At 45.7% G+C, this 144179-nt stretch overlaps 2 protein-coding genes and 1 long non-coding RNA gene across 3 annotated transcripts; 2 read left to right on the top strand and 1 right to left on the bottom strand.

Moving 5' to 3' along the window:
* The first annotated feature begins 20984 nt into the window (after nt 1-20984).
* Nucleotides 20985-43423, top strand: LOC144147012 (uncharacterized). Its single transcript, XM_077679018.1, has 4 exons — nt 20985-21152; nt 36798-36878; nt 39297-39407; nt 42770-43423. Exons 2-4 carry the CDS (start codon nt 36815-36817, stop codon nt 43156-43158), a joined length of 564 nt encoding a protein of 187 aa, XP_077535144.1. The 5' UTR covers nt 20985-21152; nt 36798-36814; the 3' UTR covers nt 43159-43423.
* A 13464-nt stretch (nt 43424-56887) lies between these two features.
* Nucleotides 56888-117420, bottom strand: LOC144145148 (uncharacterized). The gene is made up of 11 exons (XM_077676651.1): nt 117346-117420; nt 110943-111009; nt 109256-109338; nt 101130-101228; nt 98350-98413; nt 96888-96956; nt 63064-63145; nt 61603-61719; nt 61330-61446; nt 59135-59245; nt 56888-57692 (listed from the first exon to the last, which is right to left on the bottom strand). The coding sequence occupies exons 6-11, from the start codon at nt 96939-96941 to the stop codon at nt 57286-57288; spliced, it is 888 nt and encodes a 295-aa protein (XP_077532777.1). The 5' UTR covers nt 96942-96956; nt 98350-98413; nt 101130-101228; nt 109256-109338; nt 110943-111009; nt 117346-117420; the 3' UTR covers nt 56888-57285.
* On the top strand, nt 67318-71728 carry LOC144147014 (uncharacterized). The gene is made up of 3 exons (XR_013317798.1): nt 67318-67494; nt 69170-69357; nt 69600-71728. It is a non-coding gene; the product is annotated as an uncharacterized LOC144147014 (long non-coding RNA).
* Nucleotides 117421-144179: the final 26759 nt, after the last annotated feature.

Raw genomic sequence — 144179 nt, forward strand, 5'->3', positions numbered from 1 at the left:
CGAATATATCCTAAGGAACGGTTTGCGCTGCTGCAGACATAATTAATGTGTGTGCCATGTTAAGTCATTGCTGATATGAACACCAAGATACTTGTAGGATGTAACGTAATCGAGAGTGGCTCCGGTAATTTTGTAATTAAAGGGCTGCTGGGAATAACGTTTGCGCGTAATGGTCATGCTTTTGCATTTGTTTGTGTTAAGTATCATGTGCCATTTGCTGCATCATTTAGAGACAGTGTCGAGGTCGGCGTGTAAATTAAAGTTGTCCGTTCGGTCACAAATTTTGCGAAATTACGCAATCATCAGCGAATAATTTTATGGAGGAATTTATACCATTAGGAAGGTCGTTAATAAATATTAAAAATAGCAGAGGACCTAACTCCGGACCCTGTGGTACACCGGATTTAACATCAGTAGGGGGAGAATTGCATTCGTTAGCAGTCACGAATTAGGTGCGATTAGTCAAAAAGCATTCTATCCACTTAAACACATTAGGGTCAATGTTTAGGGTACTGAGCTTAAGAAGTAATAATTGATGAGACACTTTGCCAAACGCTTTTTGAAAATCTACAAAGATGCAGTCTACAGATGAACCGCGATCCAGAGCTGATGCAACGTCGTGTGTCAATGTTAGAAGCTGAGTTTCGCATGAGTTTTTTCTGAAAGCCATGTTCAAATGGGCTGAAAAAGGAGTTGGATTCCAGGAATGATAGAAGGTTAGAATAAATGATGTGCTTTAAAAGTTTACAGGAAATAGCCGTTAACGATATTAGGCAGTTTTAGCATATCGTTACCGTGTTTGCGTTACCGTTTACCGTGTTGCCGGAAGCGCTGGCGACGGTGAAGCCTGTGCCGGTAAGTTGCCGTTCGCGGCAACTCTCGCGCTGCGCAGTCTTCTCCCGCAAACACGGTAAACGGTAACGTAAACACGGTAACGATATGCTAAAACTGCCTATTGGCCGGTAATTTAAAGGAGAGCTTTGGATACCGGATTTGAAAACAGGGACGACCTTCCCCACCTTCCAATCAATTGGCACAGCACATCACTGAAGGGATTGAAAAAAGATGTGTGGCTGGATTATTGACGAATAAACTTCGGTGTTTTTTAAGAGCTTGGGATTAATTTCGTCTACGCCACAACTGGAAGGTTTAAGGTCATGAATCAGCTTCATAATTCCAACAGGATCTACTACAATAGGATCCATAGGAAAAAAGTTGTAATCGCATAATTGCGGCACAACATCCGCAGGACAATTCGAAAACGACTTGGCGAATACTTGATTCAGAACGCGACAACATTCGTCACTGCGCATGATCTGGTTGTCAGCATATCTAAGAGATATAAGTTCTTTTTTATTAGGTCTAATTGTCTTCCAAAACATTTTTGGGTTACTTTGGAGAAGCGAGGGGAGAGTGTTTGTAAAAAAGACGTCCTTTGCTTTTTTTATGGCTGCACGCTAAGCGTCAGAAATATTTTTGTAAGCAAACCAGCGGGATGTCTCATTTTTGCGTTTGGCTACACGAAATGAGCGTTTCTTTAGGTTTTGCAGTCGTTTTAGATCAGATGTGAACCAAGGTGAGCGTTGCTTGCCAGAAATAACAACTAAAGGAATATATTTGTTAGTCAAAAACGTAACTTTTTCTTTAAACAAGTGCCAACTGTGTTCAACCGTGCGATCAAAAAAGCCTACCATGTAGGCATCGATAAAACATTCGAGTTCTGTATTAATTGAAGCGTAGTCTCCTTTGGCGTAATTTCTTATTGCTTTGCTGTGTGTTAGCCGGCGTGAAACCTCAGCTTCTAAGGTAAAATGAATGAAACAATGAGCGCTTAAACCAGGAAGGAGAATTAGGAGTCGCAAAAGATCTGGAACATTTCTCAGGACCAGATCTAGTATGTTAGCGGACGTCGGACCCACTCTGGTTGGTTTGTCAACTAGCTGAGTCAAATTAAAGTCGAGACACGTGTTAAAAAATGTAGTACTATCTCCTGATAGAATACTGTAAGCAGAGCAGGGCACTGACCAGTTTAGTTTGGGGAAGTTAAAGTCCCCGAGCAAGAACAACGGCGCATGTGGAAATTTCAAGACCAGGTTGTTAAGAACGTCATGTAATTTGTCACAAAAGTCAGATGTAGCATTGGGCGGATGATAACAGGCGCAAAACAGGGCGTTTTGATTATTTAAGTGTATCGAAACACCGATAATTTCTAAGACTGATTTTGTTATCACCATACTGGAAGTGAGACAATCGGCTGCAGCGATCAATACACCGCCACCAGGTTGATTACAACGATCAGCTCGGTATACAAAGTAATTTTTATCGCAACAAAACAATTCCGAGTTTGCCGTTTCATTTGACAACCAAGTTTCCGTTAGGACTACTATGTCTGCAGCGCAGTCATCAAAAAGGGAAAACAAGGCATCGCGCTTGTTAGTGACGCTGCGCACATTTGAAAATAAGACTGACAGGTTCTTGTCGTTATTTTTTGGGCGCGGGTCAGATGTTAGGATGACACGGTATCTGAACCCCCGGACGTATCATCGATCTGCCTTGGCTTGTTCGTTTCCAGTTCGCATATGCTATCAGTAGCAGGAGAGTAGACATAGCACTTTTTGTTCAGGTAAAGCTTGTTATAGCCAATGGTAAACTGCTGGCCGCTATCCTTTCCGTACTCGTACAACTTTTTTCTCATGCTCCTCGTTGCCCTGCAAAAATCTTCGTTCACGACCACGTCAGACTCTTTCAGCTTTTTTTTGGAATTCAAGATGCTGTTCCTTCATTTGGATGAGGAGAACTTTACAATAATTGGCCGACATTTACCAGGAATGAACTTGCCTAACCTGTGGGCGCGAGATATTCGGTCGTCGCTAGTAGTCAAGTTTAAGTTCAATACGGAATTCAGAACTGCACAAACCTTTTCTTGTGGTTGTGCCCACGTCTCGGAAGAGCTGTCTGCAAGGCAATGAAATATTAAATTCTCCCTTCGTGAACGATCTTCAAAGTCATCTAGCCGTTGCTTCAGCGCCATTACTTGTGGTTGATAATTTTGCGTGGGCAGCCCTTCGGGGCAGCTGACATGTTTTTCAACTTCCGAAAGCCTATTATCGAGATCCGTAATCTGTTGCTCAAGGGATGATTGCGCCTCTTTCACTTCATTAATAGACTCCATCAGTTCATCGTGCTTTACATGTATCTTGTTATGCAATGACTTAATAAGGGAAAGCAGCTCGTTGTAGTGTTTGTCAGGAACATCCTTTGGGGGGCCGGGGTTTGATTTTATCGCCAGACATGATCAGCAGTTTTACAACATGAACACATTCGCTTGTCACATCAATCATTACACAAGGGCATGGAAGCAGCAGCAAGCAAACATTGTTTGATCTTTTGCTATAAAGGGAAGGAGCAGAACCCACCTGCACAAGAAAAGCGAAAGGGTTGCTGTAGACTCGCATTGTTGCTGCACTTCCATGCCCACTGAAGGCGATCCTCGGGTCCCAGCTGTTTAAGTAGAGCTGCGGTGATGCGTCGGTCACTTTGGATGACGGCGGTGCGCAGAGGGCCGGGGAGTCGTTCCACAAAAACGGTTGCTGCGCTTAGCAGTCCGGAGTGTTTACTGCAGAATGCAACGCCTGGAAGCCTTGGCCGCCGAGTTGCGCAGTTGGCTGCAGTGTCTTAGCTGGGAGCGGAAGAATTTTTCACGAGGCAAGGAAGGTCAAAATCTGCACAACAAAAGCGAAAGGGTCGCTGTAGATGCGCATCGTTGCTGCACTTCCATGCCCACTGATATCGGCTTGTTTGACTTCATGTGAGCACTAACGCAATTTGCTTGGTAGTCGAGGATTTTTTACTTTTCTAGATATAAGCAGTACATCTAAGAGCGGAACTTTTGTTATCTGCAGTCATGATGGAGACGTCGGTAACAAAACCCAACCTAATGTTGCTCACCGAAGGGCTAGGTATCACACGGAGACAGCCCACGCGGGAGACAGACGGTGCACTCACCGAGCACATCTGCGGGTTTACCCCCTGCGTTCTCGCTGAATGCCATGTGATAGCGTCACGCTACCTTTCGCGCCGCTGTGCGCTCCACTCACGGCACGTGTGGCGGCCGTGTGCGCTCCTTGTGCATGCGCTAGGATGCGGTTATATAAATATAAAAGGAATCTCACAACAACGCATGGCATCGCACTTCTCTTTCGTCTCTGCCACCGATCCCGTCGCCTCTGTCGGAAGCGACGGAAACAGAAGTGAGATCGTCTAACACCGGGTTTGAGTTTCCTTCATTTTGCAAAAAAAGTGTCCACTCATGTGCTACACCGATACAACTCAACCAACCACCGTTCATAAATCCTGCATTCATTTAACCTTAACAAAGAACATGCAAGAAAGGGTATGGTTAAGTGCATTTCACTTGTCTCTGGTTTCATCTTTTGTAGAGCCACGTGTGTGAATTCAAGTGACGTTGCATGGGTAATCACTGTGGGTGTCGTTTACAGCTTCGTTTTCAAACCACTTTCGTAGGGTGGATTGGCGGGCATTTTTTGCCCACAGGGATCGTTTTTGCTCACGTCGATGAAACCGTTGGGGGGGGGGGGTAGAGGTATACAGCTTTGCTGTAAAAAATGCCTGCAGTATGTGCTGTATTCCACTCCATGCCCATGATTCCACTCCATAGAGCCAGTAATGCGCAACGGCTCCTGGCCTCCCTGGAGGTGGTACCTACATGTATTAATTGGTCCTTTCTACAGTGATGTTTTTGTAACTATAATAGTATATCACGGCTGTGATAGTATTGTTTCGCGTGCAGAGTATGTTATCCCAACTACAAATTCAGGCCGACCGATTACAAGCAACTTCTGAATAGAGTAGTTCCATATGACAAGTCTCAAGCTATGAAAGCTTTGAATATGGGCCGTTTGATTATCCTTGCTCCTGATTTGTTCGTATGCGTGCCAGCACGAATCGCTGCGTAGTTTGTGTAACTTTTGCTGTGCTCATTCATACCTGACTTACAGAAGCAATAGGTGCATGCGTCCTCAATTATGGCGCGGCCTTGATAGTTTCCGCGCCACAATACGTTTCCCCGTAACATTTAGCACGCGCCTTCTTGCAAGTGCAACTCATGGTGCATTAAAGTGAGGCGTCTTAAAGGGACAGACAACCGATGATTGTCGAGTATATATTCTCTATCCCAAATGAAAGGGCATCACTTAAAGCACCTTGACGAGAAACGGTTTTGCTGATAACGCCCTAGAACTTTTTAAATCGAAATTTTTAGATCTGCGAATTTTGAAAATGTTTAGAAATACATATACAATTTAACATTGTACAAATACTTGTGTTGAAAGGTTTTCAATACGTACATAAACGTTTCAGCAGTTACAGTAGCTGCTAGGTTTGCAGGTCGGCTACCGAGTCGGCTTTCTAAGTAGAAAGCCACAACGCATTCACAAGGCCAACCTTCACCTGGAACCATAAAACACACTGGCGACGGGGATGCGTACTGGGATCGCATTTTAGGCGTGTGTAGTATTCCCATCCAATCCCGAATTTTAATTTAAAAAAATCTGAGAGCTGACACTATAGCTGATTAGCGATCGCAGTGACATAGTTTGTCTTGGGTGTCTGCTAGTTTCTGCATAGTGTGTCTACTAGTTTCTACTTTTAATTTTATGCGTGGTGAATAAAACTTCATGTAAAGGTCATTTCAATAGCCAACACGCCCCTTCACGAAGTGTGTAATCATTTCCTTAGCCGGTGCAGTATTGCATTCTGGGTCAATTTTCCTGATTGGAACTTCTGATTATGCTAGGTGGCAAGTTGAAGGTGAACTTGAGTGAGTTTGTGTTGTGGGTGCCCAAGAGTTTTTGTGAGGGTGTAAAGGTGGGCAGTCGAAGGGCCGTTTTGTAGGCTTTCCATTTAAGAAAACACTGGTTCCAGAAACATCTTTTTTTTTTGCTTTCCAACCAATTCTGATGAAACTTCATAGGCTTGTTCAGTTTTTTTTGCTGATTTTAAATATCTAATTAGTTTTGATGTGAGGCAACTAGTTTCTGTGGTAAATTAAAAAAATTCCTTGGTTGTTTATGAGAACAGTAGAAAAAAACTATTCAACAAGATTGCCAGCAAGACATAAATAGATACCAGAAGTTGTGGAGAATGAAACATGGGAAGGAGTTTTTTGTTTAGCAATCACATACAAGTGTACACCAATTCTAACTTCTAGGTTTGAACTACTACTGCTAACCAATTAAAAATAATGGTAACTAAACAAATACTGAAATGCAAGATCTGCTTCCCATATCGCATGGTTTACACATTCAGCTTCACAGTGCGAAAGAAGTGATCATTTCTAGTTGCACTACATGCTGGGATGTACTGTCGGCATCAAATGAAACGCGAACATGAAAATATGGACCAGAACGTGCAGAACGAGAACGGGCTAGGGCAAAGGCCAGTTCTTCGTCCTCCTTCGGGTGTTTGGTTTGGGTGGAGCAGGGGTCAAGAACTTTGCTCGAGCAGTCGGTGGCGGCTGAAACCATAGCTCCACGTGGCTGTGTCAATACAAACAACGTGCAGATTTCCTCGAGTTCCTGGACTCGCAGCTCTATCCGCAGGGGTGGAGATCTTGTCGAAGGCGGTCTTCTCATGTAAAATGCGGAGGCTGTCTAATAGGTGTCTGCTCGCGGTTATCTTGGTGAGGTGCTCCAGGTGCGCAGTGTGTTGCACGGCTTGCACCTTGATTTGTTCTTCGAAAGTGTTGCGCGCACCAACGCGTCATATTTTTCGTTTGGAGCGTGCATGGGTATTCCTAGGGCTTAGTCATGCTCATTTCTTGATGAGGCTGCTTGGTTTGCAGTCATTTTAAAATATTTACGGAATTGTGGAGTTGTTAGGGGTTTATGTGAGGGAGAGGCTGGAAGATGGGTACATGTTGTTAAGGGGGGATATGGCGATCCACCCGTCCCAGTTGACTGAATATTGCTTCACTACAGTTCGTAAACTGGGGTCACTTCAAATGTAAGCTGAATAATCTTGCGCAAGCGCTGTTGGGTAATGAAATTGTAGGTGTAAAACTATATTATGACCATTGATCTAAATTCCTGCGTAGGCTAAATAAATGGTGGGAAGCGGCAGCGTCCCGCGGTGTCCTACGGCTGCGGGTCGAATATGACAAGCGTTAGGTCGGCGGGGGAGCGGGGGCGATGCTACGATATGAACTAGACATTCTAGCTTCACCGTACTATCAGATCCGTTCGCCCCTAACGAGATCCGCGGCTTGTTTGGTTTTAATAATCAGTATCCTGGAGTAGCTACCTAGCGATGATAAATAAGAGTATCTAAACAAATGGCGTAAACATGCACAAGCAAACCGCGGTATGTACGTGCGTTGCTTAAAATAAGCTGCCGACAGTTTTTACCTACGATTGCCTTTGTGCAGTCGCGCGGGCGCCGGCTGGCAGCTTGTTATGTAGCTTTGTGCTTTACACAAATATTGACGCCCAGGTGCAACATACGACGCGGGGCGCTGCGCGTTTCTCGCGCAAGCACGACCATTGCCCAGGTCAGGTTAGTTTTTCCAGACTGCTCTCACACTATAGTTCGCGTAAATCCATATCGCGGCCTCTCAACGCCGAAAGTGCACAACAAACGTCTTCGAATCGAGCACGCATTAATAAAAAAAAGTAAAAGCATTGCACGCGCGGCATAGGACCCGCCAGCCAATAAGATGGCTCTAGCGGCGCCGGAGTGCGCGGTGTGCCGGAGGACGACCGGCTTTATAAATAGCGACCTGCGCACGCGCTCTTTTCCTACGGGGCTACGCGGTCCTGTTTTTTCCCGCCGTATACATTTTAGGGTTTGGACAATTTATTAGGCTTTGTTGACATTAACAGAGCGATGACAATGCTGACAACCTGGCAGTTGTCATTAGCATCGCGCCACAAAGGCGGTGCGTTCGGAGAGCTATTTTTCTGCCCTACACTGAAGGTGCGGGGAGTTTCTTTGTGCAGCTGAGCCACCCAGGCTTGGACCTGTCGCCTTTGAGCTGTCGCCTTCGTGCCATCCTGCGGCTGGCACTGCGGCGTAGCTGTCTTACTGTGGGCTTGTTGAAAGACAGCTGTCGCCTTCGTGCCATCCTGCGGCTGGCACTGCGGCGTAGCTGTCTTACTGTGGGCTTGTTGAAAGACAGCTGTCGCCTTCGTGCCATCCTGCGGCTGGCACTGCGGCGTAGCTGTCTTACTGTGGGCTTGTTGAAAGACAGCTGTCGCCTTCGTGCCATCCTGCGGCTGGCACTGCGGCGTAGCTGTCTTACTGTGGGCTTGTTGAAAGACAGCTGTCGCCTTCGTGCCATCCTGCGGCTGGCACTGCGGCGTAGCTGTCTTACTGTGGGCTTGTTGAAAGACAGCTGTCGCCTTCGTGCCATCCTGCGGCTGGCACTGCGGCGTAGCTGTCTTACTGTGGGCTTGTTGAAAGACAGCTGTCGCCTTCGTGCCATCCTGCGGCTGGCACTGCGGCGTAGCTGTCTTACTGTGGGCTTGTTGAAAGACAGCTGTCGCCTTCGTGCCATCCTGCGGCTGGCACTGCGGCGTAGCTGTCTTACTGTGGGCTGGTTGAAAGACAGCTGTCGCCTTCGTGCCATCCTGCGGCTGGCACTGCGGCGTAGCTGTCTTACTGTGGGCTTGTTGAAAGACAGCTGTCGCCTTCGTGCCATCCTGCGGCTGGCACTGCGGCGTAGCTGTCTTACTGTGGGCTTGTTGAAAGACAGCTGTCGCCTTCGTGCCATCCTGCGGCTGGCACTGCGGCGTAGCTGTCGTGCCAGCCGCATCCTAGCCGCAGTGCCAGCCGCGCCTCAGGATTATGGTGGCCAGGTACTTGGGGCGGACACGGCGGCATGAAGCAAAGGCTGGAGCAGGAATATTTCTTAAAATATGTCAGCGAGGATGTTGCATAGGCATTTGACTGGTGGTTTCTTAAGTCAAACCGGAAGACAAGGTTTTATATCCTAGCTGACAGTATTTGATGGGTTTCAAGCAGGTGTCCCCAATTGGTCGGTCTATGGCCACTTATTTTTCTTGTACAAGGCGGTTCACAGGATAGTAATGGGCTCGTGAAGAGTGCTTAAATAGCAGTTCTTACACTGCTGCAGCTGTTTGAATATGAGGCTGTGGGATGTTTAGACTGTGCACGGGGTTTGGAAGAGCTGCTTCATGATCGCTTTTACCCGGAATTCTCGGCGAGACCTGTGGTGGGACGAATCCATGTCGGGAGAGAGTGTAGTAAGACTAATGAACTGGCAAACCTCATCCAGAAACTGAGCCGCATCAGCCTGCTGGGCGTTGCAGCAATGAGCCTAGGTACAGTTGGGCCAAAACAAGTGCCACTGAAAGTGAATCCAGAGGAAAAGCCTAAACTTTATTCAAATTTTCCGACGCTATTGACATATATTAGCGCAATGCCTCAATGAGAATAGCACTGAATCGAAATGCGTTAGTGTCGTGCTGAGCTTTCGCCGGAAATCGCCAAGCATGCTGCGGAGTGCCGCCAATTGGCGAGATCGTTCACGACCGCAGACCAAGGAGGTCAGAAGTCCCGCCACGACGCCTGCAGCAGAGCTCCAACTTATGATGCTGGCTCTCTCGTTACGATGCTGGCAGCACCTCTACCAAAATATAATAGCTTTATTGCACGCGTCCGAAACGAGGTCACAAGATCTGCTTCTGCCAGAGTTCAAGATATCTAGGGAGTACATGCGCAGGTTTTGCGAAGGAGCATTTTCGATGGGGCTGCTCGGATGAGTGTGTGTTGCGCATATACCTACTGGAGGATTGGTGACACTTGAAAGTCAGCCTTTGTCTCAGTTGAGCACACACCCCTGTCAAGAGACTATGTTTCTCCTAATGTCCACTATCTCCGTTAACACGCGCACACACACACACACACACACGCACACACACACACACGCACACACACACACACACGCACACACGCACGCACACACACACACACGCACACACGCACGCATACACACACACACGCGCACGCACACACGCACACAAACACGCACACACACACATCGGCCTGCATCGGCACGGAGAAAACCATAGACGGTTTATGGGCTTGGTGCAGAGACGGGACGCGCGGCTTCGTCATCAGTGACGATGTGAGTCATCTTGCTGGTTGCCTCTTTCTCTTTCAAGAAAATATTACTCGATTCGCGACGAAGGCCGCGGGGCTCCGCCAGGGTCTGCGCCGATGCCTGTAGGTGCGGCTTCTGTGCCTGCAGGTTTGCACTTATCTGCAGTTTACTGACATGGAGTAAAATCTTGCAGGCGAAAATCCGGGGCTGCACCGTCAATATTGCAGCTTGGACGGGGTCAGCTAGGCCACCGCTGACGTACGTTATGCCTCGCCGCAGTAGACACCCAAGAGATGCCGCAGTCTGCGAGCAGGTGTGGTTTCGCATATATTTAGACTGATGCCATCACTGCGGCCGCCGTGCCGGCTGCGCATTTCCATGGAGCGGTCATCATAGGTGCCTGATAAGTGCTTTACGGCAGCGATGAACGTCCCGCTCCAGCTTGCTTAGGTAGAATGCGTGTGTCCTTCGTATCAATGCCACGCTGTGGCATATTCCCGCAGGCGGGTTCCACAAAGAAACAAGGAAAATGCACGATACACAGAAACAAGCAAAATGATCTGCAAAAAAAAGGTGCAGCTGCCACAGGGAGTATACCATAAAATTCAAAGAGCACGCAAATTTGTATAAGGAATGGCAGAATCTCCACTCCGTGGATGATGGCGAGGTGGAGACTACGGGGACTCGAAATGACATCGAAGTTGCGCCCCGAGCGACATCCGATTTGTGCCCCGACCGTCATTCGATTTGAGCCGTAAGTTGCAGCTTGATTATTCCCTAAATGAAACTGCAACTCACGGCTCAAATCGAATTTTGCTTGATTTTCGCTTGATGGTGGTGTGCCCAGGGATGGACGCGGACGGACATTGGGATGTCCTAAGGTACTCCGCACCGTTACTGGCGACGGAGTAAGCCGGTTGATTCTCGGGTACTAACCCGCGGTCGTAGCCCAACGGGTAAGACGACTGACTCTAACTCTGTCTCGTCTACCTGGCGCAGGCTCGAATCCTGCTGGCGCCTCTGTGATTTTTTACGATTGTAAATTCTATGCGCACAGACGCGGATGGACATTGTGCGGTCCTAAGGTACTCCGCACCTAGAACAAGCCCGTTACATGCGGGACTAAACCCTTGAAAGCAACTAATAGCATGGTCTACGGATTTTTTATTCTTGTTTACATTCTTAGCCTGGTATTATACAATTTACCTTAAGAGCACAGTGAGCCCGAACAACCGAAACGGCAGCTGTGCTGAGGCCTATACGTCGCGATCAAAAGAGCTGTAGTCTCTGCTTGGAAAAAAGCTGCGATCTTTGGACACGCTATGAGGGGAGAAGGGTCTCCCTAGACACTGAAAAGATGGCCCCTGTCGTAGGTTTCATGCGACAAGCTGGGAAAAGACGCTAAGCCGCATTCAGGAGTTTCCTGCACTTACAGATTGACTGTGGGGAATTTCTCGGATACTGCTGACAGTTTGAAACGGCTGACAAAGTGACGCTCCTTTATATGTCAAAAGAAGCAAGTGGCTTTTGTGTATTCGCGAGGCCTGCTCCAAATAGTTCCAATATTTGGTCATTTTGTAAACATGCGGGTAACGAAATCCCATGAGACGCCAATGGGATCGCATGAGATCGCAGAAACAGGGCGCGCGAGTTCTAACCAGTGAAAGCTGCACTCACAAAAACTACACAAAGATTGTCGTGCCGACGTATGGGTAACGATGCAACATATCCATGCCATAAATACAATACTATTTTTCTGTAAGATACTGCCTACGCCGCTTTGAATCTTTTCTTTACTGAAAACAGTACATATTATTATATCACTGGACGTGCATCAGATCGAACGGTTTTCGTGCGAATATTGTCACGGGACACCTAGGCGGCCAATGCCCATCATGGCTCATCACAGAAAACGACGAGGACGACGAAGAAGTGGCTGGGTCGCAGCGCGCGCTGTTATGGCCGCATTGCAAATTCTGTAAATAGATTGTTGCTCATCCTTCAACCACCGTTCGAGTCATTGGCTCTGCCGCCACGCCACATTTGGTGGAGAGTGCGGGTCGTCATCGCCGTCCTGAGCCCAGCTTCGTTCCTCATTGGCATCACTGGAATCATCGAGGGTGCGTGAACCTTGTCGGGCAGCCCCAGCCCCACCGCTACAAGAACTCGACGACGTCCCCCGCCCCGTGTCCCCAGCCCGTGACAAGCCGATCCGATGAACACATTTGACCTGACGACGACGACGACGACGACGTGTCCCCAGCCCTGTGGTCCGACGTGGTAGCAAGCCCTCACCGGTTCGTCATTCCTTTGTGGCAGGGTGTCGAACCGGAATTTTTTCGGGTTCGGTTCGGGTTCGGGTTCAAGCCTTTCGGGTTCGGTTCGGGTTCAGTTCCAGAGCACCATTCCGTTCCGGTTCGAACCGGTTCGAACCGGTTCGAACCGGTTCAAACGGGTTCAAACGGGTTCGAAGAAAAAAGCCGGCGTGTTTTTTTCTGTTAATTTTTTTGTGCCCGTTTTTCGTTTCCTTATCAAGGCAGCATAAAACCAAGTCATAATGAATGTTTCTTTGTGCAAATATTTTGCCTTGACCAAACTAAAGCGACCCTGCAACACATTTTTCAACTTTTTTCTAAATGCTCGCAGGAAGTAGTCAACCAACACATCCTGTACTTAGATTAAGGGTCCCAAAGGGCCTCAGCCAAAAATTACTGCTCTCTCCTCATCAGATAACTTAGAAATTTGCTTAAAATATTTTTCTCTCCTTCCCGGTCTTGGCGTTCTTCGACCGCTGAATGACATCCTTACAGCGGTGTAGCGGCTATTTGCCGGGTTTCCTTAAGTTGCAGAATAGAACGCATTTCATAGCCACTTTAAAAATTCAGAGCCCTTCCACCCCGTGAAGAGGGATGGCCAGCAAAGCTGCGGTGCCGAGCCTCAACGTGAGGTTTGACTGGGTCGTAGTCCAAGGGGTGCACGAAGCAAAACACGTTTGTTGGTAATTTGTGATTGAGCATTGTTCCTGGTTATTAACTGAAAGTCCAGTCCTGTCCAGTCACTGCTCCTCGCGCATGCTCAGAACGGCTCTTCAGGAGCCACGTGAAACGGCTATCAAGCGGCTCCGACGCAGCGTCAGTCTTGGCTACTGCGCAATTGAGGCGCACACCTGGGCACGCGCCGGCGCCAGTGCGTCTGCCGCGACTATGGCGCAACACAATCCAACACAATCCTCTTCGATCCAATCCAATTCAAATCCAATCCAAGCCAAGCCAAGCCAATCGAATCGAATCAAATCCAATGCCCCTCACGCTTGCGCAGAACGGCTATGGCACCATAGAACGGCCCTTCACGGCACACGCGAAACTGCTCAACCTCGGCCAGTGTAGCTTACGCAACAAAACACACAGGAATCGTGGGTAGAAATTTATTATAGCGCGGGAATGGTAATCACGGCGCATGCTCTATGAAGGCCCTAGGACCTTTTCAATTTCGTATGATTTTTTTTTTTTCATGCCCCGGGGGTGTGGCGCGCAGTTTTATGATTCCGGGGATTTGAGTGGGCTCCGCAACGTGGCGCTACGCTCGCTAGCGATTCCTGTCTACATCGCTCTGGGACCGGAGGCGATCTGCTGGATCCTAGCCATTTACAGCTTTGCTGTAAAAAGAAAGCCACAAAAGCGAAGCAGAAACGGAAGCTGCATCCGCAGCGACTAGGAAATCACGCACTGTTTCTCTGTGCGGGCAATTGCTATAGTTCTCGCAGTGCTTCTAGATGCGCAGAAGGGTGAAAGCGTTTATCGAAAGTGTTGATTTATTTATTTATTTATTTATTTATTTATTTATTTATTTATTCATTGTAGGGTTTAACGCGCCGACGCAACGCAGACGATGAGGTGGGCCGTAGTGGAGGGCTCCGGATTAATTTTGACCACCTGGGGATCTTTAACATCCGCCGAAATCTCGTACACACGGACATTTTCGCTTTTTGCGTCTATCAGAAAAGCGGCCGCCGCGGCTGGGAATCTAACCCGCGTCTGTGTGCTCAGCAACGCAACGCTTTAGCCACTGAGCCACCGCGGCGAGTTTATCTAAAGTCTTCAATAGCTCCTTTAACTGTACAAGCTACTGCAAAACGTTTTCTATGGTAGTTTGACGAGTATGTGGCGCCCGCGCCCCCTCCCCAATTTTCGTTGGCCGCTAAGTTCGGTGGCCCTGCCAGGCTCGGCGTGAAAGCAACATTGGGCACAGATGGCGAATAAACACCGACGAGCAGAGCCGCTCGCGGTCAGTCACCGTGACCACCAGCACGCTGCCGGTCGTCCCTCGGGTGGAGGGTACTACGACCCTCCCACGTTCCCGAATGCGGGCTAAATCATGACAGATAGGTCAACGATTACAACAATAACTGAAGCTAAACAAAACATTCGTTGGGTCACTTAAGGACACTATTTGTATGAATGTGAAAGCATTGCTCTTTATGGCCGCAAGTTTACCTTTATTAATTTAAGTTCGTTCATTTTCATGATTTAATTTTATTTTATACTTGGCTTATACCACGGGAATTTCATACACCACAGTTGTTTTCTTGAGGAAACAAGAAATACGGCAGACAATTACGGTAGTCGCTAATGCGAAATTTGAGCGCAGCGCGAACTGCAGTCTTCTCGGTGACGGCTCATAGCTGCTGTGTCTTAGGAAGTGATCGCGTCCACAACAAATGCACGACGGCATGCGGTATACTCTGTCGTTATCTCGTAAGGCATTGCTGCCGTGGAGCATGTCTCGCGCGGTCTGGAAATTTCGCCCTCCCCTCCCACTTTCGCCATAGTTTCGTCCTCCGCTTTCCTGCTCGCTCTATTTTCGGTGGCGTCTTCGTTCTCTCGGTTACAACGAGGCCGACGCTGAGAAACTACGCGAAACCACAGGAGCGGGCGCTTAAGGGCTGCGCCCTAACGCATAGCTCTTCATAGCCACCGCTGTACCGCCCTGTGATCCACTCTCTTCGCCGACCAGTGACTGGCCGCATATCGTCTCCAAATACCGTATAAACCGGAAAATAGGTCGAGTTTTTTTCCCAAAAAATCCGCACGAAAGTCACTCCTCGTCTTATATAGCGGTCATTGGCAGAATGTAAATCGTTGTCTGGCAACAATGTGCAAGCGTAGTCCGTCGCCATCACCATTCATGTCGGAATGCTCTCTCGTACTATCAGTCCTTTATTTGATTTCGCTTTTCTATAGTTTTTCGTCTTTTACTCGTCTATTGTGCGTGCGTGCGTACATTAATGTACGTCTCTGTTCCGAGATGAGTAGCGGCAGTCGACGCCAGTTCACCGCGGCGTTTAAGCTGACGGCGATTGAGTCATCGAGCAGAATGGGAATATGGCGGCGCAACGCCAGTTAGGTATTTCATTTCGGAGAAAAGTGTGCGGTACAGGCGGAGCCAGAAAGCTAAGCTGTGCGCGTGCAACCCCCGAAACTGATCGTTCCCTGGACGTCAAGCGCTGCACCCCGAGTTGGAGAACAAAGTGGCGGACTTCATCCGGGAACTTCGCTCACGATCGCTCCGGAGGCCATGCGCGGACCGGCTCCGCGAACTGTACAATGTGTGGATAGCCGGCGACAACAAAAAGACCTATACGGGCCGGTTGCGACCGTGTCAAGCTGGGTGTCCTTCTCTGGGCAGTCGCTGCCCGACGACATGGTTACGCGAGCGTTCAGGAAGTGCTCCATCAGCAACGCGCCTGATGGCATGGAAGATGACAGTGCGAAGCAGTCATCCTCGGACGACTCTGAGAGCTCGGACGAGTGACTTCGGCAGGCATAGTGAGTGGCAGTGACGGACGGGCGTCGAAAATAAATATAGACATAGTGAGTGCGCTTCTGTGCCGAATTATTTTTATCAACTTCTCCCACCTCAAGGTAGGGGGTCGACCTATATACCGGGTCGACCTATAATCCGGTTTATACGGTAATGCGTCCTCGCCACAGTCTTCTCGAAGGCGAACATGTACCCTCCTGGCCAGCGGGCAGCGGTCCGGTGGCTCCAACGCCTCCCCCATCAGTGCATCCTAACCAGAATCTTCTGGCAATGAGCAGCCTCCCTGCAGGCAGCCTTTTGCCTCGACCTACTAAGCAGACGACCCGACAATCCACAATCGTTTTTGGTACCCTGGAGTGCCGCCGTGGTGGGAAATTTTGCGTCTCCCCCCCTCCCCCCCCTCCCCGGCAACTCGTTACGGGCCGCCACTCGTCCCCAAATCATGCATCCTCACCAGAATGTTCTGCCTGGCAGGCAGGCAGGCAGGCAGGCAGGCAGGCGGGCAAGCGGGCAGGTAGTTTACTGGCAAACGGGCGGTCTCTGGCGGGCAGGAGATGGTACGCGCCCGCCATCTTTTTTTGGATCGATCAAATATTACGCACGCACGCACGCACGCACGCACCCCTGTTTTAGCACAATGAGGCAAAAAATATGCATTGTAAATAAATTGGTTGGTCTGCTACGCTTTTCATCTACCCCAAGTTTCAACGGCGCTTTAGCTCTAACACGAAAGGATTAGCAGTGCTAGAAGTAGAAACAGTCCGGCATCGGCGTTAATTTCTGACTGCCAAGCGTGGCAGGTGGAATTTAGAGCAATTTCTTTCTTCTTATCGTTTATCTGCTAACAGAGCTGTTGGAAAGAAAGAACGGCTATAAAGGCTCATTGGACGGCGTGTATAGGACGGCATTGGTTAGGGAACCACCGGAGATATGAACTTTCTAATGGCCCTTCAGCGACCGGAGACAGCGATTGGGCTCTAGGAGAGATAATAGCCAAGTGAAGCCACAAGCAGCAGTAATGATCACTTGTAGAGAGATAGAGAGAAAATGAAGTTTAATTAAATTGAGGCAAAGGTTCAGAGAGGCGTCCTCATTCGATGGGGCTGAATCGACAGCCGTTTCCATCAAGAGCAACTGATCTTGAAGGCCGGAGCTGGTCATGGCTGTCTCCCAAATCTCTATGGAAACGTGGAGGTTGGGTGGATCTACGGTACACTTGTCGCAGCCGCCTAGTATGTGTATAAGGTTCCCAGGCTCTCCACACAAGCGACGATATTGAGAGAGCTGTGTCCCGTCAAAGAGGTGGAGTCTGGTGGTGTGTGGGAAGGGGTATGCCCGCAGGGCGCGGAGTAATCTTTCCTGGTTATACGGTAGCGATTTGTGCTGGGAGGAATACGTTCTAATAGTTCTGAGTAACTTCCTGGCCTGTAACTGCAGGATGCATGCACTCGAGCCCGGCTTCATCAGCTGGCTATGCGGGTCAAATCTCGAGCCACGAGGTTGGTGATGTTGTTTGCCGGATATGCCAGTATGAGCTGGTGCCCATACAATCGCGACTGTCTCGTTGCTGGTCTCCGATTGATCATTGGAAGTGCTGTAAGATGCAATCGATCGTTGGCAAAGTTGGGCCACGCCTGCTAGGACTCTGTTATAAGAGTTTTGGCGCCGCTTCCTTAGCTTGAAGGGGGCTGTGTTCGGGGGTTGAGATGCTACACCTGTGGGAGGCTGCAGAACGGCAGCCCAAAGAAAGAGAAGGTATCGAAGAATGCTATCGGACGACTCTTGCATCAAACCAGTTGATCGTTTCGCTCTTTTTTTCTTTCAGTTTAGTTTCTTTCCAACTGTCGCACCTCATATATATACACGTTTTGAAAACCCTTTGATGAATATAAAATATGCATTAGGCAATTAGTTATTAACTTTAGTGCGAAATGGTAATTTTAATATAGAAACAACATAACAGCGCAATACGTGCATAAAGAAAGAATTTTTATAGCGTTTAGGTGGTCGTCACATAACTTTGCGGCTACTTTGTGCTTGACAAAATTTCGTGATTGGTCGAGAAGGAGAATGCTGCAAAATTTCCTAATGCCAAAGACCCAAAGATATCATGTGTGGTCCCACCGTCTAATCTGCCTTAACTGACTCGCTAGTTCCTGGAATCCAAATTATTCAACACACCAGTCCAACTAATCCACATTAGCTCATTCACTCACCTAACTAATCCACCCCAGTCTACCCGCTAACCCGCATTAATCGACTTAGATCCATCCGCCTTTAAAGTTTAAGGCTGAGCAGATTCAAGATAACATGAAAATGCTATGAAATATAGTTTAAAAGTGGAAATTAGAAGCCCCCATTTTTTATATCTCATGTTCTCTTAGAGCAGTAACCAAATGACACAACGGCACTGCATACAAGCAGAAGTGAAGTTAATTTTGAGAACTACGAGGGTTTGTGTCTCAGTGCTGTTGGTATACAACTGCCCATTCAAACTAAAATAGATGGAATATATGGATTTATTGTTGATGGTGTCCCTGAAGGCCTTCACTGGCGGACAGGGATGCATGCGTATTAACAACACATTAAAAACTTTAGACGATTTTAAATACCATGCAGGTAGAAACCATGAAAAGTATTCCATGATATGTTGCCTCGGAATATGCGTTCTAACTTAAGTTATGCTATATGTAAAAGAGGATTGGGAGAGATGGGCAGTACCTAACGCAAACTGATAGTATATACGGACAACTTTACAGTAAATTGAGGGCAATAGTAAGAAGAGAACATGATGGGCCTTGGGAACTGCAGACTATGCGAAATATTTCATGGTTCTGTCTGGCGGGTGGCAAAGGTAGGGACCGCAATGGAAAACTAGAAATCATATTTTTGAGGCCCCGGAACCGGTTCGGAACGGTTCCTTTGATTCGTTCCGGTTCGGGTTCAGTTCCAAAATGGCGGAAAGAATATTGTTCCGGTTCAGTTCCGGTTCCGGGCAAAAATTCGGGTTCGGTTCCGGTTTTCGGTTCGGTTCCGGTTCCGGTTCGACACCCTGCTTTGTGGGCGCGTCGCTGCTGTGCGCCGGAGCTCACCAAACCCATTTCTTACATCCGTGGTGGCCAGAGCTTCACTGTACATTCTCATCACATCGTTCACCTTCACCGAGCTCATCATACTACTGCGGCCTCGACCGGGACGGTCGCCTTCGACGAAAGGGTCATGTTACGCAATCATAGACGATGAAGACAGCAGCCGCGTGTGGCGTCACAAACAAGCATCTGCGAGGACGACGAAGCTGTGTGGGGCATGCCGCCTGGCATGCGTGTTTCCACTTTGCTCATCTGCGTCCCTATCCTCATCGCGCTGCAGTTTCGACCAGGACGCTCACCCTCGACCGGGGGGGGGGGGGGGGGGGTAATGTCACGGGACACCTAGGCGGCCAATGCCCATCATGGCTCATCACAGAAAACGACGAGGACGACCAAGAAGTGGCTGGGTCGCAGCGCGCGCTGTTATGGCCGCATTGTAAATTCTGTAAATAGATCGTTCCTCATCCTTCAACCATCGTTGAAGTCATTGGCTCTGCCGCCACTTTACATTATAATAGGACTGATTATTTTTATGTCCACATAACATTTTTCGTGTAGTATTAAGCCCCCAGGTGTCATCATTTCCTGCGCGCAGAGCCACGCGTTGTTACCAAGGGGTGGCAATCTCACCGGCGAGACACTGACACGCGACGAGATGAAATTGTCTGTATTTGTTTATTAGGGGTTACTCAAAATTTTACCAACAACAAAGGGTGCGTTATTCCTGTTACGCTCAAACTTTTATTTGGTTTTTACTTGAAGTTGACATGGCTGGTGGACATTTGAGCAACAGTAGAAACAAGAAAAGATCTGGGAGAAAGATTTTTTTCAGATAGGTGGACCTAATACGATCATGTATATGAGATAAGTAAAGCACTACAAACAATGTAAGCAGTATATGAACACTTGTAGGCGTCAAAAAACACTTTATTGCGTTTACACAATTTTAATTCCTTTGTATTATTATATGCATTTCCATGGTGAGAAAGATATAAAAGAAAAAAAAATAAGTGTAAGAGGCATCACGAGCACTCCCTTTCTCACCATGACTGCCTGACTGCTTCCGCACCATCAAATAACAAGAATACAACTTTGTGGCTGCCATTTTGTATAGTTGTGTACCGTTTCTATGCAAAATATAAACTCATTTTTAATATAGTTATACCCTCACTTGATGTATACATGATTATATTTTTACACTCAAAGTCGCTAAGGTGCTTCCTACCTGCCCAAACCACACAAAACTCTTCGTTTGAAGCATTATCGTAGATTTCAAACGTCATTACTTATCTTTAGGAGTCGTGAAATGCACACTCCTTAGTTGAGAAAAAGTTTTGCAGGGAGTTCTTTTCTTACGTTGAATAAGTTTTTAAACCTCTTTACTCAACATACAAGTGATGTTATTTTTGTTCTTGTTCTAAAGTAGTTCTCGTAAGCATTTCTTCCTTATTACAAAAGACAGCATCGTATTGCAAGTAAATTTCCGTCAGATGGCATGTAAAATGCATAGAATTTATACGATAAGGAAGAGTGCGCTTGGAAATGTGAGCGAAGGAAAGTACTGCACTGTGATTCTGAAGTGTGGCGAAATCTTTCTGTTGGAATTTGTAAAATGTAGCTATCGTTTGTGAAGGTTCTTTGCTAGTCGTTGTGTGCCTAAACTGGCGCTTGTGTCACTAACTTGCTCTGCCGAATAGCTTTTTGCGCATCTCGGTGTTTTATGCACAGCCAAAAAATCTGCTTTATTTGATTTCGCGTTGGGTCCTGTGAATAGCGAGCTGCTATTTTATTCCTTCTTGCACAGAGTTTACAGCACGGTGGTTTTGCTACCTACACACCCCTTCATTACCAGAATGAATGCATATCCCACTGGAGAAGCTTCTTCATTCAACTAGTCCTTGTCCAGAGACTCCGAGTCCAACGTTTCCGTATCTGCTTCTGCATTGCGGGCTTGAACAGGTGCGGCGGCCTGATTGGCTGGTACTGCGGCAGGTTGAGCGGCTGGCACGACAACCACTTGGCTGGCTGGGACCACGGCTACCGGCTGCTGCAATACCACTGCAGTCGCAGCAGGCTGCACCACTGCCGGGACCACGTTCAATGTTGGTTGCACGACGGCTAGAAAACACGTAGATCTGCGTCATTCATTTTATACTATCGTAAAAGGAAGACAGTACTTTGTGTTACCGCCCTTAATAGAAACTGCTATAAACTGCGCACTCCTGTTTGAACACCACCTATAATTTTCCAGCACCCCTCAGCGTGCTATTATTTAAGAAATATTTGATCGGAGCGTTCGCTTTTGTGTTAACAGATTAGGAGGTATTATTACTTATTGGTGAATGGGGCGGCAAAACAAAAACAAATGTTCTATTCGGCTACCATGACCTCCCTCATCACACGAATCACACGTTGTTTCACGGTAGCTACACCGCATCCGTCCTGCTTCTGTTTGGCCGATCCACCATATTTCTTAAATCTTGAATTTTCTAATCTACTTACTGGACAAAGTTTTCTGACTGGCGAAGTTGTTCGTCAGGACTACCTTCAACGAATAGGTCACGTTACATCAGCGAATAGGTTGCGTGAATGGGAATACATAACTGGAATATTGACGAAGCAGACCACGCCTCTCAGCTAGAACGGCTGACGATAGCTCCCTTGGGAAGCGCTTCTTAAATAAAACGAGTACACGCAGCACCACCCATGCAAGGTCACAAAGCACGTGTTCTATTTTTATATTCGCCAGAAGATTCGAGTACAACCTATGCCTCGGAAGATTCACCCAGTCCAAACAACGCCCGCCGCTTCGCAAGCACTGGAGGTATGAACCACGATTATGCAAATAACTAAACAAGCTACAACCACGCTGCTTGATATCTTATGCAGCCAGCACACGTCATTTGTGTTCTAACCGAGAGGTTCCAATATGAGCGCTGTCACTTTCATGCTACAGCAGTACAAGCTGCAGATGAAATTTCAATTCTCAAGCTGCCACTACCAGCCTTGACCCCATCACAGCACTGAGTCGCAAGCGGTATGCTCAAATTATCAGTGAAGATGTGTCACTACCTCAGCATTAAACTTTGCTAAAACGATCGAAAGTGCTACCCCAGACGCACGTTGTTTGCGTTTATAGGCGGCTCACGACGTTGCCCTCGCGTACATGCACCGGGGTGTTGCTCGGGAAGTACACTAAACGCTCTGGTTCCATCAAAACATAACCGCTTCTCACTCACTTAAACGTCCAGAAACACTACAAACATTGCCGAAGGACATTCCCGCTACCTCATCCTCGGTTAACCACGGCAGAAGCCACCACTCTCAGATGACTAAAGACAAATGATTATTCCCACAGCACCCTTCTTCATGCTATCTACTACACTCACCACCCTGATTTCGCAATTTCTGTCCAACGTCTGACGAGTTGTCCGCCAGGTATAGGCATGCCGACAAACTCTAGACCTTACCTGTCCTTTCAGTTGTTTACGAGCAGTACACTGTTTGCCTGGCCTACTCGGACCATGCATCTAAGAAAAACGTGGTGAAGAGAGCCTGGACAGCAAGCCGCTGCGAGAGCATGCCGAAAATGCGGACGGTCCTCACCTGGAAAGTGCCTTGGGGTCAGAAGTTACCCTCATCAAGATATTCCTCTATTCCCTGCTTCTGGCGCTGTTTTGGAGCGAAGATTATTCAAAGATAAATTTATCTAACTGAGCGCAGAACATCCTGCTTACCGGCAGTTCCTTGTTTTTATATTAAGCTGAACAATTGATAATGATACGAGCATAAATATGGGGTAACCAGGCGGGTAACAATATTAAGCCTAAGAATGGCCAACAGCCATTCATTGTCAAACCCAGCGCCTTAATTCCAGCGTTTGTCGCGCGAAAAAAACATTTCGGCTGCATCGCAAGGCGTCGAATCGTTTTCGTGAAGGCAGTTTTATGTCTGGCTCTATACGAGACGGTTGCTGCACGGGGCATTTTTTAGTGCTTCTGGAACACACACCATTTCTTGTCGATTCTTCGCCATCTCAAATCTCACGTAATATTTGTGCTCTGAAGCGTTTTACAGTGCTTGATTCGAGTTGCTCCCCATTTTGCTGGCATGCATTTTTCCTGGGCACTCCAGATCCATCACACAAAGGTAGGAAAGTTGTGTTGCCTTAGACATTTTACGTATTCCTAAAAATACAAACGTGAATTAAGACTTCCATTTCGAGACATTGAAAAATACGAGGTCAGGCAATGTAGCGATTAGACAACTTTGAAGTACACTTCCGAACACTGTAATCAAGTTTCTTTATATTTTTACGAGAAGAACCACCCGCTGATGATCGGGTCAGCCAATTTACTAATTTCTATGAACTATATCTTGTTATTCACAAATTATTCCAAACAATTACCCAAACTTCAAGTCGTACAGAATTTCGAATCCTCGTCTGCTGTAAATACATAAAATCCTACAAAAGGCGAGCGGGGACAGAAAACGACAGAATATGGTATTAATGGCTGTAATAAAAACGGAGCCTATACGACGTCCTACGCAACGGTAATAGCGTTCTCCCCAAATTTAAGGTGTCTAGTCTAGCACTCTAAGTACGTGACGTGGTAACCTAGCCCACGTCACTTCGTGTGGGTGTAGTGTAAAAAATCCAGTACGCCATTTTAGACGTTTGTTATGATAAAGTCATCAATACTCTCTTTCTAAATTGTTTACAAAAATCCCGTTGACCACTTTACAGTCTTGTTATGACAGCCGTCAAATTTGTCTATGTAAATTTGTATCGGCAAGATTTGCAACCAAAAACTGCTTGGTTGTACTGAGTGCTGAAAAATCACTCAGAAATCTGTAAAACGGGTAACTACGTATAAACCTGATCACCCAGGCTGAATAAGGCTGAATTTGGTTAGTTCAAAACCACGTGCAGCAGCTTTTGGATATCTTCAGCGGTTACCAGTATCAGCAAAAGCCAGTCGTACATCTAAACGTGCTTGTGATAAAATGGAGGATGTATGAAAAAAACATTCTTTTTGTTTTCTCAACAGCGTATTTTTTCCTATCCATATAGAATTGCTGCGCAATGGAAGGGATGTAGTCAGAAATATTCTAGCCTCTAGTACGCGGAGTTCTTCTGTGTGTTGATATCATCGGTTATTTTTCACTATGTTATGGCTGTAATTTCCACAGATGGTCTCGCCTTTTTGCGGCTTCTGAGAGAAAAACCCTTAAATTCGCTTAATCGAATTTCTATGGATAGTGTTTTCAACCAAATCCTAATTTCATATATGCAAGAACAGAACATGTAAAGAGCCAGTAAACCTCACATTTATTTCCAAACACACATTTGCCCCTTAGGTGGTTAGGCCAAAACCGTGAACAAGTTTTTCATGTATTTCAAGCATTTTTCAAGCTTAATGCCAAAATTTCAAGCATCTCGGTTTAGCATTTAGGCTGGGCGTTGATCAATCAATCAGTCATTCAGTCGCTCAGTGAGTCACTCTTTCAGTGAGTAGGTCAGTCAATCCGCAGTGAGTCAGTCACCAGTCCATCCGTCCGTATGTAAATTCTCTTTACAGATCTCTTTACAGGGTATTCCTACTATCACGTACCAATCTTTTAAAATTAGAAGAGCCATGGCATTGCTTAAAAAAATCTAGTGCATAATGTTTTCGTCCCAGAGGAGTAGTCACCAGTACGTTTTTGTAAAACAATATTTAATTACGGAATTGTTATTCATCATTTAACTCGAAAAGTACTGTTACACTCATGAAAGTGCTATGAAGGCGCTTGCAGGAATCAACTAGAAAACCCTAGTGCGGTTAATTCAGTGACGTACTTATAGGTAAGCATTTTTTCTGACCGCCAAAGAAACCCTGCGATACATTGCAAATACCGCGTGACGGCGCTCCAACACTCATCATGAAGAAGCGCCCTCAAATAGGCTGATTGAAACAACTGCTTTGCCAAACTGCTTTGCCAAACTGCTGTGCCAAACATGTCCGAAGCAGCGCATCACCCTGATAATGGTATGCAAGGAGCAGCCACAACAAGTTTGTCGGGGCGCGTTCAAGGCACGAACTCGGGCGCGACTTCTGCTTTTTTTATTTCATTCCGGCTAATTCAGACAGAGCCTGTACTATGGCTCTGCTTTTTGTTGCTACTCGCTGCGACTTGACGTGATATTTTTATATTTAGCGGGGTTTCTTTATCAGCCAGAATAAATGAGTACGTAAGTAGTACGTCACTGAAAATACCGCGGTTAGATGTCCTTCGTTGGTACCTAAAAATGCCTCACTCACACTTTAACGATTGAAAAAGTAGTTCTCGAGTTGAATACCTGGTTAAACGTACCTAGTTCAAGCTCATTAAAAAGTCACTGTATTGAAAACATTGTGTTGTTGTCTTCAAAAAATGCCATTGCTCTTTTTTGAAATCTCGGTGCATGATAGTTGGGAGAGCCTGCATACATAACAGATAAAACGTTCAGTGGTAAAGAGCAATACCTTGTTGGAACACCATACCATTAGAGGAGCCTGATGCAGGTACAAGTACAGCTGATGGAGCTTGGCCCAGGGTGCCACCAGCTGGGACTAATATACACTTCCCTAAAAAAAGAACCAAAGCACAGCTATATTTATGTACGCTGAGGCGGTTTGAGAAGTAATGCTTAGATTGTGCGTATTTTTGAAAATATATTGGTACACTTTTTTACTCATGCACTTCTCCTTGTGAGTGGTAGATGCGCTGTAAGGTGCCTTACGAAGATATCTTGAACTGCTCTGAAATGAATGAATAAATATTTTGTGCAACGTCTGACGTTTATCATAACATATTCCTTCAAATACAGAGCCGGAACTTTGTAGTAAAATATTGCCAAATAAAGTGCTTCTTTTCATTTTGAAAATAAAATTCGTGAAGGACTTTCGTGGGCTAGTGCTTCAAATATAAAATTTAGACCCGGCTTCATTGAATAGCATCAATTGAAAAAAAGTGCCCTCGTTTTATTTTAAATTTTTTTGTGCCTGTTTTTAGGATTACGGGCTTTTACGTTTAACAATAGACACTCGATATCCACAAAAACCGAACCATCACTGTTTCGGATGATGTACACTCATTGCAGCGGGATTATCATTTGTTTTATTTTTTGGAAAAGCAGCCCTTAAGGTGGTCAAAAACTGTATGTAATCGCAGGCTGCAGTGACCTCTAGAGTAAATGCTGTGAAGTGGTGAGTAGATATCAACAAATATTTCTTACTAAAGTTGAAACGGCCGCAGTTTCCAGCCTCATAGCCCAAGCTGTGCCTGTACTTCAAGCAGATCGCTTAAAGTATGCCAAACTAGCGTTTGCTCTCTTGACGGTTATTTATCCTGTTCTGAACCTGACATTTTTTGAAGGCAGTGGAACTACGTGAAAAATAATGTAAATTTATTGTTGACAGCTTATGAAAGCACTTTTATTTTTGCTTCACGTTTTATGGATACTGTATATGATGATTACTTGCGTGGTTGTTGGCATAAATAGATGTATTTTTGTAAGCTACACGGCATGTACCTTAAATACAGCCTCAGTTTATAAAATTGTAACCGTGACCTCCACTTCAAAGTTCTAAATTGTCGAGAAAGCGTCCGAGCCACTCTACCTCAAGAGTAATCCCTTCGGTAAAACAGGTGAAATATTTCAATAGAAGCGTCATGGCTGTCGCGCTGATACTGACAATGTAAAGGGTATTATACAAGTATTACACTCCCTTTTAACCAGGATACACTTTAGCATCAAAGGTTGATCCACCAGTGAAACTCACCAATTCCAATCGTTGAAAGTGCAAGCGAAGCCGCAAAAATATGGGTGCCGATATTCTTCATTACACGATTTTCCGAAAGTGCACAAGAGACCTGAAAAGGAATACCGGTGTTCGTGGTCGTACTACAAATAATATGGTTATTGATGGAAAACACCACACTTTCCTTAGAAGAGCACAGTTGTGTACCCGGTGGTTCAAGCAAATGAGATGCTTACTTGTAGCAGTACTTTGTAATCGTTAGTACCTCCGACCGAGTGACTCGCACGCTGGATAAGCACACGTTCAGACCCCATTCATATTTTCAAGAGAGCCGGAATTAGCTGCGTGGCCAATATCAGGGGCCTTCTGCTCTCCGTAATGACATCGTCGAGGGAAAGGTTTGAGGATAAACGTACTTCTGTAGCAATCAAGTTTGTTCTCTGTTTCTTATAGCAGCAACATAATTAATTGTATTAGACAGAATTCAACACTTCCACCTAACCCCTAATAAACGTTGTCGAAAAAAAGTTTCCATGAACTAACGCAACTCTTGGCCGTCAGTACCCAGAAGCTGTAGAGAGCGCGACTACGGCGGCAGTCAGGCCAGCGATACAGCAGAGGGTGCTAACAATTTCTGGGTTCAGACAGGCCGCCTTTGGAACTTCAACTAGGTAACATTCAACGCGCGAACTCACTCAAAGGGTGCTGTACTATTAGACGAGCACGGGGACAATAAATGTGATATCATAGTGTTAGGACGATAAGGAGAATCCTTCATATCGTTGAGTAGCGGGCATATTCTGTGATACAATCGACCAAAAGAAACTAAAGGGGCAAAGGTTGGAGTTTTAATTCACAGGAAGATAGGAGGGAACGTTACGGAGTTCTTCGCTATTAACAAAAATCCCATTCTGTTTTGTTTTATGGTAGCCCCAAAAAGCCGTCAGTGATACTGTTGCAGGAAAGGCTCCTGACATTCAAAGTGAGATTATTCACCTCCACAGTTCGGTGGCGCATCTCACAAACAAATCTGCACAGCACTTCTGCGCGAATCGCATGACTGCGAAAGCGGATATATTTGCAGGGATGTGTTTTTTTTAATGCAGATACTGCAATTGGAACCCAATACCCACCAGCAAGAGGGACGGTTTTCTTACTGACACTCTGGGCGAAATTCAGTAAAACAACAGCAAAACATAACAATCCCTTTGTTTTCTGTATAAATGACATTTGTAATGTAAAAGCCTTTTCCTCACTCCCTCCGATTATTTGAAACCGCGTAAATGACCATTTATTACAAATCCACTCACACTGCTTCTAGTGTTACCAATTGCAAACCTGACGCTGAAGAAAAAATAAAACAGACGAAAGTGTGCGGCACTGGGGCTGACCCTAATAATCCGACACCTGAACTGAAACCAATGCGGACAAAATCATTGACAACAACTGCAACCCAACAAAAGGTCTGCCCAGTATTTCATCTTCTCGGTCGCTGCGCGCGCCATCCACGTCACCCAAAGAAAGTGCGGATAAACAGGTAGATGTAGCAGCGTTTAGATATGAATTCAAAAGTAATGGTGCATTTGTTGCTAGAACTATCAGTGAGACAAATTACGATGCGCATCGTAATTTAACATTCAACTTGAACATTTAATGCGGCTTAATTTTATTCGCTAGCCAGTGCGCTTTATAGCATTGTGAAGATAACATCACCTGTGACCGATTGCTAGACTTTCAATCAGCTTACCCCAAGAAAAGAATATACAAACGCTTTGACTACTCACCTTTGTACTAGCCACGCGTCTCCCGAACCTCCTTCCGAGTCTTGCTTCCGCTACCACCACTTTTACTCAGCTGCCGGCACGTTTTTGTTTTGATACAACGCAAAAGCGTAGAATTTGTTAGGTACCCAAAGTTTTCATCAAAAGCACTGACATCAAATTTATATTTTTTAGAAGTAAAACGCCGGATGGTAGCGTTTCAGCGGAGCCAATAAAGGCGACATATCTGTTAACTCGGTAAGAGAAATCGCAACAGCGGAAAGACTTAGGGGCAGAAAAACGCAACAAACAAAAGACGCCGGGCGGAAATGACGACAATGGAAAGGAGGAAGTGAGAAGCAAAGCAACGAACAAAAGTTAGCAGTAAAAATAAAGCGGGGAAAAATTGTAGGCGAACTTAGAGGGTAGCTCATAAAATATCCCTCTGTCCAACAAAGAACGACGTTAAATGTTGAGCAATAGCCCATCAACGCAACCCCAAATGAAGCCGGCTGAGCTTCTCCCTGATAGTGGTGCACGCATCCGATGCTATTACGAAAGAGCAAAAAATTCTGCTTTGACGGTACAGCGGCTTCAGACAGCTGCAGTGCGTCGTTACTCAGTTCGCGTTTAATTTTTTCCTCGGTCACCCTTTGGAAATTTACAAGCTGAGGAGGTATACCCTGTTTCGAAATGTGAAGCTAGCATACCCTGTTTCGAAATGTGAAGCTAGCAGAGTCCATAACTTGAAAGCGCCGTATTTTTCAAGAAAATCCGTTTTGCGTGCACTACGCCTGTACTCGTCGTGATAAAGTAGGAGCTTTCCCTGGGACGCGCACTGCAAGCATACTTTTGTTAGCAAAAGTCGGTTCCTCCGAAAGAAGCAAGCTCTCACGATATCTTGCCGGAAGGGTACCGATGGAATGCAGTCACTCGTGCACAAGCTTCGTGTGCAATTTTTTTCTTAGAGCTTTACTGAACCGCTTATGAAGTGCACTGTCGTTGTATTTGAACTACGTTGGCGAATCTAGTACATAAGCAAATGCCCTGGTTTGTTTAATTTCAATATATGTTATCAATTTTCGGACATTTCGGCTGCATCATGTTACGCAACTGCGCAAACCATTCCTCCTTATGAATCGTTTACCAGGTATTTGCATAAGGGGAAATGTTTCATACATTACTTTTACTTGGCAGGCACGCAGTGTTCTGTCCTTGCCTGTTACCTGTATTTCAAGTACGTCGCCACCGTGACAACTCGTAAGATGGCAGCTGAAATGCAGTTTTCTTGGTGTTTCAACATTCACACAGGTAAAGTCCGTGTTACGTACTTTTGCCCCTCGCTGGTACCTAAAGGTCTGTTTCCGAAAGCACAAACAAAATCAAGAAAATGAATCAGGAAAGTCCTGCGTGTCACCATGTAACGACAAGAAAGCGCCACTCGGGCACACATATCTCACCGATCTTTAAAAAAACTTGTAGTGTGGTGGAGATGAGTTTAAGCCGGGCCATCAAGCGAAAATTACTGCCACTACGTTCACAGTAATTTTGCTAACGGCTTTAGCGATACACTTTATGTTTAACGGAGCATTATAATGTCGTCAGTACGGCATCTCGTGCATTTTTCTTATGCCTGTGCTACACGGCAACTCTCAATTCCCAGTTGAACGAACGCTCACAAGGAAGTGCACGTGATTTATTTCAAATGGGCCACTCAATAGACAGTTGGTTCGAAGGACTTCAATGTCTTTGAAATGGTCTTGTAGCATAGGTACAAGGCCATGCGATACCTGTTGGACGCCGGCCAAGTCATCGCCGTCCTATATCTCCGTTGCTGTAGGAATGTCAGATGCTAATCTTGAAACGGCTATGTTGCCTTCGTCCTCTTTCAGCTCCCTAATATCTACTTTGTTAAATAGTGGCGTTTAGGTGCCAGGTAAGGCTAGACCGTCTGTTTATCCCCGCGACAAGCAGTATTCTTTCTTGTGTTCAAACTGAAAAACCATCTGTCATAGGTGAAAGGTTCCAACGGTCTTTCCAAAAACTTCTAGAAAACAGTACTCGGGTGCTACGTTTCTTGTTTTGTAACATGTTAGTGATTAGCTTGCTATATTCGTTTTCCCGTCTTTAGCGGTAATACGTAAAGCTTCGAACGTACGCAGCCCGAGTCCCTTTAAATCACGTGCCCTTCTCAAAGCTTCTTTAGCGCCTCATTGTCTGTGGCAGCTGTTCGTCTTATTAAGGCAGAGGTTTGTTCGTAATTATTTGGGATCAGGAACATTGGATCTGGCCGCGTCTATTATACCAACCACAGCATAACCATTTGTATTATCCAACCTTCCCAGATCTCGAGAAATCTCGACCTGTAAATTGTTTTTGAGTGTTCCTGAATGAAAATTGTTCCTGATTGGCTAGCAGTCCCTCTTGAACGTGCAAGCACTATCCGGACTTTGCTGCCGGCGAGATGGAAGATGTTTGCCTCTGCAGAACTCGGGTTGTCATTTAAACTACAACAGTGGTGACAGTTACGGTGGTACGGGAAGGTGTGAACATTCAAAATATTTAGCCAAATTAGAGGATGTGCCAATACTCCTTCGAAGTTTTTGTGAACGTTGGATTTGGCTGCACGAACACGTTGCACTTCCCTGGCGCGTCTCAAACTGTGCGGTTTTATTGGGTGGAATTTGGATTCTCTTGAGCTCTCAAATGTTTGTTTTTTAATCCAAAAAATGTTTTTGAAGTAGGCTTTGCAACTGGGAGAAAACGACGACAACATAAACATTCAGTGCCATCCCCCTCTGTCAAGGAGGAGTATTAGAGAACGCAACAAAACACGCACTTTGAAACTAGCGCTTGCGCATGCTTCTTATTATCCTGGTTAAGTGAAACTTGAAAGTAGCATTTGAATCCCAGCCGACAAACATGAGGCTCTTCGTTTCCCTCCTGTAGAAGACCATGTAACAAGACCAGGCGGGCCTCCCAAAATATTCACATCTTCACTGCGAAATACGTAATCAAGAAATTAACTAAAACTCAGTTTTTGATAGCATCCTCCTTGCGGCTGACTGCCTTGTAACTCGTTTTGGAACAGGCTGGGTTAAGTAAGAGTTACAGGTGTTTTCTCAAAGCATACTGCCTCCAGAGGCGGCCATGTATTGCCTGCGGGTGGGCATTCCGCAGCGTGTACAACTTCTATGTGAACTATTTATAAAAAGTGAATAAACTCGGCGTAATGGTAGCGTCGTGTTAGGAGAACTTTTTTGTGCTTTCTAAAACACTATGATCATCATCAATGCGCCGATAAGATATCATCATCGGTGCCCGTCATGACGTGGGCGCAGCTCTCGCTCGAGCTGCATCGTCTGCGTCTCATCGCCATCTTTGTAAATAATACCACTACCGTCTGAACGGACGTCGCACTGCTCCTCTCATTTTATAGTAATATCTACGTTTCATTAAGAGCTACGTAGCGATTTACACGACTGTAGGTCGAGCGCCTGCGATTCTCTCTCAATGTGACTTCCGCTAACTCGCACTATGTAGGAAAACCAAGACACATACACCTTCCCGAAAAGAGTGAGTACCGCTGTGGAGCTGTGCAACCAAATACATTTTGAACATGAGTTGTATGAGCAATGAGAAAATACGTTGTTTGCTATGTTGTATCGTACAAAATATTTCTGACTCTGACAGCTGCAAATGTTACGGAATAACCGCTTGACGCATTCTTGCAGTGTCATCAATCGACCACCCGATTGTTCATTCGGTCGTAGGAGCTGACATCGTAGATACTACGCACGAAGAGCGTGGATCAAGCAGTTCGCTGACCTGCCGCCACAACAACAAGATGTAATTTCTGATCGGGCCAGAAGGCCGAAGTTGACCGTCAGCAGCATGTTTGCGCACCAATATTATGTATACTTTTCTAAGAATAATACACACACCACCTCAAAACTGTGCGCTTGGAAACCGCGGACGCCCATGTCGTGGAACAACTGTTATCAACAATGCTCTGGCGGAAAGCCTAAAGTCCTCTAATTTACTTTCTGGGGATAGGCTTTGTCCCAGGTGTTACATCCAGTGTACCAAACTAAAAAACAATGGCTGGACTTGAGCCAGAAGAAACAACACAAACGGCATGCGATGAAGTTGTTGGCATGTTCCCCAGTCCAGCGTCGGATGTTCCAAGGGGAAGGAAGCATCCTGCGAGCCAATCTCCCCTCGTTGCGTCTGAATCGAGTAAGCTGGCAAGATATACGGCAGCTGCAAGCGTCAACACCAACATTAGTGTGCCTCTAATAAAAGACCTTAGAGATGATGGAAAACTGGCAGAAAACTACAAGCTAATGCTGTACAGCCTTCGAATAAAATACCGCAATGCACATTGGAGGCAGCAAAAGCTTCGAATTCTTGCTTTGTACCCGCAGTCATGCGGGATCTCTCAAGTTTGCCAGTACTTTAACTGTGGGAAAAAAGTGGGAAGATCTGCGAGGCACCTCTGAGGGTCGAAAGAGCTCAGCTTCGCGCCACTCGGAAATTTCCGTCGACCCCACACCCCTGAATGCGATGAAATTAGGTACAAGCAGTGAATGCGCGCTGGGAAATGTCTCCTAATGACAGTGTTTTCAATTCCCAAGGGAAGTAATGGATGAGCTCGTTAAAAGGCTGCAAAAACTAAAAGGCACCATTACGTTAGCAAATCGCAGTTCAATTATCTTCGAAGTTTGAAAGGCACTCTTGCACCAACTGAGGGAATTGTCTTAGTCGATTTTGCCGAACTGAACTTCATTGTGCAGAACGCCGACAGTCCTACCATTGGAACGCCTCCCAAGCTACGATTCACCCCATTGTTGTCTACGTTGCTAGCGATGATCAGAAACCTGGTTCAAACTCTTGCTCTTCTGCTTCCTACGTTGTCGTATCTGACGCCCTGAATCACGGCAACGAAACGGGTCATGCACCCCCACGGCATTCCCTGCACAAACGCAGGCAAAAAAAACTCAATAATAATACTTTTTTTTCACGGACGGTGCGGCATCGGAGTATAAAAATTAGAAGAACTTTGTGAACCTCGCCTTTCATAAAAGCGATTTCGGACTGGAGGCAACATGGAATGTTTTTGCAACTTCTCACGGCAAGAGTCCTTGCGATGGGTTAAGGGGTACGCTGAAACGGCTGGCAAGCAGAGCCAGCCTACAGAGATCGCTCTACAACAATATATTGGTGCTAAAAGACCTGTATGATTGAGCGAGCCAGTGAATGAAAACAGTCAACGTACTTTGGGTCCCCGAAAGTGCTGTCACAGCTGAGAGACAAAGCCTTAGCAGCGGCCTCGAATCAGCTATATCGATTCCAAAGACGCACCAATACCGCCATTTAGCACCAAAAGGGACAGGATGCGTCTCAGAGAAAATCACATCGAGTTCTACCGCCGAACAAGCGTACTCAGTGAAACACTGAAATCGCCGTACTGTGCTTCTACAATGGCGTGAATTGACAAGAACACCGGCATTAAAACATGTGCACTGAACACGGCTGAAATTGCCTCTTTAGTTAAAATAGTTAAGTAGGACCTGTCGAAATACATTAATAAAAGAAAATAAACTGCATTAAAGTGGTTTTTCTTCATGACCCGCGAACATTTCTTTTTATTATTAATACCGGTAATCGTTTTATACGTATTAGCAAAGGATGGCGAGCATCACTACGGAAGAGCGTGCCGTGGAGACGCCTGTGAGGACTCCTTTTCAAAAAATCTTTTCTTCGGAATAGCAAATGCTTTTCCAATTTTTTATGCTTCAGAAATAACATTGAGCTATATTTTGGGTATTTTTGAAACACCGTACACGGTTGCCCACACGGCTGTTTTTGGTCCCCTTTAGAACATTTTTGTAAAATTTCGATATTATTTATATATTTTCAAAACAGTGCTAGGAAGATTTGTGATCTGAAAAGTTGCAAATACATGTCGATGTCCTAGGGAATCAGTACGAAAATATTTGTTGTGGTTATTTGATTACAAATTATCTAAACAGTGGACCAAACTGACCATTTTTCTCAGATTCCCGCTGTTGATTCGGGTGGTTAATTTTTTAGCTCGGCGTTTATTGTTTTCGGCAGCGTAGCCTCTGATTATATCTGTTTACCTGCTAAAACATGCTATTGTAACCTGTAATAGCTCCTTGGCAAAAAAGAATAAAAGGTATCACTTTGTATGTGCCTGGCAGATCTTTGCAGGCAGCTCTAAGGGCGAAAAAAATTGTCTCGCAAAAAATATTTTACCGAGTACACTTATCGACTCTAAATTGCTAAAATACGTTTTTAAGCACGTCCGCAAGATTGAAAAATTTTCGGGTCTCTTTTGGCATAGAATCACCCTCCAGGAACTATTAATTGCAATATAGACTTTCTATCTCCATTAGATGCTTACGTAATGATGCAGGCATAATTGTAGTGCTCATGAAAAAAACGGTTTTTTCACAAGTTTCCAGTTCTTTTATTGGGCTTCCCATAATGTGATAAGTGGTCGGAACACTGATTCCCCATTAAAGGAGCCATCGCCCTAAAATTTGCTTAACTAACAATTGTGCATATGCCTAAGGAGCGGACATTTTTTTCTCTAAAGGCTCTCTTATGAGCACACGCAAGGGTTAACACATAAAAGTGCCGTGCGCAAACTCCATCTGTCATATTTATCTTGAGAATGACGTGTTATAGAACCTCCACCTGCGTTTAAAATGTGCTGAGCGTTAAGCCTCTCATCGCGTATTTTTCCCGGAAGCAGACGTTTGTGCAATAGGCACGTGTCTATCGAAGCACGTAGGGCTTTCTGACTCATGGTGGAGGACTCCGTTTTATTCTGCTATAATCAGGGTTACTAGCTAAAGTGGTGAACCAAGGCGATTGCTTTGTGCGTTATTCTATGTCACCTGGCATAAAGGTGTAAAGAAAACAATTTTTTTGTCGGTGAAATAGTGAAACGTCCTTAATTCAAGTTAGAAATTATTCTGTGCACTTTAGGCCGCAGCCTTCCGTGGCACCTCCGAAAGGTAAGCCGGTAGTCATTCCCAACCCATTTTCAAATCATTGAGCAATTCAAGCCTGACGTCACTCAAGAAGTAGCTCAGTTTAATGCGTTTTACTCGGACAATTTTCATATGGACACGATTCACTAAATCAGAGTTATTGTTTGTCCCTACAGATTAAAACGTTTTAACGGTCCCCTTTAGAAACCACGATATGTTTTTTATGTATTTTCTTAATTGAAATTTGTCTACTCTGAATGCCTTGAATTGTAATGCATCGCATAAACGTTTCATGATTGGAATAACGAAACGACAGTAATCCTTCAATAAATGCTTTGTTTCCTAACATTGACTTAATATACGAGCGAATAATGTAATCTTTTGTTGAATAATGGGCGCTCCCATCAGAAGTATTGCACGTGGCTACACCATACTTCCCAATTGCCATAAACTCCATTGCTTGAAAAACAGAAGAAACGTACGCCTCATATCGAGAGGATACATGAAATATTAACATTTGTTTTGCACGCACGAGAAAGTTTCCGACAAATCAGCTATAACGACGGTTTTTTCAAAAAGAAAGATCGAAAATGGCGAACAGGCTGAAGTTTCTCCCACTGCTTATTTGCAAAATAAAATTTCATGTCTGCCCAGTATTTAGGGGAGTACGCGCCTACGTTGTTTTTCTGCATTCCTACATTTTATTTCCTTTTTACGAACCAAGTATACCCCTGCTTGGAGAACATCAATACGAACTTGTCCCAAACACGACTTTTAAATTGTTTTAAATCTTTCTTTAAAAAGTCTGAGATCCTCCGTTTTAGGAGATGAGCAAAAAAGAGTTTGTGGCTCAAACCAAGAAAAATTGCGCGAAAGCAGCATAAAAATAATATATGCTCTCTTGTAGCTCTTATTGTCTGTAGAACAATTTGGGCACTAATTTTTGCAGGGAGAGAATAATTTACACAATACAGTAATAAGTCCGATGTACAAACCCTTCATTAAAGATTTTTTTACTGAGCCGATCGAAAGGGCTTCCTTATCTGTATGGAACACTAACTCTTAATGTACACTAAAAATACTTACACTAGCCTTTCTGCTTGCAAAATTTCGGTATCCAAACTACAAAGCAAGAACAAGTAGGCGTGTTTTTGTAGCGAGTTTTCTATTTGCAGCTTCCCGATTCAGAACAATGGCAGTCACTGTCTACTTACGGCTACTGATCTGTCTCATCGAAATGCAGGTTTTATTAACAGGTGAGTGGTCATTACACACCTAGCAAAACTTCGCAAGCTGCCTTTGGTATCGTCTTAGGGCTGAGCGTCAGTCAATTTTGACATGTCAGAACAAGTTTCGGTTAAAAAACAAGTGTAGACATTACAAGTAGCTGCGAATTTCATGTCTTAAGGCCGCGTAAAATGTATCGTTCTGTAGTACTTTAGAACCCCTCCCCGGCGGCAGCCACACTCGGAGAAACATCGACAACTTGTAGTTCTAGCTGTCCCTGCGAACAATAACTGCGTTGTATTACGGACACGTCAGCTCAGCCTTGTTACGAACCAGCGGTTGTGTGTGTTAACGCGGCACTCAGGCTTGGATAGCGCACAACGCGACGGCGCGCCGTAGTGCTTCCCGCAAAGCGTGCGGGCTGTGAGAAGAGAACCCCTCATCAGACTAAACGATGCCGGTAGGTACACGCTACATCACTCGTGGGACCTCGATAATACGGTGCGGCCCGAACCCTCCTGATCATGCATGGGCTTGACGGCAGCTAACGTTTCTCTGCCTCTTGGAGTAGTCATGTTGTAGGCATGCCAGGGTGCTGCTACCTTTATCATCGCTGTTCCGTACTTTCAATGCCTTAAATTAGTTAATTTTGGCTTCAGCTCTATCGAAACGGAAGCAACTCCCCTGCAAGCCACTCGCCCACAACGCTACAACTTCGGGACGGGTGGTACCCGTGCGCCTCCGCCCATGCAACATCGTACTTCTACTTAGTGTACACACCATGCATCCCATGGCATGCTGTAAGACCACCGAAATCTATCCCCAGGTGGTCTAAATTACTCCGGAGCCCTCTACTACGGTGCACCTCGTCACCTGTGTAGCCTCGGAGCATTAAATTTCATAGTCCCAAAATCGAGTCCCAGTGTTAGCTTTCGCTTGAGGTTATTGGAGCATGAAGAATGTTTCCCGTTAAGCAGGAGACACACGTGTCACATGCCTTCGCTGTGCTAAGAGAACATTAGTCGCTAAAACTTGTTGCAGCGTTACTAAGTGTGAACACTTTCAAACGGTTCAGGAAAACAAAACCTCGAGAAAATAACTTTCAAGAGTTCAAATGACAGACGTTCTTTTATTGGTTACTACTATTCACACTATAAGTTTGCTTGGGCAAAAATCCTCAGTGATGAGGTGAGATTTATCGGCCCAGGAAATTGCAACTACCGCGTCAAAGTGCTGCTGTAACAGGAATAAAAACCGAATCCCAACCCGCCTTTTTGTGGGTATCAACTTATACAGAAACTTAAGATAAAAAAACGATTACCAATTTAGGCGAAAACGGGTAGTGATGGTGCTTGCCGCGCTGTTTTCGTAAAACTGACCTGTAGCTGTTAGGCTCCATCACAATCATCACATATACAGAGTATACCTTCAGCTCTGGTACCATATCCCCACTCGCCATCCAGTTCCTCCATCAGGGAAGACCTCACTCCGACAAAGACATTATACTCAAATTGTACCCGTACATACCAGCTACCTTCGCCACATGAGCACATGAGCAGGCCCAAGCTGCAGCCCCCCGGGTGCTCTATGCAGGCTTCCACTGATGGGATAATTCTCACTTATCTGCAGCAGAGATTTGCTTCTCACGTATTTGTAATTTCTGCGAATGGAGTCACCAGACAAGTTTCGCTCCTCCAAGCATCACTCACGCGCCATGATGCCACTGCACACCGTAGACAACAAATTCAAAACTGAATAGCGTTATGCATCCCCAAATATACCTTGATGCTTGTTCATACTTCAATGCTCCATCTGCCTCAATTTAATACATGTCATGCGCAGCGCAAGCATCCCCTCCAGGCGCAAGCGCCTACGCACATGATCCCCCTCATCACTTCACCTCCGTCATAGCTAGCCGCCCTGACTTACCGAGCCGCTCCCTACGAGAACTCCGCGGTATTTTAACTGTAAGGAGAACCAGTAGCAGTTTTGCAAGGCTTCCCCTCGCATGGCCACAATTTTCTCAGTCTCTTTATATACGGGGAGCAGTAGGCGCGAATCCTGTTTCGTCTTCCGTAGGCGACGATATGTATCGTCTTCTCCCCGCTCCACTGTTCAAATGCTCTCTGGTTTTAGCGGCAACACGCCCCCATTTTGCGTCACAAAGCAACCTTGGACATTGCGCCCTCTGCTACTTCACCTAACTGTACAGCGCTGACGTTAGCGGCCGTGTGGCGACACGCAATGCAATAAACGTTCTTGAGAGTCCCTACGAGTGTTTTATGATGGCCGGTTGCTAGCGGCAGAAGCCTATTCGGTAGCCCAGGAGTTGTTACGACGGCACGTCCGAGAATCTTGATCCTATCAGCTATGCTTTCTGTATGTCAAAGGTCTAGCTTAAGCGTTTACAGGGTACTCATCCCATCTTCGTTCTTACGGCTATGCAGGCCAGATCATGTTTTTATCGCCAGCCGTCTCCGCAATGTCTCTGCCTTATGGTGGGAACCAGTTGATGGCGCAGCAGGCTACCGGATACGGCCTCCTACAATCCCCAGCCGGTAGGTCATCACTTAAGCTTTGCGATGCCGTTATTACTTAGCCTTTCGTTACCTATATCACATTGCACCGTCATAAGTACTACAGAGACACCTCCTTGCCCGAAAGCGGTCAGGACAGCTCTACTTTTATTTGCCTTGGAGAGTTATACTGTAGATATTGCTCCTTCTACAGACCATCAGTACCAGTTTCATAAGAAGTGCGGGCATGCGGAGTGTTGAACCGAAACTGGAAACGAACCAAAAAGCAGAACTTAACCAGGATTTTCGCATGGAACCTGAACCAAACCAAACCGGTATTTTTTCGCCATTTCGGAACTCATCCCGAATCCGAACGAATCGAAATAACTGTTCCGGGAAAAGTTACTGAAACGGTTCTGCGAACGGTTAGAGTGAAAGGAAAAATATCTAGTCGGTCAGGCCACCCTTGATATTTTTTGGGTGGTTGGCATTTGCAACTTCTGCGGCGCGCTCTCTCTCAACCAACCATAAAATGTAGTTGCAGACAATAAAGCCGAGAAATTTCTGAGTGCCGACCACCTAAATGCTATACAATGTCCTCCTTCTTTGCACGCATTGCGCTGCTATGTTGTTTCTAGCTTAAGATTGACACCTTGCACTGAAGTTAGTAAATAGTTGTCTGATGCATATATTGCAGTTATTCAAGAGTTTCTGATTCAAGCATTTATATAAGGTACGAATATAGGAAGAAACTGAACTGACACAAAAAAACATGAATCAACTGGTTTCATGGGAACAAAATACGATAGCGTTCTTCAATAGTTTGTCTCCTTTTGTGCTACCATTCTGCAGCCATGGAGAGCCGGCGGCCCATGCCGCTGCTTGTGATTTAACCAAGTCACAATCTTTACTAGAACCCAATCGCTGTCACCTGTCGCTGAAGCGTTATGAGGAATAAACCACCACCGTTGTTTCCGTATAGTCAGTGAGTCATTATAGCCATTATTCCTTCTAGGTTGTGTGTTAGCAGGTGGAAGGTGGGGAGAATAAAATCCCTCTCAAAGCCACCTGCAACGCTTGACATTGGTGGTTGACGGCGACGCCGGTCAGTTTTCGACATTAGCACTGCTAGTGTCCCCGCGTTAAACGTAAAACGCCGTTGAAAGTATCATCATCATCATCACCACCACCAGCCTATCAACGCCCAGTGCAGGGCAAAGGCCTCTCCCATTAATCTCCAACTATCCCGGTCCTGTGCTAACTGCGACCAGTTTACCCCGCAAACTTTTTGATCTCGTCTGCCCATCTAACTTTATGCCCCAGCCGCTCCGACCCTCTCCAACGAAGAGGAACGCCTATGGCTACTCACCCAGACACACGTACTCCCCTGCCGATATCGACTTCACCTAATCTGCCCTTCTTTGTACCCCACCCCTTTGTGCCCCGACTGCGGGTCCCTCGATACCCAAGACCACTGCATGTGGCAGTGCCCCCAAAACCCATTCCCCCCCTTCACAGACGGAGAGCACTGGGCGAAGGCGTTGTGCAGCTCGGACCGTGAGGTCCAGGCTAAGGTCATCCAGCGAGCTGCAATGCTCACCGGCCGGTTACCTCCGCCGGTCACCCGCCACCTCTCTCTCTGCCGCCCCCTGCCATACTTGCCTTCTCTAGGGATCCACTCGGTTACCCTTAATGACCAACGGTTATCTTGCCTTCGCATTACAAGCCCTGCCCACGTCCATTCATTCTTTTTAATTTCTACTAATATGTCCTTAATACGCGGTGGTTCCCTGACCCACTCCGCTTTTAGCTTGTCCCTTAATGTTACACCTATCATCTTCCATTCCATTGCTCGCTGAGTCGTCCTCAATTTAAGTTGAACCCTCTTCGTGAGCCTCCAAGTTTCTGCCCCGTAGGTGAGTACCGGTAAGATGCACCTGTCCTAGGTACGTGAAAAGCGGAGCAGACCGTCCAATTTTCTTTGAAATGGTAGGTCATTAGTCCCCTTAATGAGCGAAAATATATGCGTGCGCGTGTTCGCGTTTTTTATTTTTTTTCTTCGTTTTGCAAAATGTCGACCGACCAGTTATCTTCATTTACGCTGTTATAACGATTACACTTGGAACTTTCAGGAAATCTGCCTTATGTGGAAATCCACGGCGTTACATGGTTCGCCATTTTCCGTAATTTTTTATTATATTTTTTATTTTTTTTGTTTCAAAATTTTGTTCCACCAAATATCTCCATTTACGCTATTCTAACGATTACAGGTAAAACGTTCGCGACATCTGCATTACTGTGGAAGTGCCATGGGTTATAGGTTTTGCCATTTCCCTATTTATTTATTTATTTTTTCAGTTTTTAGTTTTTTTTAATTTTGTACGCCCCATTATTTCCGTTTACGTTATTATAACATTTAAGTTTGGGACTTTCGCCAAATCTGCATTATTGTAAAAATGCAGGCCGTTATACGGTTCACCCGCCGCGGTGGTTCAGTGGCTAAGGCGTTGCGCTGCTGAGCACGAGGTCGCGGGTTCGATTCCCGGCCGCGGCGGCCGCTTTTCTGATGGAGGCGAAAAGCAAAAACGCTCGTGTGTTCGAGATTTCGGCGCACGTTAAAGATCCCCAGGTGGTCAAAATTAATCAGGAGCCCTCCACTACGGCGCGCCTCATCGCCTGCGTTGCGTCGGCGCGTTAAACCCCACAATCAATCAATCAATCGTTATACGGTTATCCATTTTGTGTAATTATTTTATCCCTTTCTTATTTTGCTGGTTTTCCAATATTTTGCTGGACCATTTACCTCCCTTTACGCTATTATAGTGATTACAGCTGGAAATTTCGCAACATCTGCATTATAGTGGAAACACCATGCGTTATACGTTTTGCAATTTCCGTAATTTTTAATATTTTTGTATTTTTTAGTGTTTCAAAATTTCGCCCGACAATTATTTCCGTTTACGTTATCATAACGATTATATAACGAACTTTCTCGAAATCTGCATTATTGAGGAAATGCAGGGCGTTACACGGTTCGCCAGATTCTGTAAGTATTTTATATTTTTCTTATTTTGTTAGTTTTTCAAAATTTTTTTTGGACCAGTTATTCCCATTTACGCTATACTAGCGATTACAGGTGGAACTTCAGCGATATCTGCATTTTTGTGGAAACGCAGGGAATTACACGGTCCTGGCTGGGTTGGGGGTACTCGGCAAAGATTGCTACGCATTACACTGCACATTAAAATGAACTTCGGCTGTTCCCGCTAGCCCTGGAAAATAAACTGATTTGATTGATTGATTGATTGATTGATTGATTGATTGATTGATTGATTGATTTTGATTGATTGATTGATTGATTGAAAACTCCCTGACAGCTGCCAATCCTTTCACCATTTTCGCAGTCCCGGTTCCTACGATCACGGGAATTGGACTTGCAACAAATCCAATCGGAATCCCAGTGGTCACCGGTATGAACGTCGGGATACCTGCAGTGGTGGCGGTGCCCATGGTTCCAGTAGGCCCCATCGCACCAAGTAGTAGTAACCCTACTGTTAGCAACGCTGCCGCAGCACCGCAAGCCGTGCCACCGCCCGCTGCGGCGCAGGCTGTTCCACCGCCAGAACCAGCTGCACCGGAAGCAGCCGACGAAGCCGCCCGCAACGACGAGCTCTCATCTAATGCCATGGCTGCGCAAGGGAAGCAGCTGGCGGCAATAGCACCACACGCCATCACGCCCCGAAGCAGCTCTGACCCGTGCTCTAAAGGAAGCAACGCTTTTAACTGCGGCTGATCCACTGCGGTGATGTCGCTATGGAGGTAATGGCGTCATACAAATGCTGAGTGTTAAAGTTCACTACATCTAATGTTCCACGAAAGCCGTTCTTGGTTTCCATGCCAGAAATAAAACTTTCAACGTGTTCATTCGAAATTATCTGATTTCTGCCCGTTGAAGCACGGGTAATCATGGTCGGGCACAATCCTGAAGGGTGAAATGCCCCTACGACGAATATTGAGCCAGTCTGTCGAGGACGTTTGTTTGAACGCAATAAAGTCTTCTCTACCGTTAAAGGTTTCCATGGGGTGTCTTTGTTCCTGTTGCTTGCGTGTACTCTGAACGCGTTTTGGTATATAAAACTGTAAAGAATTGACCTGGAAGATAATGGCTGATCACTTCAATAACCAATATCACAGCGTGCTTTTTTTCCTAAATTTATCCACGCCGCTCCAAAATAACGGCTTAATTTTTCCCACTGTTGTTCATGTTATCTCGTATTCCGTAGTGTTGAAGATGCTCCTTAGGTTAAAAGATAATGCACCCCTCCGTCTAACGACGACGATTGTTGAAGGCAAAGCTTTCTCGTAATGGATTACTTGGTTACCGTCTTCATTTTGACTTTGGCTCGTTGAGCTTTGTGTTGGACTCACACGTAGTTTGTACTTTTCATCAAAGAGGACGCGACTTTGACCCTAGGGCATTTGACTACGCACGAAGAAAGCTTCACGTTCAATTGTCGTCGTCGATACGCGGAGAGGTGCATGACATTCCTAATTTTTCACTTGCAAACTCCTTAGACCGTGTCAGAATGGTGCAATCAGAAAGACGGCGACTTGATAACACGAGGGACGCAGTTTCGTTTCAAACCACAATCAACGTTTTGAAGCAAAGCTATCTAGCTCTACAAGCCAACGGTTCTTTCGCGGCGTGTGGGACAATAAACTCCCAACGCTGCGAAAGCGGCTGCGGAGGGGGGGGGGGGGGGATGGGGAGGGGGGGGGAGGGTTTCACTCACTGAGCACACTGTAGATAGCGCGGCGAATTTACCCAGCGTTCCTCGCGCGTAGGTGCCTGCTCGCCGGCGGGCGCGTCGGGAGTACGGCTTTGTCGTCTACTTTAGCGACGGTTGTTTTGGGCCTGTTTTGCGCAGCTTCGCATTCATTGCGCGCTTCCTACACACGACTTAATTAACTTGTTCGACAGCACCAGCTTGGTAACCTGGATTCGACGGAAGTAGATAGTCGTAGGGCCAAGATACGTTAGGATTGGTTTGCAGGGCGGGAAAACAACGTGTACAAACCATACAAATTCGGTTGTGTTTTAAGAGGTATTACAAAAGGCGAAAGGGGCAACAGGTTGGGATAAATTGTTATTATAAAAGTTCCCTCAGCTTTCTCGCAATTATGAAACTTAGTAAACTAACCAGTTTTAATCGGCATAAATTCGAATTGCTAAGCTCCCATGCTGAATTGTTTAGGTGTCTGCGCTTGTGTCACGCGGTGGTGTAGCCCGAGCTAGCACATCAAGATGGCTAGGTTCCGCTGTCTCACCCTTTGAAAGACGCTCCTCGACGGCGGACGCCGCCGTCCAGGAGCGTCGTCCGCTCTAGCCCGGCCGTGGCCCACGCTGCTGCGTTCGGGATTCCGCCCCCGGGAACTTCAGGTAACGGCTGGCAGAAACTCTGGTTTCATTCTTTGTAGAGCCACGTGTGTGAATTCAAGTGACGTGGCATGAACAATTGTTGTGGGTGTCGTTTAAAGCTTTGCTTTCTAATCATCTTCACAGCGTAGAATGGAGCCAATTTTTTTTTTGTTTCTCTCCGCCCACGATCATCCTCTTCGTTAAACCTGCCTTTACCGCACTGCATTTTGATGCGATATATGCCTGCAGTGGGGCGGCATCCCGAACGCAGCAGCTTTCTGGTTATTATCTTGCAGGCATCCCTTAAAAGGACCCTGCAACACTTACCATCGACTACTCGGAATGTATTTTACGGTAAAGTGTATTGTCCCAGCAACCTCCTCCAGTGAGAATTATGAAAATGTGTTCACTATCAGCGAAACTACGCGCGAAGAGAAATCGCGCATAATTGTTCCCTCTCAACTCGACCGCGGACAACGCGACGAAAGCGGCGGGCTCTCTCCAGGAGAGGAGAGCGGCTCGCGGTGTGTTTTCCGGAGGCCTTCGATATATGACAGGCCGGGGAGTTATCCCCTTTTCTCCGAAACGTGGAGGCGCCTATTTCCGGTCTGGTTCCACAAAAAAGCAGGCATGGCTGCCTGCTCGCAAGCAAGCGCACAGGCTGGTAGGGCGTTTTTGAAGCAATAATGTTTGTTGTCATGTGATCTGGCTGCAAAGAGAGTATTAGGTTCGTCACTCAAACTCCACGCGCACTCAAAACACAAAGAAAACGCCAAAGCTGTGCGTACAGGCTCAGGCATAAAAGAGGTTTGTACACAGCGCCGACAACGGCAGATCGTCACAGGAAATGCGAGAAATAAGCCGTGAAGCTCACCACCGACAGCCAATAGGTAGCCATGGCCTCAATGACGTCGTTTAGGCAATGGTAGAGGTGCATAATGAGGAAAATTGAAGGGAGCGCGGTTTGTTTTTCTGTGTCTTTCAAAGCGATTTGCGTGCTCACCGCTTCACGTGCACTGCGTGGACGTGAAGGGTCGTAGTCATTGTGATCCATCTTAAGAATCGGTAGAGGTTAAAGATAATGCAAGCCCATGCATAAACAGCTAGCTACGAGGATGAGGCCGCAGGTGGTTTTCCGTAGACGTCGAGTCAGCAATGAATAAGGTAACGGCACATTTTAAAAGTGAAATGTGACACTTTAAGGCAAAAGTAGGTGCAAAGAGAGTAGGAGAAAAATCAGTGGGAAGTTTTCGAATCGGCACTCGCAACTGCCGAGGAGAGACACTGGTTGGATTTGCAGAAATAAAGAACCTCGAAGTAATGAACACATTCTTCCGCAAACGCAAGAGTAGGAAATGGACATGGAAAAGTCCTGACGGGGTGACAAAAAACGAGATTGACTTAATTTTGATTGACAACCTATGTGCTGTACACTCCGTGTGGGTACTCTGCAAAATTTGGTGCAGTGATCAAGAAATGTTTCAGTAAAAAGTAAGGCTAAACTCAAAAAAAAAACAAGAAAACTATCAAAAAATAGGAAACCCAGCACCAAGTCTGTCAGAGACAGGACGGAGGAGTTTAAAATAACCCTTCAGAACACGTTACCGTTTCCAGCTGGCAAGAACAAGCACAATGTCGAAAAACTAAGTGACAACTTAACAACAGCAATCACGAAGTTAGTAGCGGCTATCTGAGAATCAGCATGTCGGAAACAAAATTGAAAACTATCTCTGCAAACAAAGTAGCTTATTAAAAAGCGTCAGCTGATGAAATTGTCGAGTACGGTGGATCAAACTGAACTAGCGGAACAGGCAACATTGATAAACAGCAGTAAAACAAATGAAGTTTGAGCGTGCAACATGGCCGTTATCGAGAAAACTTTGGCAAAAGCAGGAAGTTTGAAGGCAAAAAGGAGGAAGCTTGCTATTGTCATGGACAGAATGTACGTACTTACAGCTGAACAGGGTACCATTACGCACAATACGGACAAGATAATAAAAATCGGGGAACAATTCTGCACCAGGCTATACGCCAGCGACATTGGACCAGGGAAATCTACCAAGCCTAGAAGCTTAGCTTGCGATGTTCCAACAGTAACTAAACAGCAAGTAGAAAAGGCGCTAAGGGCATGAAAAGTGGCTTACATGCAGGCGACGGCGGCCTAACCATAGTCCTTCTAAAGGAGGGTGGAGATATATTTCTACAAACGCTTGCTAAACTTTCTTTGAATGTTTAAGTACATTGAAGGTACTCAGAGCCTGAAACAGTTCCAACAAGGTTTATATTCACAAGAAAGGATATAACAAAGATCTTAAGAACTACGGACCCGGCAGCCTTCTGTCGCTTGTATACAAGCTGTTCACCAAAACAATAGTTAATTGCGTAACGGCTAGCCTAGACTTCCAACATCATAGGGAAGAGGATCGGTTTAGAAAAGGATACTCTACAGTGGATGGCATCCATGTCATCAGCCAAGTAATAGAGAGAGAGAGAAAGAGAGAGAAACTTTTATTCCAGGAAGGGCTAATTCCTGGGAGGGGTGGTGGCCGAGGGAGGAAGGTCACCGGTGACTTTGGCAGCCCGAGGGACAAAGGATTCTTGCACCGCCCAATCCGAGCTGCCCAACGCCCTCGCTCAGTGCTCGCCATTTCGATATGGGGGGAATCATGGGTTGTGGGGGTATTGCCAGAGGAGGTGATCCATGGTTTGGACTGTACTCGGGAACAAGTTAAGAACGGCAACAGCTCATTACGGTATTACTCCGCCTCAGCGGCGGACCCGGATGCCAACGGGCGCGCGCGTTTTGAACGGAGATGCTATGAATGCGTGATATCGTCTGCCTTTCCTCGCGTAGTTTGTCTGCCGTCCCTGCAGTACTTTATCAGCATATTAAGTACAGAAAATTACGGAAACGGCTCGTGCCATGTTCAAAATAATCCCAGTAATGCACAACTTGCGGCGCGCGGAGTAATATCCGGCTGTGGTGATGAGGCACAGCGGCAACTTCCATTAAGTTCGAGTTAATGGAAGTTAACTTCAAGGCTGTTGAGGGGACGAAAAGAAGATTAGAATGCTGGTGGACGAAAAGCAGAGAGCGGAATATTGCCTAGGACAGTTACCACCTGTAACAGGGGGAAAAAGTATTACGGGCCTAATAAGCTTTAGTGCCTGCACTAAGCAGCGCTAGTATTAAACCAAGAGTGTCAAACATGATTATATTAGTCCTTTTTGGTAAGATGACATGTCATCACCCCACTTCAAAGGGGAGACCAATAGCAATCATCATCATCATCATTGCCGTTCTTAAGTTGTAACCGAGTATACCCCAGAAGCGGGGAAGCAGGGTGAGGAGTACATAGCGGGGTACATGCAGTACCGGGAGGACAGGCAAGGAAGGGTGTACGTCTGCAGTAAGCGCCATAGGCGTTCTTCAGCATGAGAGAGCGCCGGTTGTGCAGGGGGAGTATACGGCGGGAAAGGCGGTAATAAGACGTAATCTCCTGAAAGGAAAGGAGCCGATCTCGAGCTGACAGGGGTGCAAGGAAGGGTTCAAGGCTAAGACCCGACCCGTTGGGGAGGTGAGCTCTCGAGCGGCTCTGTGTACTGCCTCGTTCCCTCCCACACCCGTGCGGGCTGGGGTCCACACCAGCTCAGTGGGGGAGGCAGGGGGATTTTGAAGAAGGATTTTGAGTGCCAGGGGATAAATGCGAACCCGGGCGAAATTTAGAATGGCCGCCTTCGAATCGGAGATTATGATCACAGGGGAAGGCCGGATCGCCCTGGAGCTAAAGATAAATATAAATAGAGCTAAAATACACTCTTAGCCAAAAGAGAGCAACGGGGGAGGGCCATTGATCCTTTGGCGGACTAACCGCGTTGCCAAAACCATTAGTCGATTGATTGTAGGGTTTAATGCACCGACGCAACGCAGGCGATGAGGGGCGCCGTAGTGGAGGGCTGCGGATTAGTTTTGACCCCCGGGGGATCTTTAACGTGCGCCGAAATCTCGTACACACGGACGTTTTTGTTTTTCGCCTCCATCAGAAAAGCGGCCGCCGCGGCCGGGAATCGAACCCGCGACCTCGTGCTAAGCAGCGCAACGCCTTAGCCACTGAGCCACCCCGGCGGGTCACAACCATTAGTCTCTTGCGGGAGTAAATGCGAGGAGACCAACGGTCACTCCTTTTTTCGCCTTTTTAGCTTAGAGTATAAATAAATAAACATGCTGAACTTGTCTTTTTCAGCATACATGCGGAAATAATGGAACAAGTAGAAGAATATAACCACCTTGTCCAGATGTTCGTGGTGATCCAGACCACGAGAAATAAATCCACGAGAAAGAAATTGGTATACAACCAATGCGTCCTGCCGGTGACGACACCCGCAGCGGAGGCTTGGTATCTTGCTAAACAATTAGAAAGCAAAATTAGGTCCGCCCAACTTGCTACACAGAAAACACAACTTAGCCTGAATGGGAGTTTTTTGGCTGGAATACGTCTTTTAAACTCCTTACGGCAGGCGGCCTGCTCCCACGTGTGGTAGTATGATGTTGGAAAAACTGCAAGTTCACACCGGGGGACACAAGCCGTCGTAAATAGGCGCATTTACCACGATTGTACCTCTTCACAAAAAGCAGTATCTAGCTGTGAATACTCTGTTTGTCCTAATGGGAGTATGAAAAACTCCCACGCCTCCTCCATCTCCTTCTCCTCCTCCTTCACCCCTTCCTCCTCTACGCCTCCTTACAAAATGGCTGCCAGTTAGTTCTGTGTGTCGTGTGAGCTCCAGCGTCCCCGAAAATTTATTGTCGATGTGAACTTGCGGCCGCACGAACGGATGTGAAGTGCTTCCCGACAATCGAAGCTCCTTGCGAACATTGTGGAACCAGCCTACCCTGACGTGCGACACACTGCAACGTCGCCTCCGTGTCACCTACCTTCGAGCCGACGGCGAGCCGACGCGAGGCCTAAATGCAGTGATCGCTGAGAGTGCTCGTTAAAAACAACGTGGTTGTGCCTCTGCGAGGTGGTTGAAGGTAAGATTTTCACGTTTTTTATTGTACCGAACATTTTGGGAGACTTGTACTCCTTCTAGTGTCAAGTCAACTCAGCGTGTTTCCCGCGTCACTGCACGGGCGATCCTCCGCCACTGAAGGTGAGCGTTATGCGTGAGAGAGGGCGCCATGCCCGGAACGTCATTGGGGAGGCCGAACGGTGTGAAAGCAATGCGTATTTGCGCGGGTCTCGAGCAGAACACTCACTCATTCGCACTCCCGAGCAGAATGAAAACTGTCGGAACTCTGAACGGCTGTTAGGTGTTTTTGTTAGGCTGTGTCTGTGGCTTACTGGCAGGCAAAGGTGAAGTTGGCCGGTCAAACGTCGCAGGGCGGCCGCTTTTGTTGAGAAGTACGTGTGGTGCCAGCCGCGCCTGCTACGAGGAGGGTGACTGCCGCGTGCCGCCGGCGATTAATTGCTTTCTCTGGAAAGGGAGAAGGTCGGGGCCCCATGGGAGCTCTCCGTACGCTAGCCGCGTGTAACTATAACCAGCGAACGCCATTCGAAGGAACATTCTGCAAAGTGGACGGTCGACTGCCTATTTTATTTTTTTTGAAGGGGGAGCAGGTGCAGGCGTCACATCGACGGAAATTTTTCCTTAACTTTGGGTGAAGGGAGAGAGGGGCAGTGCGGGTGGTAAAACCTGAAGCTCGCTCCACGCAAGGAAAAGAGGGAAAGAAAGCATTTTGAGAAGTTGGTCGCCACAAGGGTCGCGCACCCTTTTGAACAGAAGACCACTTCGTTTTTACGAACTAGTGAGCGCAGGTGTCTCGGACGGAAGTGCAATTTTGCGTAGCTTTAATTGAACATTCCGACATTACGGAAAGTTGGACACAAGAGTGAAAAGTTCAGCGTCTTTACAGGGCCATTTCTTTTCTTTCAGGTCAGATGCCCAATATGCTTCTGTATTTGTTGCCGCAGATTTAAAGCGTTTTGCTATCCCTCTAATGCATGTGCTGCTGTGGCTTCCTGGAGAACGTGCCAGGAGGTGCGGCAACGTCAGCGCTTGGGAGGCAGGCGCAAGCAAACAGCGCACCGACGACATGCTGACCTCATTGTTTGCAAATGGCTTAAATTTTTTTCGTTGAGGAGTGTTGTAGTGGATAAAGTTCTTACCAAGATACCTTGTGTTCTCGATGTAGGTGTTTTGTTGATTCAGTGTTTTTATTGTCTTATTAACGTGTTCACACGTATATCGCATTTATGTAATTTTTATGCAATAAATTCACTGTGCAGAAAACAAACTTTTCACGTTTCGCTATTGAACGTTTGAAGCGGAAAAAGACTCGAACTTACGTAATTCGAAAAGAAAAATGAAAATACGGCCTGTGCGCTCATTAAGAACTCCCAAATACAATAATAAACGCCTCTGCAGCGCTTATATCAAGCGCACAAAAACAAAAAAAAGCTCGAATGCAGGTCAACACTGCTCCTAACGCGCCCCCTGAAAACTCCCAGTTGGAGGAAACAATACACTCCCAATGGTACCCCTGGAAACTCCCGTTGTAGTGGCAGTAAAACGAAACTCTGATATGCTACTGAAAAAACTGCGCAAATAATGGGAGTAAGGCGAAACTCCCATTGGAAGGAGCTTTGAAAACTCCGAATTGGAACTGAGTTATGCAACAAGCCATTTACTCCCATTCCGGGTTATTTGTGTTCTGTGTGTACGGAGCGTATAATCTGAGACGTAATGTTTAGGGTAAGAAAACAAGCAACCTGGATTAGGGAACAAACTTACATTAATGATATCTTGGTTCAGGTTAACAAAACGAAATGGACTTGGGTTGCCCATGTGGTACGACGAACTGGCAACAGGTTTATCACAAGTAGACCACAAGGACAACAGAATGAACTACGATTTACGGGACAAGAAGTATGGGAAGGGCATTAACTCGATGGGGAGAAGAGATTACAAAATTCGGAGGCAAACAATGGACTCGAGTAGCACAGGAAAGAAGGGGGTGGAGGTCAGTGGGGGAGGCCTGCGTCCTGCAGTAGACTTAAATCGGCTGTTAATGATGATGGTGTTACAAGTATGGTGCAATGACTAGCGAAGTAGGCAGTTAAAACACGAGTAGAAACAGTTTCTATGCAGCGTATACTTTTGGGCAAGAACGCAAATATTTCACATTGGGCCCCTCAAAAACGCTGAAAAAAACTAGAACATAGCCTTTAATACAACGATATGAAAAGTGGGTACCAGTGGAAGAACATCTTAGTGATAGAACGCTGTCTAATTTCGAATATGTCTCTTAAATTGACACCGGAAAATCTTTCTACAGACGCGGAAAGCGGGAATACATGTCTGGCTTACTGGTAACCAATGCCCGCGTTTCGCACCATGGATTTATTTATTTATTTATTTATTGTGCCCTAAGGGTAAAACTACATTGTAGAGGGGAGGGGCAATAAAAATCAAGAAGCTATACAAGCACAAAAATTCTTCGAAAAGAACATTAGTGAAGAACATCAAGTTCGTATGGGCTATGTTGACTAGATTACAACTCAGTGCACAGTTAACACGGAACCAAACAAAAAAAGCCTTGACAGTCAAATAGAATCAACGCAAACACTTTCCAAGTAACGAGAAAACAAACTCGTGGCTAGACTTTCCACCGAACAGCGGGTAAAACGAAAAAATGAAAGAAAAATGTACAGAGGCGAAAAAGAGGCCCTTATTTCAACAGTGCATGCACACACAACAACAAGAAGCGGTATATCCAACAATCAATAGCGTTATCGTGTACACTAGGCAAAAACGAACAGAAGCATTTTGGAAATTCCAGTTTATAGATAACTTTAAACAGAAGCCGCGCACGCTCATACAAAACAACCAAAAACAGCAACACAGAAGGACACATAAATCAAATTCCATCACGCTGAATTTCCGCACGCCGTATATGACACTGCACGGGTAACATAGCGGGAACCGGAGTGAAAAAAGGTAAATTAAAGTAGGCTACTACGACGTTAATAAATTATTCAAGGCACTTTTAAAGAGAGTCGGATTGACTAAGCTGGTGATGGAATGGGGATCACGATTCCAGTCATTGCAAGTTTTGGGCAAAAATGAGGTTGAATGTGTGACGGTGTTTGAATGAGGAACATAAACTTTCTGAAGATGGTTTTGGCGCGATGAGACGTAAGATGGAGGCCTTATCCAGATAGCGCACAAAGCAAGAATATGATAGTAGATTTTGTGAAAGAGGCAGAGACGTGCGTTTTTCCTTCGGGTGGCTAGTGCGGGAAGGCCCAAGTTAAAGTTCATCTGCCGTACGCTGGATGTGCGATGATAATTACCAAAAATGAAATGGGATGCACGGCTCTGAACTCGCTGAAGCATGTCTATTAATGTGGAGTGACCAGGGTCCCACACGAAAGACGCATATTCAAGTTGAGGGCGGATGTATGTCGTGTACAAGAACAGTGTTAGAGCTGTAGGAGCAAGGAAAAAATGTTTGCGGAGGTACCCTAGTGTCTGGTTAGCTTTTGCTGTGATATATTCGATATCAGTATTTCAGGAAAGATTGTTAGTGATGTAAACACCAAGGTAACGGTAGGATGTTACAGGAGCTAATGGGGTATTATTTAGGTGGTGTGTTGGAGGCACATCCCCTTTCCGGCTTATTCGCATGACTTTGCATTTCTTGATGTTTGGCTCCATTTTCTATGTTTGACACCAACATGGTAAAGTGTTTAGATCGGTCTGAAGGTTTGTAAAATCCGAGTTATTAGTAATTTTATCGGAGATGACACAGTCGACAGCAAATAAATAGATTTGAGAATAAATGTTACTAGGCAAGTCGTTTATATAAATTAAAAATAGTAAAGGTCCAAGTACAGACCCTTGAGGGACGCCTTAAAGGACGGGGGCTGTGGACGAGTTGGAACCATTGGCATTGACTAATTGTACACGTGAAGTCAAAAAGGCATGGATACATCCGAGTATTACGGGGTCGATATTTAGGTTGCTCATTTTGTTAAGGAGTGAATGATTGACCTTGTCAAAGGCTTTCGCAAAATCTAAGAATAAGCAGTCAGTTAGGAAACCATTGTCTAGATTTTTATGTAGCTATTTGGTAAAGGATACTAACTGAGTGTCGCAGGAGAAATTTTTGCGAACCCATGCTGAGCGGCTGTGAAAAGTTGTTACTCTCAAGGAAACGGGTAAGCTCGGAAAAAACATCTTCCATTAATTTACAAGGCACAGGAGTAAGTGAGATGGGTCTGTAATTGCAAGGATCATATGTTGCTCCAGATTTGTGTGCAGGGACAATTTTGGTTGTTTTCCAGTCATGCGGAAGTACGTCTTCGTTATACGATTCCGAGAATATACATTAGAAGAAAATGAAACAGTACTCGGCGGCGTTATTTAAAAATTTAGAGGTTATTTCATCTACGCCGCATGAAGATTTGTATTTAAGCCTTTGAATTATTGTTTTAATTCCTGTAGCACTAAAGAGAATGGGATCCATGGGGGTATGAATATATGGCGGGAGTTCTGGGTAATGAGAGCGGATACCTGAGGCGGAGAATAATCTAACAAAAGTGTAGTTTAGTAAAGAAGCACAAAGATGGCTTGGTACATGGTCACTTGTAGGGGTAACTAATGATAGGTTGTTACTAGCGGTATGTTTGTAGATGTTTCAAAACTCTTTGGGATTCGTCCTTAGGTTGCTAGGAAGGATACTGAAAGGAATGCTGATTTCGTAGCCCTTAAGGCGCCTAAATACTTTGAAGCAGCTCCTTATACTCTGCCCATCGAGAAGCATTTGGTGACCGTCGAAAACTGCGAAATATTGTTTTTTTTTTTGGTTGGCGAGCCAATTTAAATGGCGATTATACCACGGGGCGTTACGATTAGAATAATCGTGACGAAGCGGAATAAATTGATGTATTAGTTCCAGAACCTTGTTCTTGAAGATGTTCCAGTTGGTTTCGGTCGATCGTTCAAGGTATCCTGGCAGAAAAATATCTAGAAATGAATCAAGTTCTCCATTGATCGCCGAATAGTTACCTTTGTTGTAATTTGTAATGGCTTTGGAGTGTCTCCTCGATGATGAGCGACGGTAAGCTATTGAAAAATGCAAGACATCATGATCACTGAGGCCGGGTAAATGCGCAACTGGCGAGGTTACGTCAGGTGATGACGACAAAACAATATCCCATACAGATGTGGAACGCTCTGTGATTCGTGTAGGAGATGTTACAAGCTGCGAGAGACCGAAGTCTGTGCGAAGTGTGGTAAAGCTGTTTGCTTCCATTGTGTCTGGATGAGGTGAGGGAAGCGTGTGAGACCAAATAATATTAGGGAAATTGAAATCACCCAGTAATAGAATGAGAACACCTGGAAATCTAACTGTAATGTGGTTTAAGCAGTCATGCAGGCTTTCGCAAAATGTTGCAGCCGCTGATGGTGGACGATAACAGACACCAAGTATTGTTTTCCTGACGTTTACCCTTGTAGACGTCAGGAAAACTATACGGGTTCAGCTCGAATACGACGGGTAAACAAAAATACTCATATCATTCATCAAGAGCAATCAGGGCACCCCCTTCAATTCTTTCTTTTCTACTGTTCCGAAAGATTAAAAAATTTCAGAATCTCTTACTTTGCTTGATAGCCACATTTCAGTTAGCACAATGATGTCTGGTTGACAATCATTATTAGTGCACAAACCGCATCTCGTTTTGTAATAAGGCTCCGAATGTTGGTGAAAACAACAGGAATGTGGGACTCTATTGGTGCGCGGCCACCACCCCTCACATTTTCCTATGTGTTTCTAGAGGGCCTAACGCGTCTGGGTTTGCTAACCGTTGGTACACCCATTTCATAGATAATGTCATCGGTTACATTGTAGCCATATCGTTTGTTATTCGCAATTAGAACATTGCGTGAGAGTATAAAAGGAACCTTCGAAGATTTGCCGTGTTCAGATAGTTTTTTCTTGCTGCGCGAGTTGCTGGACAGAAGCCTTCCGCAATGCTAACGTCGCTATCTTTAAGCAGCTTCCGTTTTGATAGCACAAGTTCTTTCGCATTGCAAGAGGCAAATTTTACTATGATTTGTCGCGTTTTGCCTTCTTTGAACCGTCCGATCCTGTGAACCCGTTCTTCGTAAGGTAGGGTGTCTCGAACCATTTCCAAGATTTCGGGTTCTGATTCTGAGGCTGATTCTTTAGCAGTATCCGGTATAATTAAAAACAAAAGATTATCCCGACGAGCACAGCTTCATCGAGACCTGAACGGAATACGCATGTCTCGCTTTCGACGCGGTTTACCGTTTCACAAACGTTTGTTAAGTCCTGCCGCCACTCTTCAAGTACAGACGTTTGCGTTCCCAGTCTTTCCAACCTTGCCTTCACTTACGCGATTGCTTTAGAATCATTTTGCTGCTGTAGTTTTAATTGTTCTATTGCTGTAGACATAGCCTTTTGTTTCGATTCAATCCGCATTGATCGAGCATTAAGGTCCCTTAGTGTTTCCAGAACCACAGTTAGCGCGTCACTGGTGGGGCCCTGGTTACATTCAATGTTACCACACAAACTCAAAAACAAAGAACAGAAAGGCTCTGTCAGTGCTTCAGGGCATGGAAGCACTACAATGAAAACGTCATCGGACTTAAAGCAGCGCAGGGGTAACTTAGAAATGTAACCTGCAGAACGAAGAAAAGTGGGCGTGAGAACTTCATCCCGTTCGTGCTTCTATGCCCTCTGAGGAACCAGGGAGGGTGATCCGGCTTTATACGGCCAAGCAAAGTTCTTGGTGTCGTCACTGTGCAGCACACCGTGATAGCCGGCACGTGCATAGCAGACTTGCATCAAAGCAGCGACGCAGGGCGATAGCAGAGCGGGCGATTGCTGTGGTGCTGCGCAGACATTTTGTGTGGTTGCTGATTTTTCAAGCCTCCGTTGCGCTGGATAGCAACATCCAGAAAATCCGGTGCCGCCAAGAAGACGCTGGAGGGCTGCAGAACGAAAAAAACTTTGCGTGAGAACTTCATCCTGTTCGTGCTTCCATGCCCTCTCTATATTTCACTATTAGAAGTGATGCTTCGCGATCTTAGGCGGCATGCACCGTAATTTATCCTGACTAAATAATGTTCCGGTGGTAATCGTTTCAAAAAGACGTACCGTCGCCTGGCATGTTCTGCCTGTGCAACGTTCGCCCAGTACGTTCGTACGCCAAAGGTTTGCATAGAATTATATTCAAGAAAACGTTTTTGGGTTTATTATATCGCACAAGGTATTCTGGAGTCGTATTTCCCCAAGCGGTCTTCTTCACGTTAGTGCGCTGTCCTGTTTTCCGGGAACACTTCAGTGTCTGACACTTTTTTTTATTCTGGTGCTTCTGCTTTTGCTACGTCTTCTCCTGCTTCTGCTTCATCTGCTTCGGCTTATGCTTCTTCTGCTTCTGCTGCTTCGGCGTCTGCTGCTTCTACTGCTTAGGCGTCTGCTGCTTCAGCTTCTGCTGCTTCGGCGTCTGCTGCTTCCGCTGCTTCGGCGTCTGCTGCTTCTGCTTCTGCTCCTTCGGCGTCTGCTGCTTCTGCTTCCGCTCCCTCTCCTGTTTCTTGCTGTACATCTTCCTCCGCCGCAACACCATCAGCATCTCCAGCCGCCCCTCCCGCTGCACCATCGTTAGCTGCATTGGGGTTCGCTTCGAGGCCTGTATCGGCGAGTTGATCATTATTCACTGCAGGTATTCCTGCTGGAGGAAGGGATCCGCTTGGTGACACAGGGATCGTGCCGATTGCGCTACCTTCTTGGCTAGGGGTTATGACGACAAGGGGAGCCACGACCGCTGGCAGTGCCACAACATCTTGTACAACTGGCGCAATGGGAGCAACCGCCACTGAAAAACATTAGACGTGACATACAAGCTTACTATATGACAGCCAACGGTAGCACGCAAGCATAAAGTGATGGAATAAGGAGCATAAGCCATGCTAAAAAGTGGAACTCGATATCGTTCCAGTGTACCCTTACGCTTATGAATATCAGTCGCGGTGTAGTGCGAACTCGGGTCGTTCCAATTGAAGAGAACGATCTATTGATAATGCAAATTTAAAGCGCAAAAAAATTTAGACAGAAGACAAACGAGACAAGGAACTTGTCTCTTTCTCCTCGGTGTTTGTCTCGTTCGTCTTCTGTCTAAATGTTTTGCGCTTTAAATTTGCCCTATGGATTACCAACTAGCTCGAACCCACACGTTGTTAAGACCTATTGATTACAGCCACGCCAGGTTGCTGAAGTATTACTAGTGTACCATTGCCGCTTTTCGTGCAGAATAACGCATCTTTATATTGTCAAGAACAAATATCTTACAAAGGGTCGATTGCCTATCTCCGCCGATTCCCCAATTATTAGTAATTGCTTGCCCCCGGGCCCTTTGGGCCACTGTTCATTGCGAAGGACAGTGCGAACATGCGTCACAGAACTTGAATAACTCTAATATCTGAAGTCCGAAGGTTGAGTTATCACAGCGTTGGTAATTTCAATAGCTTGTGGTTTGAGTGAGTGCGGTAATGAACTGAATTGTTTCCCAACGAAACAAACTCGGGATGGTGGTTGCCTCCTTGCTGTCTACAAGTTTGGGCTACCGTCAAGCTATGACGTTTTGTTTCGAAATATTAGTAATCCTAACTGTACCCTCAGCGACTCCGCAAGGACATAATTGCTGCCATTGTAACGACAGCTGTTCCAGCCTTCAGGTGTAGTCCAGAACTGCACGGAAGAAATGATCCCGGTTGCCTACTTCAGTCGTCCACATATGTTATACGGTGACCTTTTCCGATTATGCTAGTTGTGGCACTTGTAATAATGCCTGATATTTTTTGGGGCATTATATTCTTGCACTTCATCACACCCGCTTAGTTATAGAAATTAAAACATCCTAATGTCTGCGTCGTAACTCTGACAGAAACCTTGTTACTGACAATTTGTATTTTATTGGCCAAAAACAACACAATCATAACGGGGAGAAGCATACACATCTACGGGCGTTAAATTATGATCGGTACGAGCAGATGGCGTGCAAGGAATCTGCAGGCACGGAGGTTAACATAACATATACCCCATCATTACAAACGACAATGTTCCTTGATTTCAGAACGACTTCTGCTAGAAAAAATGACAGTCTTTTCATTAAAAAAGTGCATTTATGCTTGCTGCCTCACACATCAAAAATTATTTACATTCTTTGACAAACGCTCTATCTTTGTGCAAGGAGAAAACACATAAATGTTTCCCTGCGAAAGAGAACATGACCGGAAGACACGACGCACGGCTACAAACCTGCCGGTGGTGTTTTTGGGACGACGTTCAGTGATGGCGAGAGAGGAACCTGGAGGGTCGGCAGTGACTGTGCGGGTCCCAAAGCAGGCGCTTGACCTACCGTAGCGACGCCTTCGAAAATATAAGAGGAATGACGTCATCGTGAGAAACCGTGCCGTCAATACTAACTCGTAGTAATCGAAACTGGAAGTTTATATAACTTACTCATTTCGTGCAAGCGCGCTAAAAGAGTCAGCGAATTTCAGGAATCTTCAAACCACTAATGCAGAAACCCTGAAAACTAGGGCTGAGGTACGTTTATCTGCTAAGATGAGATTGTGGCGTTATTATGCTTCGTGGCGTATGAAGTAAGCGGAAGTCACAAGAGGATTTCGCAAGTTTCTCTATATGCCTAATGTGGACATTGATGCTGAAATGAATTTATTTTAATCAGGATAAAGGAGGATAGCGTACATGAACACATGTTGCAAGTAACCTTACATGCGAACTTGAATTTTTGGAACTGAGCAGTTTAGGAAGTTTAGCCCCGAATAAAACCGACGAGAAGTCAGCTGTGAGGGAGACCCTACGAACAAAGGAAGACAGCAAAAGCCTAGGCTTCCAAAGAATCAATTTCAACAAATAATTGAAAAATTAAGAGCATTTAGAAGAGTCATTGGTGCCAGCGGAATTTCATTTCTAGCGTTATATTTACGATTGCTAAAAATGAGCAGAATGAGTTTTGAAACTTAATCTGACTACTTGTATACCGAACCAACGAAATTTATAAGCGTACATTTTAGTCGATGTAGCAGAAAAATAGCACGGAAAACCCTAATTGGATACGTCTTTGTAATAAATTGTTGAAGATACGAAACACAATACTGTAGGTAGAGATCGAACATTTTCGTTTATTTTGCAATTCGAAATGTCCATCAGGGGACTCTACGTATATATTTGCACTTGTTCAGCTCACGGGATAGATACAATGTCGCAAGGTAACTCCAGTGTTTAAACATCCCGAATTTTGCGATTGCGTTGAAAATAAATATACCTGTCACCGCTTGCATCTTACACCCTTCAATAAAATAAACAAAAGGTGTCCAGAACGGATGCAACCGGAAATTTGGTGCAAGGTTTCAGGGAGGCCGTCAGAAGTATAGCAATTGTGGCAACATCGTGGGCGGAATACGCACGAAACCGCTATGTCGCGCATCAGCTACTCCACACTCTACACGAGTTACAAAATACAACCTAAAAATAAACAAATTGACAGAAAAACGGTACAGCAAATTGTATCCCAAAATACTACAAGTAGGCAGCGGTCTCGCATTCGGAATTTTACATTCCGTGCTCACAATGCCGAATATAACAGTGGGCGTCCCTCAAATGAAGCCAAGCAACATGCCGGGCTTGATTAATAGCAGGGCCTGTTCCTTCATTCAATCATATCTATATTACGCGGCAGTGCGGGCAAGCAGACTCGCAAGCTTTTCAGAACCTGCCACATAATAAAACAGTTCGTGCTAAGACCTTCTGTAGAATGATGTAGATGATATCACAGGTGTTTCCTAAACATAGCTCTTCATAAAAGAATTGAGCGACACTCAGTATAGGTCTGCTGTTGGATTATAAGTCAAGTCCACAATAACGATACTGTATCTTCCTATTCTCCTGCCTTGAGAAAAACGGAAATTGTGCTCCGCGCAGTTTGTGGATGGACCTAGTGGGGATTCGTCTAGTGGGTGTCCTATCCCTGATATTGCGAATCTGCATAGTAGTAAGAAGGTGATTGTGAAATGGCTGTATATGCGCTGTTGCATGGATACGTAGTGCGACTGCACGAACAAAAATGTTTTCATAAATTTATTGTACTTGCATATGAGCACAGCCTCTGAAAACAGTCTCGAAAACCAGTAAAAAAATCGAGATTTCTGAGAATTCTGAGATTTCTCATACAGCTCAACTTCTCACGCTCCTTTCTTCAACGCGCCTTCGTAGCACCCTTTACGACATAAATGGTGTCACGATAGCCATAAAGTTCTGGTGGAAGAACCTAATGGTTTCCGCATGTACAGGTATATTCAATCGCCCTAGATAGGCTTTAGGCTGTGCAAGCAAAGGTATGCAAAGAAAGTGTTACAAATAACTTTTCCAATCGTTCAGCGAGGAGTGAAGGGTATTTCAAGTGTGAAACTAGGACTAAGGGTACCAACCGGAGGGTGCGGCTTGTTGAACGACCAATGCGGAAGCCGACATAGGGTTCTGCAGTTGAGGAATCGCCGCAGATTGTCCCACGCCGACGGATGGGTTGGCTCCCAAGAGAATCGTTCCTTGCAAGGTGCAAGAAAATATGACAATTTATCTTTACAAATACTCTTTTCGCATTGCTAACAGGGAATAAATGTAGCAGATGGAACGGTAGATGGTGTATACCCATTCAGTGGGGTCCCCTGTGTTAACCGTGAGAGAAAGCCTAACATACACACCAGAAGGTGCTGGTTGTTGAACGATCAACGCAGATGCCGTCATAGGGTTCTGTAGTTGGGGAAGTGGCCCAGGTTGCCCCAAGCCCATGGATGGGTTGGCGCCTAAGAGAAGCATTCCTTGCAACGGGCAAGAACAAAAAAAATTCTTTCATTGCACAAGTAATCACCTGCCCGGGCACACAAAAATAATAATAGGAGCGAGAACGGAAGTTGTATTACGAATTCTTTCAACAACAAACTGAACATGAAGAAAAACATAATGAATCTTCCTATCATACACAAGGTAAGGTGAAATGTCTTAAAACTCGGGCGTTGATGTATCAACAAAACACAGGTCACCGCACTGATTCAGTGAACCATTACGACATTGTAAATAAAATCTCCGTGTTTATTTTAGACAGTTTTGAAATTTTTTTAGACCAGCCCGAAACGACACTGGCATAGCCGCGAAATAGTCACGACGGGTTTTGTTGAGATTTGGCTGAGGCCCTGTCAGGCCACGTGCGCCTTTAGTCTCACCCTCCCCTTGGTTTTTCCAAGAAATAAAAATCAAATACTCAGATACTCACATTTCATAAAGGTTGAAACAACATAATCAGCGTGCGATGCTTATGCAAGGAAATCCACATTCAAAAAGTCATAATAAAGTACATTCCGCCGAATCGGGGTCGCAACCAATACCATTTGCACGTGGCTCTATTGACGTGCAGTTTAAAGCACGCAGGATTTGAAATCAGGCTCTGTTGCCTGTTGATACTTAGATGTGTGTTTGAACCCAGCCGGGCACGAATTTTGAAACCAGACAATGAAATATCTGCTGTCTCGTCTGTTTTCGCCCGCTTCACTCAATACCACGCATGCACTATTGAACATTTAAAGCTTTTGTGCGGAACGTTCGTTTCTACCGACATCTTGTGAAAAATCTGTGTTTTTCAGCCGCCTCGCACATACTACTACCACAAACAGACCACTGTCGCTTGTGCTAGCCGAATGTCTTATGGCACTAATAATATATAACATAATGTTCTAATTCGTAAGCGCTATCACGTCAAAATTTATTTGTTTTTACTAAGCTGCCACTGAGGTTTTAGAAAACGGAATACACCACATCATTTCCTGTTGAGCTTAGGAAAGGGAGGGTCGTTTCTTTAAGCGAAGCGACTCAATTTAGGTTGAATGCTCTCGACATCGACTATTTTGCGTAATATCATCCACAAATGTTCTTGCGCTTTTCACTCTCTTTTAGTAATCCTGAGCACTGCATTACAATATGACAGGAGTTCGCGTCAAGAAAGTGACACCTTTTCAATGCCCTGGGCCGTTCTGTGTGGACTTAGCTCTACTTTATCTAAGTTAGCCCGAGCTCAACGCTGACGTCTACAACAATATTGGTTATTTCAACTGAATTCGAAAGGCTGCTTTTAGTATGCAAAAAAGCAACTTAAAGCAGGGAAAACTCACCGCAAACCCTCATGGAAAATAAGGGGCTAAAGATGAGGATGACACCCGCCAGCAACATTTTGTAGGCAGCTTTTGTGAAACCCTAAAAAGAGGTGATTGGAACAAGAGACACAATAAACAATATACTCTGTCACTTAGGTTCGGATCTGTTATGTTTTGGTATCTACGATCAACAAGTTACATTCCTTTAAGCCTGCTCGCCATTGTGTATCACGGGCAAGATACGGAAAGGTAAAGCTCTAGTGTTTTACCCCGGAATTATGTTAGTTATATAGGTGTTTCTGTGGAGGAAGGAACTGACCTACGGTATAGAGATTGTTTCAAAATCATTTTAAGAACGTCGAAAAAATGAACCTAATCCTGAGGTTCTCCTTTCCCAACTCTAACAGACGCCGTTTCGCCAGGCTGGAGCGTATTTTGGCTGACGTGACGCAAAGAGCACACGAAACACAAGTTCAATTATATCAGGATCATCGTTGAATTTTCAGGTCATCAAGGGACACATTTACAAGTATATCAGCTTGAGGAATGGTCGGGCGTTTCTGTTCTTGCGTGTAATGTGGCTACGATTTGTGGGGAGAAACCAACGTTTTCGATCAATTTCCTTCCTTAGCGCTGTTCTTCATCCTATAATTAAAAGTACCGGTGTCTTTCTACGCAACTGCGGTAACGAGTGTCACAAAGTACTGCAACATTGCCAAGAGTCTAGAAAGAGCAAAGCAATCTATATCATCTTCATCGACCTTTTATATTAAAATATGTGCGACGGGACAGCATTTAGTCTCATATGGCGACGTTTTACACAATGGTATGATCTGGTAGTTGTGTATTGTCGTGCATATACCATCCATTGAGCTCCTTGCGTCTCATCAGATCCGGCGATTGATAACTACCGCAATAACAAGTTACATTCTTAGAGTGAAGATATCGTTAGCATGTATTCTGAAAATATCCTGCGTTGTGTTTACGGTCTTTTCCCTAACTGCATTTACAAATATACAAATTAAAGGAACACAAAAACAAACTCGTATAATGTATAGAAGAACGACCATGCATAAACGCTGAAACAAGCCCTAAAGAACCTGAACTATATTATGGTTTACATTTTTAGAACTGCTGGCACTCATATTCAGACTTACTGCGCTCATAGTTTGGTTGCGTTCGTTTTCCTTTATCAGTTTTTTTTGTAGGTTTACCGTGGGTTTAATTCGCAAATTATTTTTTAAATGATGGTTTGAACTCACTTCTGTTATTGAAACGTATGGTTCCTGCAAGGAATGTGCTAGAATGCTTCAATCTACAGTGTAATATACGCATCACCGATGCTTCAACATAGTATCCGAAAGTGTGTAAAGGCCATCTAAACAATTCCCGAGTAGCATTTTGCAGGTAAACGATTTTCCCCGAGGCGGTTTTTCTAATGTGGCCAAAAGCAAATTTTGAAAATATTGCGAAAATCATTTATCTATCCACCTACAGTATCACCCCGACAAAGGTAAATAACAGTGAAGACTACTTACAGATTATTATTATTAGTCAAATAGTGGTCTAGTAACAGCCCAGTAGAATATTGTGCGTGAAATAGTCCTTCCAAAACAGAAAAATTAATTTTTCTAAGCAACCGTCAAAAAAGATAATTTTATGATGTACCAAAAGTTTTTGACAAGTAGAAAAAATGTGCTGCTTAGTTGGAAAGAAAAATAAGAGTCCGCATATACAGGTGCAGGGCGGCCGCCAACTTGGCCCTTAAAATCCTAAGGGCGGCTGACCTCCGTAACGGCGAGATCACGTGTTTCCTGCCTAAACGGGCCATGAAGACAAAACGGAAGTCCGGTTCACTAAAACATTGGCCGGGTATCTGCTCCTTTCGTTGCAAATGTCGTCGAAAGACAATAGTCGACTGGCGCCCCTGGCAAGTAAATGCTTCCCTTCGTTTTCCCGCTCACCTCTAATGCTGTTTCCCTCCGGTCTCGTTCCTCCCAAGATAACACGGTAGAGGTTTGCTCAAGTCAATTTAAATTTACAACGTTCCACTTCTCCAAGTCGGGTGCCTCGATGCGAGCGCTGCCGCACGGCGGAGACGCGCGTGAATTGAGGCACCCTACTACGACGTTTATAGAATCACGTTGCCCTACTTCAGGAGCATTCGAAGCGGAACGTGAAACCTATCTAGTGGAACCTTTCGTTCCTGTTGCCGTTTGATTTTTTCAAATGCCGCCAGGTAGCGCTGGCAAAAGCAAGCGACGGTTTTTCGCAGTTGACGTAGTATTCTGTTTGCTATCGCAAAAACAAAGCATCCGTGAATTTTTTAACAAAGTAACAGTGCAAACATCCCTCGTGTATTGATTTTCCGCCTTGTATTTGCATAATATTTCGTTCTAGGTCACCAATGTTAACGCATATGAGCATTAGCACCAGACTTAGACTTAGATTTGGCTGTGGGTATTTAAAACTATTGCGCATATACTGTTTCACTTTGACCGGGTGGCTCAATCGAGTCACAGACACAGAAACCAAAATTTTTGCGTTTAAGTAGCCCAAGGAAGACTATTGTCTTTAAAAACTCCCGGTCCCTCTCCCCTAGCGTGAAACCTGCGGAGGGGCGGAGCATGCATGTATGAGCGTATTCTTGGCGCTTTGGCGTTTTTGCCAACGGAGATGAAACTGCTCGTGGGTAGAAGTATACAGCTTCGCTGTAAAATTCTCGCGTCTTTGAAGCACGAAGCGTTGTAGCGCGAGGCGTAAACGAGTGTTTTGGAGTTTTTTTAGTACGGGTTACGAAGCGTTTCAGCGCGAGGCGTAAACGAGTGTCCCGCTGTTTTTTTAGTATGCGTTGGAGGAAAGCAAATAATTAACTCACCCGTATTAGTGTACACAAAGCTAAATATCTATATACAATTACCAGCATGGAAACCAGGATCAAGCGAAAAATGAAAAAAAAAATAAGAAAGGCAGAAATATTGACGAAGACACCGCCGCGAAAACAAACTGGCTTGTAGACAAGTTCTTCCCAATGACAAACTGAAGCGCGACGGACTGGATGGATAAGAAACATAATTGCAAATCACGCTAATGGCCTTTTTATGCTGACGACCAGCTTGAACAAAAAAGCCTTTCGTTATACCACCGTAAGCTAGCCTATTTCCATAATTTCTTATCGCGGCCTCCCTGGTTACGACTACGTTCAAAGTGTTCCATTCATAAATTGCACGAGAAAGAACAAAGAAAGAAAAGTATTTTCCCTTAAGAAATATTTTGTGGGTTTCAATACAGACGAACGCTGCATATGAAAGAATGCATGCATGAAATTTGTCGATATACATTTTCCAATAGCTTGACTACATCCACACCGGAAAAAGATGATGCGAGCATAGCGTTTAGTAAGTAAAGTAGGGCTCCCAACATTAGTTAGGTGGAATAACGGCATAATTTATCCATCACAAATTCTGAATGTTTACCTGATTTGTTGCGCAGGCCGGTCTCCAAGGAGTGTTGAACAGCTTGGTAGGAGGAGTCACGGCGCATGCGTTAAAGCGCTTTTGCTCTGCTGGAGGCCAAGGCTCCAGCAGGCGAAAAGTCTGGCTGGACCTCCAATATCCCCGCAAGCTTAAAGCTATTGGGGTGAAACAAACCTATAGTCGCCAAGTCTAGTTCTTAACCGAAAATAAAAAGAATTCCTGGCGCCAACTGTGACACCAAAGCAACGCTAGTATTTGAAAGGGAGTGTTGTGGGCAATGGACATGTCTTGCGGTATATTACCGCCCCCTATCTCAACAAAAGAGTACACCATGATTGGCTATTGCGTAAAATTTGCGTAGGCGTATGGCAAACTTGGTGTCCTAAGCGGCGAAATACCAGGGTGGTTACGAATCCCTTTGAAAGGAAGAAATAAATATAAACCGCAAAGAGCAGCAGGTGGCGTCCACAGCTTTGGTTGTATGAACAAAAAATAATGAGGACATCAGTGGCGATGTAAAAGGAGATGCGCAAGTGTTCGTTTCGGCATTGCGTTCGGCCTTTTTACTGATTGCATGCGAGCGTTGCGCACATCCCATACATCACCAGAAAAAAAAAAAACTGGAGCACCGTTACAACTTCTGAGCGTACTGTGGTAAACCTGCGGTTCTTGGGTTTTGTTCAAAAGTTTTTGTGAGCTTGTGCATTAGAAGGTTTGCGCTCACTTCCTTTGTGATGACGCATTATGCCCAGCTGCGGTACACTGCAGCTGTGGAATATGCGCGGATGAGTCGAAAAATGTCAGAAACTCCGGTGCGGAGTAGTCGGGTATTGCCCAAGCATTTTTTACAGCAGCTCGTCTCCATACATCCACTTCGTCCGGTTTGTATTGTACAGTTGTTTTTTGCCCACCGCAAAAAGGATGGCCGCATCTGCAGCCCTTCAGAAAAATGAGACTGTGCTTTGGTACGCGGGTAAGTACCTACCGTCGCTTCACTCCAATTAACACAATCAATGCGGTCAGCCAGATTTACAGTGACAAAATCCCTTTATAAAGGGATTCAATGCTATGCAGCAGGTCGATATGTAGTTCGTTTCTCTGCTATACTCCACCGCATTATCGGCAATGCATATTTCCATGAGGCGCACAATAATCGTGCGTTAAAATATAAAGGCCCTAAGGCATTTTATAAAATACCCTGTGTGCCCCCTGTACGCGAAGAAAGCGCGTGGTGCCACACATTCTACAGATACACCAACATTCCGAGGGGATGTAGCATAGAAATGGACAAAAAATGTTTTTTACACCGAATTTGTTTATTTGTAGGGTTCGTACATTTGTTCAGCGTCGGAAAATAGCGAGTGCGCCCTTTGTGCGCGATCCAATAACATGCGAGACTGTTTTCTACTAGTTCCCTCAAGAGGTTCGAATCGTTCACGCTTCAACACAATGTGACAGGCGACTAGCAAAATTCCTTGATGTTCTGCACGCAAGCATCAACAGAACCTGCTTCACTGAACTTAATAATTGCCTCTCAGGTCCTTCGTTCTATCTAGTATCCTTTTTAGCCGTCAAGATTTCTTTTACTGTTCCAGCTCACCCTCGTTGTAATGCTTACTTTCTGTACATTACGTTAATTAAATAAATAAATGAAACAAGGGGCACTACGGGTCTTCGTAGCGCGAGGCCTTTCACAGATAAAGGTATCCTTATTTATTTATTTATTTATTTATTTATTTATTTTTATTGTGTATATAGTTTTAATTATTTACTCACCTAATTATTTATTATTTCTTTTCCCCTCATTGCAAATGACATTACCGAGGGGAGTGGATTTGCACAGGAGGGGAGAGTTTGTACGAATACAAGCAAGACGTTAGCATACAAAAAAATATATATAATAAAGTGACCATGCGTGTACAATCTTAGCCAGTCTTTCAGGAAAGAGATGATTGTCATTAATAGCAAAAATCTCAGCGGCAAAGCAATTCTATTCAAGAGAACGACAAGGCATGAACTAGCAACGGTCTAATTAGTGTCGCATAATGGCGGCGATGGGGGCAGTCTGTCCTGATTTTTACCCAACCGGCCTAACCGCTTCGGCTCACTGACATGCCAGAGTCATTATTAATAATTACCAGTGACTCTGGCTAGTCAGTGAGCTGAAGCGGTTTGGCCGGGTGGGTCAAAATCAAGACAGACTGCTCCCATGCAGTACAGCAATCATGGCTGGTGTCGTTCCGCAATTGCGCACGGATCAGTCTGTCTTGATTTTACCCAACCGGACAAACCGCTTCTGCTCACTGACAAGCCATAATCATTATACAGTGACTCTGGCTAGTCAGTGAGCGGAAGCGGTTCGGCCGGTTGGGTAAAATCAACTATGACTGCTCCCATCGCCGCCTTCATGCGACCCTAATCAGACTATTGTTGCTTGAACGACTGTGCAGCTATGTTTGTATGGTTAGTGAGAACGCCAACCTAGTGACGGTGATCGATTCGTTGAAAACAATACTGGTGCTGTGGAACAAGTTCGTCGCGCAAGATGGGATGGTGGTACCATTTACAAAAATCTGCATTTGTTTGAATAACACACCTGACGCCCACGTTTTTTTTTTTCGTTTGTTTCTGTTCTTGCTTGCTCGTAGGCGGCGGCTGCCGAAGAAGGCGTCCACCGCGGCGGGAAACCCCAACCACCGAGGCACAAGCAAGCTCTGCCCGGCGGCCAGGCGGCAACGGCGGGACACTGTTAGTGTTGTCGCGTCCAATTTCGCGGCAGTATGGCGAAAGTGGTGCGAAAAGGGCCGCGGTGATCCGGTGACCGCAACTCCAGTAGGTAGGTGAAAAAATTATCGTTTTTAAAAGTTTGTATCTTCGTCACAAATTCTATCGCCCTAGAATTGCTGGCTATACATTTTGAAAGAGAAATGATTGGTGTTTTTTATCATTTTGTTTGTTAGTTATTTACGGTTCATGATTTGTCTTAGCTTCATTTAAAACTTTCTCTTCTGTTTGCAAGAGTTAAGTTGATGTTCTTGCCAAGACAACAACACGTGGTTCGTTTTTTATTGATTACAGAAGTTCCAATGTACTTCTTGCAACGGCGAGCAAAAGACCGGTTCAAAGAAATGGGACAAGACGAGCACTGTTTTTTCTGCTTCATTTGCGCCCTCCTTTTAGCGCTATTCCTAAGGCGACAGCGTAAGAACTCGCCTAGCGTACCACTCTTTTTCTAATGTACTCTTTCGAACTGGCCTGATGACCCATCCGTTTTTCCAGTGTGTACTGATTCACTTGGGTGCTTTCACCACACCTAAACCTCCACAAGTCTTCACAGTGTGGGCTTGATTTTGGCATTTTCAAAGAGCTTTCCTTAGCATGCGACTTCAGGTTCTCTCACTTTTATCTCTGTATTGCGCAATTTTAGCAGATGTTACACAGCCCTTCCCCGAAGGTTCTAAGATAATTATAAAGAAAAGACAAGCAATTCTACACCTCTACGTTAAGAACAACCTCGTAAAATCGTGTGCTGTAATAAAGTTTGTCTGAGGCAGAATAAAATAAACGCCAAACTATAAATTCCCGATACAAAAGCTTTGTAGGCAACAGACACGAGCAGCCATCGAAGCAGTCATTACATGGTGGTTCTTGCTGTTTTGGCAAAAGAAACATGCTTCGCCCTTGTGAAGCCCCGCGACGATCTGACAAAATCGCTAACCTTGCTCAATACTTCCCATCGTGGTCTATAAACTGACAGCACTGGCAAACCTTGACAACGGACATGTTTCAGCACATGTAAAGTGAAGCGAACTATTGCAAAACAGATGCTTGCGTTAATCCCCGAAGCATATCGAAAGAATCGCGATGACGGCTGTGGAGGATGACAAACGCGCCGTTCATTGCAGATGTTGCATTGGGCGTGCAAGGATTGCATGATTCCTTACGGTAGCAGAAAAAGAAGTCTATGAGTATTAACTGGTGGGCTAGTTGGTACATTGAGATTGTTCATGCACAGCGCACAGCAACCGACACACAGAAAGGACGCAGACGCAGCGCTGTGCGCGCATTCCTTAGTAAGTCCTCTTCCTGCGCGCTGTTCATTAGGAGCGGCAGAAAAGTACTGAGTACTGACAGAAATTTAGCAATGATATAAAATGGCTATAGGAGCTTCGGATATGCCTTCAACCAGCTGTGAACGCACATACAGTAGTGATGGTGTGTGCGATGCAAAACAAGGGTGAAGGGATGCCAGGCATTTCACGATCTTTCACGTTTTCCATCATGACGGCCAAACGGAATAGCTACGCCAATAGCGAAGTGCCAAACACTTCTTTAGGATCACAGAGGGGGCTGTAGGCGCCAGTAAATGAATTTGAGCCGGATGAACATGAAGTAAGGAAATATTTGCATGACAAGCAAAGGCTGTTTATCTAATGGTCACAGAAATGATCCAGTTTGCTGCCATATTCTGCAGTTGAGGCCAAACATCCACCCATGCGGTAGTTCGTCCTCTTACATCGTTTTTGATGATGATGATTGGTTTTCTGTGAAGCAAGCCAAACTAAGCCAAAGAGCGCCGATAAAATTACATATGTTAGAAAACAGTGATGTAAAGTAAATTTAAACTGTGGCAGTTGAGGTAGAAAGGATACAATTTAAAAATAACTATAATCTTTGGTGTTAGCCAGATAATGGCTAGGCGTGATACAAAATGAGCTGCCAAAATATAATTTACGAAAAAGTCGTTAAAACGCACCTGATACCTTGGCGCAAGCCCACCCCCCCTTATGTAATGCCCTCAGGACTTTAAGGAGCAAATAAGTGAAATGAAATGAAGTGAAATGAATAAACAAAACGTACAGTGAATTTGTGAAACTTGCGTTTTTGTTTGCATTGCATATAGTGGCTCAAATAAACACAATATCGTTTATCCGGTCAATAAAGCAGTATTTTATTAGTAAAGCCTTAATGAAGAAGAAATACTCTCCGACGTTTGCGGCGGCGGCAACAACTAACATCAGTGAAGCGTATTCGAGATGCAATGTAATTGGACGGTGCCAAGATTGGAATTAAACGAGTTGCGGTTTCGGTTCTGTGAAACAACATGCTTGGCATCCAATGTTATCATTGCCTGGGATTCTTGACATCTCAGGAATCGGCATACCGCGCTTCTTCCATGTTGTAGGCTGTAAACTGGGCCAGGTAAGTCCGCCAGCATGGCTTAGAATCGTAAAGATTCTAATCGTAATCGTAGCGGCTGAACGCCTTTCGCGTCACCGCAGATGCTCAACTGCGAGGCGCTTTGCCCCCATCTTTGGCGATTGCCTCGCTTCTGCCTGGGTCGTAAGAGGTGTGTTCGCAACAGGCCGAAAGTCGGCTGAAACTGTACTGTACCCACAGGAAGTCGGTACTTATGTCAACACCACACCAACGAGAACTCGCCAGCAGGTCAGTGTCAGTCTGCACGCAATCTGCGAACTCGCTCGTGGCGCAACAAATGTTGCAGCGCGAAATGGCGAATTAAATGTAGAACACATTACCCCAACACAAAAACCTAAATTTAAAAAAAAACACATGCGCTATCGGGGTTTCGAACTTGCAAATCCTAAATCAATGCATCCAATGCCCCAGATCAATCGGTCATTTTTTGTTTTTATACCTTGTGACGTTGCATTCAACATCACATAACCAAACTATATGTACCAATAAACATGTTAGTATTCCACCAACAGAACTAAACAATATTTACTAATTAAACCTGTAATGTGCCGTCAACCCCTTAGTGAGATTCCTTTGTAATTAAAATTTTCTAGTTGTGGTCGGCGGTTCAACCCCTACCCCGGCGCTGTCCGGAAGTGAAACATAGGGTATATATCCCATATCTTGCTTATTTTCCTTTCGTTTTCCCCATTCCGACCAGCTGAAATGACTATTTCTTGAATAACGCTCGTGCAGTAAGCGTCCTCACAAATTCCCACAGATATCTCATCTCTAGGGACTGCATTCCTTAGGCAGAAAAGCGATCGCAAATCAGTAGTCATTCTGCTGACCTATGCGGTACTTCATGGAGCCCGAAAAGTGCTTCCCGCAGCTTCATTTTTATTTAAACAATTCTGCAGGCCAGAATTAGGCCCAATTAGGAGTAGAGAGATAAAAACATAGCATATCAGGCAACTTTAATTATGCAATCTCCATCTTACACACACCAACAAAAAAATGGCAATGACAAAAAAATTCTACATGTGAAAAAGCTGATCAATTCATGCATGTAGATTTGTCGAAGTGAACACAGTGGCGTGAAATGCTTTACTTTTTACAATAAACGTTTCTGTTCATTTTATTTCTTTAGTTCCTATATCTTCACTGGCTCTTCTCTCGCCTTTATATTAGCCATATATTTTTCTACTAGCTTACCAGTCAGCGAAGCGTCACATGTGCGCGGATGTGGAGATACCTGTACTTTATATTTCTACATGCTTAGTTTCCACTCAGTGAACGAATAGCGGTGACCCGCCGGCCAACGTTACTGGATTCATTGCCCCCGGCCGACGGCATACTGGCTGTGTAGGAGGGTCGGCGAGCCGCGCAGTAGCGCAGTAAGGTCAACGCGTCTCGAGTGAGCGTCTTACGAAGCTTCCTAGGTAGTCGGCAAGGAGGGTGCAGAGAGAAGGGCAGCACTTTCGAATTGTCTGACTTAGGCTGACTTCTCTTTATCATTAAAGCCATCCCTCTGCCATTCTCCCCCTCCTTCTGTCAAGTATGTTTGCGTTAAACTGGGCTACGTGCAAACCAACCACAACCTCAATAAAGTCGAACTACGGTAGCTGCAAAGGCCGCCAGAACTCAAAGTGTGCCCCTGGGCCTAACATCAAACAATTACCGGGGAAGGTTTGGCCAATCCTCTTCTGGCAGTGCGTGCTGTCGACCTCACTTCGCATTACGTCAGACCACTCTTACGTTTACCCTAACGAACTGCCGAGTAACGTCAACGTCAATTTGCGGTAACTGCTAACGTCCGTACATCTGAAAATGTAACGTTAGGGTAATGCCACGAAAATAGATTGGAAAGCGCTGCAGAGCAAACGTCTGCGGGTATGCGCCCCGCACGGCCGCCGATGGAAGCTGATAATAGACATTGTGTTCTTACAGCACAAGCACGCCGATTTCATCGCTCAATCCGTCATTTCTTTTCGGTTGTTATTTGTGGTTTGAATGAAGGGGAATAGACGTACACTGGGAATATTTCGAGCTCGGCAGGGATGTCACCTGCAGAGGGGAGTCGAAGGATAGAGCAGAGGGTTAAAGAAACAAAGAAAGCAACATGAAAGGATAAAAATTAAGGCCAAGTTAGTCGGGCCACATCAGTCATTAGGGCAGTCTAGCCTACAGTCGCTGTACGAGGGCGATCGTCTCCAGGTACTGAATCTGATGGGTGAAGACTTTCTCATATGAAGAAGTAGAAGCATACCACAACTTTGAGTAAAAGCTGTTGTTTTTTATGCACTTTCAATATTCACTGCTCGGAACTGTACGCCCCTTAGCGCTACTAAAAATGCAGGAGCAAAATTATGCACGTCCAAGAGAAGTTTAACGGCTAAAATATCAATTTCTGTACTAGTCAATGCTTATCACCCTCATGGCTAGCCTAATCCAATGCCGTTTTTCTGTAAAATCTAACTGAGTGCCCCATATAGTTTTCTGCGACGACGATTGTCCTTGCGGGAAAATATGTGCAATCAATTTTGGGACGCCATGGCCTATATAAAAAACCCCGAACGTTACAGTCACTTGTAAACGTCATCATCAGCTTTATGTGCATGTGATAAACATACAGCATAATCAAGTGAGCGCATTTCTCCTACTTTGCTTATGCGAATGAAATAAATGTCCATTTATTAAATAAGCTGTATCCCGCCATCTTTACCAGAGAAACGTCTTTTAAAACGGACTATGGGGAGAACACAATAAAACTTATATGACTACTTTGAAATACACGCAGGCACGTTTTGGCCCGCATGGTAGCAAACCATTGGATCCCGAAGTACGAGTCCAGGATGGAGACCAGACGTCACTCCGGCTCCATGGCCTTGGCAGACTCAAGGTGGAGTTATAAAGGCAGTTATGGCCTTCTGTCAAGAAAACGTTTACAACCGGTACAGGTAGCGTGGCGTAAGATGAGTGTGACGTTACCTGGCACGACTTTAGATTTACCAGTGCGAAAGATACATTTTAGGCCTGGATATAGCCGTAAAAAGATATGTACTCGAGCGGAGAGGCCAGGAAAATCACAGCCTCCGTCAAATCTGTCAAATAAAGGAGTCTTTGATTTGGTTGCACTCGGGGAACTCATTCCGGCAGTGGAGCACTTGCCTCTTGAGTGTAGCGCTCGGCGTCTGCGCTTTTCTGTTTCATGTCACCACAGTAGATAGAGTGCATCATGAGTTAACGGCTTTCCCTGCACTTTCAAAAAAGTAGGTGCGGAAGCAGACAAAAAAATGCAGAACCGTTTGTGCATGGGGACACCTGCACTGAACCCACCCTAAACTAATTCAGAAAGTACAGGCGACATCAAAGAGTTCAAATTACCATGTGGCTGCATCTTTAAAATTCGCACAAACAATGCTCACCGGCCCACAAATGGGGAATGACCCTTGACGTGAACAGCTGTCGTGAAAGCGACACTGCTCTCTCAAATCACTCCAGGCCGGACTCTTCCAGTGCAACGCCGAACTTTAATAAACATAGTTATGGCTTCTCTCCTCACCTGCACCGTTTTAAGGATAATACACCTCCCTCATCTATAAAGAGAATGCGTTGGACGGATCCAAGGGACACCTTTCAAAACAAAAAAATTGGCCGCGTATCTGCTCCTTTCGCTGCAAATATCGACGGAAGACGATAGTCGTCTGGCGCCCCTGGCAATTAAATTCCTCCGGTCTCTTTCCCGCTCACCTCTCATGCTACTTCCCTCCCGTCTCGCTCCTCCTAAGATGGCACGCTAGAGGTTTACTCAATTCAATTTAAAGTTACCGCCTTCCACTGCAACAAGTCGGCTGTCTCGATGCCAGGCTGCCGCACGGCAAAGACGCGCGTGGATCGAATCACCCTACTACAACGCTTATAGAACCACGTTGCCCTACTCCACGAGCATTCGAAGAGAAACGCGGAATCTATCTAGTGGAACCTTTCTTGCTGCTGCCGTTTTATTTTTTAAATGCCGCCAGGTAACGCGGGCAACAGCAGGCGACAATTTTCTTCAGTTCATGTAGTATTTTATTTGGTATCGCAAAAACCAAGCATTCACAATTTTTTAATAAAAGAACACTGCGAATACCACTCGTATATTGATTTCCCCCCTCACATTTGCGTAATTTCTTGCTTTTTTTCAGCGATCTTGACAAGTATGAACATTAACACCAGACTTCGACGTTTAGATTTGACTTTGGGATATATAAGAGAATTGCAAGGCTCAGTTACATTTTGGCCAGGTGGCTGAATCGAGCCACAGACAGACAGACAGACAGAAAGACCAAAATTTCTGCGTTTACGTAGCGCTAGAAAGACTATAGTCTTAAAAAAAAGACATCCCGGAAATAAAAATTTGGCGGCGTATTTGCTCGACAGCGCTTCAAATGTCGTCGAGCGACGACAGTCTTCTGCCCCCGTGCCGAGTAAATGCCTGCCTTCTTTTACCCGCCCGCCGAATTTCCCACTCTTCCAGCCAACCTCTAACAGTACAAAATAGCTCAAGTCAATTTAATTTTGCCGCGTTTCCTCGCTCGCGCCATCTACTGTAACCTTTATTTACTGTTAAAGGGGCCCTGAAAGGCATTTTGAGCACACTAAATGAAGTACCGCAATCGTTAGATTGGGTCGTCAAGGTCATCTGGGCCAAGTATTACTCTTTTACGCGCAGCGGAAAGCTCACACTTTTGTTGCAAAGTTTGTCGCTTTTTTCTCACCCTTTCCTTCGTGTTTTTAGACGCCGCCATCTTCACATGTCTACATCATCGATTCCCCGATGTTCGTCATGAGCTAGACATCCTGCTATTGGGCGGCTTTTTCACGCACTTCCGGCAAAGAGATGAGTCGTCTGCTCAGCGTCGACTCGCCGGCTGATCTGCCAGCGTAGTGCCGGAGTGCTTGGACATTTTACAACAAACGAAACAAGTGTAAACAAACGCTTAACCGTTCGTATTGAATGCAACACGGCCATAACACGACATGGATATTCTCTTACCGGAGTACGTCCCATAAAGAAAGCCTTGAAGCCCCGTGGCACTTCTTTCGTGCAATCGCAGAGAACGCCCTGAGCCGAATGCCCAGATTTGACGGATACATTTTTTTCCACTTCAAAACAATCCAGAGATGCGTTTCGAACGAACACAACGTCACAACATGCGTTGCAAGTCTGAACCGCGATTGACAGACGATGGGCTGCCTCCTCCTGCCCCTCGTAAATTCGGCACTCACCTCGCGCGCGGTTTGCGGGGATGAACAGCAAGTCACTTAACTCTGGCGCGCAAGCCGAGATGGTTTTTAGCCACGCACACTGCACATACCCCATGCGAGGTTGAGTCGTACGTCGCTCGAGAAAGATAATCCAGGCCATGGGAAGCACTATCCACCCGCAGAAGCACAACGTCGCATTTCATCGCGAAACAAAGGCGTCCACAACACACACACCATCGCCTCCTGTAATGCCAAACGCATCTCGCACTTCCAAATGAGAGTGAGCAGTATGCCTGCAGTGCCCATTTGCCGCGAGGTGGGGCCCCAAGCTGAACCGGGATCACGCAACCGTAACTAACCTCTGGGGCGGTTTGTGCCTTGTTGCCAAGGCAACCGACGTTTGAGATCGTCAAAGAAAGGCGCTCGCTCCAGCGCTAGAAAGCTCAGAGCCGCGCCGGAGCATGTTTAGCCAACGTTGCCGCTCTCCACCACACGTCGCCCCAAGCTGAACTGGTCACATGATTGAAGCGTTTTGTGCACGGGTTCTGTATCGGCTTAAAATGTCTTTTTCACATGGCGCCGGCAGGAATTACCACCACCGCAAAATAAGACCCGGCACCAGCGGGGCCACATCTGATACGGCGCTTTTTGGATAAACAGTGCGCGGTGCATGAAAGGGACCGAGCGCAAGATCCTCCCCAGCGGCTCCGAGTTCGCCGCCGATTAAAAGTCACGTGCTGCACTGCAGCAACGCACACCGCGAAAGGGCAAGGCCAGGCCACCGCACACATCTGGCCAGATTTTTCGTTCGCTTATCCATCCTTGAGCGGAGTGCGGAATTCATGGTGTCAACAAAACTTGCCCGTAGCAGACGGCAGTCGGAGGAGCGTAATGCGGAAGTACGTCACCGCTGACTAGCGCAGCATCATGGGAGGCAGTGCTCGCGCACCGTCAACAGTTGTAAAGAGGAGGAAACGCGGCGCGACGATAATGCGCGGTTTTTGATTTACGATTTCTCAGCTAATACTCATCGCCTTAACAAAATTCTTGCGGGAGGAGATTGCTAATACATTGTCTTATTTGGTTACATGTAGATCCATGCATCGGCGGAAGGTATTTCAGGACCCCTTTAAATGTGGAGCTCTGCCACAAGGAATCGACGCGAGCACGTTTCTTTTAAATGCAGATGATTTTTTTTAACTCGCGATGTTATGCGTCCGTAACTCGGCGTCCGCAGCCAGCCAGCACGTGCGCCCCTCCCCCGCTCCTCCTCGCTCTCAACAACAGGTGCGTGCGCGCATGCGCGTGCTCCGGTGCTGAAAGAGGCGTTGCAGCAGCAGGTGCTACCTCCTCTCCCTCTACTGCGCGTGCTACGAATATACTCGTTGCCCGAGCAAAGGATCCGCGGCCCGACGTTGACGTTTGGCCGCGGCTTCTCGTGCACGAAGTTCGGCGTCGGCAGCGCGCTTCAGACGCTTGCGTTCGGCGTCGGCAGCGCGCCGTCTCGCCGCCTTGTCTTCTGCCGCCGTCGATGAAGAGGATGGCACGATGTCTTGAACTGGTACTGCAACGCTGACGTTGGCTCGCGTCGCGGTACTGGTTGACGGTGTTGCTTCCATCGCTAATGGACTTCGACGATGGCGCACTGCCCTCCCGAGAGGGATAATAAGAAAGAAAAGAAAAGAAAGAAAAGAATAATAATAAAGATCCAACCGATTGCCCCGCAGAGAGGGTGGGGTGCAAACGATGGCAATAAATAACACGTTACGTACTTACGTCTCTCGTCTCTCTCTCTCTCTCTCTCTCTCTCTCTCTCTCGTCTCGCAACCCAACTACCCAACCCCTACGACAACAACTACAACTACCACCACCACTACCACAACCTACGCCACGTGACCACCCCCAATGCTCTGCATTTACTCGTGTCCCTCGCGCGGCGGCATGCGACGGAGGTTTTGTTTTGAATTCAACATATTTGTATGGTGATCTTTTTGCTATTGCAAAAATCAAGCAGTCACGTGTTTTTTTTAATAATAATGCAAATGAACTTATGTATGGATGTATCGCCTCAAAGACGCCCAACCTTTTATTTATGCAGAACAATGTTCACAAGTATGAACGCTGGCACAGATTTAGTAGTTTGTAAATGATTTGCCTAAATACATGTCTCGTTGGAGAAATTTTTGAACTTTTATACAGGCGGCGGAATAAAGGGACAGACAAACAGACAGACCGACCAAACGTTTCACGTTCAAGTAACCCTAAGATTTCTACCGTCTTTGAAACCTAGACGTGCTGGGGTAGAACCGTCTACGGAACTATAAAAACAGCGACGCCACCCGCTAGGCCACAGAAGGCGAATAGCAAGCTTGGTTTAGCAGTCGATAAAAAAAGTTTGCGGCAGCTATCCACTAGACGGCGCTTGGTGTAACACTAAAAGCCTTGCCTGTAGTGAATTGGAAAAGAAATTCCGGGTCCTGTGGGTCTGAAGGCCGGGGTGGCGATTCCCGTTTGGATGCAGCCCCATCATAACAAACCAAACATCGGTTCTGCCGACCCGGTGTGACGCCAGCGACGCCCAGTGCTGCGGTAAAGGGAAGACTACTCAATTCTTATTGGCTCAGGCGTCGACATGCCCTCAGAAAGGGGCACTTAGCAAAAATCTATTGCTCAGTAATATTTCCCAATTCACAACTAATAAAAACGCTTTCACGTTTTTAATCTTTTCTTTATTTACACCTTCTTTCCATGCACACTTTTCCTAACTAGTACAGATTCGTTCGTTTTGGATCCTCTGTCGTGATAGCGTGCCGTTCTCCGCATCTACATACGGACAGTGTGATGGAAGTTAACGCTTACTTCCTAATGCATTTTAAATGCAGAGCATTTCAGTAACTCACGATGTCACCTGCGTTGTCCCGTCGTAGTCCGCACTGCCGCTGTCCGCACCCCTCCCCCTGCACTATATAAAAGAAAATATTATCCGGCGCCTGGTTTCGATCCCTCGACCCTGCGGGCGGAACGCAATGTACATGGTGCTCTACCCACTGCGCCACAAAGCCGACACAGAATGGGACGCTACGAACGCGCCTTATATCGTTGACTCATTCAAATTGATGATGATGATGATGGTTGGTGTTTTATGGCGCAAGGCCAACGAGGGCAAAGAGCGCCAGAAAAGTTATTTAATGAAAAGAAGTGATTACCACAAAAGATAGGTTTAAAACGTGTAAACCGGACATTGTAAGATCAAAAAAGATAATGGTGATGGCTGGTGTATAGGGCCAGATTTGATTATGCATGATAAGAAATGAGGTTTAAAAACTTAATGTATGACAAATACTTAAACACGCGTTTCACAGAAACCATGGCATCGCCACCCAGAAACAACGATGGGTGTAGGGGAATATGTTGTCTGTAGAGTTCTCTGAAGTGTTTGTGTCGTGTTGTGTCAAGTGTCTTGCATTGTATGAGTATGTGGACTACGGATAGGCCCTCCCCACACCTGCTACACAGGGGTCTTGGAGATCCCGTAAGCAGGTCCGAGTGCGTTACATGTGTATGGCCTATCCGTAATCTAGTTAAGGTAACTTCAATGTGCCTGTTGTGTGAGTCAGTAGTGTATTTTCCCAAGTGTGGTTTTATGACGTGTAGTTTGTTGTCTGTCTGTTGGCTCCAGTCTGCTTGCCAAGTTTTACGGAGTTGCTGTTTTATGTGTGGCTTGAGGTCTGTGTAAGGTAGTGTTGTTATGTTTACTGTGTTTCGGAGTGCAGCATTGGCGGCCATTTCATCCGCCAGTTCATTTCCGCCGATGCCAGAGTGGCCTGGCACCCAACACACAGTCACCTCAAGGTTTGAGGAACACGCCACCATAAGTGATTTCAGGGCAAGGTTAACTACGTGGTTTTTCGATGACTTTCCGGATGATAATGCACGGACGACGCTCAGTGAATCTGTATAGATGATGGATTTAGGAATATTATGTTCAACTATGTGATTTACAGCCAGAAAGATGCCACATGCTTCTGCCGAAAAAATACTTGTCTTTGCATTCATGGTTCTACCTCCTTCAAAATTGGGTCCATGAGCAGCACAAGACACCGCAGTGAACGTTTTGGAAGCATCACTGAAAAATTCTGCAGCCCTGTTTTTATCCTGCAGATACATGAAATACTGCTGAATCACAATTCTTGGTGCCCTGTTCTTATCAAGATGCGTAAAAGACAGGTCACAGAGCACAGGGCGCAGATTCCATGTTGGTATAAAATCAGTGATGGGTGTCTTGTGAATGTCTAAAAAGGGTACCTCATGCTCAGAGGCTTCCTCTCTTACCCTAAGTGAAAAAGGCAGAGAGATGGATGGACGACTTAAGAACAGTTGTTGCGAGGCTGTGTTATTAATGGTGGAATTAAAAGGGTGGTTAGTCAGGGCCATGATTTTCGAGGCATACAACAAATCCATGCAAATCCTCTGGTGATATAGGGACCATTTATCACACTCGCCGTAGAGGCTCTCGACTGGGCTTGTGCGAAAAGCACCACATGCAAGGCGAAGACCCAGATGCAGCACTGGGTCGAGCATTTTCAGTGCTGTTTTTGTTGCAGACCCATAAATGACGCTTCCATAGTCCAATCGGGACCCCAGTAGGCTTGTAAAAATATGTAAGAGGAGTTGCTTGTCCGTCTCATAGGACTGGTGTGACAAGATTTTAAGAATGTTGAGAGCCTTTAGACATTTATGTTTCAATTGCTGAATGTGAGGGATGAATGTAAGTTTTTCATCCAACACCACTCCTAAAAACTTGTGTTCCTTCCTTACAGGAAGCGAAACGCCATTAGGTGTAATGTCTGGGTCCGGATGGATCCCACGCTTCCTGGAGAAGACAACACAGGTGTTTTTTTTCTGGATTAAGTTGAAACCCATTCTTGTCTGCCCAGCTGGCAAGTTTTTTGGCAGCGAGCTGGACGTTACGCTCACAGATGGACATATTGCATGATTTAAAAGATACCTGGACGTCGTCCACATACATGGAATAAGAAATTGTACGTGGCAACGCCTTCCCAAGGGAGTTCATTCTAACTATGCAAAGAGTGCAGCTTAAAACTCCACCTTGCGGAACGCCGTTTTCTTGTACATGAACCCTTGAGAGTGCGCTACCAACTCTCACACGAAAAGTTCTTTCAGACAAATAACTAGCAAGAATGTTCATCATGTTCCCTGAGACACCAAATGACTTCAGGTCACTGAGGATCCCGTAGCGCCAGGCCATGTCATATGCCTTCTCAAGGTTAAAAAACACCGTTGTGCAAAACTGTTTGTGAATGAAAGCGTCCTTTATGTATGATTCAAGGGCGACAAGTTGGTCATTTGTAGATCGCCCCGCCCTGAAGCCTGCCTGGCAGCCCTCGAGAAGACCGTTGTACTCAAGAAAGTACACAAGTCTCCTGTTTATCATCTTCTCGAGGAGCTTGCACAGGCAGCTTGTAAGGGCAATGGGCCGATAGCTAGCGGGAGAGGAAGGGTCCTTCCCATCCTTCAGGAAAGCCACTACTACGGCCTCCCTCCAAGAGCGAGGAATGTGCCCCGAAAGCCATATGTTATTGTATAGCTGTAGAAGTGTTTCAAGAGTGTCCGGGTGTAGGTGTTGTATCATGGTGTATGTGATTTTGTCTGCCCCTGGAGCTGAAGGCTTACATGTTGACAGGGCTGCCTTCAGCTCATGAAAAAAGGAGAATTGTAAGAAGTGTGCGACTTGTTGCAATCACGCAGTGACTTCTTTTCTACAGATGTTTTGTGTTTCATGAAAGTGTTTGTGTAGTGTGCTGAACTGGACACGTGTTCGAAGTGTTGTGCAAGTGTGTTAGCCTGGTCTTCCAGTGTGTCCCCTGTTGTACTAACCAGGGGCAGGCTGTGTGTCTGTTGTCCTTTGAGCTTACGTATGTGTGTACAGACTTTGTGTGTGTCCGTGTATGAGTTTATGGATGTCAAGAAGGAGTGCCAACTCTCTCGTTTTGCCCCACGGCGCACACGTTTTCCAAACGCCTTGGCCCGTTTGAACAAGAGGAGGTTACTCGACGTGGGGTACCGACGAAGGATACCACACGCCTTGTTCTGGGGCTCTCGCGCCCGCCTACAGTCCTCATTCCACCACGGCCTCCTCTGGTTGCGCGGGGCACCAGAGGCGTGGGGAATGGACTTTTCGGCGGCGTCGAGGATGTGCGCCGTGAGGAATTGGGTAGCTTCTTCAACGTGTAGGTGTCCTATGGGTGTGTGGTGTAGTTTCGATGTCTCTGTAAATGTATTCCAGTTAGCTCGTGCTTTATTGAACCTATTATGGGAAGATGGACTGCATGGGCCTTTATGTTTGTGAGGTGGGGAAGTGGTCACTGCCATATGGGTCAGTTCCCACTCCCCACTCGACAAGAGGAAAGAGAACTGCGGAGCCAATAGCCAAGTCAAGACATGAGTATGTGTTGTGACCTATGTTATGGTATGTAGGCTGTTTATTGTTGAAAAGGCATGCTCCAGAAGATGTAAGTAATTTCTCTATCAGGCGACCTCGGGCATCCGTGCGAGAAGAGCCCCAAAGAGAGTTGTGAGCATTAAGGTCGCCTGTAAGGATGTATGGTTCGGGCAGCTGGTCAACCAGCGCCTCGAAGTCGGAGCTCGAAAGTGCAAGATCAGGAGGGATGTAAATGGAGCATACCGTTATCAACCTATTAAATATTATTGTGCGGGTGGCTACAGCCTCAAGGATAGTGTTCAAGGTGACAGGGTGGCATGCTAAGCATTTGCGGGCGATTATGGCCACACAACCTGAAGAGTGTGTGCAGCCAAACCTGTCCTTTCTGAATACCAGGTAACTATTCAAGAAATTTGTGTTCTTGGAATTCAGGTGTGTTTCCTGAACACACATTACACTTGGCTGATTAGCATGCAGAATCTCATACATGTCATCAAGATTATTTAGAAGGCCTCTGCAGTTCCATTGAACGATATTTTCTCTTCCCATTATGATGTATTAGAGCTACTGGAGTGTGACTATGTAGGGTCTTTCGGGGCTTGGACTCTTGGACGGGGTTTCTTTACCTCCTCTGGAGGTTTAGATGGAGGGACCCACTCCTTCCGCTGCAAAGCAGACAGGAAGGGTCCCACATCCACCTCATCATCTGATTTGGAAGGGGTACCCGGAGTACCGGACCCCCCGGACCTGTCACCCTTTGCAGTGCCCTTCGTTTTGGCCGCGACCGCCGAGGGCGTCAGGAGCGCCCCGGGTAGCACAGGCGGTGCAGCGGAGGCGGGAACTGCTGTGGTTTCCTCCGTCTCCATCTCCTCCGGGCCCTCGCGTGTGCTTTGGGCAGGTGGAGAGGAGGAAAAAGAGGGTGCAGCATCCCCAACGGACGTGGATGCCACCACAGCCGCTGCTGCCTGAGCAAGCGGCGCGGTGGTGGGTTGAGCTGCCGGAGGCAACCCAGGGGGGGGGGGGGGGGCGGCGGTGGGACCAAGTCCGACTCACGGTACTGGGTTCTCGCCGAAACAAGACGCCGCTCCGCCCCCCGGCGAGCTGCGTCGGCGTACCTCCCCAGAGGAAAAGAGGCGAACCTGTTCCGCGCCTCTGGGAAGGTGATGTTTTCCGTTACCTTGACATTAATTATCTGCTTTTCCTGCTTGAACTTTTCACATTTTCGCGAGTACGCTGCATGGGGTCCCTGGCAGTTGGCACAGGTGAAGGTTTCGCATTCACAATTTTCTAAGGGATGGTCATGCTGACCGCACTTAGCGCAGGTAAGTCGGCCACGGCAAGAGTATGTGCCATGCCCGAACCGTTGGCACTTGAAACAGCGCCGTGGGTTCGGGATGTACGGGCGGACTTTGCAATGTATATACCCAGCATTTATAGATTCTGGTAGGGTGGATCTATCGAATGTCAGGATAATGTGTTTAGTGGCTATTTGTTTGTCATCGGGGCGTATGGATATGCGCTTTACAGCCGTGACGCCCTGATCCTTTAGGCCTTCCAAAAGGCCTGCATCAGTTTCGGAAATGAGATCTGCCTCAGATATCACACCCTGAGAGCTGTTGAGGCTTCGGTGGGGTGTGACCCTGATCTCCAGATCTGCCATGAGGGTTTGTTTCAGGAGGATTCCGGATTGCTGCTGATTTTTTACTTCAACTAGTACTTCGCCTGTTCGTAGTTTTTTTGCCTGGAACGATTTGCCAATGATTCCTTCAAGGAACTTGGAGACGAGGAATACAGACTGGGAGGAGACGGGTTTGGATTTATCTACTGATTCAGGACCAAAAAACGGGGATAGTTGTCAGGTTTCGGAATGTGGATTGTTGGAAGGGATGGAAAGGAAACTTCGGTGCGGCCCCTTTTCGGGGGCCGATCACGTCTGCGGGGGGGGGGGGGGGGGGGGTTTGAATTATTCATATGGCATAGGAAAAAGCAGGGAGACGGGGGTACTTTCTCCTTCGACCTTACCCTGGTAGTCAAAGAGGTCCTGGAGCTCCCTGCCTGGTAGACAGGCAGGGAGCCCATCGGCCGGAGCTTGACCAAGGCTCCGACGGCCACCGTTTACGGCTTCTACCCTTCACCTTTAAACACCTCGCCACGGTTGGACACGGCTTATGTTGGGAGCTCGGGGTCCGCGGTGTCGCTGCTCACCGTCACCATGAATACTCAAGGTACCCCGTGCGGGGGACTCATTCAAATTACTGCTGACGAGCGCTCTCTCGTCAGCAGTTGTCACAAGTGCAACAACATTAACATAACGCAAACTACTTAACGTCGTGCGCCCCCGGAAATGTTCTGCATTTGATCGTGCCCCTCGCGAGGGGCATGTTTGTCGCCGATGCTTTATCGAGGTGTTCGAACGGTGATTAATGCGGTCACTGCTCACGGCAGCGTCCGGTGCGGTCGGAGATACGACGGGCGTCGGGAGATCGAACCGACCGGGCTCTGAATGAACTGCGAAAAGCTGCTGCGGCAGCTTCATTCATAGTGCGCTTCGCACAACAGAGACCGGTGCCAACCGGAAAGCCACAACAATGCGTGCGAAGCGCGGCTGTGACGAGGGGGGCGACCCAAAATGGATAAGCCGTTCGTTTCTGGCAGCAGCGCTGCTATTCACGCTTCGTGGACGTACTACAAACCGCGGACGCAGTCGTGTTTGTCGCCAGTCGCTGCGGCCTACGCAACGCGCACCACAACCGACCTATGTGGATTCGGGCAGCGTGTGATCCCGGGGTCCTGCACGGCGTCCCGTTATATGAGCGCGCGCGGAGGAGTGCCGGTTTATCGATCGTACAATCTCCGCGCCTCTCGGAGAGGAAGGAAAAAAAAAAGCGCTACTGCAGAGTCTCGCGCGCTACGCTCGTCCGTCCGGTCTGCGCTTCCTCGGCACGCGACTGCCAGACGAGCCCGACGTTCGGCAGCAGACCGCGGTGACGGTGTCGGAGTCGTGTTTTTGCTTGGTTTGCGGGTTTAAAACATTTGCTAATATTTTCATTCTTATCGGTCAAATGACACCTATCACGCGTTTTTTAGGCAACTTTCTGTGGGAGCACCCACTTCTGTGGATGCATCAGTTCAAGCCAGGTGGGTAAAGTGAATGTTGCAGCTTTTTGGAGGCTCGAAACTTCAAGTAAACGTTAACAGCGGCATTGCGCGGTTAATACTCATTTAGTGCTCAATTCGCCCCATACGCGATATTTTATTTAAGGGTACGCACAGTAACCATAAAAAACGCACCATGTTTTATTGTTAATTGGACACACCAACAACAAACCACAGGGGCAGAAGTTTTCTCTGATCGAAAAAGTTCTTGAACCGTTTTTTGCAAGCAACAATTTTATTCTGCTTTACACGCAATTAACCGACGATATCTTTAATCCTTTTCAAAGCTTTCTTCGCCACCTTTTGGGGGACCTCGGCCAAGTCGATCCCTTTATTCACCACCTTTCTGAGAATAGTTTTCCTTGGAGTGGTTGTTGGTGGTGGAGTCGTGGTCACAACGGTGGTCGGGGCCACAACTGCGTTCAAAAAATACTGTTTAGAAGACGCCCGGCAGACTTTCTGTTTTTGCAGAGCAACAGACTGAACACGGTACATTCGTTGCTTCTGACAAACATATGTAATCTCGGAACAGTGTGCGGCAGGCTCACATCAAGAAAAAGTGCGCTGATTTAAAGATTTGTGCTAGAAAGCAAATAATGGTATCCAAATAACGCTTCCTCGGAGTCAAGATTGCTTGCCCGGAAGTGCTCTGAAGGTCGGTACATCTTCTCCGAATATTTTATGATTTCGTTATTTTTATTGTACTTAAATGCTTATGTGTCTAGGCCAGCCCTGGTGCGGCTGAGATAATAGTTAGCCGTAAAACCCCCAGCCTATACTTCCGACAACCCAGGGAACAGGCTGGGTTCGGAAAAAGATACTCTGCAATGAATCAAATCCATGTCATAAAAACAGGTAATACAAAAATGCGTAGGGTATAATAAACCACTTTACATGATATTTATAGATTGCAAAGGCAGTTCTATTCAGCAAGCACCGCCACAGTGATAGACGCCTTAAGGGACCAAGGAGCAGACAAGGAGCAGAGATGACCTACCTAGGACTCCTAGACGACACATATGAGGAATTACCTATCACAAGCAAAGCGATAAACTTCCGATCCGAAAGGGAGTGCGACCAGGAGTAACCATTTCACTAAAACAGTTCACAGCATGTTTGGAGCGTATATTGAGGAGGTTTGACAGAGAAAAATTAGGCATACGGATAAAGCGAATAAGTAAGCCATTTAAGGATTTAAATGCAGAGCATTTCAGTAACTCACGATGTCACCCGCGTTGTCCCGTCGTAGTCCGCACCGTCGTTGTGCGCACCCCTCCCCCTACACTATATAAAAGAAAATACTATCCGGCGCCTAGTTTCGATTCCTCGACCCTGCGGGCGGAACGCAATATACATGGTGCTCTACCCACTGCGCCACAAAGCCGACACAGAATGGGACGCTACGAACGTGCCTTATATCGTTGACTCATTCAAATTACTGCTGACGAGCGCTCTCTCGTCAGCAGTTGCCACAAGTGCAACAACATTAACGTAACGCAAACTACTTAACGTCGTGCGCCCCCGGAAATGCTCTGCATTTGATCGTGCCCCTCGCGAGGGGGATGTTTGTCGCCGATGCTTTATCGAGGTGTTCGAACGGTGATTAATGCGGTCACTGCTCACGGCAGCGTCCGGTGGGGTCGGAGATACGACGGGCGTCGGGAGATCGAACCGACCGAGCTCTGAATGAACTGCCAAAAGCCGCTGCGGCAGCTTCATTCATAGTGCGCTTCGCACGATAGAGACCGGTGCCAACCGGAAAGCCACGACAATGCGTGCGAAGCGCGGCTGTACGAGGGGGGTGACCCAAAATAGATGAGCCATTCGTTTCTGGCAGCAGCGCTGCTATACACGCTTCGTGGACGTACTACAAACCGCGGACGCAGTCGTGTTTGTCGCCGGTCGCTGCGGCCTACGCAACGCGCACCACAGCCGACCTATGTGGATTCGGGCAGCGTGTGATCCCGGGGTCCTGCACGGCGTCCCGTTATATGAGCGCGCGCGGAGGAGTGCCGGTTTATCGATCGTACGGTCTCCGCGCCTCTCGGAGAGGAAGGAAAAAAAAAAAGCGCTACTGCGGAGTCTCGCGCGCTACGCTCGTCCGTCCGGTCTGCGCTTCCTCGGCACGCGACTGCAAGTCGAGCCCGACGTTCCGCAGCAGACCCCGGTGACGGTGTCGGAGTCGTGTACTCGCGCCGTCACCGCGAGTCTGGCGGCACTGTTGTGACGCCGCGAAGGAGCGGGCCACGGGGCGAAAACCTGCTTTCGAGCGGCGCGAGTGTGGGCGTCCGAGTCGATCGACTTCCGCTCCTATGCGACACTATTTGATTTAAATTCAATTTTTGACAAATGTGAATATTTTGCTTGGTTTGCGGGTTTAAAACCTTTGCTAATATTTCCATTCTTATCAGTCAAATGACACTTATCACGCGTTTCTTACGCAACTTTCTGTGGGAGCACCCAGTTCTGTGGATGCATCAGTTCAAGCCAGGTGGGTAAAGTGAATGTTCCAGCTTTTTGGGGGCTCGAAACTTCAAGTAAACATTACCAGCGGCATTGCGTGGTTAATACTCATTTAGTGCTCAATGTTTCACATCCGCGATATTTTATTTAAGAGAATCACGTACAGTAACCATAAAAAACGCACCACGTTTTTTTTGTTAATTGGACACACCAACAACAAACCACAGGAGCAGAAGTTTTCTCTGACCGAAAAAGTTCTTGAACCGTTTTTTTTTTTGCCAGCAACAATTTTATTCTGCTTTATACGCAATTAACCAACAAGATCTTTAATCTTTTTCACGGCTTTCTTCGCCACCTTTTGGGGGACCTCGGCCAAGTCGATCCCTTTATTCACCACCTGTCTTAGAATAGTTTTCTTTGTAGTGGTTGTTGGCGGTGGAGTCGTGGTTACAACGGTGGTCTCGGTCACAACTGCGTTCAAAAAATACTGTTTAGAAGACACCCGGCAAACTTTCTGTTTTTGCAGAGCAACAGACTGAACACAGTATATTCGTTGCTTCTGACCAACATACGTAATCTCGGAACAGTGTGTGGCAGGCTCACATCACGAAGAAGTGCGTGATTTAAGGATTTGTGCTAGAAAACAAATCATGGTAGCCAAATAACCCTCCATCGGAGTCAAGATTGCTTGCCAAGAAGTCTTCTGAAAGTCGGTACACCTTTTCCGAATATTTTATGTCTTCGTTATTTTTATTGTACTTAAATGTTTATGTGTGTAGGCCGGCGGTTGTGCGGCTAAGATAATAGTTAGTCATATAACCGCCAGCCTATACTTCCGACAACCCAGGAAACAGGCTGTGTTCGGAAAAAAGATACTCTGCAATAAGTGAAATCCATGTAATCAACCAGGTAATACAAAAATGCGTAGGCTATAATAAACCACTTTACATGATATTTATAGACTGCAAAAGCGTTCTATTGAGTAAGCACTGCCGCGGTGATGGACGCTTTAAAGGACCAAGGAGCAGAGATGACCTACCTAGGACTCCTAGACGACACATATGAGGAATGCCCGGGAAGAATTACCCTTCACAAGCAAAGCGATAAATTTCCGATCCGAAAGGGAGTGCGACTAGTAGTTACCATTTCACTAAAACAGTTCACAGCATGTTTGGAGAGTATATTCGGGAGGTTTGATTGAGAAAACGTAGGCTTACGGATAAACAGCGAATACCTAAGCCATTTAAGGTTTTCCGACGACATAGCCTTGCTCAGTGAATCTGCAGAAAAACTCCAAAAAATTATTGAGGAACTACAATCAGAGAGCTTTCCTGTGGGGCAAAAGAGAGATATGAATAAAAACTGAAGTGATCATAAATAAACACGCTGAACGTGCCTTGTTTAGCCTAGGGGACGAAACACTGGAAAAATTATAAGAATATAACTACCTTGGCCAGATTTTCAGTGCTGACCCCTACCACGAGAAAGAAATCCGGCGCAGAATATAACAGGGATGGGGTGCATTCGACAAGCACCCGCAAATAAATAAAAGTAAGATACCTCTACCCTAAAACGAAACGTGTTCAACAAATGCGTCCTGCCGGTGATGACATACGGAGCGGAAATTGGCGACTTACTAAAGAATTAGAAAGCAAACTACGGTCCCCCAAACGTTCCATGGAGCGAATAATGTTAGGAGTAACGCTTAGGGACAGAAAAAGGGCTCGATTAGACAGCAACCTCGGATCATCATCATCAGCCTATCTACGCCCACTGCAGGGCGAAGGCCTCTCCCATTTTTCTCCAATTAGCTCGGTCCTGTGCAAACTGTGACCAATTTATCCCCGCAAACTTCTTGATCTCATCTGCCCATCTAACTTTCTGCAGCCCCCTGCAACGCTTTCTTTCTCTAGGGATCCACTCTGTTACCCTTAATGACCAGCAGTTATCTTGCCTTCGCATTACATGCCCTGCCCACGTCCATTTCTTCTTATTAATTTCTACTAATATGTCTTTAACACCAGTTTTCGCCCTGACCCACTCCGATCTCTTCTTGTCCCTTAATGTTACACCTATCATTTTCCGCTCCACTGAGTCGTTCTTAATTTAAATTGAACCCTATTAGTGAGCCTCCAAGTTTCTGCCCCGTAGGTGAGTACCGGGAAGATGCAGCTGTCATACACTTTCTTCTTCAGCGACAATGGTAGGCTGCTATTCATTATCTGAGAATGTCTGCCATATGCACCCCACCCCATTCTGATCCTTCTAATTATCTCTGCCTCATGGTTGGGATCTGGGGTCACAACTTGGCCTAAGTAGATATATTCGCTTACCACTTCCACTGCCTCGCCACCTATCTCAAACTGCTGTGCTGTCCCGAGGTTATTGATCATTACTTTAGTTTTCTGCATATTAATTTTCAGGCCTACAGTTCTACTCCGTTCGCCCAGTGCGGAAAGCATGCTTTGCAATTCGTCCCCCGAGTTACTTAGCAAGGCAACGTCATCAGCAAATCTGAGGTTACGGAGGTATTCTCCATTAACCCTTACTCCCACCTGTTCCCAATTCAACGTTCTGAATACTTCTTGTAAGCATGCTGTGAATAACATTGGAGAGATTGTGTCTCCTTGTCTGACACCCTTCCTTATAGGTATTTTACTGCTCTGCCTATGGAGGATGATAGTAGCTGTAGACCCATTGTAGATATCCTCTAGTATTCTTACATAATGCTCATCTACTGGTTCCGTAATGCCTGAATGACTGCTAGGGTTTCGACCGAGTCAAATGCTTTCTCATAATCTATGAAGGCTATATATAGGGGTTCAGTATCAGCGCACTTCTCTATCACCTGATTGATCGTGTGAATATGGTCCATTGTTGAATAACCTTTACGGAACCCTGCTTGTTCTTTAGGTTGACTGAAATCTAAGGTTGCGGAGATTCGGTTAGCGATTACCTTGGTAAATACCTTGTAGACGACTGACAGTAAGCTGATCGGTCTGTAATTTTTCAAGTCCTTCATGTCGCCTTTCTTATGAATTAGGATGATGTTCGCGTTCTTCCAAGATTCCGGTACCATTGCGGTTATTAGGCATTGCGTATACAGGTTTGCCAGTTTTTCAAGTACAATTTCTCCCCCATCTTTCAGGAGGTCTGCTGTTATCTGATGCTCACCAGGTGCTTTGCCCCCTTTCATTTCTTTCAAAGCCTTCCTTACTTCTTCGGCCATTACTGGTGGGATGTCTATCTCCTCTGAACTACTGTCTCGTTCGGCATTATCCTGTATGTCCTGGCTACTGTACAGATCCCTATAGAACTCCTCGGCCACTGTGACTATTTTATCCCTATTTGTAATGACATTGCCTTGCTTATCCTTAAGTGCATACATCTGATTTTTCCCCACGCCAAGACGTCTCTTTACTGCTTTCAGGCTGCCTCCGTTCTTTACAGCATATTCGATCCTCTCCATATTATACTTCCGTATGTCAGCTGTCTTACGTTTATTGATTAACTTCGAGAGCTCGGCTAGTTCTATTCTGTCAGCTGCGGTAGAGATTCTTATGGTTTGCCGTTTCCTGATTAGATCTTTCGTCTCCTGTGAAAGTTTACCAGTATCCTGCCTAGCCATAGTGCCCCCGACTTCTACTGCACACTCCGTGATAATGCGTGTAAGGTTGTCGCTGGCTTCCTCTGTCGTAAGCTCGGATTCCTCGTTAAGGGCGGAATATCGGTTCTGCAGCGCGATCCTGAATTCTTCTACTTTATGTCTTACTGTTGGCTCATTTATCGGCTTCTTTTGTACTAGCCTGTTGCGGTCCCTCCTCAAATCTAGCCTAATTCGAGATCTTACCATACGGTGGTCACTACACCTTACCCTTCCGAGCACTTCCACATTCTGCATGACGCCAGGGTTATCGCATAATATGAAGTCTATTTCATTTTTGTGCTCCCTATTTGGGCTCCTCCAGGTCCACTTCCGACTCTCCCGTTTACAGAAGAAGGTATTCATTATGCGTAGGTTATTCCGTTCTGCAAGCTCAACTAGTAGGTCCCCCCTGCTATTTCTACAGCCCAGACCATAGTTCCCAACTGCCTTGTCTCCAGCCTGATTCTTGCCTACATTAGCATTGAAGTCCCCCATAACTACGGTGTAGTGTGTTTTTGCTTTAGCCATTGCCGATTCCACATCTTCATAGAAGCGTTCCACTACTTGGTCGACGTGGCTGGATGTGGGCGCGCAGCCCTGCACCATCTTGAGCTTGCACCTCTTATTGAGCCTAATTACAAGACCTGCTGTCCTTTCGTTAATGCTATAGTATTCGTCTATGTTGCCAGCTATGCTTTTGTTGACTAGAAATCCCACTCCTAGTTCTCTTCTGTCCGCTAGACCACGGTAACATAGGACGTGTCCATTTTTCAGCACCTTAAAGGCTTCGCCTGCCCTCCTAACCTCGTTAAGCCCTATTACATCCCATTTAATGCCCTCTAATTCTTCGAACAACACCTCGAGACTTGCTTCGCTAGATAAGGTTCGCGCGTTAAACATTGCCAGGTTCAGATTCCATTGGCCGCCTGCCCGGATCCAGGGATTCTTAGCACCCTCTGCTGCGTCACAGGTCTGACCGCCGCCGTGGTCAGTTGCTTCGCAGCCGCTGGGGACTGAGGGCCGAGGGTTAGTTGGCGTATTCATGGGAGGTTGTGGCCGTTACTGCACCAGGGTGGCCAATCCTGTTCTGGTGAGGGAGTGCATTACCGGCAATGGTCGCCGGGGTCAGGCCGCACCCCAAGCCCCGTTGTGCAATTCCATCAATACGCGGATTTTTTTTTAAATCCGGTGCAGCGATGCAGCACGGGATGCAGCGATGGCGTAGAGGTAGAACACCCGCCTCGCGTGCAGAAGGACCGTGGTTCGAATCCCGGTGCCGGGCAACCTCGGATAGACAGCATCATAGTTCAGGTTAAGAAAAAAAATTGGGCTTCGGCTGGCGATGTGGCACGACGAACAGACAACAGGTGGACCACAAGGACAACATACTGGACACCGAGAATTACCTCGGTGGAGAGCTGAAATAAGAAAATTCGAAGCAAAGAATGGGCTCAGGCAGCACGGGACAGCAACGGGTGGAGGTCCATAGGGGAGACCTTCGTACTGCAGTGGACCTAAATATGCTGCTGCTGCTGCTGGTGATGGTGATGATGATGATGACGGCGACGATGAAACAAACTTGAGGTTTTACTTCGCCGAAGTCGGTGGTGCCGTCTGGTTGGAAACTTTTACAAATGCTTTCGCAGATACTCTTTCTCTACACACGCATTGACTCTCCCCAACTACAATTTGAAACGTGTTAGCTGTTTCAGAGTCTGAAATTTCTACCACAGTGTTGCGTACCGCAATTAACGGGCCTTTAGTTACCTACAAAATTCCCGAAAACGAAACTGGCTTTTCGACTCAAGAGAGACACATTAGAAAATGAAATGAGGTCGGGTGTTTCATACGTAGGGAGCCGCAGGTCGCAGTTAACATCAATTAATCAGTTCAGTTGGCTACGTCATTCACGCAAAATGCTCTTGAAAGAAACTTTTCCCTTCAGCTCTGGCCGCCAATGGTTGAAACAGGCGGCCGGTTTATTGTGTTGCCTTTTAGCATGGTAGCTAAAAAACGGAAGACACACTGGCAATAATAAAAATTACGCAGGAAGTTAAGGAAGCCTACATGCTATGAAGGCGAAGGTCTGACAAGGCATACCAACAGCTTCATAACCGCTCCTTGGCGTTCCCGTCTTTTCCCTTGTGCTTGTTTCTTCGCCTTTAGCCGCGAATTTCTACGACTAACTCATTCACTGCAACGCGATAATCCGTTTCACGAAAGGTACAAGTCCGACGACACTTCCGGTGCGATGCAAAAAGTAAGTTGAAGATGTTGAAATGCCGCGCTTAAACTCCAAATTGACCGGAAAGATAGCAAACCATCCTTGTTTACTAAACTAATGCGCAGATTTGAGGTAAGGGGCTATTTTACACAAATGGTAAGAGCAATAAGCTGGAGCTGGCACCCGGAGCGTTCCTTCCAGAACTAACCATTCCACTCCAAGGCTGCTGAGAACAGCGGGGCGCTTTTAGTTCTACGTAACTGCCGTCCACGTATACTATTCACGCGTCATCACGTTCACGTGTCACGCGGCAAGCATTAATCCATAAATTTACGTTTCCAACCGATAGCTTTGTGAAGCGCGCTCACACTACCCTTCAGGTGGGTATGAACCCGATTAAGGGCACAACGGCCTCTGCGCCGTTGCTGCCAACGCGACATTCTCTTTCCTAATCATTGCAGGCCGAGCACTTCTAGTGCCATGCAGAAATTTTATTAAACCTGGTTACAGGCTCCTCTTCGTACCTAAACCGACTTAAAAGACTCTAAACCCCACTTACGTACAAACAGAACCCGTAGAACTGTCTTCAGGGAGCATCTTGTTCAATAAACTACATCCCCGAAATCAAAAAGGATGCTGCACTTGCCGGCACTTGAGATACAGAAAACTAATTTTAGCAGTTGATCAAGAAGACAACAGCGGTATTGCAAGCTAACTACCAGACGGCGCTCTGTGTAACATGAAATGCGCAGCCTGCACTGGCTAGCGAATGGAATGTCGCGCTGCCAACAGGGCAGCGGCCTACCTCGGAACGGCTGTGGCTCATGGGGCCTATGGGCCTCAGAGGTGATGAGATGGCGGATAGTTTAGCTCATCTTGTTATCAGAGCTCCCCACGTGGCGCAAATTCCTACTTAAAGGTGACAAGCAGCGGAAAGTCAAAGCAGTCTCAATCTAATTATCGGCATGGCGTAAACAAGGGTGTTGTTTAAACAGGCGCATTTTCGGTCGTGTACCGCTATGGAAGGCATGCCGATTCAGCGGTCTGAAGGTGCTCTTATATTGTATGCGTCGATTATCTCTCTTGCTGTTTTATTGCTGTGTTGTGGAAGGTTTCTGCGTATTATACGGTGTTTGAGAAAGAAAGGCATTTTCCGATTCCCTTTAAGGGGTAGTGAAAAAAATTAGAGTTGCAATTTAAATTTTCGTTACATCGCCTAAATACAAAACCAGAAAACTGCCAGGCGTTGATTCCCCTTGAGTAGTAGTTCCGTTTATGTGATTATCAAGATGCTACTCTAGTTTCTTAACAGTTCCATGTTAACATTGGTGGTAAACAGACAGAAGGCGGTTCGATTTCTTATTAAACTTATAATGCGCGATCTTGAAATTAATAGATATATACAAATAATACGTGACGTCCCGGCTCAAAGGTTCCAACCTTTCCAACCAACCTTTCCAACCAAAGGTTCCAACCGGCTCAAAGGTTCCAAAGGCGGCCGGGAATCCAACCTGCGTCCTTCTGCTCAGCAGCACAACGCCTTAGCCACTGAGCCACCGCGGCGGGAGAAAAGTAAAAAATATCGGGCGTAATCACTTGTGGTACTTATGTACCAAATTCCTCATATAGCGTACAGGACCATTAAGTATTCTTAAAACTCAGTATAAATAACTCTTGTTTCTCAAGCGCTAATTAGCTGGGGGCTACAGAGTACATGTGTATGCGGGAGTGATAAATGCCGCCGCGGTCGTTTTGATGACGGCGATAAACTTGACGAACAAACTTGAGATTTTGGCTGACTTTAAAATTTCAATATGGTCAAATCTATCCGCAGCCGTTTACTACAGCGCCCCACATGGCATATATGTAGAGAGGCGACTCATAAAAACAAGGAATTTGCAGTTTTATATTGAACTGACCGTGTTCACTTAACGATAGTTTCTTTTTTATCCAAAAACTTACCTTCATTACTCTCGTTGAAAGGCACGAAGGTAGTTGGCAAATCTTGAAAGCCATATTGATCTTGCGCCCCTGAAATGACGATGCGAATTGTGATGTCAAAAGAGTACCGAAAAGATCAACGACTACAAATGCTGTTGTTCGCTTCCCAAATGCTGTCGGGTATTTTTCGAAGCTCATATGCCGGTACCAACGCCGGAACAAATAAAAATCGAGCATTTCATGACTTCATTTAAAAAACATGCTCAACCCTTTAACAGAAGATTGGCTGTGAAATACGTTTCATTTGTTTAAAAGATTATTTTATGACAACAAGAATCACGGCAATTTTTTAGGAAACTTCTAACGATAATTTATTATGACCACAGCTTGCTTAGTAGCGACTTACTGCCTATTCTGCTGCATTTCACCATAACGTGACAGTAATCGTTTGTGCGATTGTACAGCGCCATTGAGAGCAAGCGCCAATATTCCTGTCTGTGCTCCTGTAATGGCGCCTCTAGCTCCTGCTGGTAAAATCGTTTTACTTTTATCGTATATTTAACATACTGCTTTTGCAGATCAACTTTTGTGACTGCGATGTCATTGCCAACATCTGTAGTGCGAACGTTTAAACGCGTCAATGGTGCAAACAACGTCCCCAAAATAGAAATAGAATTCTGCCAGTCCCCAGAGCCCTTATCTTTTATACAAAGAAGAGTTAGATTCTCTCTCTAACGACTGTTTTTAAACATCCCAGAATGAACCAAATACCTACCAAGACGAAACTACACAGCAAAAACGTGGTCCGCCGTATTCGCATCGGTAATTAGGCGTTTATTTATTTATTATTAAGCACTGCAGAAAAATGCTACACGATACGCCCCACGATATATGACCAACTCGAGACGCTTTGTTACTCATAATATTCGTCACTTTTAACGAATAATAAAATTTCGGAAAATATTTTCTACCAATTTATTCACCGCTCCGGCAATGGCATAATATCGACATTTTGCGGGCTGTAAAAACTTAGAACAAAAATTTGCGAAGCTATGTGCACAACTTTTCTCTTGTGAAATAACTTTTAAAAAGTTGCATGTTATATTACATGTCTCTAATACTCTTTGCGAAAATTTTGATTTGCTGATTCAAGATTTACTTTTTATATCCATTATCACATGCTGTCTCCAAGCCTTTGAAATTATCCAGCCGTTTACAAATAACGACGTTTTCTCCCAATGACGCTTCGCCGCTTTGACCGGCTAGCGTTGCAGATCAATGGCCTTTTCACAGTATTTTAACCACAGAGCGGTGCAGGAGCTCCTTGGTAAGTGGTGGACATTGCTTCCACAGCTGGCTACATTTCTAGGCCGTGCTTTCGTCGTGAACGTAAAATGTATTTTCTCACGTTGGCACAAGCATTCCCCTCGTGACTTTTTTTCAGGTTCTAAAACACACTTCCAAATAAAACATCCTTACTCACCAGTCAGAAGTGCTGACAGGGTAAGAAGAAGAAAAGTGGTTGCGAACAGCATCACAACAGCTTTCTGTGGGAAGAAAAAGAAAAAAAGTTACACTCTTCTCGCTCCGAGTAACAGGAAAAGGAAGCCACGTTTGGTTAGCAAAAGCTTGCGAAGTGTACGAAACACCGCACAATAAATGTTTGAAAATTCATTGCTGTCGCCGAATAAAAATGCTCGCACGACGTTCGCGCAAAGGGAATAGCACTGAATGTAGCTCAAGGTTTCGTTGGAAAATTCCTCTTCGCACTGTGCCCACAAAAAGTACCAGTACAATTTTGGGGCAAACAGTCGTTCATTTAGCGTTCATTTCCTATTCAGTGTTATTTCATGCTATTTCCTCCTCTCGTACGCGTTTAGGGGTTTCACAAAAATCAAAAGCAAAAGCAAAATGACACACGGCGTCATCAGAGGCACGTTTCAAGATGTGTCCACATGCTTCTGGTACTCTATTTAACCGAATTGAACCGTTTGCCTCGTAGCGCAGTGGTTCTGCTTTTGGGTATCAAGATTGTAAAACCGAGTTCGAATTCCTTGCACTGCTCTTTAACTATTGCCCGTATTGACGGATAACATTTTTTATCTTCAGTGAAATCTATCCCATCTTCGTGTATTACCAATTGGACTGCCAGTGGTTTTCTGGGCTCCTGCATGTTTGTGCATTTCTGCAGTTCTGTCAACTTTATGCCCGCTTCGGCTACTTTTTGTTGACTCTTTTTACACAACGGTTGATTCCGGGGAGGGTGGAGTTTTATTCACTCGTTTTTCAGTGTGGGCATTTTTTTCGCTTCAAGTTGGCTTCGGGTGTTTATATAGGTTAGCAAAGGGCTCCCTGAGCTAGATGTAGTAAGCATATAAGTTTTCCCTTTTACAGTTTGCTGTTTGGTCCATCTTGGATTTGTTTTTGCTCTAATTTACTTCAGTTCCGGTGGGTTTATGTGCATTAGGTCGCCTTCTGCTGTGATATAAGACACATACGTCGCTCAGATGAAGGCTTGCTCTGCTGACTAGGAAACGCAAATACGACTGGAAAGTTTTAACTTATTTCATTTACGGTAAAGCAAGTAAAGCCTTAGAACTACATCCGCCGACTGATTTATCGGACGCCCCATTTCCCGGACTTGCCTGAATATCCTTACCCTGCCATGACACCGCCACGCGCTTCATAGCGTCAATGGATAACAATAATTATTATTTCTCACTTTTGAAACCCTTCTAGTTCAATTTTCCGAAGCTTTTCTTAAGATCACGAGTCAAAAGCAACCAAAAAATCAAACACTATCGCTGCTTTGTTGGTTTTCCGCAGCCTCGACGCCGCGTTGCATGCGTACCGCCAGCTGATCTCGAATAACAGCATTGATAGCCGGCTTCGCTTGCTGCTCTGTCCCTCCAGTCGCATGGATGAAGGAAGGGAGTCGTCAGTCGACAGGATGGCCATTTATTCGCAAATCACCGGTACTGCTCTTTGCATCACCTCTACAACAATGAGTGAGAATGTCACCCTATCCGAAACTCAGCTAATGGTACGACAACGTAGCGCCCCGCAGGTACAGATTGACCCGTTTTCCAAATCGCTCCTAAAATAAGGGGACTTTTTTGCGCGAATTCTTTTGCCTTTCAGAATGCCCGTAATACTGGACGCTATTTCGGGCCCACGAGGATCCGAAAAATTGGTCGGCGTCTGTACGTCTCTTCTACGCTGTACGCATGCACTAAATACGCGGTCATCATTTCTTAACATCCCAGTTGCTCAAACTTTGTTGGTACAATGTAAAGGAGGTCTCGGTTTCATGGACATTTTTATCTACTGGATAACATTAAGACAGAACTTGAAGTTCAGGTATAAAAGCGCCGCTGAGAAGCAAAATACGCGAGTAGGATCTATAAACCGTAGTACAATACACAGCGTGCACTCAGATAAGGAAACGAAACGCTGTATTATGGAGGCCTTTCTCAATACTTTCGCATTCATATAAACTGTCACTATCCGCGAACTCGTTTCGAACAGGTTTGATACCATAGTAACATTACTAAAACGCAGTTACGCAAAATTATAACAGCATAAATATCATGCCAACAAAAGCATTTGAAACGGGCACCCACTCATCAGAAAACGCCCTATCAGTAGTTTCTTTTTACTTCGTTACTTTCAACGTCCTACAAGTGAATACACTCATCACATTTACAATAACACTGATAATTTATTTGCGACTCTTATATAGGCAAACCTATTTCCCCAACTCTTCAAAAGACAGTGTTTTCTGTTTGACTTAAACTAGTGGAAATGTCGAGGTAATAAATTCCTCTGCAATTGTCCTTTTCCCACGCGGTCTATTCGTTCAACAAATACTTCCTAGAGAAGCGAACGCTGTAACAGCGGCTTTGGGCGCTGAGAAAAGGGAATGGAGCCAAAGCCTTGGAGAAACTTTGAAATCTTACAAAGCAATTGGCTTTCGTAAAGAAAAAAGAGTCCCCAGAATAAGTGTGACTACGACAAACGCATGGCGCAAGGTACAGACTTCATTTAAGTGCAAATCACTGTTCTCATTGATGTCGCATTGCAGTGAGCACCAGGATAAAGATCAAACGCACTCATTTGTCCGAGTCGACATTGTTACCCTACACTCAATTCTGCACCAGCCGACGTTGTGGAGACAATCGAACACGCTTATTTCTGAATTGAAAAAGTATATGCAAAATACCGCTCAATTTGATTAAGAAGAAAAGAGGCTTGCATACTCACCTCAGGACCGGAGCAGGCTTCTTGTAGAGATGCTTACCTTGAGGGCAACGCATGGACGTGCCTGCCTTCACGCCGCTCTTATAAAGCTCCTGAATGCGACTGAAGAAAGACAATAAAAAGCGAAACCTAATTATCATACACAGTGAACTTAAGTCTTTAGCAGAATGATTGACATGAAATAAACATCGACTGATAAATGTTAGATTAGTAAAGCTTTGGCTAGGCGTGCAACAGTGACGTCTTCTAATGAGGTTTTGTCATGTCTGCCACGAAAGAACTCAGTTGAGATGTAAGACCGACTAATAAAGCTTTGTCATTTTGAAGTTTCTCCAGTTTATTGGTAAATCGGAGAAACTAGGTGCCCTAATTAGGTACAGGAGCGGCGCTTTTGAAGCAGGTTGTTTGATCAAACCTCCATTGCCATAGGTAACGACATTTCTGTTTATACCACCGATATTTTCATGATGGTACGGGAGAAAACGTAACGGGAAAAACCTCATGCCACTAGAAATGGCATTCGGCCGAAAAAAGGCGCAATTGTGCTCCGATATAGAACAAAGACAAAAAAAGCTAGGAAATTGCTCGTTTTCTACAGGTAATCTGTTCAATACTAACGCCATGTGTTCGCTTTTTTGTGTGGAGGGAGTGCTGTAATTACTCTCTAGGAAAAAGGTACACGCTAGAAATTTGTGTGATGAGATCGTGCTTTAGAAAATAAACAGCTTTGCCAGGAAGAAAATTGGCTGCATTTGTTAGCAGGCATCCCCTATTCAGTAACCTAAGAACTGTTCAAAGCCTATTTGTTGAAGTAATGCATCTTCAGTGGAGTTTTTTGTGCCTTTGTCCCTGCACCACTCCTGATCATCCGCTGTGAATGTAAAATGCCAGAGCAACGATCGTCGTCTGCTAAGAAACCAAATGTGATCGTTGCTCTGCCTAGCAAAACGAGTTTACCGCATTTTGAACCTATTTAACGGCTTAAATATAGGTAGTACATTTATTACTTAAAATTAGCATATATATGTACACGTAGGGTTAGCGTCTAGTTATGATGCCTGATTTGCATGTTGCTCAGCTAGTGATCGTTTCTGAGCGCCCGTTAAATTTACGCTGAAAAAGCACCTGGTTATTCAAAGATATGCCCATCAGTCAGAAATTAGTCACTCTAATAAGGTGTCACACCAGAAGTAAACTCGAACCGAAAACAAAGCCGAAGCGACATTCTTGCCCCCACTCAGCCCGAACCTGAACCGTTGATTTTTCAAAACGCTGAACTCGAATTTAAACTTCACTAAAAATAGTCGTGAAGAATTCACGATGAAACGGTGCAACCATGTGGTGTTTAATAGTACCGTAAATGTGATTCGGCGCATTCCTCCTTCAACAATACCAACGTGGTCATTGCTCAAACGTTTTCGCCCAGTGCATTGTTATACGAATATAACAGGGATATTCGTGGTCAGAAGAAAATAAGGGCGGCCGCTGGCAACATTAGCAAGAATGTTAGAGGCCTAAAGGGGCTCTGAAAAATTGCTTTTGCCCTCCTCGGGTGTAACGTTCATTCAAACAGGCGGAGGGGCACGCAGGCCGCAGCCTTGACGCATAGCGAAACGGTGAACGCGTGTGCCCGAAACTTTTTGGATATTACGTTTCTTCTCCAACCTACTAATCCCACTTCCCCCACCTGACGCAGAGTGATCCTACAAAAATAAAAGCTGTCTCTCTTTTTCTCTCTTTTCTATAAAATAAAAGTGCGCATGGAGTGTGTCTTTGTGGGAAATAAAAAAAACATGCCGATCACGTGTATAAAAAAAGGCCATAAAAATAAATGAAGTTCAGTTTATTTTGCTCAGTTTATTCTTTCAGTTCAGTTTATTCTTTCAACTTGTTTTTGGCCCCGAAAGGTTCAGGAGCACTGAAAAGCTTCAGAATCACACTTTACACGGCGTCATCAGAGAACTACTAGGCGCAATACTAAAACCAGAGTTATTGCCGTGTTAACTTGATGTGAGCTTTCGAATTCATAAATAAGTGAAACTAGAGGCACAACTACAGACCCCAGTCACGCGCAAGGTGGATCCTTTACAGGCTGCCCCAGTGGGCACAGATGGGATACCGATGGAGTTGACCAACCAATTAGGGCCAAAGAGCAACAGAAGGCTACTACAAGCCATTAGCACAGGGATGGAAAAGAAGGCAATACCGGACACGTGGCGTACTAGCAGGATGAACTTAATCTATAAGGGCAAAGGAGACAAGGCTAAACAAAACTCATAAGGCAAGTCAGCGTCACGTCGGTACTATACAGGTTGGGAATGCAGGCAGTGAACTTTGAAGTAGAGCAGTGGGTAGAAGAGAATATAGTGCTAGGAAAACTTCAAAATGGGTGTCGTAAGGTCAGAAGACTAGATGACAACCTATTTGTAGAAAGTCAATGCATAGAGGTGGCGAAGACGCAAAATAGACCTTTGTGGTTAGTATTTCTAGATATTAAAGCGGCAAATGACAACGTAGAGAGGGAGCAGCTTTGGCAGTCCCTGGCGGTCGAGGGATTAGGGGCAGAATTTATTAACTTACTCAGGGACCTATAAAGGGAGAACCAGGAGCAAATAGGGTGAGGAGGGTAGCATACAATGGTCCGGTATACACCTACAAGGGTTTGAAACAAGAATGTCCTCTTTCTCTTCTGCTGTTGATGATCTACATGGCGGGTTTAGAATGGAAGCTAGAGGGCAGTAGGCTGGGATTCAATTTATCATACATTAAAACGGACAGGTGGTGGAACAGCGAATTCCAGGATTAATGCACGCAGACGACATATTGTTGATGGCGGATGACGGGATAGGTATGCAGGGCCTGATGGATATATGCGGAGAGGAAGCGACGCACATTGGGCGACCCTATAACAGAGAAAAAACAGGGATCATGATTTTCAACGACGACACGGAGCACAAATGTGTATCAGTTCAACAAGTAGAAATACCACGGGCAAAGGAGTATAGATATTTAGGAGTATGGCTTAAGGACGGCGCATGTGCATGAGGCCCACCTTAAAACAAAAGCAAGACGGAACGCGACTATAATAAAACATAGAGCACTTCGGGGCTACAAAAAATACGAGGTGGTAAGTGTAGTCGGGAAGGGGGTCATGGTACCAGGATTGACTTTCGGGAATTCGGTTATATGCACGAGGTCAGAGACTCAAGCGGGTCTGGAGGTAAATCAGAGGGTGGTAGGCAGGCTGGCCTTAGGGGCCCATAGCGAAACTACGAATGAAGCGGTACAGGTGGATATGGTCTGGTCGTCCTCTAGGTAAGGGAGGCGCAGAGCAAGATAAAATTTGAGGAGAATCTACGTGACATGGAGGAAGAAAATGGGCGCCGAGACTATTTAGGTGCCTGTATATAAGGAGCTTGGATGCGCGGTAGAGACGGAGGACGAGGCAGCTGACCAAGCGGTACGAAAATTCGGTAGGGGAAGGTGGGGCATACACAACAGTTAAAAAGGTAAAAGCAGCAGAGACGGCTAATTAGGTAGAGAGAATGGAAGTGAAAATATCCCTGGAGGCTTATAGAACAGAAAACTAGAAATCAGAAAGGAGGGTTTCTACGGCTATGCGCGAGGCAGTGCATTGCTTTTTGAAGCACGGGAGGGGTGTCTGCGAAGACGGGCATACACGGCTAACTTCGGGCAACAGGACGAAACTTTTTTATGCTGCGGTAGGGATCGGAAAACCGTAGAGCATATTGTCACATACTGCACAGAGATACGACGGCGGCGGGACGATGAGGAAGTGACGTTGACGGAGGCTTTGGGATTTGTTGTGAGCGGGAGCCTCAACTTCAGGGCCATAGAGGTAAGGAAGAGGCGGCTGGAGTGGTGGTGGAAGAAAAGTAGAGAAGAGAGTGGGACGTAGAAAGAGTAATATCCCGAATTTGAATTTAGAACAGAAGAGCGGGGTAGTAGACAGGCGTGCAAGGACAGAAAGGTGGGAGAAGCGATGGGAGTTTAAAACCGGGGGGGGAGGACGGGGGCTAATTCAGAAGGTTAGTGAAGGGTAGTGCAAATAATTAGAATAACACAGGCAAGTCGGTTGGTGCAACCTGCGCCAGGATACGAAGGGATCTCTGGCCTCTAATAATCATCACCATCATCATCGCATATCCCACGAACAAGCCTCTGTGACGACTTATGACCCGACGACAAAGCGGCTGAGCGGAACCGGCTTTTCCGAAAATATCGAAATTTTGCGCTAAAGTCGCTATGATGGTTGGCGGGTGAACCGTCTTCCGGAGGAATAAAGCGTGTTTTATCTTCGGGGCCCCTCAAACTTCTTTGATGTCGGGGCTAAATACGAACAATTTTGGGTCACATTCGCTATTCTCAAACATCTAATTTGCCGAAGGAAAAGTGTCATTGAGTGCAATTGCTTTTAAGAAGATTCCCAGCTGTACTACCTGCAACATAACCAGACGTGTTATCATTGCGAAAGGTGTGTGCCTTGTGGTGGTTGTTGTAATCGTTCCTGGCAATGTTAGAGCCAGTCTCGTGCTGAGAATTCATGTTCATTAAAAACAATCGTTAGAGATAAAGCGTGAAACGCGCTAGCACATGATTCGCGGCTTTTTTTTCCCTTTTCTGAGCGCCTAAACACAAGCTCCATCACACTACTGGCCGTAAACGCTGTGCCTTTGAAGAACACGTAACGCTAGAGTAGTCCGAACATGCATAGCGTGAAACAGGACGGAATCACTCCATTCGTCTAGCTCTAATGCGCTCTACATTCTAGCTGCTTCCATTTCTTTCGGGCTGCTATATTTTCTGAGAAGAAAATGTATCAACCAGCCATGCTACCAATTTAAATCCTGCTAGCGTTCGGGAGTGCGCATGAAATAGTCGCAGAAATAAACATCCTTCCCTCATCCAAAATAAATTGTCTGTCGCCTAATGGGCAACGTACTCCTTTCAGTTGCTGATCGGATAATCTGCCGTTTGACTCCTCATTGGAGCAAGGAACGCAATTACAGATCTGAGAAGAAGAGCAGACATATCATAGGCATGCACTGGCCAAAGATAACGGTCTCCTTATGCCTGCTCTTGGCCTCAGAGACACAAAAATGCATACAAAAAACAAGTGTTCTTTATGTTGTTTATGGAAAGGTGGCACCGGAGAATAACTACCGTGTGAACTGTTCCAAAGAGCTTGAACAAAGAAAACATATGGTATTGAAAACACAAAAAATGAAGAGCAAAGTTTGTGCTGACCCGTGACGTCGTAGTAAGTTCTTTCTGTGTTTGACAGCGATACAATTCAGCGCGCCGAAGCACTGTGCGCACGTGCTAAAAGTTTAGTGTAGTACGGGGAAGCTTCGTGTGCTTGGCGGCAAAGCCATCCTCCTCAAACAAGCTACGACACTCAGTAGCGTGTCCGCCGCATGTACCTTCCAGGGGACGGTTCATGCCCGCTGCAGTTGCAAAATTCAGAACAATCTGGTTCGAACGGGGTCGTGTTGCGGCGTCAATCTGCGAAACGACGTTGCCGGCATAGACCTCTCCTTCCCACCTCTGTTAGACTCAACGGGCGCCGGCCATCACGAGCCTGGGAAAGAAAAAGTTCTTGTGTGTCTGTACTTTGTGCGGGTCTTTTGCAAAGTACTACGGGGAAAGAGGCGTGGCGGCGGAGAGTTCACTCTTATTTGTGGAAATGCAGCGCTTTCAGAAACTAAGCTGAAATCGGATCGGCCTTGCATAAGAATCGCCACTCTGTCCGAGTCGTGCTGTAACCTCGACTGCGAGGATGGTGTTCCTCTATCGTCGCTGATCACCTCTACGTATGCAGTAAACAGGTTGTTTTGCTCTCGGCTCTTTGTCGTCAACACCAAGGCAACACCTCTGCTCGCCACTGTCGACCACGCTACCATTACATGACGAAGGCGACGGAACTCGGTGCGGTGACGCCTTCGCCAATGTGACAACGGTCCCTGGAAACTACACTCATCAATGGAATGATTGTGAAGTCGTGGTGGCACGTTAGGTGCCTTTTGATCGCACCGTTTTTGTGTTAGCATAAAATTACACACTGACTACCATGTTTATTACCTCGAAAACGTTTTACAGCAAAAAATTTTTAAGTCTGTGGAGATTTGAAATCTTTTTCACAACACGCAAGGTTTTTCGGTGTAGCATGGGGGAATTCCCTGCACGCGCTACCGGTGCGCAAAGCACTCGGCCAAAGCCACTGCGCAGGTTTGGTGCAATTGTTTTTTGTGTATCAAAACGCTAATATTCTCTAATTACACATATTTAGCCTGACGTACCATGTGGTTGCTGCACCGCGTGTGAAAAAACATCTGCAGAAATTTAGAAAATTACGTACTATGAGTAGCATTCCTATGCCGCCTGACTTGAGTGTGAGTTTTTTCTCAGCCAAATTTGTTATTTTTTCTAAATCCTGAGCGACCAATTATCTGCATTTACGCTAATATAAAGATCACAGGTAAAACTTCCGGAAAATCTGCATTATGCACGCGAGCGTGAGATTGTGCGTTCTTTAGGCATATGTTGCATAGATGACCCTGTGACACTGCCGAAGCAAAACTCGCAGATTTGAGCCTCGCCGCGAGACTTGCTGCAGAGCCAGTAGGGCTAGTTACATAGAATCCGACCATCTGCGCCGCGGGATTTCTGTGCGCTGCAGTACAAAAAATAAACGCTATAGATTTCCCCTGTTTGCTCTTTACCGAACGTAACTTCAGTACTGTGCACCAATTACATAGAGCTTCTCCAAATTTTTAAATCTTAAAGGAAGGAGCTTTCGTCGCATGTAGCGTGAATACAGGCTGATGTCTAGGATCTAACCTTGCAAAACTTTCAGCTTACAGCGACGTTGAGGCTATGTCCATGCATGTAACTTCGACAGGATAATGTTACGTAAGCACTGCACGAGCGGAAAAGAGTCTCACCTAATACTGTGCAGCCACTAAAGGGCACATAAAAATCTCCCAGTTCCGAATGCTTCGCACTCTCAGAAAAATTTAGCTGCCTAGGTAAATTCTTCTGCCCCTTCCATTTTACATGCCTAATATTTAAAGGGCCTGTTCCAGTATGCAGTGCAATGAAGACCGTACCAGGAACATTTGATCAACTGAAACGAAGCGGGGCAGCAATATAATTAATCTACCAATCATAGCGCCCGTGTTGATGAGCATATCGCTGTTAAAGTGCCGATTCATTCAGTAGACGACTTATCCTCGGTTAAAATGCCCCAAATATTGTAAAGTTGAGCAGACAGCTCAAACACCCTAGGAACGGCTCCGGGCCGCCGCTTATGCTGCTGACGCTGCAAATACAGAGCGTCTCCTTTTACAACAAAAGCGTCGCTCCAAACAATGTCTGTAACGTCAAAATGCTATCACACACACGGACGAGTTCTGAGTCAAAGAAAAGCCGCCGACCTTCGGACGCGGTGTTGCACGCTTCAACTTCCCCAGCTGATCGGCGTCACTAGATCGGTAAGCAAAACCACGAGAACATATCAGATTAAAAAATACATAAAACTACGAAAAGAAACTGCAAATGCCGCTTGATTGCGAGGGAGCCGTGCTTCTTCGACGCAGCGCGTACGTCTCGTCTGACCCCCCCCCCCCCGGTAATCCAGCGCTTCCGCGCGAAGGCTGTCGCAAAATAGCAACCTCTACCGTAATGTTCCGGCGGAGTTTCCTCAGCACGAAAGCGTTAAAGAACTCTGGTAATAGACTTCTGCAAGTCTTGCTAAGCGAAACATTTATATAAGTACGCAATCTCAGTTTTCCGCGAAGGAACTGACTCTAAATGCTTTCAGTCTATGGGCTTCATTATGGTTTGCAAAGGCGCTGCAACGTGCTACCTTCATCGGAAATACAATTTTTCCTTGCTATATACCGCCGGGAATTCCTACAACCCCGCCCACAGACTGTATCGACACGCAGCTACCGGCATCCCAAAACTGCAAAACACACACCGTCATAATAACCTTCTCCACGCCATTTTTCGCACACAAGACACCACTACTGTGTATTGTGCGGTCCAACAACACATGCCACAAATAAAAACACTCTTTGAGAGAAGAGTTGCGTGCCAATACACACCAACATTTCCCCCATTTCCGAAGATTACACCTCCGCAGTTCTTGGACCTGCTGACCAGCTCGGCCGTACCCGTCTGCCGTATGCTGGAAAGAATGCCCATCTCGCCATCAAGCACACTCAAGACACCGCGCAGCGGGAGAGCGCCCGAAGATAGCGTTTGAGGATGCATACTCTGTATTCACTCACTCTTTCACCTCATTTTTCGCTCTACTGCAGAGCACACAGATCAGATTATTTTAAGCTAGCGTTGTGCAGTTAGTCCCTTAATAGGAGTTCCACTGGTCAAAATAGGAAGGAAACAGGGCTTGAACTATCTGAACTTCTGAGAATTCCTTGTCATGAATTGCCTATCGAACGCTTATCGCGGGTAACAAAAAGGATTACAAACATTGAAACAGACTCAACGGCGCTCCGCTGATCACAGTTGCCAGTACGTATTCTTCTTACATGAGCGCACAAAAAGCAGAGGCGTGTTGCCTGAGTATTGGCAGTTGAATCCTCCGTTCTCTAATGATAGCCTGCTAGAGAGTACCCTGAAAACTAAGCCCATTAAGCAAGAATTTACGCGAAAAGCGGGGGGAGGGATGGCTAGAATTTGAAAAGTTGGTTTTCGTTACGTTGGCGAAGCTTTTCCAAATGTGCACAAGGTTTGCTGGAGAATTTAGCTTTCAAAGCAGAGACAAAGGTAGAAGGTAGTTTGAGGGTGTTTAAACCCATCGCATCAAACATCTCAGGGGCTGCATCTATTTGGCATTTCTATACTTAAGGATGATATCTCATTGCCATTTTCCACGCACTTAGAGGAGTGAGGTTCAAGCAATATTGACACTTCCCGCCATAAACTATTCCGGGGTGATATCGAGTGTATGCGTGCGGCAAAAATCCTTAGTGCTGAAGACGTCACTTGTGGAAGCAGGAATTCAGCATACAAAAAAGAATTCTGTACGACGTCCGGCGCCGCAATTATTCTAAGCTGCATTTAACAATCTCATAGCCCTTGCACTGCACGAGATAACTATGGCAGGTCATAAGTTGAACCACCTTTTATGAATTCATTACTAAACTTTCTAACGCAAGCTTTCCTTGTGCGGTGTTTATTTCTTTTGCTGCATTTTAGCTCCGAATAATCGCGCTGCAGCCGAGTAATTCTAACTTGCCAAATATGTTGCACCTCCATAGTTTCTTTTGGATTGTTTTGATTGTTAGAAGGGTGCTAAAATATAAAATACATTTTGTATTTGGTTATTTTCCTGCAACGTACCATAGGTAACGAAATGTAGTTGGGCCAAATTTTCCGATAGGTTTTGATTTGCACTCAGATTTCAACTCAACAAAACAAAAACTGCACACTCATTACATTTTTTCTGAGGACTGCGGACCTCAGTTTGATTGCGTTTTCCGGTCGAAAATTGGGGTGCGCTAATGTTGCAATTCCAAGACATCACGGAAGGTTTCTGAGAACAGCGCTTCTCAACTAATTCGCTCGACAAAGGAGCAAAATGTGCAGTTAGTTTTGCCAATCAAAAGACACAAGATTTGGGTGAATCATTTCCTTTGATTACCTCAAGAGCGAGGCTCCCTATGGGAAAGAAGCGGGCGGGAGCTTCGCATTTGCGCTGTCTCTTCTTCTAAAATTTGTGTGTCACAACGACGTCGCAAAACACATTTTGTTATTTTCAGTACTTACCTCGCCCGACGCTCCGTTTGTTTTGAAAGTTCTGCAAAACCAACCGTCGTCCGCAACAGCGCTTCCACTGCATGCCAGTGCGACAATATCTCGAACTTTGCTTTCAAGACATTGACAGTTACGCGGTGAACATACGACCTGAGCTGCAGCGTACTAAAACCCAGAAAAAGTTCAAGTCCACAATAAAACTTTACCTCTGATATACAGAACACCTTAAAAATGACGCAAAAAGAATTAACGAGGGAGAAATACGTTGCCCAGGCCATATTCAGTCCTTGGGTGGACCAGGCATTCTTGCTTCAAAGCTAAACTTTCAAATGGATGAAGAATTTTTTTGAGCGAACACTATGCTATGGGCTTGCAATTACACACCGATGGCATATTCTTGTTGTTCATGTTTGTATCTCCAAAAGCTTGTAAACATAACACTACAGAAAAAATCCCTCCTGTAACTCGAGCTTTAAAGGTAAAATCGAAGCTTTGCCGAGCCTGTCCGTTCATATCAGACACGTCCATGACAAAATTAGAAAGATCAATAAAAAATCATTAAAAAAACCTTTATTCCTGAAACAAACTAGAAAAGCTTCCAGGGGTAAAAGCTGTGTTTCGCAGCTCGACAGGCCCCTAGAGGCCATTACAAGGCATGTAGGCGACGATAGACAATAATAACTTATGGAACACAGCAATTTTACCGATACTGCAGTTGAACCAAACACTTACATTGTAACAATACATAACATGTAGGAAGCAATGAACAATTTACACGAGTAAACATGCACACTGCACATTTGTACAAACAGGATAGCACAGGTTTCAACAAATGTAGTCATCCAAGTTCACAAAGTATTCGCGCAGACTCCTAAGTGAGAAATTATCAGCGCACCTGTATGAATTCAAAATGACCGGAAGATTATACTGAAGCATTTGTAATTAATAGTTTGTTCGAAACCGAGGTATCATCCATAAATCTGTGTTTCGTGTGTGTGCAGGATGAGTGTGTTGTTTTAAGGATCCCACAGTTGCTACAAAATCCTGCGATATGCCAGATCAGAAATAGTGTAAACTCAGTAAGCGGAAATAGTACATTTTATCACCAGGAATAATACTTAAAGTGCGAAATAAATTTAGTGTTGGGAACAAGTACGGAACGTTTCCAATATGCCGGACAATTTTTTCTGCAACACGATAATTTTTGTCAGATTTGCCTGAGAAGTTGTTGACCAAACTAAGCTGCAATAATCAAGATGGGAACCAAAGAGAGCATGATATACGTTAAGCTTAACTTCAATAGAAAGAAATGACCGAAGTCTTGATAACGCTCCGGTTGCAGAGGATAGTTTTTTACAGAGGATTGAAATGTGAGAGTTCCAGCTGAGATTTGACGAAAATGACACAACTAAAATTTTATGTGATTCAATAATTACAATGTCCTGCCCTTCATACGTAATGATATTTTGGTTTTGGCACGCCGTATGTTTTGCACGAAAAATTATGACCTTTGTTTTTGAGGAATTGATCCTGATATGATTTGGTTATGACCATATATGGAGCTTATGAAGAATGTCATTGCAATTTTTAATTAGGACGTCTCGGTCAGGTCCTGAGAGCAATAGAGAGCTATAGTAAGCATATATGATAAACTTTGGCGTTTTGTTAATTGCAACGATGTCATTGATATAGACGTTAAAAAGCCAGGGCCCTAAGACGCTGCCCTGTGGTATGCCACTTTGAACCGGTAAATAAGTTGAGCTATCACTGCCTATACAAACAGACTATTTTCGTCCGTGCAAATATGAATGTAGGAAAGATAAACGAACGCCACTAATACCGTACTGAGCCAGCTTATGATGAAGAATTTTGTGATCAAGGCAGTCGAGCGCTTTGCTGAAATCTATAAACAAACCCAACGTGAGAAAGTTTTTTCAATGTTTCACAGTATTGTTTCTTTAAGCATAAGCAAAGCATTTTCAGTAGACTTGCCTTTGCGGAAACCGAACTTGGCGTCGGTTAAAATGGTGTGTTTGTCTAGAAAGTTAGTTATTCCCGAAAAAAATTTTTTTTTTCTAAGCCTTTGGAAGAAATAGGAATAACTGATATGAGCCGATAGTTAGTTGGTATATTTCTATCTCCCCCTGTATACAAGACTGATACTCGGGACGTCTTCATCGCTGTTGGATATTGACCTTGTTCAAGAATTAAGTAAAAAATACGAGAAAGATGGGCGGCAATGTGCTCCATACCATGTTTCATCGGTGCTATCTGTAAGTTGTTAACGTCAAAATCCTCGCCATTTTTTATGCCCGCCAAAGTTCGGCAGACCTCTGTTTCATTTGTCGGATCAAGAAATACGCAACTAGCAGGACCAGAGCAGGCATTTCTGGCAGGGGCAGATTTTGGTTAGGACGGTTAGTTGAAAAAAAAAATGCAGATTGAAGTGGTCTACAAGCGCTTTACCGGTTAGCAGATTTTCATGATGTATTATATTGCTTGGTGCGTTACTTTTGTTTTTACTGTCCAAAATGCTATTCACCGTGTTCCAGACTACATGGGGACATTGTACCCCGATATTAGAAAACAATTCTTGATAGCAAACTATTTTAGCACGTTGGAGTTGAGCGTTAAGTCGGTTTCTAAGCATCTTGCATTCTTTAAGTGTTCAGTAAGAATGTCCTGAAAATGCGATTTTTCTTTTTTTACCATTTCTAAGTGAAACCATGCAATCCATAGCTTTCTTGTTTTTTCTTGTTTTTTTTTGCATGAGGTGAACGTCCTAAATGGGAAATGTGCGACGTATATCTGTATACATTTTTCTATGAATAACCAGCGTGCATGATTCGCATTTTCCTGGTTCATAACACAAGACAAGTCATGACAGCTAATGGCGATTTTCAAGCACTTAAAGCCTGATGGTAACAAACTGTGTGGTAGCAATGTCTGCACGACGCTCTCTATTTACTCCACCGGAGTAAAGCGTAAAAACTGGACAGTGGTCAATGATGTCCGACACAATTGTTCGAGCATCGGAAACCGTGTGCAGATTAGTAATGAAAAGGTCGAGAGCCAATGACGTAGAGTAGTAATGCGTGTCGGGGAAGTGATTAGATTTATAAATCCGCATGATTCTATACGAGTTGTAAAATCGAGTACAGTTGGGATGTTGTCGAGAACATTTATGTTGAAGTATCACCGGCAGATGTACCTAAATTTGTTTAAACAAATGTAATTGAACCAAGTTTCAATAGAAGTAGTAAAGCAAGTAATACTTCCATCGGGAGGTCGATACGCTACCAACACAATTTCTTGATTGCACTTAGGTGTTAGTATCTCATGGTCACATGTAGATTCACCGAAATCAGATACAAGTTCGAAGAGACGACAGGCTACCAAATAAACAGCTACACCACCACCTGGACAGTTGGAGCGATGAATGAAAAAATGTTTGTATCCATCAAGATGCAACATAGGCCTCCTGCGCTGGAGTTTTGGCGACATGCAGCGCCCCTAGCGGCCAACGCCTCTGGGTAGTACAGAAGCAGACGACCCTCGCCGCCCTCCATGTGTTTTCAATTACAAGCCAGAGTGAAAGTTGGTTGTGGCGCTTTGTGGCGTGTTTAAATGACTGCATACTGTATGCAATAGCCCTTAAAATAGCTGCAGAGGCTAAACAAAATAATATCCGCTAAAAGAAGCCGATTTGTCGGCTTTCTTTTGAGCGAGCTGTCGCGGTGGTCGCGGCGTGGGACAGTATCGCCAGGTCGGGTGGTTTAACTGTTTGACGACAGTTACAGTTTTTTTATTCTTGCGTGCGGTCGACAAAGGAAAGTTCACGAGTAGCATAAACACGGAACGCTGTTCATCTTACAACCTGAGGTAACTGCAAAAGGTTGCTTCATCGGGAGCATGCAAGCGAACGCAAGAATTGCGCAGCCGACTCAGCTGACACTGCTGGCCTGGGACCGCCTTTGAAACGAGTGGAAATTTTGTTTCGTATTTTCGCAAACTAAATGATTCTTGCGTAACGTTTTACGCCGCACGATTTACGAACGGCAGGGTACATGTATACTAGCGAGTAGGGGGGGGCAATAGCGCCAATTAAATAAACAAATTAAGCGCTATTAAAGGACGCAAAACACGCACCAAATCACACGCCCGCTGCCTGCAGAGATGTGTAATTCTGTAACATCACATAACACAGCCGCATACACGGCGAGGGGCCCCGAATATTTATATACGATCATCACTGACTGTGTTGGTTTTCTAGTGCAGGGGTCGTCGAATCTGAACGCCGACACGACAGTTTTGACTAACTGGAGTTAGACAGCGAGACAAGAACAGTCCTCCAGTTGAATTGCCCCCCCCCCCCCCCCCCATCTTCACACTTCGCCAGATTATTGTCAAATATTACTAGAAATTCGCTGAATTTTTTCTCTTTGCATTCAATGCCCCCCTCCTCCCCCCCCCCCCCCCCCCCGATTTGCCGTCCAGCCCTCCGCCGTGTCGGCTGCATGGAACTCGGCCGTTGCTGACCCTCATTCTAGGCTATTAAGTGCGAACTGGGAATGTCTGCTGCAAGCGCATAATTAAGTAAAGTGAGAGCAAACAAGGAAAGCGAGCGGCCTCTTAGTTCGCCCGACCACTGTTTTACGGCCACTAATTTCGGAATCGCAAAACAGATTTCACGCTTCTGACGGTCGCGGCATTTTGTCACTGAGACAAGCAACAAAACGGCAAGCTAACGCTGCACCATGTATTCGTAACGGTGACGCAAACGAGCACTATGAAAGTGCACGCATAGCGTGCAGGTACGCAAAAGAGCGGCGCACCGCAGCAGGCGAGCCTGCGGTCCGCCGGACTCGCTGGCTTTTTAAAGCGCGATCATCGCCGATTGCGTCACTCTTCTTTTTTGATCGGCTGTTTTTGAGAAGTCTTTGTCACCCAGAGTATTAGTTTAAACTAGAAATTTTACTTAAAATTTCACTTCGTTCGACCATCCATCGGTGAACCTGCGAGTAGCAGACGCCGTCACGGTCCCGGTACTTTCGTCGGCGCTGCAAACGTGTTTAGCGCTGCAAAGCTTTTTCCCCTAATGCCAAGTTGATCGCTGAAATAGATCGGACGCGTCGGGGATGAGCTGGTGACCACGTCGCAAAATAATCGAGAGAGTCGAGCTCATTTTGCTTCTGTCAACACGGGATCCTATGGGACCCACCCAGCTTTGTACTACCCGGAAGTACTGCCCGGAAGCCGCTTGCGCAGCGCCCCCTGGGCAGCGCAGGAGGCCTATTGCGCAGTCGTCACGATAGCATGTTCTGGTAAACATGATAAGTTTAAGTTGAAATGAAAACTTGCTCAGGAGCTGTGTGATGCTACCTTTATAGAGTGCGGAACGCGTACTAAGGTGTAGGACAGATTAACTCGGCGATTGATGGGTATGGACAGATTGGGAAAGGGCGAGTTCCTGATAGGGCATTCCTGGGAGAGGATTTTTACTGAGCTGAAAGTCGTCCAGCTATTTTTGGGATATCTTTGCCACGTCATTTTCGTCCCCAATTACGACAAAATCTGAGTTTTCATATTGCCCCGCATATATCCTGCCATTGTACGACCAGACAGACTTTCATCCATGTTCGTACTTCCGTTTCGTGGCCATTCCCAAGAGCCTATTCAGCGTTGGACACAGGTGCTCGTGAACGAAAACGGGGGCCGAATCATTGAGGCTGATTTCGCTGTTCGTCAGCTTCTTTGCCTTCTCCAGCGTCGCGTGTCTCTTCGGCCGGGATTTAAACTGAACAATGATGTTCGACACGTTGGGATTTCGTGTAGGAACACGGTGTAGGAACACACGATGGAACACGATGTAGGAACACAACGTCCGATTCCGAGATAGGCTCTTGAACAGCCGTGCCAATTTTGGAAACAATTTTCATAACGTTCTCGCCGTTAGTTCCGCGGCAACGCCCTTGATCTCGATGTTTGCCTTACGCGAATATTGTTTTACTAGAAACACCCTCTTTTTAAGGTCACGTCCTTTGGACTGCGAAGTTACGCACTCAGCAAGAAGTGCATCATTTTGCTTTTCTTAGTTCACCATTGTTTGAGCGTTCGCGTTTCAGCTCTTTCTGCAACTCCTCGATAGTTTTGCCGGCGAATTCTAGAACTTCACTCATGGTTCGTTGTTCATTACGAATCTCGCGCATCTCATTCCGAAGTTCTATTTCAAACGACTCGCGCTAAGTCTTGAACTCCTGCTTCAGTTCATCCTTATATTTCTGCATTTCACGTCTCATTTTATCCTTTAGTTTCCCCTAACCCTTTTACCATTTCTAGCAAAAGACACGCTCAGCTTGGCAGTAGCGATGACAGAAACAAGTGAACGAGAACAGTAAAAATGGTAGGCACCAACCGAAAGCAAAACGCAGGAGAACGCTTGGACGATGTCCGCAAAATGTCGTTGCACAGTCAAATGAAACGACGGGCGGTGCAGGCTGCTTTAGTAGGCCCAAGCGTTGCGCAGGCGCGGCAGCTGCAGGTTGCGAGCTTCGAATCGCGCTTCCCTGGTCGCATGCCGATGAGCTCGTTGACCGCGCCGGCCGTGCGACGATCAAGCCCAGTCAGCGGCGCAGGTGGCAGCTTCACTGCATTGAATCAGTCCCCAGGTGATCATTCCTTCCACACGATGACTGCGTTCCGCAAAGGTACGCAGTCAAGCCAGCCTTGGACATGAAATCCTGGACGCCTTGCACAGGCCTGTCGTAACAGGGGAGTGCCGAGTTGTTAGACACACACCCTGCTGAAGAGGTCCTCCACTTGTATTCCACCTCATGGAGCTGAACGGCTTAGGAACAGAAAACTCCGCTTCTGTGCCGGGAAACTTCTTCGCCGCAGACACAAGGAATGCGGGCCGCCACGCAAGAATCCTAAAAGCACAAGCTCCACCAGGCCTAGCGAAAGCGCAAACCTGTGCTGGCCACACTGGTCTTCGAGATGGCTGCGCCAGTGGGCGAAAAAAAATCAAACAAGAAATCATTGGTATCTTTCGGTCAGTTTGGTGAAATTCCTGGTCGATTTCGATGCGCTCTTTTGCGTCTTTCTGTCCTTAAATTCCGATGCGTAGTTCGAAAGCACACGTTTCGCTGCAAGCAAGTTCGGTACTGTAATCGTTTCAAATCGGGTCGTAAGGATTAGTGGCCGCCTTACTTGTTTATGTCGGTGGGTTTATGTACTCCAGCCACCCCTTGGCAAAAATAGCCCTTCTTCAGGGGTCCTGGTTGCTTCATGTTCTCCAGGTGAATCCCGGGAATCTTCGTCGCACAGGTTTACTTTGCCGCCCGCCACTTCTGCTACCCAGTGTTGCCCTTGATAATCGTTGTTGATAATTGCGTTGTTGTTGATATTGATCGTTGTTGTTGTTGTAGATAATAATGTTGTTGGTAATTGGGGAAACGTTTTAGTTTCGGTACACGAATGTCGACGTACTCCGGAACGGCGCCGAACGATGCGCTTTGTGCCTCTTGGGCGGCTTTCGAAATGGTGTATCAGGCAGAAATATATGGCGCGAAATGAACCGAATACAGGGACAGCTACACCCAAGCTTGCAGTTTATGCGTCTCTTTCGCAAGGACGTCTTGTCCTGCCGAATAAATCGCAAGTGCTGACGTTGTCCATCCATATAAAAGACGTTGGCGAGATGCGAACTGCCACCGACAGGCAACATTAGCATAGGTCCGAAATAAAACCCTTGAAATTAGAACGGAAGGAAATTCTCGTTTAACTGGCCAGGCTTTTAACATATTGTTACGTGGTAGCATAGCAGATGACACGCACCATCGCGAAAAATTATGAACGATAAATTAAAAGTATCTACGTGACGACCATACGGCAGCCTGCGCGCAAAGACAAAGCCACTTCATAGTCGTCCGCGCAGACTTCGGTCGTGAGCCATGGCAGTGTCCGGCCTTACCCGCCTATGCCTCCTGTGACAATATTACCACCAGCGTCAAAGAAGGCATACTGTTTCCTTCGTACGTATCCAGTACCTCTATCCTACGAGTTGTATAACACCAAAAAAGACCTTCGGTGTCGGTAGCCGATTCAGAATCTTCTGAACCGGAACTAGACGCATTAAACAAACTTTGCACTTCTGTAACGCGTTTCAGTGCGATCCTGATTTGTTTAAAATCCTGATCCATCCACATCCAGTCGCAGTTGCGCTGCAGAGACGTTGGATGTAACTTTGTAGGTTTAACCATACACGACGTAAAGAGCTCGCTTACATACTTCTTCAAAACGCGGAAAACCCCATGTCCAAGGTCGCCGTGGTAAGGCGTTCTTCGTCCTCCGACGCCGCCACTTTACTTATTAGGCAGCCTTCAGGAGTAGCAACAGGTTCTGCAAGGCGTCCAAGCACGTCTTGTTGACGCTGGCGATGCCTCTCCTTTTACATCAGAAAAATGTTTTGACTGTCTTCTTTGCAATGCGTCCCAATAAAGCCATGTCTAAAATATGGCGAATGTGTTTATTCACAAAAAAACATTCTGTTCAGTCGTTGCTTTCACAGGCTTCCATCTCAACCAAAAAACTTTGCACACACAAACGTTAAAATAACACAAGAAGAGTGACTGCGTGACAAGATTTGCTAATACCAACAGTGCTGTTTCTAGGTTCCTTTCACGCGCTGTGTCCTTCATCCTTGTATTTTATCTCAGCGGTTTACCCGACAACGATCATCAGTTAAATTCCGTTGCTCCCCGTTTATGTTTTCCTTGTAGCGTCATTGCATTATTATTGTGTAGCGAAGAGCATTGTTTCAGTACCGCAACATACGTTATAGGGACCGGGCGGCCGTTGTATGGCACCACCGTCGCTTCAATGAACTGCGCCGCCCGTGGCGAACTGCACGTCAGTAGAATGCCGGTGGCGGTCAGCGCAGCGTTGTTGTGCATGGCGTTCTGTCGTTCTGGTGTGGTGCGGCTTGCAAAGCGTTGATAACCACAAGGACTTTTTTCAGATCGGTAAATCTTGAGCATGGGTGCGTCGTTTAGGAGGCATGCAACGAGTGGAATTTACGCCCATACTCAGTAATTATAAATAGTAGACGACGCTGAATGCGCCAAGCTGGAAGTCACGCTGGAGCTGCAAGTCCGTTCCGTCGCGCAAACGTTTCATGCCTGCATGCATTTTGGCGTATCAAGGAATATATTTCAGCTAAATGCTCCTACAAAGCCTGTGTGTGCAGGCGATCCAGGAATGCTGCGGCGCTGGACTTTGGCAGTTGATGACAAAACGGCGTCGTGCCCAAGCGAAAGGGGGTTGCCTTCTAAGATTTACCTCAAAACGCTGCCGTAACATCATTAACTACGGTATAAACGTATTTAATTTCACAGAAATAATACGCTTACTACAGTCATTGCAAACTTTTTGCTAAAAGATCTAGCAACTACTGTCTGGTACAGCTTCCTAGCCCGCATTGTTGCAGTGTTATTGTTTTTGATTGCTTCCATGCCTGTCTCTCCGTTTTACTGCTGCTCTCTGGTGATACCGAGACAAATCCCGGCCGCGACCTGGATGAAATTTTTGCCGAATTAGTGAATATCTCCGCAGGTCAATCCAAACTTATAACAGATGTTCAAGAAATGAAAAAGAACTGGTTTCTACGAACAACAACATGTCCCAATTAAGCGACAGAATAAGCAATCTCGAAAAACATCATGAGAACCTTTTGCCACAAACAGCTGAACTAGAAGCGTTAAACAGTGCGAATACTAGGTCTGCACATGTGATCAACCAACTTCAACTACGTTTGGACGACGCAGAAAATCAATCGCGCCGGAATAACCTAATCTCTTATGGCTTTGCAGACCCATCTGCGATAGAAACGTACGCGCAATCGGAAAAACTTGTTATCGGTCACTGTCGTGACAACCTTGAGATGGCCGTTGACCCCAAAAAAATAGAACGTGCGCACCGACTCGGCCGCCACGATCCCAGCCGCCCCCGCCCCATAATAGTAAAGTTTTCAAGCTTCAAAACCAAAGACGCAATTCTTTCACAAGGTCCTAAATTTAAAGGAACCAATTATAGCGTAGGTGAAGATTTCTCCCGCCGCGTTCAATACGCCCGAAACAACTGGTCGCTTTCGCCAAAGCTAAAGATGTGCCTTTCTTTTTACGCTTTAAAACATTGTTCATAGATTCAAAGCGATATGTTTTTGATGAAGCTTCTCAGGAAGTAAAATCACTATCGTAGCAACCACATCCCAATAAAAAAAGATACCGCCCCCAAACTGTTCCCAGAACTCCCCGCTCCAGCAAAACTCAGTTATCCCTTTCCGCAGTGTTCACCAATATACGGAGTTTTCTCCCCAAGCGGGAAGTCGTATCTAACCTTGTCTTGTCATGCAAGAGCAACCTATTGATCCTTACGGAAACCTGGCTCTCTAATGAGATATCAGATAAAGAACTACTGAATGACTTGCCAAACTTCCATGTGTACCGGAAGAATTGCACTGGGTCACGCGGTGGCGGTGTCTTAATCGCTATAAGTGATCAGTTAATTTGTTCTGTCGTGAATATTACCTCCAGTCTCGACATACTATGGCTACTTGTACATGCCTCACCTCAGTCCATCCTTCTAGGAGTTTGCTATAGACCGCCGCATAGCAACCCAAAACTTCTCCCAGGAACTTAATAACATGCTAAATCTGCTTACTTCCGCACACCCTAATGCTCATGTTCTCATATTTGGTGATTTTAATTTTCCGCATTCATTCCGCATACTCCAACAATATCAGCATTTCATCTTTAAAATCACAATCGGGACTGGAGCCTCTTTTTTTTCGACGTCGCATCGCCACCATTTCTCTGTTTCATAGATTCTTTTATTCTTCGCTAAACTGCGCACCTTACATCACCCCACCGACGTATATATCACATCGCACCAGTCATACACTTCAAGTTTCAGGCCACCGTACCCGCACCACCACCTTCGCTGCCTCCTTTTTTTCCCGCGCGGCTAAGAACTGGAACGGCCTTCCCCACCATAGCGCCGCCATCACCAGCCCGTCTTCTTTCAGTGCCGAAGTAATGGCTCTCCTGTCCTGTTAAATTTTTTGTGGCTACAAATTACTATTTCTTGTGCTTACACCACCCCTTATGTAATATCCCCATTTGGGGGTCTTTAAGGAAAATAAAATTAAATTAAATGAAATTGGGAAGCGTTTGCGGAATAACTACCGCATGATAGTAGAACGTCATTGCTTGACGTGGAAAGGCATTGTTATACAAGAATTTGAATGGTTGCTGGCTATTTGGTTAATGGTTTTTCAAAAAACAATTCCTGCGTGCCTGAAGGACGAGACGCAGGAGGGCGCCGAAAACCTGTACTTAGTTTCACAACTGAATACAGCGGTCGTTTTACAAGCTTCCACATACGCTTGAAAAATCATGCACTAATCCGTCTAACGACGATGACGGTTTAACGCAAAGCTTTCCCGTGTGGGTTTTCTTGGTTACCTTCTGGATTTAAACTTTCACTAGTTGAGCTTTGAATTTGACCAACATGCAGACTGTCGGTTGATCGTAGCGCCTTTGAGTTTGACCATTTCCCATTCGATTTCGCACGAAAAAAGCCTCGCGTAGTTCAACCATCGTCGTCGTTAAACCGAAGGATGGATGATTTAGCTGTTTAATTTTGCACTTCCATGCACGACTCTCAAATCCTAACTTCTGTTTTGAGCGTGTTGTAAATGAGTCTGTGCTAGGGGACTCGGGCTGATGCACCCCTATTTGAGGCAACTAGTCGCGCGTTTTCGGTTTCTTGGCACGGCATTGTCAGGTTTTTTGGGTATTCGGTAAAGAATACGTAAGCGTTAAAAACCACAGGCTGACATTATCCCTTTAACTACCACTACCGAGATAACTCGTGAAACCACCCACGCGCACCCTCTGGTACTCCCGAGTATACTCGTGTTGCTTTTTAAACTAACTCCCTGCCTCTCCCGTGACAACTCGTGCAAGAAGAATTGCGTTCATGTCCCGCCATCTATGGAGAGGTCACCTAAATACATACAACTTGTAAATTAAATTTTAGACAACAGATGGAGCGCACGTTTTTACACCCGCGTTGCTCGTATTGGCAGAGCGCAGCAGCCATGGTGAGACAGCGCGGCACGTGCGTCCGAGCTTTGACGGACGAAGAAATTAAAGAACTGCTGATGAATTCTGACTCAGATGAAAGTTATAACGATGAAGGAGCTCAGCTGAGTGACTCATCGAGCGACGACAGCGAAGAATGCCACCGAAGAGTTCCCCATCAAGAAGGTTTTCTTAACGGCTGGACATCCTACTTAGCAGATCATCTTGATAATTGTGGTAATTATATGTAATTAGTAAGCCTTTTTATTTGAATAGGATAATCCTGAATAAATATCTTTACATGTGCTGTGGAGTGTCATGGTGCATTACTAGGATAAAATTTCCACTGAACCAACATTAAAAAAATACCCGGCAGGGGGTGAGGAGCAGTCAGAAAAAAACCCGGCAGTGAAAGGGTTAACACTGCCACATTTTTTAACTATCGGTGCCAGCATTTATTCCAAGCAGGTGGTAAAATGGGAAGGGAAGGAGAGGATAGTTTGTAGCTTGAGCTGTTGGGTGGTTAAATAAGGTTTGGCTCTTGACAAAACGACTAATACAAACGTGGGAGTTCCGCTTCGGCTCTCAGGATCCCATGCTGTCAGTGCGGCTCGCCAAAGCCTAAGGCACAAAGCTCACGGATACAGAAACTGTAAACTGCCACGACATTTCCATGGCCGCACGGTAATCGATCTCGTTCATAAGTACCTTTCTCTCCAAAGCACCCGTACCTAGGTATCCCAGCGTTAAGGGTGGCGTGCAAACCGTAGTCATTGAAACCAGTGAAGATAATTTAAAGCGGTAGAAATGAATGCTAATAATAAGTTTTATTCCTACTAAGATCACGCAGAGCCGGGCGCAGAGCGCTGCAAAAAGCGTTAATGTCAATGTAGCCCATTCCCAAACCAACAAGCGTCAAAGAAGTTTACCTAACCATTAGTGCATATACGAAGAAATGCATACTAATAATAGTAGTTTTATTCATACTCAGAACGGGTGGGACCAAGTGTAGGTCGCTGCAAAAAGCGCTTATATCATTGCAGCCCATACCCAAATTTAGAAGCATCCGACAAGTTTGCGTAGTCGTTGTTGCGTCTGAGAACCCAACACAACCAAACCGCACATATCCGCTCACAACACCAGCAACGCATTCAAATCACCAAAGCGAGCATGGCAAAAACAACGGGAGGCTGCGCAGTTTAATTCTCCGGTTTATTCCACAAACGAGGGGAACGCCGAGTGGTGGCGCCACCCGTCCAGCTGCTCGGTTCTATAAGTACTGTCATAAAGTGGGGTTTACGGACCACCGGAGCTGAAACCAAAACTAACCGCTGCGCCGTCTGGTTGCGCGACGCCTGCTGTCCAGACCGCGCACAGCGCGGGCGCTGCCAACCAGTATTGCATGCATGCCACTGCGACTTGCTCCTGCACGACTGCTTCTCGCTTGGGTAAATGAGCGCCAGGGGAACTACGCCGCGTAGTTAGAAGAACGCTGCCGGGCACCGCCCTATTTCTTAAAACGGTCGGACTCACCTGATTTGCGGCAATGGTCCTACGCTGTCACCCTTAGCGTGCTGTGCTTGCGTTGGGCTTGTAGCCTTTTTTTAGTTCTTCTGTGCAACAAGGTCCCAGCGGGAAGAAAAAAAACCGAACAAAACGGCCTACCAAACGGGGTCCTTTCTCTTAACCCACGATGATCTACGGGCTGTTTTTCTTGCTTGGCTATATTTCCACCTGCTGCAGGGAAAACTTGTTCCTAATAAAATAGGCTTCGCATTACATAAAATGAATCCTATGTGATTCAGCTGCGACAACCCCTCACATCCCGTCACCAACTCCTGCAGTTGTTCACATCACACCTTGTTGTACCTATTAGATTTCGCAAAGGACACCTACCGAATCGAACATAGCAGCTCATTCGTGACCAACGTGTCGGTGTGTGTCCGTGCTTGTAACATCGTATATTTCCCCAAAATTGAACAGCAGAAAAAAATACCACACGTGTGATAGGTCAGGTGAAAGACAGTATATCTTGGTTTTGGAGCATTTAATAATTGCTTTGAAATGATCAAACAAAAATAAACAAATGACTTTATCGCTAACATGAATGACCTAGCGAAGCGGACGTGACCACGTTGTTTTATTTTATTTCTATCAACTGATATGGTTAAGATGGGTGATATACAAAACGACTAGATAGTTTTCCATTTTTACGAAGGTATTTACCACAGCACGAGAAACTTAACGCGGTCATTTCTAATGGGTAATTAATCAAACCTCGGGAATTACATTTATAAAGCAGGGAATTATTACAGAATTATCCAGGCAGGCAGAAATGTGGCAGCTCCAAATCAATTTTCACAGTGGTTTTGCGAACGTGTTGAGGATGCTCGAACAGATTCGGGAGCGGTACCTTCATATTGTTGTATTAAAACAGCGACTACTAACTAAATCTGAGAGCAGAGAAATGCCCTTGGCATGAAGTTTATCGGAGCGTGAAGCAATTCGCGAAAAAGCGAGTGATAGCGCCATGCCTGTTGTACCGCTAGGCCGCGTCTGAGCTGTTTTCGGTCTCGACAGGGGGCGCTGCGGAGCCAGAGGGCGCAGCAGTTAGTTCTGACCACTGCTCCCGTGGTGCGTAAACTTCAGCTCGTGGCAGTACAATGAATCTATGAAGGAGGAAAATAATATACTATTATCTCTCCTTATCCCTAAATTTGTACTCATGAAAAATTCCTAACTTCCATAAAAATCAATACATTTTGTTCCCTGCATGATACATCATGGTTGCTAAGAATTAGGTATATAAGGTAAGCGCTTTCTCTGCACCCGCGTTAGCTTTCTACCGCTCGTCTGCTGACACGCAATTCCCCCAGTCTTTCTGTCTCGTAATTGCCGTCTTCCTTTTCAGCATTCTACATCCTACATGAAGCGGCAAAGAGACAAACAGCTACTCTCACAACACACGCTAAATATCATACGCGAAGAATTTTTCTTATAATTATGCATGAAAACGCTTCGTAACTGCTATCGCTGAATGCAATTTAGTGCAATAATGCAATTTTTATTTAGTGCGACAGTGAACATGAGAACGTCAACATACTAAGTCTCTTTTATTATTTGTGTATTTTAATGAGTTCTTTTCTGTAAGAAGTTTGAACATGACACTCCTATAACGATTATACCTTTATATTGTCATATTTTTTGGGTAATATTAGAGCAGTAAGCAGGGTTGCTAGGGCCTCAGAAGAAAAAGCCGCTGTAAAATTGCCGGAAGTAGCCACCTTTATGTGAATGTTTAAAAAGGAGCCAGAAAAGGCGTTGCTAGTAAGTGCTTTTCGATTACAGCGGTAAAAAAAATATGCAGAAAGTACGTGAAATAGAAAAGAGTACCACAAATTTTATTCGTTTGCTGTGGTGCAGGAAAGCGACAGCGGTCTACAAAAAACTTACAATATGCAGGCTTAGGTGAAGCATTCAAGCAAAGTGAATTACTTGGAAGGGGTGTTTGATTCGCACCGTGTTTTACCTTTTTTGCTGCGTCTTTACATTCCGGCGCCTAGTATACATCGCCATTCATACTTCTCACGATTCTGCACGACATCTCAAGTACCCGTAAAGTGGTGAAGTCTTACACTTTAAAGAGATAGCGTTGTTTGAACGCTTTGACGCTATTCGTACGACATCAGATGTAAGATATTAAAAAGAGCACGCCAAATTTTGATTTGAGCCACTAAGTAGCGCTGTAAGGTGGTGTGTTTGAGTGACTGATTTGTTGGGACCTTTTCTAAACTTTGCCAGATAACCGTCATCTCTATAAAAGTGTGTTGTATTCGGTTTGCTCAGTTTCTCTCAACAGCTGAAGTGCACTGAAAGGTAATATAAGGCCTCTTTTGTGGAAATTGGGGCATCGGAAGAGCTCGGAAATATGTAAAATTACCAATGCTCAAAGAAGTCAGAAAGTAGCCAAGTCGCCACATATCAATTTTCGTCACCGAAAGTCTAGAAAAGTCGCAGGCTTGGCAACTCCCCAGACTTCGCAACCCTGGCAATGGGGCTTGGTCAGGCCCTATTCAGATGGAGCCTAAACATTAATTTGAAGAGCGGTGTAGTGAGAACTTCGGTTGGCGTGAGATCAAAAAGTGCAGGCGCGGACGGAATTGCTTGTTAATGTGTGAGACCTTTGTTCGGTCCGGGCTTATAGGATTGAGTCCAAGCCTCACTGGAACAAGGCTCGCCCGAGCAGGGCGGCGCGGGTATAGGTACCATTTGACGGCATTTTCTGTTACGACGCCGCTGATCTTCCTGATTGGCGCCATTATGTGTGAAAGTGCTCAACGTGGACGAGCCAATGACCCAAAAAAAAGGCGCCAACTTGCCTGTTTTCACCTTGTACGGCAGATGTGCGCGTGCATCGAGCCGCCCTATGCCGAATTAGAGTTCCTGTCTGTGCTTGGCTAGAGTAGCACATCTGATTTTCACAAACCACGCCACCGGTTTCTACTATGACAGGAAAGCTCTCTTCAGTGGCGCGCAGCAAACACCTTTTCCAGGAGGGGGAAAAATAACTTTCATCCGTATTGAGCAAAAGCTTGCTTCCTGAGAATGGGGCGCCCTTAGTCGAAAGCACCAGAGTCTTGCTCCGTTGCTCGAGTCTTGCCTGGCCCTTTTAAAACCGTCGTCCCCAGAATGCCGCTCATTCGTTATCGTCGTTCTGCCTAGGCGGCGCCGCTACAAGGCGGCCATCGCTCCCGTCATCCGCTTACTTCTCTGCGAACCTAAACCTTTACTACTATAAAGAATCAATCTGTTTGCATTGGCAACTGGGCATTTTCATGAAATGCAGGCGTTAGACGGATGTTGCTTTCCAACTATTTTTTTGTGTTTCGGTTTGTTTTTTCCAGGCTTTATTGTTGTTTTTGCAGTGCAGTGTATAGGATAGCTACTTCTTAATTACTGAGGTCGATTTGTATTACCCTTGTTTGCATGCTTTGTATTTTTTGCGTCTGCGTTTGCTGTGTTTTTTACGACGCAAATTAAAAAACGCTCCCTCAGATGTTAAGCTCTTGGCATCCCAATCAGTAACCCAATCAAAGTTAGCTAGCATACGCATGTATAATAGGGACCGACTGACATACAAAAACGTGAATAAACCGGAAAGAACCCAAAGAAAAGACGTAAGGTATATATACTCTAAGATTTGTCCGACCGATTTCATTTCCGATCTAATTAGAGTTAATGGCATCGCACTGCTCCAGCCACGACGGCAGATATTTGGGGTTGATTTTCTTTCCCTCATTTTGACCAGACAAACAGCACTATACCAGACACACTAACTGACACCTATATCGACAAGACATACGAGACGACAACATCCCGGAACCCTAACAACTTATTTCGCCCTAAACCATACATTAAATTTTTTTTTTACACGAACAGTCGAAGGCTGGAACATCCGAAAGCAACTGTATAAGAATTTACGTTGTTTTCTGTGCTACTGCGTATTGTTTGGGTCTGCACACCTGTTCTTGTGTGCAGAATTCATTTTTTTCTTTTCTTTCGCTCTAACTTGGGAGCCTGAACACGTTCTGAGAGCTTGAACACAGTTCCGAAGTATGAAATAAAGGAATGTATGAAATGAACCATTAGCCTGCCGAGAACTAACCAGCTTGAACGCCTTTGTAATAAGGCATGGCGACCCCCAACAAACCAAGCCAATTTTACATCACGATCAAGCTTCTTGCGCCTCAAAACAGAAGCCATCCCGCAACACATTTTTCTTCTCAAACGACTAACGTGGGCCGAAATTATTCCAGGGAGCACCGAAAAAACACAAGAACATATAGTGGCTGCAAAAGTCCATTTTCTTGAATGAGGCCCTTGCTGCTGGCGCCTTTTTTGTTCGAAGTCCGACCACAACTTTGCTGTTCTCCCGTCCTGCGCATTACCTAATGGCTAGTTTTGTTGTTTCCTCTGCTTTTTCACCTACGTTATTATCCCCATCACGAAAAAGGCCGCTTCCCACTGCCCATGTCGTTCAAACGGGGAACCACATTCAGTGTTTTGGAAGCCGCGTTCGAACAAATGAACTGATTACTTCGCTTTCGCAGCGGGCGACAGCACACTTAAGGACGTCAGAACATATCTCTCAAATGTCTCTGCAGACATCAGTCCCGGTAAAACTTCATTAAAGGCACTCACGACTGCAGCTTTCGCGATCTAATGTTCACCTAGAATAAGAATTCCATACTCTTTGTTCTGCTTGTTCATTAGCTTTCGGTGGCATTCCGTTTATTCACGTTTTTTGTTTGCTTTGCAGACATCTTTATTTCCCACGCCAAGCAGCGGCGTTAAAAGAACGGCAAAAACCGGGGGGAAGCATTCCGCTCAACTCTTGAACGCTACCCTTTCTACAAAAAAAGCTGCGGCGGTTTTGAGGTGGGTACGCAAGTCATTTCTGCACAGAGCTTTCATTGTTAGTTCAAACCGACAGTGTGTACCTCAAATCCACGCTGGTACTTAAATGGGGGCTTTATTCCTAATTCTGTGTCCTTCAACATCGGTAGTGCTGACTACCCCCGTGAACCACGAACACGTAGCGCGCTCGTTTCCACGAGCAAATAAGTACCCCGGCAATTATGTGATATCACTGAGTAGATGGCGTATTTATTTATCGTAAATTAATTTGCCTAGAGATGAGACGTGTGTAACTTGAATTCTGTGTGGTATAAATATTGGTTTTATGTATTAGTGTCGTATGACTCTGTGGTCTCTTCTTCATGCCAGCCAAAATCGGGGGTAAAGTGCTTTCTTTCCTGTGGTAAGTTGGTTGGGTGAAAAGAAAAGTGGCACACCAAAATAATAAATATAGGATGGACTCATGAGCATAAGTTGAAGCCAATATCTTTATTAGTGCCCTAATTTTACCCCACACTACCACATAGCGCGCCTATATATGAAGATCAAGAGTGAAAAAAATCAGTATGAAATTTGCAATTCAACACAGTGTTGTCTATTCTCCCGTCCTTGCCACTCGCGTGAATATGCAGCGCACGCAATATTCCAGTCCGGTCATGCGGTTACGATGACCCAACTGTATTAGCCGGGTCGTTGAGGCCCACATGTAAGTGACTGTAGCTGTTTTCACTGCTTTGCAGATAATGTTGTCCGGCAGCTTTGTTTCTGTCTGGGTAAAGAAAAATTAAGTAATTTGGCTTACCGTAAAGGTGCACAATACATAGAACGTCGCCTTGAAAAGGAGCAAATTTCTTTGATTTGGATGTTTGCGACCAGGATAACGCTCATTAAATGACAACCCTGCCTTCTCAAGAATTATCCTTCATAACTACGAAAATAGGCGGAAGAGTGGTGACTTAACGACCATGTCTCTCACTGCCATTATGACGTCACAGGCGATATTTTGATTGACCAGCGCCCGCCGATAACACCGACCGCCAACTGTGCGTTTGGAGGGAACGTAGTTGGGCAGGCTTGTTAACAAAGCTTTGAATGATTGGTTCATTTTGAATCATCTTCTAGGAGTATTTTTATCCGGTATAATAAGGAGTACTTGTAACGCCTTCACCACGATTGTTCAGTTCATAGTAATTTTTTGTGTCGCAAGTTAAACTTTATTCCCGTTTCTTCCGCTTCTTTTTCATTAAAAAAGACATGCTTTTTCCCTGCATCTTTTCTATTTTTTAGAAAAATAAGTCAGACATGAAGTTCAAGGCCTCATTCCTGATTTTTATTTTGTCTGCAATGGTGTGCGGTGAGTGTGCAATTTCCTGCCAGGAAACCTTCATAAATTTTCCAGATAGCACAAACAAGCCTAACGTAATTGCACTGCGCATGAATAAAGTATCCTTTTCTTGTGTGCCTGTTTGCGTGCTGTCTGTCACTCTATCTGTGTTTATCTGTGTGCGTGCGTGTGCGCAAACAATTTGCCCCAAGATAATTAAACACAAGCCCGCGCTAGACTGACTATACAACTGTTCCACATCCGAGCTCCCTATTTCAGAATGAACTGTGCGTTCTTAACAGTTCCTTTCACTACGTTTAGCTGGGCTTCATGTATGTACGTGGAACAAGCGAACAAGATTAAACGAAGTTACCTTTAAAAAGAGTAGTGCCCTGCGCACGTGGGCGATACTGGTTTGATTCCAGTCTTGCGCCTTATTTCCAGAAATGCGCCTCAGCTTGGGTTGCTGATTAATATAGACATGTGTTCCCCTCGTCCGCTGTTTTACTTGTTTGGAACGGTCCTGCCAATAATTGTTGCTCGCAAAATATTATTTCACTTTGGCCTGGCGGCGGAATCGAGCGACCGGCAGGCAGACACACCAAAACTTTCGCTTTTAGGTAAGCGAAGAACCACTATCGCCTTTAAAAACACTTTTGGTATCAAGAAGCTGAGTGCTGCTCCTCGCTGACAATCTTCCAAAGGAGTTACTTGAGTTACTTGCAGTGCTTTCGACCACCGGTTGCTAAAACCGGTCAGAACATTATATAGTCGAACTTGATAAATAATTGGTGTAAGACTTCGCGTTATTTTACACCCTACAAGAATTGTTGTTCTCACCAGAAGTCTAATATTACGCCGGTTACGCTGTGTTGACTAGCCGCCTTATCTATCAGTGACTTGTTTCTTCGCGCATAAGTGAGTTGCAGGAGGACGTAACTAAAACTATTTCTTTTCTCTCTTTCACGCAGCTGTCGTGAGCGAATCTGCCATCGATAATGCCCCTCCACCGCTTCCCAGCCAGACAAATGCAGAATTGAATCAAACCAGTCTGGAAATATTTGGAAAGAGGGCGCTGCAATCGCTCCGGACTTTAAAAGATATGCTTGAACAAATTCGCACAATAAGGGAAGCGAAGACACAGTGATGCTGTTTAAGCTCAATAAACGTATGGCAAGCCAAACGAACTTGCGGTACACGCTGTTTCCCGGCGCACAAAACACTTTGGCGATTTTCCTTTGTTCGTTTTAGTGGACACTGAATACAGTTGTTAAAGCGGCCATGAAGACGACGTGGTTTTTAGTTCAGTCGAGCGATTGTCTTGTTAGAATAACACTGACATGTCTCTCAACTTAAAATTCCTTTAAATGATCAGTATCTGAGGAAAACAGAGAAAAGACGTGTGATTGATTGTGGGGTTTAACGCGCCGGCGCTTCACAGGCGATGAAGCGCACCGTAGTGGAGGGCTCCGGATTAATTTTGACCACTTGGGGATGTTTTGCGTTCGCCAAAATCTGGAACACACGGACGTTTTAGCTTTGGCCTCCATCAGAAAACCGACCTCAGCAGCCGGGAATCGAACCCGCGTCCTCGTGCTCAGCAGCACAACGACTTAGCCACTGAGCCACCACGGCGGGGAAGAATAGGCATATGCCTTAGCATCTACGTGTCATGGGCATGTCATTGCAATTGGCTAAATCCGGCAGAATCCAATGCAAATTTAACATGGATTATGAACGCGCATGGGAAACTATGTGCGCTTGATTGTATTTATTTATTTGCAGATCCTGCTGTCTCGATGCACGAGACTGCAGGCATGGGTACATCCTACAGCGAATACACATCAAGTACACATTTAATGCTGATTTTTATATCAGTAGAGGCGGTTTGGTAAACAAGAAAAGGAATTAACGAACGCGTGATCAAGAAACATTTAGTTCGGCACACTGGCGACCGATATTGCCTAGCACAGCCGTCAGGCGCTTTGACCTGGTCTAACACAACCCTGGTCAACTGAAATAAGCGGCATGAACACTTACGTGGCCCTGTTCGTCGAGTTATACCTGATGTCTAAGAAATACATACTATGAACCCTAACAAAAACACGCTATGTAAATTCCAGTCAAAAGCAAACCCAGTGGAAAGAGCGGTACTGGCGGTAGCGGTGCGCCCTCTAGGAAGGCGGACGGTAACAACGGGAACAAAAAGGCGTCCCTGGGACAATTTCAGCCAGTGTCAAGATAGTACTTTTTGTTTCAGGTGCCTCCCTTGAATGCGTTACTGCTGACGTCATCAAACGTACAATGCAGCGGGAGAATCGCAAATTTGGCTTTAATTGTTTCATTTCCCAATAAATAAATCTGCCGCGAGACACGAGGGCACTGCAAACTGCAATTAAACACTCTGAAAACAAAAAAATAAATGCAATCTGACAAAACTCTGACTGCAAAAAATACAAAAAGTTATCAGTAAAACCAGATATCTGAGCGCTGCGAATAAGACACACCGTAGGAACACACATCTCGGATGTACGCAAAACACACCCAAAAACAGTACACTCAGTACATTCGACAACCACCAGATACCTTTGAACCTGTGACAGATGTTCAGTTTTAAGCGTCTCACACATTGGCCTTGGGACGCCTGAAGGACATTTATTATGGCACGTAGCATCAGCTTTCATTTCAATCTTGAGGACAGTGCTGATGATCTTTATTCGGCACTAGGAAACCCCATCATTTTGGTTCCTTCGTAAAGGCACATTCAGGAGGGGTGCTTGCAGGTAAAATTGTTCATGGCATAAAAGCTCCTGTTTTTCGTACATCCCCTCAAATGTTCATGCATAGGTAACACTGAGAGTACGGAAACAAAATCAATATTTTGGTTTTGTTCCGCCAAAAGGCCCTTGCAACAACACAGACTCAATCGTCAGCTGTACCAACGCAGCGTGTTGAAGAAAAAAAAAACGCTACAAGTTGCGTTTGCCGCTTCCGAATAACTTTTCTGTTTCAGCAGTTTCAGATTAAATTTTGCGTGTGCGCGTGTACGTGTCTGTGATTATGTGCGTGTGTGTGTGTGCGTGCGTGCGTGCGCGCGCGGGCGCAAGGAGGCACGAATACAAAATAGATATTGTTTTCATCACGGTGGGGGCCACGAAATTTGTGGCAGTGGTATTAGAGCCAAGGAAGTCGATGGAATGAAACCATTTTTGCTTAGAGGGGTGGTTTACAATTCTGTTGAAAGCCTACGCGCACGACTACGCGAAACAAGACCTATCAAACAAAAAAAACCGTCCCACATCCCCATAAAATTATTCGATAGAATTGATTATAATAATTTACTCCCACCTCGGAAAAGACTGGGTGAACCGCTATCTTGAGAAAAATGCCAGCTGAGCGACATTTAGAACGTTGCAGTCTACGCAGGTGTCGCCACACTGACTTACGCTAATTGCCAAAGCAGGCACTTGAGACCCACTATCCACCTCCCCGTCTTTTTCGCGCAGGACGCGCATCATCTTTCGTAATTTAACAAAGTTTACAACTCCATTCTATGAGATTGTTCAGTCGGGATCGCATTATCAACGGTACCTTACGCACACGGAAGGGAGCGCCGCGCCTGGGCAACCGCAATTCTGTGAGATCGCGCTCTATCGTTATTAAAACTAATCGTTTATGAACAGCCCACCTGCATTAGATCGTTGCCGATTTAATCAATGGCAACTGAAAGCCGCGTTCGCCTACTCTTAGCTTATATGTTCTTGGTGCACTTCCATCTTTCTATACCCTCTGTCAAACCACACACAAGTCATTCTACATCCTCGTACAACAATGCTTACACTAATATACCTCTTTCCTTTAGGCAGCCCTTTTTACCTTTGCCCGTAAAACATGTACAGAGACTTCTGAACTTCTTATATTTGGGGGCGACGATATCAACGTGGTTCATTTTTGAGAAACCTTTCTGCAGTCTAGCTCGTTGTCTATTTTTTCTCAAACCTATACGGCAGCTTCTTCGGATGCACCGATATTCTGGTCTTCAACCTGTATGCACCATGCGGCAGACTGATTTGCCTGTTATTTCTGAAGCATTTTGACACCGCCGTTGTTGGTAAATCGTTGGTGTTTTTCCAGGCAGCTGGTATCAATAAAGACCTCAGGAACCGTGAGAGCAATTTGGCCCTCTCTGCGTGTGAAACACCTCTTTCACATTTTATATGCCGCGCCACACTACATGATTTCTTGTATATGCCAAGTACATGGCGGCACGCAAGCCAGGCTGCCCTTGAACAGCGCATAGCGTTGACAAAAAAATCGATGTTTGCGAGTCCGGTCAACCCTCGGCGCCGACGCACGAAATCTACTTCCTGAAGATCGATCCGTGCAGTTGACATCGCGTCCGTTCAAGGCTTCCGGAACTACAAATGGTTACTTCCGAGCGGGCAGCCGCAATACGCTTCTTTCTCATGACTACACAGGAAACAAGCTAAAACTCGTCATACAGAAAAACTTTGTAAGGTCACTCAATACAGGAAGGAATCAATTAAATTTCGCTTCAGTCGCGTGCATGTCTTAATGCTCGAGCATGTTCGATCAGTCACGACAGAGAATGAAGAGACTACGCTTTCACAAGTCTTTGAGCCAAGCTTTGCTAGTTTTTACACGTGTAGGAAATCGTGTCGGCTTAGGGGTTTCGTGCGACACTTGGGAAGTGCCCCAGTCCTTGTAAGGTGTTATTTTACTGGAAACGGCTCAAGGTCACGCTTCGAATATTATTTTGTGGTATAAAGGCGGTTTGCACTGCAAGCATTCATGTTCTTGTAACAGGCGTGAAAGGCAAGCGAACCTGTTTTTTTGCTCTGTTTTATAGAAGTGTATTAGTAACTCCATTAAGTTTGGTTAGCGACAGAGTGGAATAATTTGGGCCGCCCGTAGTGCCTCTGTCTTGTGAAGATAATTAATTAAGGAGGGTTGAATATGAGGCTCGTTGATGCGCTTTGCAAGTTTTAAAATATTGGTTAGGAGGCAGCACCATGTGTACGCCTCCGCGTTTAACTTGTGCAGGCGCAGGTTTTTGTGAGCCTTCAGTATATATATGAATTCGACCTGCACACCATATGTGCAGTTCACATGTAGTCACATGATTACGTGTTAGCCGGAGCTGTGACCCGGAGCCTGTTTCTCATTCAGGTGATGTGCCGCGCAACTACGTCTAAGGAAATTTCGTTGCTGCAGCCAACATTAAAGCTCAACCAACAAACTGCCCCAACTAAAACACTGGCTTGGGAGCTTTCTGCCTACTGAGCACTTGCGCATCGTAGAATTTTGCGGCCATCGTTGCGTTAACTTTAAGCCGCTCGGTCTTTTCTAAATCAGCAGATACGGTTGATGCGTTTAAAACCATGACGCTCACTGTGTTTCTTTCGTTTAGAAATCATGTTTGATTTAATGCCATAAGTTGCTTTGCCCTTTTTTACCTAAAGCAGCTAAGCATAATGCAAGCTTGTCTTTCATTCCATTGCAAAATATGATCCCCGTAGTGCCTTCCAGATACTTTAATTTGCGCTGCCCGCTAGGAAGCGCAGGCGTTATGACGGCGTAATAGCAATTGTACCCTGGTTACTGAAAAGACTATCTTTCGTGGACGAGTTTCCCGGGCCCTGTACCTTACTTTCATTTTCTATAGTTGATTGATTATATAGGCAGTGTGTTGGCAGAAGGCGTCGTATGCACGTTATAGTCGTGCTTGCAGTGCTAAGGTAATTTTTTCACGTCTCCACGAAAACACCACTAACCGAGAACCCAGAACAGTGCGAACATCGCCTAAAGTAATTAAACGGCACTTGGGTGACATCTTTTGTCAAAGTCTTGCTGTGCATGGCGAGATTTGAAGGACTGATTTTGTATGACTTGCCCGCGCGAGACACGTATAAGTGGGTGCGGCTTGAAAAAAAAAATTAGGAAATGCTGCTTCTACGTTCGCCTGCCCCTTTCCTGTGATATTATAACTCTATTTTCTAAAAGTTAATTACGCGAAATCTCGCATTCTTTTTTGTGTGTGTAGTGTCTGACATACATTCAGAAGGAGTAAAACCGTCCGTGAGCCTGCCGTTACGACGTGGACACAGCGTAGTGAGAGGGTCGCTACAAATACGAAACAACCTCAGCCATAAGGGCTTCATGTTCGGGAAAGCAAACGACAAAATAACGCACTGCCCAGCATATTTTTGCGGAGAGAGAACGTACATTTTTTTGCTGCAATAATGTGCTCAAATGGAGAGTTCGGAATAATTTGTGGACCTTTTTTCGCAAATTATTATTTTAAAATGCGGGGCGGTTTTTTCTTCGAACATTTATTTTGAGTAACCGGTACTTCTACCTTATTAAAGACTCTTTTACTCATTTATGAAGGGTGAAAGTGGACCTTGTTATGGGAATTACAAAGGCAGCATTTTTTTTACCGACCGCTCATGCCTTATTTTGGCAAAGCTGACGATAGACGAATTGCCTCTGGGTTATTCATTATAAGAGGTATTTCTTGGCATGTTTTTTTGGTTAGGATCGTGAGCAACTGACTAAACATGCACTTGGAGGGTAGAAATACAATTTACATGTTACTTTCATCAAGCACTAAATTTCTTCTCTGTTGTGTTTCTGCTTCACGATCGTACGTAAACGAGGGCTGAAAATATTAGCGCAACTAATATTTTCCAGCAAAATGATGCTGTTAGGTGCGCGCTATGAACAGGGGCATGCAGTTACCGTGTACAATAACATTACGTTCAAACCTTTATTACGGTTTCAAAGCTAACAAACGTCCGTGCAACAGAAGGCATGTATATTTGTGAATAGGTACGCCCAAAAAACACAGTAAATATTTGATATTTGCGCAAACTGAATGGCTAAATGAAACTACAATATTAAAATCTGGAATGCGACCCCACTCATGTCCGTCTTGAGAGTGTGACGAAAGCAAAGACAGGTGTTGACAAACCTAGAATAGTAGTAAATTTAGTAATATTTTTGGTCCGAAAGATCGGCTTTGTCGCCTTGAACTACATTTTCCAAACACATTTGGAAACACTACAAGCTAGACACAATTGCGCAAGCGATAAAAAAGGTGCAGTGTAACACTCAAATATTTATTGTGGGTTCGAAGCTGGTACAACAGATCCAGTGACTGTCACTCATGCAAAACAAAATTATGAATAAGCATTTCGTTAACGCCGTTTAAATAAGAGACATCATCAAGATTTCCAATCCCAGCCCACTGATTGCTTTCCTAAAGGGGTCCTGAAATGCCTTCCGCCGATGCATGGATGTACATGTAACCAAATAAAGCAATGTATTAGCAATCTCCTCCTGCAAGAATTTTGTTAAAGCGATGAGTATTAGCTGAGAAATCGTAAATCAAAAACTGCGAATTATCGCCGCGCCGTATTTCCTCCTCCTTTCAACTGTTTCTTCGCTGTTGGCCTCCCCTCCCATGATGCTCCGCTCCTCAGCGGTGACGTACTTCCGCTATTGCGCTCCCACAGACTGCCGTCTGCTACGGGCCAGCTCTTTCGGCTTTTTCATCTCTGTAGACACCATGGACACAGGCTGGAAAAGCGAATGAATGACCTGGCCGCATGTGTGCGGCCTGGCCTTGCCCTTTCGCGGTGTACGTAGCTGCAGGGCTGCAGTTGGTATCGGCGGCGAACTCGCAGCCGCGTGGGGAGAATCGTGCGCTCGTTCCCTTTGGTGCACCGCGCACTGTTTATCCAAAAAGCGCGGTCTCAGATGTGGCCCCGCTGGTGCCGGGTGTTATTTTGCGGTGGTTGTAATTCCTACTACCGGCGGCATCTGAAAAAAGACATTTTCAACCGACACAGAACCCGTGCACAAAACGCGCCGGATCGGATCGCTTTATCAGCGGCGATGAACGTGAAGGCGAAGAGCAAACCAACGCTGCACTCGATCAGCGAGAACCCGTGTTCTGACAAGCTGCACCCATGTGTTGCATTCAACACTGACGGGAAAGCGTTTGTTTGCACTTGTTTGGATAGTCGTAAAATGTCCAAACACTCCGGCACTCCGCTAGCAGATCAGCCGGCGAGACATTTCGGAAAACATTTGACAGATGGCGCCGTATGCATTAGTGTGTCGCTACGCAAAACTGATGAGACGCTCTACTAAAACTCCCATCGCGGTGTCACGTAGCGGGACGCAAAAAATTAGCGTTTAGCGTATGCAAAGGCCACAAACGCTGTACTAAAACTCTATTAGTAGCAAAATAGCGTGCGTATGTGAAACCGCTTGCGTTTACAAAGCTGCACGCCGAGCGCGTACGTTTCAAACCTAGTGACATCGTTTAAATACACTGGCAAGCACAGTGTAACGTAGTCAGATATCAACCGTATGCTCAGGCGACAAGCAAGAGCTTGTTTTATGTGGGGCGGAGATTGCGCATAAAGGCTCGTTCGCACTTGCGACGAAAGCGAGTGAGAGCGGCAGGAATTCCGTCGCTTTGTCGCGCGACGATCGTTTTTGTCGAATGGTCGGGACAAATTTTGGTTGCGCGACAGAATTCCCGTCGCTTTCGCTCGCTTTCGTCGCAAGCGGGAATGGAAAGTTCTGCCGCTGCCGTCTGCTACGCAGCTCGGAGGTAACCGCGCGATCTGCTCGGGCCGGATGAACGCGCACACTCCCGCACGGCAGCGCCCCAAGCGGCAGACGGCCGCGTACATCGCTCCCGGCGCCCGCCTGGAGCCCGCCCTCGGCACACTAGCCAGTATATTTCAGGCACTATAACGGAGGAAAGATTTTTTGCTTCCGATGAACCTAGTTCTTTGCCCCTGTGTTTTTAAATACGTGAAGTGGTTAGCACGTCGTCCTCACGCAGCTCTGTATCGTCGTAGCATCGCTGATTGCCCGAACGAAGCTGGCAGCTAAGCCAATGCAGCGACCGAAGCTGTGTGTGTGTGTGTGTGCATCGCCTCCTGTGTGTTGTGGACGCGTTCGTTTCGCGATGAAATGCGACATTGTACTTCTGCGGGTGGATAGTGCTTCCCATGGTCTGGATTATCTTTCTCGAACGACGTACCACTCAACCTCGCATGGGGTATGTGCAGTGTGCCTGGCTAAAAGCCTTCTCGCTTGCGCGCCAGAGTTGTGACTTGCTGCTCGTCCCCGCAAACCGGGTGTGAGGTGAGTGCCGTATTTACGACGGGCAGGAGGAGGCAACTCATCGTCTGTCAATCGCGGTTCAGACTTGCAACGCATGTTGTGACGTTGCGTTCGTTCGAAACGCATCTCTGGATTGTTTTGAAGTTGAATAAAATGTACGCGTCAAACCCGGGCATTCGGCTCAGGGCGTTCTCTGGGATTGCACCAAAGAAGTGCCACGGGACTTTCTTTATGGTACGTACTCACGTAAGATAAAATCCACGTCGTGTTATGGCCGTGTTGCATTCAATACAAACGGTTAAGCGTTTGTTTACACTTGTTTCGTTTGTCGTAAAATGTCAAAGCACTCCGGCACTCCGCTGGCAGATCAGCCGGCGAGCCGACGCTGAGCAGACGACTCATCTCTTTGCCGGAAGTGCGTGAAAAAGCCGCCCAATAGCAGGATGTCTAGCTCATGACGAACATCTGGGAATCGATGATGTATACATGTGAAGATGGCGGCGTCCAAAAACACGAAGGAAAGGGTGAGAAAAAAGCGACAAACTTTGCAACAAAAGTGTGAGCTTTCCGCTGCGCGTAAAAGAGTAATACTTGGCACAGGTGACGTTGGCGACCCAATCTAGCGATTGCGCTAGTTCATTTAGTGTGCTCAAAATGCCTTTCAGGGCCCCTTTAAGACTGGTGAAACCCCAAACAGGTGTTGACTAATCGAGAGTATCACTACATCCAGTAATCTGTTTTGCCCGAAACAGCAACCTTTGTCGGTTTTAGGTTTCTGTTTGCAAGAAATTGGAAGTTTATTTCTTTTCAAAAATTTGTTTGCGCGTCCACAGGCTGAAATATTGCCGCAGTGTAACAAGAAAATGCGGAAGCGGTACATAAATAATGACACAACGTTGACCACACAATAATCTACGGTTGGCTGCGCTAACCACAAAATATTGCGCAAAGGTAGCCCGTTCCTACCTGTAAAGCATTGTCCAGTGCCACCGCGGGTACGCGCGACTCTGTGTGCATACTGTCTTAGAGTAGGCATACAGGCTTCAGAGTACGGGGACGGATTTCATGTGGTCGACTCTCGGAATAGTTGCGATGAAAGTATACAATAACGTAATTCATTAATTGTCCCAACGGCGTATGTAGCAACGCGTGCTTCCACAGCATGCAATGCTTTTTTCAAGTGAAGTTTGTATTGATTTACTTGTTTCGTTGTAGCCCGCGGTGGTGTAGCAAAAGCAGGCGTCTCAAGAAAAATACGCTTACCGTTGTCGGAATCGGACCTCGGTCGCGGGTGTTATAAAGCCAACGTCTATCTAATGGCGCCATTCGAACACGGTATTCAGGTCTAAATTGTTAGAGGCGATACTTGCGCTGCGTCGTTGCCACGGACGCCGCCATTTCTAGGCTGCACTGTACGCCGGGAGACGGGAAACAAATTTGAAATATGCTCGGTGCCGACTATGCCTCTGTCTACGGCAGCGCCGTTGGCATGGCCGAAACGCGGCGCTGCATGCCGAGAGATGAGGGCAGATTGAAAAACTACCGAACATTGTAGCGTTGGTTTGTGGTTTCGAGTTTTGGTTTGGTGTATACTGACTGGCGGCAAGCTTCGCGCACACATCTATTTTCTTAAGAGGAGTCGTTGGTTAGTTTATAGAGCGTTGCGTAATACCTGCTGCCAGAATGTCCGATCTTGTAGACATATGTCGCTTTGCTACAATAAAACAAGCTACTGTCGCGTATGGTACTCTCGAAAGTGGCTACTCTCGTGTATCCAGGATCACCTGCAGCTTGTAATGCGCTGAATACAATGAGTACTTTTTGTCGGCGGGAACCAACCACTTTACAGGGCCTGACCCCACAGCGGGACGGTAGGCCTAAGGTCTAATACAGAAGATTACCCTCAGGTAGCCTTCAGGATTATTTTATTAAGATGTTAAAGTTGTTTAACGTTCTACCGTTGCAAACATTGAGCATCACGCAGCCGTGTCGCCTCCTGCCTCTTCTGCGCATGAGTTCGGCAGAGCGGCTCGATGCCACGAAAAGAGGGAAGCTTGAGAGCATTTGTCAGGGTTTTCGTAATTTTTCGTTACAATATTATGAAGCAAGCCCGAATATTACACAAATTCACATTCTTGGTTTTTACAGATTCATAATTCTCATTCTGGTTATAAGTTTGGCCACGGGAGCAAAAAGTCGCATTCCTCTACGCTTAGTCTCCGGGGTGCGGCTGTTAGAAAGCTTGTGTTAAGACGCTTTTCTGAGAATCAAGCAACGTCTTGGGAGGTTTCAGTGTAATGGTGGATCATAGATGCCTAATGAGCTAACGAATCGTTGTCTATTTATTGACCTTTTTCTAGTGTAATACGCTTTGGGAACAGTGGTTTTGATTGGCACGTTTCTGTCTTTTAAATTTTAATCAGAATCCTAACCGTCATTTGCACAAAACAAAACAAAAAATAAAAAAGCCCAGCCTCCGGGGCGGTAACATTACTTCACGAGTTGAAATGCATCCTCGCACACTTCAGATAGTTCATGGACAGATAAAATTCTGGTGGCCAACGTCCCTCTCTTTCTGTGTAACGTGCCTGCAAAGCAACGAGCTCGGGATGTAACCTTATTCTCGTGCACTTGGATGAGACATGGGATAATTAGCTCGTCCACAAATGTTCCGCACTTAAATATCAAACGATAGTGGGCCGACGACTCAACCTTGAAGGATACCCTATATATATATATATATATATATATATATATATATATATATATATATATATAGAGAGAGAGAGAGAGAGAGAGAGAGAGAGGGGGGGGGCGGCGTCGCATTCAGCAAACGAAGAACGCTGAAATGCCGTAATGTGTGCGGCTGCAGCGGGCCAGCAGGCAATCTGAAGCAGGAAAACGACTACCAGACAGCATTCTTTCAATTTTCGCATACGTAACCATGATTAGGGAATAATAAAATCCTTTGCACAATCCATCTGGTCGAAGTTGGTAGATATGGCCCCTATTTTGCTGCTGGTGCAGTGGAATGCATTGGTCAGGACACTTCCACAGAAGTGGACAACCCGAGCCATTCCGCGAAGCTAGGATCGGATGAAGTCGCTTCTATAATTGACCAGGTGGAAGCTGCAGGACTCAAGAATACCCCTCCATAATAAAATTGCGGTCACTGACCAAGTCAAAAGAATACCCCTCCGACGAGAATACCCCTACAAGAATACCCCTCCGACGGAATAGTTGTACGGCGAAGAAAGTATACAAGGAACGAAGGGCTTGACTTAGAGGCGTTTTATTTTGATCGAACGTAATAGCAACTGGGACATCGCTTTAGATTGCGAAGAAGGTTACGCTTCAAAACGTGACCAGTAGTTGGTCAGGAGAAAGACTAGACGGTAGGGTTGCAGCCCCCGTGGCTGCAGTTACATGTGGCCTCACTGATGCCTTTGTTCCCCTGATTCCACAATAACAAAGAAGCGAACACAATTTCGTACAAAGTAGAATAAGAAGTTTCTATTAGCGTAAAAAACCATTAATTTCGCTAACAAGCTGAGCTGATAATTCTGTGCTGGCGAGGCCGGTTTCAATCCTTTATTTCCACTAAGTGGATATGTCTCCAGTGGCACCATAGCTAGCCTATATTTAACTGTAGCCCTCGGCTACGGCCTGCATCATTGCCGAGGTGTAGCGTTCACAAGTTATATCTTAAAATTTCAATTCTTTGTCTATTGGCTTCTTGAAAGTGAGCACTTATAAACTAATTGAGCATGGATAGTCTCCTGTGTAGCACAGCTTCTTTCCAAACAACGCGCCTTCTCCTGCGGAGAACAGGCCCACAGAGAGCCATTGTCTGCGCGAGGCACAGGCGGAGGTCGACAACCAGACCCTGACTTGGTGCAGATGTTGCCGGCATATCTAATGTTGCTGCCTACCTTTTCACAAATATCTTTTTTTTCCTTTTTTCGAACAAGAAGATACACCCGTCGCAAGCAACTGGAAAGCGGTGGCTGTAGCATGAAAAATCGCGCACTTTGTCTCACGGCGACGATGCTTTAACGCAAAGCTTTCTAGTGAAGAGTCTTTCGTTGCTGTCTGAATTTAGACTATGACTTGTTCAGCTTTGACTTTGACTCGCACGTAGTCTGGACTTTTTATTGCAGAGCCTCTGACTTTGAATTTCCTCATTGGATTACGCAG

This window comes from Haemaphysalis longicornis, unplaced genomic scaffold (genome assembly GCF_048455015.1).
Source record: "Haemaphysalis longicornis isolate Haplotype H1 unplaced genomic scaffold, Haemaphysalis longicornis Haplotype H1 scaffold_7, whole genome shotgun sequence".
NCBI lineage: Eukaryota > Metazoa > Arthropoda > Arachnida > Ixodida > Ixodidae > Haemaphysalis > Haemaphysalis longicornis.

Bases quoted from the DNA above. Each gene is read 5' to 3' on its own strand.
- LOC144147012 (XM_077679018.1), top strand. From the start codon at position 36,815: ATGGCAGTCACTGTCTACTTACGGCTACTGATCTGTCTCATCGAAATG. The intron at 36,879-39,296 runs GTGAGTGGTCAT...ACGGCTATGCAG, and splicing joins AATGCAGGTTTTATTAACAG to GCCAGATCATGTTTTTATCG. The intron at 39,408-42,769 runs GTAGGTCATCAC...CCATTTTCGCAG, and splicing joins CCTCCTACAATCCCCAGCCG to TCCCGGTTCCTACGATCACG.
- LOC144145148 (XM_077676651.1), bottom strand. From the start codon at position 96,941: ATGGCTTTCAAGATTTGCCAACTACCTTCGTGCCTTTCAACGAGAGTA. The intron at 59,246-61,329 runs GTTGGTACCCTT...ATATTTTCGAAG, and splicing joins TCAACAAGCCGCACCCTCCG to GCGTCGCTACGGTAGGTCAA. The intron at 57,693-59,134 runs GTTTGTAGCCGT...AATGTTTTTCAG, and splicing joins CCCAAAAACACCACCGGCAG to TGGCGGTTGCTCCCATTGCG.